Source organism: Pseudophryne corroboree, chromosome 3 (genome assembly GCF_028390025.1).
Source record: "Pseudophryne corroboree isolate aPseCor3 chromosome 3, aPseCor3.hap2, whole genome shotgun sequence".
Taxonomy (NCBI): Eukaryota; Metazoa; Chordata; class Amphibia; order Anura; family Myobatrachidae; genus Pseudophryne; species Pseudophryne corroboree.
In genome coordinates, this window is record NC_086446.1 from 515,283,200 (window position 1) to 515,427,378 (window position 144,179).

Sequence of the window (144,179 nt, forward strand, 5' to 3'; positions counted from 1 at the left end):
AAATACAGGCAGGTACTTACGGTATGTATCATGCAATACCATAAGAGGCGTTCGATTGGCTCCAAATTTATTCTGCAGCAGGAAACAAACCCCAAACATACAGCCAACGTCAGTAAGAACTATCTTCAGCATAAAGAACAGGAAGTCCTGGAAGTGATGATATGACCCCACAGAGCCCTATTCTCAACATCATTAAGTCTTAAGCTGGGTACACACTGGCAGATATATCTGCTGTTCAATCAATCTGCAGCTATATATGCAGATGTGGTTGTTCATACACACAGAAAGATGCACCAAAATATCCACAGATATATTGGCCATATGCTGTGCTGTACAGCAGAAGCAATAGATCTGTGAAAGATGTCATTCACATGCATATTGCTTGTACACACCTGCAGATCAGCAATTGATTGGCCAATATATCAGCCAGTGTCTACCCACCATAAGATTACATAAAGAGACAGAGGATTTGAGCAAGCCTGCATCCACAGAATATCTGGGGTTACTTCTCCAAGATGTTAGGAACCACCTCCCTGCCGAGTTCCTTTAAAAACTGTATGCAAGTGTACCTAGAATAATGGATGCTGTTTTAAAGGCAAAGGGTAGTCACACCAAATATTGATTTTATTTAGATTTCTATTCTGTTAATTTTGTTATTTGATAAAAATAAACTATTAACACTTCTATTTTTGAAAGCATTCTTACTTCAAGGGGCTCTACCTGGTGTAATGTGTATAAGAGGCTCTGCTCTACTGTGGTGTAATGTGAGTAAGGGGCTCTACCTGGTGTAATGTGTATAGGGGGAGTGGGGGGGCGCCAAAGGATACTTTTGCCCTGGGCACCATAAGGTCTAGAACCGGGCCTGTTTAGCATTTGACACATTTACATTCTAGCTTATATATAAGATGGATAGTTTGACAATTCATAAGATGTCCTTGTAATAACAGATGGACAAAACGCATTGAGGCTTTAATAAACTCCTGCTCTGGGACCTTTAAGCATATTTCGCACTGATTAAAAATCTGTGCACATCTTTTTTAATAAATTATTTTTTTAATGCATATTGCAATATTATATATACAGTATATATACACACACACAGTATATATACACACACACAGTATATATATATACATATATATATACACACAAACAGAAAATTCAGCACTCACCATAGCAGGCTTACTTATCCTCACAACATCAATAAATGATGGGGGTTTAGTTAGTGAATTAGCCAATGCACGGAAGCCTGTAAACCGTTTGCCAAGGTACCCCACCTTCTTGCAGGTCCTACACTATCACAGAGTCTTAAAAATGAAAACCTGGCAACTGTGTCACACATAATATAACTGCAAATATGCCCACTTGGTTTAATGTGCACCTGCCACATACCTTATGGCTTTTAAAGGTACACTAGTCACCTGACACTGGCTGATAAATTACAAAGGAACAGCTGACTCAGGTTTAGGACAATTGAGTTTACATAGGGGTGCATGAAAAAGCTTGTGGTCACAGTTAATAAGAGTTAAACAAAGATTAACCCTGCAATATACAAATAAATATAAAACCACAGCACTCGCCACCCCAGAAGCGGGGTGCAATGTCTGCACTCACCACTCATAGGATATGGTGCATGTAGCCCATGGACACCTACTTAAATATATACAAACAGAAAAGTCAGCACTCACCAATGCAGGCGCACTCATCCTCACAACATCAATAAATAAATGATGCCAATGTATCAAGTCGCTTGATCCAACGGGATTCCAATTGTAACAAAAATTTAGATCAATTGCCTCCACATGGATTAAACGAAACATTGGGTCTAAGTTGCTTTTTGAGTACACTACATATGTCCTTATATAAGTAAATACAGGGCAGATGCCCTTTTTTTACATAACACATCTTTTTGTCAGCTTCAATCCAGATCTATTTAAATATAATAAGAATTTACTTACCGATAATTCTATTTCTCGGAGTCCGTAGTGGATGCTGGGGTTCCTGAAAGGACCATGGGGAATAGCGGCTCCGCAGGAGACAGGGCACAAAAAGTAAAGCTTTAGGATCAGGTGGTGTGCACTGGCTCCTCCCCCTATGACCCTCCTCCAAGCCAGTTAGGTACTGTGCCCGGACGAGCGTACACAATAAGGGAGGAATTTTGAATCCCGGGTAAGACTCATACCAGCCACACCAATCACACCGTACAACTTGTGATCTAAACCCAGTTAACAGTATGATAACAGCGGAGCCTCTGAAAAGATGGCTCACAACAATAATAACCCGATTTTTGTAACTATGTACAAGTATTGCAGATAATCCGCACTTGGGATGGGCGCCCAGCATCCACTACGGACTCCGAGAAATAGAATTATCGGTAAGTAAATTCTTATTTTCTCTATCGTCCTAGTGGATGCTGGGGTTCCTGAAAGGACCATGGGGATTATACCAAAGCTCCCAAACGGGCGGGAGAGTGCGGATGACTCTGCAGCACCGAATGAGAGAACTCCAGGTCCTCTTTTGCCAGGATATCAATTTTGTAGAATTTTACAAACGTGTTCTCCCCTGACCACGTAGCTGCTCGGCAGAGTTGTAATGCCGAGACCTCTCGGGCAGCTGCCCAAGATGAGCCCACCTTCCTTGTGGAATGGGCCTTAACCGATTTAGACTGTGGCAGGCCTGCCTCAGAATGTGCAAGTTGAATTGTGTTACAAATCCAACGAGCAATCGCCTGCTTAGAAGCAGGCGCACCCAACTTGTTGGGTGCATACAGTATAAACAGCGAGTCAGATTTTCTGACTCCAGCTGTCCTGGAACATATTTTCAGGGCCCTGACAACTCCTAGCAACTTGGAGTCCTCCAAGTCCCTAGTAGGTGCAAGGCACCACAATAAGCTGGTTCAGGTGAAACACTGACACCACCTTAGGGAGAGAACTGGGGACGAGTCCGCAGCTCTGCCCTGTCCGAATGGACAAACAGATATGGGCTTTTTTGAGAAAAAACCACCAATTTGACACTCGCCTGGTCCAGGCCAGGGCCAAGAGCATGGTCACTTTTTATGTGAGATGCTTCAAATCCACATATTTGACTGGTTTTAAACCAATGTGATTTGAGGAATCCCAGAACTACGTTGAGATCCCACAGTGCCACTGGAGGCACAAAAAAGGGGTTTGTATATGCAATACTCCCTTGACAAACTTCTGGACTTCAGGAACTGAAGCCAATTCTTTCTGGAAGAAAATTTACAGGGCCGAATTTGAACCTTAATGGACCCCAATTTGAGGCCCATAGACACTCCTGTTTGCAGGAAATGCAGGAAACGACCGAGTTGAAATATCTTTGTGGGGCCTTCCTGGCCTCACACCACGCAACATATTTTCGCCACACGTGGTGATAATGTTGTGCGGTCACCTCCTTTCTGGCTTTGACCAGGGTAGGAATGACCTCTTCCGGAATGCCTTTTTTCCCTTAGGATCCGGCTTTCCATCGCCATGCCGACAAACGCAGCTGCGGTAAGTCTTGGAACAGACATGGTACTTGCTGAAGCAAGTCCCTTCTTAGCGGCAGAGGCCATAAGACCTCTGTAAGCATCTCTTGAAGTTCCGGGTACCAAGTCCTTCTTGGCCAATCCGGAGCCATGAGTATAGTTCTTACTCCTCTACGTCTTATAATTCTCAGCACCTTAGGTATGAGAAGCAGAGGAGGGAACACATACACCGACTGGTACACCCACGGTGTTACCAGAACGTCCACATCTATTGCCTGAGGGTCTCTTGACCTGGCGCAATACCTGTCCCGTTTTTTGTTCAGACGGGACGCCATCATGTCCACCTTTGGTATTTCCCAACGGTTTACAATCATGTGGAAAAAACTTCTCAATGAAGTTTCCACTCTCCCGGGTGGAGGTCGTGCTGAGGAAGTCTGCTTCCCAGTTTCCATTCCCGGGATGAAAAACTGCTGACAGTGTTATCACATGATTTTCCGCCCAGCGAAAAGTCCTTGCAGTTTCTGCCATTGCCCTCCTGCTTCTTGTGTCGCCCTGTCTGTTTACGTGGGCGACTGCCGTGATGTTTTTCCCACTGGATCAATACCGGCTGACCTTGAAGCAGAGGTCTTGCTAAGCTTAGAGCATTATAAATTTACCCTTAGCTCCAGTATATTTATGTGGAGAAAAGTCTCCATACTTGATCACACTCCCTGGAAATTTTTTCCTTGTGTGACTGCTCCCCAGCCTCTCAGGCTGGGCTCCGTGGTTACCAGCATCCAATCCTGAATGCCGAATCTGCTGCCCTCTAGAAGATGAGCACTCTATAACCACCACAGGAGAGACACCCTTGTCCTTGGATATTGGGTTATCCGCTGATGCATCTGAAGATGCGATCCGGACCATTTGTCCAGCAGATCCCACTGAAAAGTTCTTACGTGAAATCTGCCGAATGGAATTGCTTCGTAGGAAGCCACCATTTTTACCAGGACCCTTGTGCAATGATGCACTGTTTTTAGGAGGTTCCTGACTTGCTCGGATAACTCCCTGGCTTTCTCTTCCGGGAGAAACACCTTTTTCTGGACTGTGTCCAGAATCATCCCTAGGCACAGCAGACGTGTCGTCGGGATCAGCTGCGATTTTGGAATATTTAGAATCCACCCGTGCTGATTGTAGCAGTATCCGAGATAGTGCTACTCCGACCTCCAACTGTTCCCTGGACTATGCCCCTATCAGGAGATCGTCCAAGTAAGGGATAATTAAGACGCCTTTTCTTCGAAGAAGAATCATCAATTCGGCCATTACCTTGGTAAAGACCCCAGGGTGCCGTGGACAATCCAAACGGCAGCGTCTGAAACTGATAGTGACAGTTCTGCACCACGAACCTGAGGTACCCTTAGTGAGAAGGGCAAATTTGGGACATAGAGGTAAGCATCCCTGATGTCCCGGGACACTATATAGTCCCCTTATTCCCGGTTCGTTATCACTGCTCTGAGTGACTTCATCTTAATTTGAACCTTTGTAAGTGTTCAAAAAAAAAAATTTTTAGAATAAGTCTCACCTAGCCTTCTGGCTTCAGTACCACAATATAGTGTGGAATAATACCCCTTTTCTGTAGTAGGAGGGGTAATTTAATTATCACCTGCTGGGAATACAGCTTGTGAATTTTTTCCCATACTACCTCCTTGTCGGAGGGAGACTTGGTAAAGCAGACTTCAGGAGCCTGCGAAGGGGAAACGTCTCGACATTCCCATCTGTACCCCCGGGATACTACTTGTAGGATCCAGGGGTCCTGTACGGTCTCAGCGCCATGCTGAGAACTTGTCAGACGCGGTGGAACGCTTCTGTTCCTGGGAATGGGCTGCCTGCTGCAGTCTTCTTCCCTTTCCTCTATCCCTGGGCAGATATGATCTTATAGGGACGAGAGGACTGAGGCTGAAAAGACGGTGTCTTTTTCTGCAGAGATGTGACTTAGGGTAAAAAACGGTGGATTTTCCAGCAGTTGCCGTGACCACCAGGTCCGATGGACCGACCCCAAACAAGTCCTCTTCCTGTATACGGCCATACTGTGCCGTTTGGAATCTGCATCACCTGACCACTGTCGTGTCCATAACATCTTCTGGCAGTTATGGACATCGCGTTTATTCATGATGCCAGAGTGCAAATATCCCTCTGTGCATCTCGCATATATAGAAATGCTCTATAGTCAATAAAATACTGTCCCTGTCAAGGGTATCAATATTTTTAGTCAGGGAATCCGACCAAGCCACCCTAGCTCTGCACATCCAGGCTGAGGCGATCGCTGGCCGCAGTATAACACCAGTATGTGTGTATATACTTTTTATTATATTTTCCAGCCTTGTCAGCTGGTCCTTGAGGACGGCCCTATCTATAGACGGTACCGCCACTTGTTTTGATAAGCGTGTGAGCGCCTTATCCACCTTAAAGGGTGTTTCCCAACGCGCCCTAACTTCTGGCGGGAAAGGGTATACCGCCCATAATTTTCTATCGGGGGGAACCCACGCATCATCACACACTTTATTTAATTTATCTGATTCAGGAAAAACTATGGTAGTTTTTTCACATCCCACATAATACCCTCTTTTGTGGTACTTGTAGTATCAGAAATACGTAACACCTCCTTCATTGCCTTTAACGTGTGGCCCTAATAAGGAATACGTTTGTTTATTCACCGTCGACACTGGATTCAGTGTCCCTGTCTGTGTCTGTGTCGACCGACTAAAGTAAACGGGCGTTTTAAAACCCTTGACGGTGTTTTTGAGACGTCTGGACCGTACTAATTGTTTGTCGGCCGTCTCATGTCGTCAACCGACCTTGCAGCGTGTTGACATTATCACGTAATTTCCTAAATAAGCCATCCATTCCGGTGTCGACTCCCTAGAGAGTGACATTACCATTACAGGCAATTGCTCCGCCTCCTCACCAACATCGTCCTCCTACCTGTCGACACACACGTACCGACACACAGCACACACACAGGGAATGCTCTGATAGAGGACAGGACCCACTAGCCCTTTGGAGAGACAGAGGGAGAGTTTGCCAGCACACACCAAAAACGCTATAATTATATAGGGACAACCTTATATAAGTGTTTTCCCTTATAGCATCTTAATATATATATATAAGCATATCGCCAAATTAGTGCCCCCCCTCTCTGTTTTAACCCTGTTTCTGTAGTGCAGTGCAGGGGAGAGCCTGGGAGCCTTCCCTCCAGCCTTTCTGTGAGGGAAAATGGCGCTGTGTGCTGAGGAGATAGGCCCCGCCCCTTTTTCGGCGGCCTCGTCTCCCGCTCTTAACGGATTCTGGCAGGGGTTAAATATCTCCATATAGCCTCCGGAGGCTATATGTGAGGTATTTTTAGCCAAAATAGGTATTCATTTGCCTCCCAGGGCGCCCCCCTCCCAGCGCCCTGCACCCTCAGTGACTGCCGTGTGAAGTGTGCTGAGAGGAAAATGGCGCACAGCTGCAGTGCTGTGCGCTACCTTTAGAAGACTGAGGAGTCTTCTGCCGCCGATTCTGGACCTCTTCTTACTTCAGCATCTGCAAGGGGGCCGGCGGCAAGGCTCCGGTGACCATCCAGGCTGTACCTGTGATCGTCCCTCTGGAGCTGATGTCCAGTAGCCAAGAAGCCAATCCATCCTGCACGCAGGTGAGTTCACTTCTTCTCCCCTAAGTCCCTCGTTGCAGTGATCCTGTTGCCAGCAGGACTCACTGTAAAATAAAAAACCTAAGCTAAACTTTCCTAAGCAGCTCTTTAGGAGAGCCACCTAGATTGCACCCTTCTCGGCCGGGCACAAAAATCTAACTGGCTTGGAGGAGGGTCATAGGGGGAGGAGCCAGTGCACACCACCTGATCCTAAAGCTTTACTTTTTGTGCCCTGTCTCCTGCGGAGCCGCTATTCCCCATGGTCCTTTCAGGAACCCCAGCATCCACTAGGACGATAGAGAAAATGTAGTTGTTTTCTCATTATTTGTAATATGTTGGTACTCTCTGTGTGGAGTTTTGATGCGCCTTTTCGTTCAACTATATAAGCATTTACTTTGAAAAATGTGTCTGACATATGACTAATGTCAATTGAACTCCATTCAGATGTTCTAGTTTTGCTACAATGTTTGTATTATATTAATGTATTTGATACTTTGTATGTTTAAACACTGAATTTTGTTGGTCTTATAGTTATACACGTGGGTGACGTCATTTCCTGCGATTGGATTTGCTAGTGACCGGAAACAGGAATTGACTCTGCAATGGTGGTGGGTAGGACTGTCTTTATAAACTGGTAAGTCTGCATTTGTTCTGTATGGTTTTTGTTTGATTATTGACAAAGTGCCGCCTTTGGATTCTATCTATCTATCTACACACACACACACACACACACACACACACACACACACACACACACACACACACACACACACACACACACACACACACACACACACACACCTTTATTCCCACCTATGGCAGGTTACACAATTCATGCAGGATTTGCAGGTCAAGTTTTACAGGCAGTCTTTAAAACAGCAGCACAACATTCCAGGTTCTGATAAACACAAATAATAGATTCCAAATGGATCCTAACGTAACTCCAGACCTCTAACCTATTGTCTGGTCGCTTGCTGGCATCATACTTGCCTACCTGACCATCTCCATGAGGGAGAAAATGCTCTGTTCCTGGACTTTCCTGGTAATGTATGATTGCCATCACCTGTGGTGAGCTAGTTAATTGATAAGAAAGGTGTTTCACCACAGGTGATGGCAATCATATATTACCAGGAATATTACCAGGAAAGTCCAGGAACAGAGCATTTTCTCCCTCATGGAGAGGGTCAGGTAGGTAAGTATGGCTGGCATAAGGAGCAATGACCTACTGCACAGGTTCTCAAACTCGGTCCTCAGGACCCCACACAGTGCATGTTTTGCAGGTCTCCTCACAGAATCACAATTGAAATAATGAGCTCCACATGTGGACCTTTAAACATGTGTCAGTGAGTAATTAATACACCTGTGCACCTACTGGGTTACCTGCAAAACATGCACTGTGTGGGGTCCTGAGGACCGAGTTTGAGAACCTCTGACCTACTGAATAAACAAATTTTTACAGGTAGCAGACAGGTTGTAGTGATTAACCCAGCTATGGCTTACAACAGACTTAGCTAAGACCCGGACTGGATTCCATCAGACCTGCTGCTCAAATCCTGCAAAAGCCTGACATTACACATTAACCTCATGTGGAACCATGCTGTCCCTGCCACAATCTCTCTCTCTCTCTCTCTATATATATATAATTCAATACTGTAGTGACGATAAGTAGAGCTTTAATATAACATTTGAGCAGGTAATGTCCATCCGACTGTGTCCGTTTCAGACATGCTACTGGCTATCATCAGAGGCAGCACAGAACACTGCTGGATTGGTTTAAATAGCACAAAAGGGCAGCAGAAGTTGTTTAGGGAACCCCTCTGACATCATAAGTAAAAGTTTATGTAGAATAATTAACTGTTGTATTACAGCCGGTCTACTTTTTTTTTTTTTTATGGATTAGCAACAGAGGCTCGAGACTCCAGAATGTTGGGAAGTATTCCTGGTAGATTTTATTATAAAATAAACCATTCTTAGATTTATAAGCAGTATTTTCTGTCAGTAGTCTGGAAGCCTTGGGAGTCACAAAAAAACCCATTTGGAGTTGTACACAGAATTAAGAAATGCAAATGGAACAAGATGAAAAGAATGTTCTTTTTCTTCAGGCTGCTAAGTTTTAGGTGCACCTCCAAACATTTTAAGGTAAACCGTATATCTGGCAGCTGTCAATTTCCAGGAACAGTCTTTAGTAATAAGTCTAAATAGAAAGTGAAAGCAGCCAGAGTACATTATGTTTTTTTTTCCTCAAGTCTGTTAGTAAAAGCTTCCTGCAGTGAATAAAACTTTTGCAAGATTCTCCGTTGCATAGGAATCTTCAATCATTGAGACAAGAGTTCCAAGGTGAGCAACCTGCAGACATTCAGCTAAATGTGTATCCGTGATATATGATTACTGCAAGATCAGCAAGGCACACGCATAGTTACTGTATTCTCAGCCTGTTATTACTGATTGCACTGGCTGCTATTGTTGTGGAGTTTCAGAGCATACAAATGATTTGTACTATAGCTGATAGCATAGGACTTAGGCTGGGAACACATTTGATGATATGCAGTCTGATTCCATAGATCGGACTGACAAGTCATACACATCACCTGATGTGTACCCGTGATTGTGCGCATCTGCCCGCCGACATCGGGGTCATCCCATCTGACGTTCTGTACATCATATGTGATGACTCGGTGGCTGACTCCATGCTCCTGGATGCAGTCACTGAATTATATATTGCACGGTCGCGCACTATATCATAACATTACATCAGTTGTTCAGTTGGGCACGATCCAGGATCATCTGATGTGTACCCAGCCATACAATATGGGAATAGATGTACCATAGTTAAATAGGGATTTAGTTATGTATTTATTTGAAACTCCACCAAATTGCCTGTATTTTCTGACTCCACTGGTCCACCGTATATATATGCTGCAGTCAGAGAGAGATAAAAATGTTACCGATAATGTACCAGCCAATCAGCTTCTGCCTTATATTTTACATGTTGTGTTAGAAAAATGACAGTTAGGAGCTGATTGGTTAGTACTTCATCACACTATTTTATCTCTTTCCAAACTTTGCTAAATAACCCCCTTAAAAATGTATAATGAAATTTTTCTCCAGACTTTTATATTGTATTGGTATGTTGAGACTTCTTGCTGTTGCATAATTAGTGAAGGCATTGTTTACTGCACTTGTTTTCTAAGTGAAAGAGAGAAAGTGTAGTAACATTTTTCAATGGTTCTCAAACTCGGTTCTCAGGACCCCACATAGTTCATGTTTTCCAGGTCCTGTGTAGATATTGAAATGTAACAGTTGGTGATACACCTGTATTCTTCTAGGTGACATGGAAAACGTGACCTGTATGGGGCCCTGAGGTTTGAGAACCACTGGTCTATTTACATGATCCATGACTATATCTACCAAGTTTATAAGTAAATTCCCCAAAACAGAGTTGCATTCTTTCCTTTATACCACAGGTTCTCAAACTCGGTCCTCAGGACCCCACACAGTGCATGTTTTGCAGGTCTCCTCACAGAATCACATGTGAAATAATTTGCTCCACCTGCAGATCTTTTAAAATGTGTCAGTGAGTAATTAATACACCTGTGCATTTGCTGGGTTACTTGCAAAACATGCACTGTGTGGGGTCCTGAGGACCGAGCTGGAGAACCACTGCTTTATACTATACACCAGAGGTCCTCAAGGCACCCCAATGGTCCAGGTTTTAAATGTATCCATGCTTGGCCACAGCTGACTTAATTACCACCTCAGTCAATTTGATTTAACCATCTGTGCTGTGCCATGGATATACCTAAATCCTGGACTGTTGAGGTGCCTTGAGCATCGTGTTTGGGAACCTCTGCTATACACTGTAATACAATACTAAAGGTGCATACACACGGTGCGATGTAACCTTATGATTTTTACTATATAGTCACAATTGTAAGGAAAGTTAGTGCAAATGGCACCATGTGTACACAGCTTGCAATACCAATGAGCGGTCCTGCGGGATCAGGATCGCAAGAAAAAAATAGACTGTGCAGGCAAGGCAATTTTGACTACAAAATCGCAAGTAAAGATAGTCAATATTAGTAGTTCTGGGCAACAGGGAGGTCAAGGGAAACTGCAAAGTCAAAATTGGCACTCACTCAATATCTCACCGTGTGTATGCACTTTTATACTCATACCCTTTATCATGTTTACTGAAAATGACGTACTGTTCCAGAAAGATAAATAATATTTACATAGCATGACATTGAGTTGTATTTATTAAAGGATGAAAAGTCCTATGTCCGACAAAAATGGATGTTTTAGCTGGAAATATCACTTGTTATTTATCAAGGGGTCCTGTTTGAATAATGATTCACTGGGAAATATTTATTAAGCCTTGTTTTTAAAACTACAAAAACAAAACAAAAAACAATTTCTGATGGGATTTAATCAGTTTTATTTAAAGCAAAACCTGGTGTGTTGGGTTTGAATACATATACTTACTGTACTACTAAAGTTTTGCATGTAATAACATTGCTGTTTTAATTCCTGCACGAAAAAAAAATCTATAACAATACTGTAGAATTGTGAATTTATAAGTAGGTGCACATAGTAAGCATAATTAGCAAGTTCTGCTCTTTGAAATGTTTATCCTCTATTAGTGTCCTAACGACATTCAGCTGTTTGTAATGGAAGGAGAGAAATTCCTAAATTGTATTTTACTTTTTGCATAGATAAAAAAAACAAAAGTCACACAATCAACTTGAAAGAGAAAGAATTCAATTGTATTAATAAAAAGCATATGCGATTACTGATTCAGTATGATATACTAGCTGACAGGATGCCAGCGGTCAGAACACTGAAGCCGGCATCCCAATAGTGTAAATCCCGACGGGGGGATGTAATGGGCACTACACACTGGCCGACATGACTGCACGATATGAACGATCTCGTTCATAAATGAACGAGAACTCGTTCATATCTTTCAGTGTGGAGGCTCCAGCGTTGAACGATGCACGGCACCGCACTCGTTCATCGCTGGTCCCCCGTACGTGCAGGCCAATATGGACGATCTCATCCTTATTTGCCTGCACTTCAATGCAGCTGGGTGACGGGGGGAGTGAAGAAACTTCACTCCCCCCGTCACTGCCCCCCGCCGCCGGGTCGCCCGTATCCGCCGTCGGGCAGCTCGGCGGCGGATCGGCCAGTGTGTAGGGCCCATAAGACTGTTCACCTCTTCCCTAACCCTCCCTTTCTGCAGCCTTACCCTAACCTCTCCCATTAGTGCCTGACCCTAACCTCCCCCCGGTGGTGCCTACACCTAACCCTAATCCCCCTTCCCTGTAGCCTAGAGCTAGGTACACACTGTCATAATTTTTTTTTTTGTCTGCCCGACAATCGTCCGATTTTTCGGGACATTTTAGGCACCAATATCTGAGCTACACACTAACAGATTTTTTACCGATTTTCTGCCACACCACACTGCATTTGCATATGTCCACCCACAAGAAGGATGACATAGTAGCTAGAATACATAGGAAATATGGCCAGATTATTGAGAACGCACACACACACTGCTCAATATCGAGAGATTGTGGTCGAGATTTTTGGTCTAGGATGACAGATCACAATATCGATCGCTCGTGCACGTGGTTCAGATTTTCCAAAATTATCGGCGAAATGCCAAAACGATCCTTCGTACACACTATACAATAAATTTGGCTGAGAACCCAATTATTGTCAAATTGGCTTCATAATTGTATAGTGTGTACCTAGCTTTACCCTAACTCCCACAGGTGGTGCGTAACTATAACCCCCCTGGCCCTAACCTGCCCGCTATACTTACGGTCGGGATGCCGGCATCGGCATTCTAGCTGCCAAGATCCCGACAGCCAGTATCTTGCCCACATGCCAACAGTACAGTCCTGATTTAAGGATTACTACCCACCATATCTTGTTAGGGACAATTTTATCCTGTGGTGGAAATGTTGGGAGGTTTTTCCTATTCGACACTACTCTACATAATCAATAAAAAAATGGGTTTAGTGGTGTTAGGAGATTGTTACTGAGTAGATATCAATAAATCAACTTGACAGTCGAGGTGGGTCAGCGCTTGAAAGAATGTGTATATGTTAGTGTGAAATACTAAAACTTTATTAAAACCAAGTCACAGTACTCCACGTATATTTAATGCTAAAGAGTAGGTATGTTATGCCTCACATGAGTTAAATGCACAATGGGTTAATGTAACAATGTTGAATGCAAACTATATAAGTAATATTAATAATAAATATTAATGATAGTTCTTGGTTGCAAAAAAGAGATGGTACCATAGACTATAAATACTTTCAATAATGGCTCAGATAGTGAAACACATATATGTACTGTAATTGCAGGTAAAAAATGTCTTGGTTGTGCCCATATAGGTCTCTGGAATAAGTTCTTGGTGCTTTATAGATACTAGTATGTGATAGGTGGGGTTATTGTGTTCTGAGGGGTCAACATCCTGTGCCCACAGGTGCAAACTTTACCTTCCAGTGTCCTTTGCAGGTGCGGATCTCCGTGTGTCCTCTCCTTGCCACGTCACTTCTGGGATCCAGAGATCATGCTGTTCCCAGTAACGTGTAGCACTGCCACCCGGAGAGTAGTCTTAAGTGGTGGTGGAAGTGCTTCTTTCAGGATGTCTCTTTCACACACAAGCAGTCTTGTAGTTTTGCTGATTAGTGTTCTCCAATGCATATTGGCCTATTTAGAGTTCAGCATGTGCCATCTTGGTTGTCGTCAGGCTTATATCAGTGTCTCAAAGTGAAGTTATTAGTGGGCATTCTGTTTAGAATCTCTTAAAGATGTATTGCTGTACAAATGTCCAGGTTTGGAGAATTGCATGTATGGGCATACTAAAGATGATATGCCAGTGTTATGCTCAAATCGGATTATGGGTAGAGGGACATATAAGCATAATAGTGTTTAAGCCCTAGTTTTATGGAACTGTATTATCCTCAAATTAAACAAATCCCAGTGATAACATCAGATGCGACCACACCAGCAAGTGCTTTATCTGACCTGGTTACGAACAGTGTTAGCAGCTGCAGGGAAGGGAAACTTACCTCCACTGCTGCTCTCAGAGGGACTGGAAGGTCCCTCTGCCTCTCTGCACCCTCCCCTCAGTGTTGCTGATCATTGCTGATCGGTCAGCATGGCATGTCTGCAGCCACCGGCGAAGTATAAATCAACCCCCCAATCCTCCCCCCCCCCCCCCCATTGTGTACCTGGCAGCTGTCTGGGGTGTAAAAAGTAATGTCGTGACGGTTGCGATGTTCCCGACCGATGTTCCAATGTTTGACTTTTAAAAAATAAATATAATTTTTTTTTTTTTACTAAAATCATTTTGGATAAATGTTAAATTCATGTTCTTCACCTAAGTCGCTCATAGAAAAAAGACACTTTCTGAGCGGTTTTTGGGGAAAAGTTCCCATGGGTGGATGTAAGGTAAGTGTGGTGTAGAAGGGTATTGAGTATGTCAAAACTGAAAACTAGTTTAGGCAATCTAGGAATTGAGAATCTATGCTATGTATTAATTGCTTTGAATTTATCACCTATGTTCATTCCTTGTGGTTTGAAGGTTTTCAGTGTGTAGATCCATTTCAGTTCTTCTCTGTTAATGGTCTTTTCAAAAGTTATGCCCACCGTGTTCTATTATGATGTTATTTGAACTGGTGGGAAAGGTTATTGGTCTCAATTCCTTAATTAATGTCCTGATGTTGCTGAGCAGAGTCTGCTGGTGGCATTCTCTAAGTGCTGCCGCTATTCTCCAGGTTTATGTTGTTAGGAAATTGCAGATGCAACTTCTACTCTTCTGCAAACCTCCCAACTCTTATTAGTTATCCACACTTTTTAAGGCGTACTTTTGTGCTCGCTTTAGTTTTTACTGAAACTGTGATTACCTTAGGATTCTAAATATGAATCCTGTCCTGTCCTCCTCAGCTTGTTAACTGTACTTTGGCCCTCATTCCGAGTTGTTCGCTCGGTATTTTTCATCGCATCGCAGTGAAAATCCGCTTAGTACGCATGCGCAATGTTCGCACTGCGACTGCGCCAAGTAACTTTACTATGATGAAAGTATTTTTACTCACGGCTTTTTCTTCGCTCCGGCGATCGTAATGTGATTGACAGGAAATGGGTGTTACTGGGCGGAAACACTGCGTTTCAGGGGCGTGTGGCTGAAAACGCTACCGTTTCCGGGAAAAACGCAGGAGTGGCCGGGGAAACGGTGGGAGTGCCTGGGCGAACGCTGGGTGTGTTTGTGACGTCAACCAGGAACGACAAGCACTGAAATGATCGCACAGGCAGAGTAAGTCTGGAGCTACTCTGAAACTGCTAAGTAGTTAGTAATCGCAATATTGCGAATACATCGGTCGCAATTTTAAGAAGCTAAGATTCACTCCCAGTAGGCGGCGGCTTAGCGTGTGTAACTCTGCTAAATTCGCCTTGCGACCGATCAACTCGGAATGAGGGCCTTTGTATTTGCTTGCTACTTGCCCTGGCCTTATCTGTTTAAAATAATCCTGCTATTGCCCACTGTTCGACCTGACCAACTTCCCTGTTCTCTTACCTTAAGTTTGGATTGTTCACTGGCTTTGCTTTCCTGGTGCCAGGCCTTAACACCAGATTGTTAAAAGGACTGTGCTCATTAGCTACCTGTCCTGAATGTGTTGTATCACGGTCAGCCCTGTACCTAGTCCAATTCTTAGCCAGAACCTGATGCATCTATACCAATACTGATAATGCTGATTTATATACAGGAATGAAAAGCTATACCTTAAACACACATTAAATACACTTTACCACGGAGCCGCTGCGGCCGCTATACTTAATACACACTCTACGTACCTTTTACGCTATTAGCGTACAGAGTCCCGTTCCGTGTACGGAACTTTGCGTACAAACGCCGTGCTGACGGTACAAAGTACACACAGCGTGTACACACAGCGTGTACACACCCAGAGATACACCGCAAACCCTTAACAGCTATGCATGCGATAGTTTTACACTCTAAACCTTAGCAGGGAAAGGAAGACACGACACCGGTTTGCTATTTAAGATGCTGGGTTCCAACACCACAGCGTATTATTGCTGAAAGGGGGTTACAATATATATATATATATATTACAATACAATATAACAGAATAATGGCTACAGTCAATGGTACATACGTGATTGGATTCACCGCGCTACCCAGTCTGGTCCTCAGTCATCTGATAGATAACTTTGTGAGTCTTGTGTCTGACCAGGCCTGCAGCAGGCTCTCTTTATACAATTCTTCCAAAACCTAACACAATGGATACTGTAATCTCTTTGTCCATTGGACACAGGGATGGTCATTTACAGTACAGGAGAGGTCATAGGTCGGTTTGAATAGGTGGGCGATGCCTGTTCCAACTGCTCTTGTGGGTGGTCTCCTCTGGATTCCCGCCGCATACATAATGTACAGTAAATACAGTTTATATCTTTATTCTGCTCCTGCACATAACTATCCGCAGGAACATGCGATCTGCTGCAGACCAACACCGGAATGTTACCCATAAAATACTCTACAGCTGGATACCAAACACCACTTATAACCTTAGTCTGTCCCCTCCTATCCTGTAAAGGTGAATCCCTTTGTTCTGAAACCATTTAAACTACTGTAACTTGCTGCTGTGGTGCAGGGAGGCTATGTGTAAAATGTGCACTATTTGGATTAAATATGTAATATGTTTTGATGGCTTTTCCATGCGTTCACAAACTCTACCGTAAATACTCATACCACGCGCTGATACGCAGGTCCGCGGGAGTGACCATACACAAATTGCGAATATGCACACGCACGGCAGAGCAAGTACGCGAACGGAGGCCATCGGTGTGTAGTTTGTACGTGATGTGTGTACTGCAATATTTTTTGACTTTGACAGTCCACCCTTTGGCAGTCACCAATAACTGCCACTATCTAATCACTAAACAGAAAAATATCTATACAATATCTACAGAAATTTGGATGGTCGGGGGAGAGTTGTAGGTGGAAAATATATGACCTAGTGGGATAGTAAAAAGCATGTATGTATGAATCCATGTCTGAGGGGCATGTATCATCGTGCCGTATATGTAATAAGCTTCGAGGTATTGCGAAGTATACATTAAATCCTTCTCATCCCGTATTAAGGGTCTGTAAATGGGCCAACAAACACTACCGAGCTCTTTTCAGCTTCTTGTTCCAACAAATGGGTTGCACATTTAGTTGATGATACATGGAGGGGGAAACATATGTGAGTGCTAGTATATGTGGATATCACCTGTCGACTATGTGTGCCATTAACTGGAGGTTGCAGAGATGAAGATAAGACACATATATAAAATACATTCACATAAACATTTTGGGTAGGGCTGATGTCTTTTCCGGATGGATGTATCTGGGCAAAGGGGGAAACAAAAGAAAAACGGGTGAAAGAAACAGGCCATGAAATTCATTTGCAATCCTTATCATAACACTGTCTCTATGGATGGGTCATAAATTAAATCTGCTGCTATAACAGTGCCCTCGCTCCTTTAGACTCATCAGATTTGTGCCGTGCTTGCGCCGCATTAGAATTCGAACACACCTAAATATCGAACCAATAATTATGACGACTTCCAGGATACAAAGGAGAAACTTCCCAACACCCATAATGACATTCTGAGCCCACTTTCCTAAACCTGAGAACCATTTGCGTGAGTTCAACCATGAGACCCAGCCGGTCAGTTCATTACTCACAGTCGGTAAGGTAAGGTTGTGCTTCCTCCTGAACTCCCACTTTAACTGCAAGATATTGTCCATCTTTTGATCGATAATCTCCTTGGGGTCGTCAGTGCTGTTCGTAATATATGTACAGCACTTCACACCATATTGAGTTGCCAGAGTAACACAGTACCCACCTGTCACGGCTGTGGCATAATTAAGGACCATTCTGTGCTGAATCAGTTCCTTCTTGTAAGCTTGTAACTCCCTTCCCGTATACCTGAAGGTGTCGTCGTACTTCTCAGTGATATTATCTATCAAGTTCGCTAGCGCATGGATATACCTATAATTTATAATTCCTCTGGCAGTACGGGTGATGTCTAATGCGAGAAGGAATTGAATCCTGGTGGATTCGTGGATCAAATCAGAGGCTGCGTGCTCTCTCCTATCTATGAGGTGTCTCTTGATGATGTGTTCATAGTGAGTATGAGTATAAGGAGCCTGAGCACTGCGGTGAACGTCTTTCATCTTATCATGGGTTATGGTCATGACCCCTGGCAGTACTCTCCCAATATAACACAATCCCTCTGAGCTCGGGGCAAGCCACTTGTACGCTTTCCTCCCACATATGAAATAGGCATCATCTGGGAGAACATAGGGGACAAAATATAACATCACCATATTACAAATTTTCCAAGTAAAGAAACCAATCCCTAGTTCTCCCATCTGCTCAGTACAAGTATCGGGCTGGATGATATGAGCACAATACGCTGGCGATACTTTTCCAACCCACATGGTCTTGCTTCCACGAGTATACCTATACCGGAAATACCTCCCACTGTTGGCTATTTGGCGTACAAGTTCAGAGTCTATGGGTATGCTATCATTTCTGTGTGAAAATGTCACTGTCTGGTTATTCCACGTCACTTCCCAATTTCCCGGTTTTCGGTAATTGGAAATATTAAAACACAATAAGGAGCTGTCTACATGATACTGGTGGAGCTTCAAGCTAGGGGGCCTAGAGATATTGAATTTCTTGTCCACCGGTCTCCCACCCCATAATTCGAGTACCTCATCTATTGCTAAAGGGTACGGTACTAATCCTGACTTGCTCTGACCTTGAGGTACCTGTGAGCACACCCAGCATTCTGTCTGGTTTAAGACCTTACCCACTAGTGAGTGGTAATCACTCAACGGATGACGGTCCATGTCGATATTAAGGTTGGACTGACATCTCTGGATGCACCCATCCTCAACTATATTCTCACAATTCCTACAAATACAATATTCATCAGACAATAACCCCTCACAGTGCCTCCGAGCTCCCGGCAGATTTGGATGGAAAACTAGCCCAGGAAATTTCTCAAAGTAGCCCCGTTCAGAGTAGGGTTTGTTGAGGGGGCAGGATACTCCCTCCTCATATGCTGAGTCTGAGGCAGTTGTGGCCTTTCTTGTGTCTCATGCTTTGCATCTTTCTACTCTACCGAAAATTGTATAAGCCCTAAGCAAACACACACTATTCTATATATTTTAGAGATGTGTGCCGATCCCTGTTTTATTTCTGGATCCAGATTACTCTTTTCAAAAAATGATAGAAACAGCTAAAACTGTGTTATTTTCACAATCCATTCTGAAGCACAGGAAGATCTAAACTGGGACTTGGTTTGGTTTTTGATTCGGTTCAGATCCACATAATTTGGGTGGGCTCAGTTTTCTGAAAACTGAACCTGCACATCTCTAATATATGTACACGGGGTAATTCCAAGTTGATCGCAGGAGGAAATTTTTTAGCAGTTGGGCAAAACCATGTGCACTGCAGGGGGGGCAGATATAACATGTGTAGAGAGAGTTACATTTGGATGGGTAATTTCGTTTCTGTGCAGGGTAAATACTGGCTGCTTTATTTTTACACTGCAATTTAGATTGCAAATTGAACACACCACACCCAAATCTAACTCTCTGCAAATGTTATATCTGCCCCCCCTGCAGTGCACATGATTTTGCCCAACTGCTAAAAAATTTCCTGCTGCGATCAACTTGGAATTACCCCCACAGTGTATCTGATATGCCATATGTTGGATCTACTTTATGAGTGTACAACACCCTGCACTATCTATACTAGATGATGTAATGTTACTGTCTGTGCCCCCGATCAGAGATGTATGCTGGTATCGCTGGCTGTGAGCGTGCACTCGGATACTATGGGGGAATATGCAAACACCTGCGTAGGCAGATACAGCGTCATTTGCAGATCAGCCGATTATCTAAGTTCTGAGTAGCCCTATGGTCGCACACCGTGGCTGCTGGACCTAAGACGCAGATGCCATGGTCATTGTGTACGGAATTGCAGGCTGACACATGCCCAAAAATGGTTAAATCACCCGTTTTTACCGCAACTCCCCTTTACCTCCCTTAAATGGAAGAGGTAACATCTCTCCCCTCTACTTGTACAGCTCCCCATATTACATTCCAAAATTCACAGGTCAGAATCCCCCATTCACCCCCTTGGAACAGACACCACCCTCATATTACTCCGCTATACACAGCCCCCTCCCCTATATTACCTCCCAGTACACACATCACCTCCAAATTAATCTCCAGCATACACCTCCCCATATTACTTTCTGCACATATAGCACCCCATATTACACTGCTGTATGCACAGCCCCACGCCCATATTATCCCAGTGCACACAGCACCTCTCCGTAATATATTACCCCCAGTACACATAGCACCCCATTAGAACACTGCAGTATGCACAGCCCACTCCTCCATATTATCCCCAGTACACACACCACCCCTCCTCCATATTGCCCCCATTACATGACACAGCAACTTCATGGTACAGTACCTGGCATTCTTGATTCTGTAAAGAGCAGGAGGCCAGGACAGAAACAGTGGTGAGATTGGGGAGGCGACACTGGCAGTCCACTGAGCACAGTGGTAGCAGTCAGTAAATGAAAGAGCAGCAGTAGTAGCAGTCAGTAAATGAAAGAGCAGGAACAGAATGGTTGTGCAGTGGGAGCAGCTGCCCCCACCCAAAAAAAAAAAAAATAAATAAAAAAAATATTTGAGGCACCAGTCAATGTACTGGGTCATGAGGAGCAGTGTGGCTGCCATCTAGACTTACCATGGACAGTGACAGGATGGAGATAATCCTATTTCCTGCTGCTCTACCTCCTCCCTCCCTATAGTCCTTCTCAACCTGCCTCTAGGAACCTCCACCCAGCTCCATCCCATATAGCAGGGATGGGTAACCTTCGGCCCTCCGGCTGTTGTTGGAACTACACATCCCAGCATGCCCTGCAACAGTTTTAGCATGGTCAAATAGCAAAACTGTAGCAAGGCATGCTGGTATGTGTAGTTCAACAACAGTTGGCGGGCCAAAGGTTCCCCATCCCTGTCTTACAGTGTGTGACTATTTACTGTGGACTTGCTTCACCTCTGGGACCAGCCATGCATCCTTCTTGCCTCCCCTTTATATGTTCCGTCCCATGTTCGTCCTTTCTTTTACCCCTTGTAGCACCCCGTCCTTTCTCTTACCCCTAGATATATCTATCTCTGTCAGACAGGTGGTGTGGCGTGTAAGTCCAGCTCCCCTGAGGTGGTAAAATTCAGCAATTTTGGAGCGCCAAAATAAAATTATCTTTTGGCACCCCAACCTAAAAACATTGTGGAGCTCCTGACTGTCTCCATCCAATGACTTTAACACTTTTTGGTTGAGACTGGTTCAAAGAAATGGTCTACTTTATTATTCTCTCCAGTCTTCCATCAGCCATATTCCTACTGTAGCTTCATTGTTTGTGCAAGAATATTCAGGCTACATGGGTTCCCATCCAATATTGTTGCTTATAGAGGGTCACTTGCATTTTATTGGAGTTCCTTTTGTTCTACAGCATGCTGAGTATTAATTTAAGGTTCTCTTCAGCATCACTATAATGCTCATTAGTGTGAATCAGATTCTGGAGATGTATTTTAGGTGCTACATTTCTTATCTGTAATAATTGGAACTGTCACTTGGATTCCCACTGGCCTGGGAGGTATGTTACTGCGAGGGAAGTACGCTGAAGAAAAGGCTTAGCCGTGAAATGTTTGTCATCTGCTCTGATGCTAACTCATATGTTTCTTTTTTTTTTTTTTTAAATACAAAATATTTTTATTTATTTCAATTTGATTGTATGGGACCTTTTATTTACTTTATTATATGCATGCATACAATGCTTACTAGAAATTGGGAACATACAGTATATCCACATATCCATCTGGTTCAACACTGCTGCAATGCTGATAGTGTGCTGGCCTGCCAGAGATTGGTTGCCTGCTCCGGTCTCAGCAGCCTACACACTACAGTATTGGATACAGACAGGAAGAATACCAGAGAAACAGCCATCTGGAGCCTACTGGTCACCCGCTGTGCAAAGTTAAGTCTGAGCTAATAGACTAAAAGTGCCCCCCAAATTAAGAGAGTACTTTACTTTCCTCCTTCCCCTCGTATTTATTCATACTATCAGGGGTACACTTCTACATAAGTAATAGAGATACCCGTTATTGAGGATAGATAGTTTTAATTGTGTATTATAATCTTTTACTATATGATCGATTATAAATTTCTGGTACTCGACTGGTGCACAGGTTAACCAAACCCCCTGTCCCTTCCAATATAACCTATTGATTCACTATAAAGTAGTGCCTCAGTAATGCTCCTGATGACTGATTGTTGGCTCAGACACAAAAATGGCTACCCTCATTGTGTGTGCTAAATAAAAATATATGTCACAGCATACAAACAAAAGACAACAGACCTTGAAAGAGAAACTGTTAAGAAAAAATCCATTGTACATACAAGGAAATATACAGTTGCCAGTTGGTAAGGAAATAAAAAATAACAAAAACAGTTTTAAACACACAAAACAGCTACCGAGTTAGTACCTTCCCAGTTGGTATAAACAATTTATTTGATATATATAGTGACGCAGGCTGCAGGCCAGTGCAGTGTGCGCACGCACAGAATGCATCTCACTTGTGCGATAGCCACTGCCTGATTGAGTGCCTTTTTTCTAAACTGCCTGTGGGAGGGGGCATAGAGGGGAGGAGCCAGCACAGCCAGTGGAAGAAATTTAAAGTCCACCGGCTCCTTTGGACCCCTTCTATACCCCATCGTATTAAGTACACCGCAGTATCCTTTATGGATCCCAGAGAAAATAGGATTTTAATACCTACCGGTAAATCCTTTTCTCTTAGTCCATAGAGGATGCTGGGGTCACATCAAGAACCATGGAGTATAGATGGGATCCGCAGGAGACATGGGCACTTTAAGACTTTCAAAGGGTGTGAACTGGCTCATCCCTCTATGGCCCTCCTCCAGTTATAGGAACTGTGTCCAGGGAGACGGACATTTTGAGGAAAATGATTTATTGTTAAACCAAGGTGAGATACATACCAGCTCACACCTCAAGCAGACCGTACAAATGGCATTCAACATAACGCAAGCCAACGGCATGAACAACGTCAGCAACAGGCTGACTAAAAAACGTAACACAACATGTGTTGAAACGTAACAAAAAACTGCAGATACAGTATGCACTGGGACGGGCGCCCAGCACCATCTACGGACCAAGAGAAAAGGATTTACCGGTAGGTATTAAAATCCTATTTTCTCAGACGTCCTAGGGGATGCTGGGGTCACATCAAGAACCATGGGGTTATACCAAAGCTCTAGAACGGGCGGGAGAGTGCAGATGACCACCGATTGACCAAACATGAGGTCCTCATCAGCCAGGGTATCAAACTTGTAGAACTTCGCAAAGGTGTTTGAACCCGACCAAATAGCCGCTCGGCAAAGTTGTAATGCCGAGACCCCCAAGTAGCTGCCCAGGACGAGCCCACCTTTCTGGTAGACTGGGCCTTCACCGATTTTGGTAACGGCAATCCAGCCGTAGACTGAGCATGCTGAATCGTATGACAGATCCAGCGCGCAATAGTCTGCTTGGAAGCAGGAGCCCCAATCTTGTTGTGAGCATACAGGACAAACAGAGTCTCCGTTGTCTTAAACTGAGCCGTTCTGGCGACATAAATTTTCAAAGCTCTGACTACATCGAGAAACTTCGAATCCAGAAAGGCATCAGTAGCCACTGGCACCACAATAGGTTGGTTCAAGTGGAACGACGAAACTACTTTCGGCAGAAATTGCTGACGAGTCCTCAACTCTGCTCTCTCTTCATGGAAGATCAAATAAGGTCTCTTGTGAGACAAGGCTGCTAATTCAGACACCCACCTTGCGGATGCCAAGGCCAACAGCATGACCACTTTCCAAGTGAGGAATTTCAACTCTACCTTCTGTAAAGGTTCAAACCAATGAGATTGAAGGAATTGCAACACCACATTAAGATCCCACGGTGCCACTGGGGGCACAAAGGGAGGTTGGATGTGCAACACGCCTTTCACAAAAGTCTGGGGAGGCCAATTGTTTTTGGAAGAAAACCGATAAGGCTGAAATTGGTACTTTAATTGAGCCCAACTTTAGGCCCGCATCCACACCAGCTTGTAGAAAATGGAGAAAACGTCAGAACTGAAATTCTTCCGTAGGAGCCTTCCTGGATTCACACCAAGACACGTATTTTCTCCAGATACGGTGGTAATGTTTAGACGTTACTCCTTTTCTGGCCTGAATAAGAGTGGGGATGACTTCCTTGGGAATACCCTTTCGGGCTAGGATCTGGCGTTCAACCGCCAAACGAAGTCGCGGTAAGTCTTGGAACACGCACGGCCCCTGCTGTAACAGATCCTCCCTCAGAGGAAGAGACCAGGGATCTCCTATAAATAATTCCTGAAGATCTGGATACCAAGCCCTCTTTGGCCAGTCTGGAACAATGAGGATCGCTTGAACCTTCGTTCGTCTTATGATCTTTACCACTTTTGGAATGAGTGGAAGCGGAGAAAACACATACACCAACTGAAACACCCACGGTGTCACTAGGGCGTCCACTGCTATTGCTTGAGGGTCTCTCGACCTGGAACAATATCTGTGAAGTTTCTTGTTGAGGCGAGACGCCATCATGTCTATTTGAGGAATTCCCTAAAGACTTGTCACTTCTGCAAAGACCTCTTGATGAAGACCCCACTCTCCTGGATGGAGATCGTGTCTGCTGAGGAAGTCTGCTTCCCAGTCTGTCCACTGGATTTATGACTCTGCGTGCCAATCCAATCAGGACATCTTTGTACAGCGTGTTCGAATTTTGGAAAGTATTACCCTGTTTCAGTATGGAGAGCAGCAGTGAATAGGTGCTGTGTGCACTTGCTTTTTGCTGCGCACCACAATGAATTGATGTCAGGAGGGAAGTGGATGGAGGTAAGAAGCAGCCTAGTGCTTCAGAAGTGGTAAGAATTTTACCACATGGCCATGCTACGATTCAGGTGTTCCACAATTGGGAGTTAAGGTTATATGTTTGAAGTCTAATCTGTACATTCTTGCTCGGTTCAGTAATACTGTTAATCAAGATTTATGCGTCATAAAATGAGTGAAGTAAGTTTTTCAAAATAATCAACAAGCTGTAAAACAAGACTGTTAATGACTCACTAAGACAATGTATCAAGAAGACTATAAAAAAGTAAAAAAAAGTGAAGATGTAAACAAAACAAATTAAAACAGGTGTAAGCAGAAAGGCAAACAAGTACCTACTGTACTTTCAGTATCTTTTAATTCATCTTTCAGTGTATTTTAAAGAACACCCTACAGCAGAGGTTCTCAAACGCGGTCCTCAAGGCACCCCAATGGTCTAGGATTTAAGTTTATCCATGATTAGATTAGAAAGAGGTGACTTAATTAGTACCTCAGTAAATTTGATTTAACCATATGTGCTGAGCCATGGATATACTGTACCTAAAACCTGAACCATTTGGGTGCATTGAGGTCCGCATTTGAGAACCTCTGTCCTACAGGGTTGGCTAGTTTAAAGTTGAAATCATGGTTTAAACCAATTTTTTTAAATTATGCTGGCAAGGCACCATGACTTCTTAAAAAGTGCCTATTATACTAAAAAAATGTTTTAATTCAAATTTTTTATTGCCAGTGGCATGCCCAGTGCTAATGATTTACTACTCCTTTTTTGTGTGTGTTTCTCTGAAAAGTGCTTTTACATTTTCCACTTTGTATTACTATTCAGATATATTTAATTATAATAAGTAATAAGTAGGACTAATGCTTAACATTAACTTGTGGTTTTTTATTTTCAATTTCATCTAGCTTTGAGTGTACATTGTATAATTATCCTGAATTTACATGGCGCCACAAGGGTTCCTCAGCACCTAACAAAGAACATAAACAAATGAACAAAACAAGAACAGTGACTTACAATACAAGACAATATAGGACAAGTACACGGTACATAAACATTTCTGCATCAATGGATAGGACACTGAAAAAAGCATCACGGTGGCTCAGACCGAGGGCTAGGTGCTGTTGTAAGGAGGTAGAATATAGGGGGTCATTCAGACCCGATCGCACATTAGCTTTTTTTGCAGCGGTGCGATTGGGCCTGAACTGCACATGCGTGTGCTCCGCAATGCACTGGCACGTCGTCCGCCTCCGGGGATCGCCAGACAGCAGCGGATTTAACGAAGAAAGTGATCAACCAGCGATCGCAAGAAGATTGACAGGAAGAGGCTATTTGTGGGTGTCAACTGACCGTTTCTAGGGAGTGTCCAGAAAAATGCAGGCGTGCCCAGCCGTTTGGAGGGAGGATTCCTGACGTCATCTCCTAGCTGGATCATCGCAGCGGCTGAGTAAGTCCTGAGCTGTGCAGAGAGTGCAGCTCTCTGCACAAGCGTTCGCACCCCTGCACATCAACTACCCCCTCCCCATGTAGGCGGCAACTACCTGATCGCAGCACTGCAGAAAAACACCTGCATGCGATCAGGTCTGAATCACCTCCATAGTCTAAGTAAAAGCACATGATAAGCAGTCACCCTGAGTTGCAGATGGAATAGACTGCAAGGTACAAAAGGAGACAGAATATAAAACAAATAAAAACAAAGTATTTTACATTATTTAATATACAAATCAGTCACCAGCAACTATGTTTTAATATGTTTAGTTTATCATTCAGATGTAATATGTATAATAAGCTGTATAAAAATGGTTTTATTGTAAGATGTAGATTAAATCAAAGCCTAGTAACATTATTAATGTTAGAAAGCATTAAAACATGGATGCTCAAGGTCTCAAATACATGATTTTTTCCTATTAAAACATTACTAAAAAAAAAATGGTTTAAAAAAACAAAAAAGTTTAAACCACAAAAAACAAAACCATGTTTGGGTTTTTTATTTTGTAAAGTTTTTTGTTTCCCAACTCTACATACAGATTGCCAAGTTCCTAACTACAAGTCATTCGGACACCATAAGAACACCCTACCTACAAATATTAAGACTTCACAGGACATATTGAGTACGTAATTAAATGCAACCATTGAATACAGAAGACATTGTCCTATATATAGATAATTATTTGTTAACAGTAACAATTTGTACTGTATTCTAGTGATTAAAAATTATTATCTGTACCCAGGGCCGGTGCTAGGGTGCACAGCGCCCCCCTGCAAACTATAAATTTGCGCCCTCCCTCCCATATTTCGTGACAGAACACGGGGACACACACACACAGTGACAGAACACGGGGGGGGGGGGGGCACAGTGACAGAACACAGGGTGGGGTGAGACATTGACTTTGGCAGAACATTAGGGCGTGGGACAGAACACAGAATTACCAATAAATCCCTTGTGATCTCACCTCCCGGAACCTAAATGGATACCTCTCCTGCGCTGCTGCTGCCTCAATTCGGTCCATGTAGAAGTACAGACTGGCGTGGTAACCTAGTGCGAGATCCCAGCGTCTCTGGTTTATGCTAACCAGCCTGCTTGCACCCCCATGCCCTCCCCTGCCCAGTGACCTGAAGTGAAGCGCAGCGCTCAAAGCCACGATCGGCCACTGGGGATGCCGTGTTTGTGGCTCCGGCGCTGCCCATCTTTGCCCATGGCAGCCACAGTGCCTTGTATAGCTGGGCCGGAGAGCACGGCTGTGATGACTCCGGGGGATTGCTGGCGGCCGCAATATGAGGTGCTGCGGGGCGACAGGGGGAGGACATCTTGCTGCAGTCTCAATAGGGGAGGGAGGGGGAATAAACTGGTGCTGCACCGTGTCCACACACACAGCTGCCGGCGACGCTGCCTGTGATACGAAGTGACAGGCGCAGCAGCAGCTGGCAGCAATGGTCTTGTACAGCATAGGGATACAGAGCAGGAAGAGCGCCTCTGCATCCTGGCGGCTACCTGCTTTGCATCCCCTTGCTGAGCAGGTCACGCCTGCTCTGTCTGTACCCCAGAGCTCAATGTTGTATTTTCTAAGTTATGCTAGGCTTGTGGAATGCCCTATACGTGGAGCTGCTAAGGATATGTGCTGTCAATCTCTACATACATTAGTTATTACTTTTTGTTGGGTTGTTAGGGATCATTTTTTTTCTGGGATTTACTGTGGCAAAAGGTAGACAATGGCAAATGTTGACACCACAATGTTAAAATGTCAACAGACAGGTTCAAATTCTCAGAATGTCAACAGGTGAGATGTTGACATTGTCAGAATGTCGACATTAGGGTTAGGTTGCGTGTGGGAGGTTAGGGATTAGGATTAGCAGAGAAACACAGGAACACCCGAGCCATTAGCTGCTTGTTTACACCAGAACAGGAAGTCACATGGTAGATGACTGTGGGAATCCGAACAACTACAAACCATATGTAGAAAGTATGGATCTCCTTCCCTTCCTCAATCAAGCAATTTCAAGGGGCCTTTATACTGTAAATGCTGCAACCATTGTCTCACCTCACTGTGAACAAGCCATTCTATTGGTGAACGGCTGCCTGGTACTTCGGAACCGGGCAGTGCACAGCATGGTCCTTAACACTGTCCTCCTAGTATCGTATGTTGCATATTTGGATTTTTAACTATTTACAACCTAAGACTTGATATACTGTATTGCCTACAAAGACATACTCTCATGCAAAGTGGCTGTTTATTGAGATGTTTATTTAGCTTAAATGATACAAAAACATTTTTGAGTTCATATGCTTTTTTTTATCTGTAACCTTGTGGTCATAACCCATTATTGTCAACATTTCTGGGGAATTTTAATCCACTTCCATATATGCAGGTAACTTCTCAGAGATTTGTCCTAAGGTTTTCACATGCACAACTAGAATTTAGGTAATCTTTCTATACATAAAGAAACCTTTCATTTGCTCTATTTTTTCATTTCAAATGGGAATTCTCACCCAAGCTCTCTCATCTTTTGTTCGCTAGATGAGTATTCACACACTCATATATGACAACTGACAGCAGAAGTCAAACATAAAGTACAGACAGCGCTCACAGACTAAATTGTTAAATTAATATTTATTTATTAAAAACTCCTTTATACCTCAAACCACACCTATATAACTTGTAATATTACTACTGGCTCACTGTAACAAATATGCAACACTTAATCACTGGCCTAACATATCTCACTAACACAGCATTAAACCAATTTCACCATATATCTTAAATACCATAAATAACAAATATTGCTATATTGTCATTAACGTTAAGGTTGAAAATTAGTAACAATAAAAAGCTGATGCTATGAGATCTCTTTTATCAAAGCATAAATGAACATTCAATATTTCCATGCAGCTGATATTCATACAGAATTCCTCTGTTTTTGCACTTTGTTAGTAGGCTAGCATGCAAGGTTTCAAAGGACTTAAGTCCCGAATTATTCCATGCCAAACAGCTAAAGATGTTATAAGCGTTCAGTTTCCCCTGAAACTGATAAGGCTCTCAGTGCAGGATTTTTCCGCTTTTTACAGCTTAGTGATAGATTATCATGCAAACGTCTACAGCGAGTTTAGCCTATAACAACAGGCTTACTTATGCAAAGCAATTTTGTTAATACATGGCCATGTTAGTTTTAATAGCTTTACCACTCCTTCCTCCTGGGTTGTAACTCCCGGCTCTGGTGCTTGGATAAACCTTTTCAGCAAGCCTTATCTGGAGATCCAAAATAAATAACCCAGTGATGAGTCAGGTTGTGTTTCATAATCGGTAGTGGTTATAGACATTTAGAATCCTAAAATGCGTTTCTCCGGCTGGAAATAAAATCAGCGGCTTCCTCAGTCAGATCTGACTTGCTGAAAAGGCCATGTATTAACAATTAAGGAATTCTGTATGAATTATCAGCTGCATGCAAATATTGAATGTTCATTTATGCTTTGATAAAAGAGATCTCATAGCATCAGCTTTTTATTGTTACTAATTTTCAACCTTAACTTTAATGACAATATAGCAATATTTGTTATTTATGGTATTTAAGATATATGGTGAAATTGGTTTAATGCTGTGTTAGTGAGATATGTTAGGCCAGTGATAAAGTGTTGCATATTTGTTACAGTGAGCCAGTAGTAATATTACAAGTTATATAGGTGTGGTTTGAGGTATAAAGGAGTTTTTAATAAATAAATATTAATTTAACAATTTAGTCTGTGAGCGCTGTCTGTATTTTATGTTTGTTTTTTGGTGGATATATTGAAAGGGTAGAGAAGTCCCTTTTTATTACAGTGAGCTGCATACAGAGGGTTAAATCTAAGAATTTAAATTAATCGAAACTGAGCTATCAAATCAGCGCTAGGGGGTACACTTGTTGTACTTTGTTTTTTGACAGCAGAAGTAACAGTGATCTAACCCATTAGCATCTCATTTCTCTCTGTTATCTATATCACTCTCTGCCTCCTGTGTACTCTATCTTCCATGGTGCCAGTTACCAATCTCCACAATGCACAACAGAAATTCTGTGCATATTTAACTTGGAAAGCAAAAGTACACAAATCCTAGCTCTGTTGCTCGACTGTTGATAACCACACTCTCTCATCTGCTGGGCTTTTATCAGTACTGCCACACTTTACTAGTTACGCCCAATCTTGATTGATCATGGAAGCTAAGCAGTGTTAGGCCAGTACTTGGATGGGAGACCACATAGGAATACCAGGTGCAGCAAATATATAGGAAGAGATAGGACACACAGCGCTACACTTTTTTGTGAGATGCCTGAGGTATCAGGAGCTGCTAACTATAAAGGTTACCCAACCTATATTTCTTTTAACGGGGGGGGGGGGGGGGGGGGGGGTTTGAGCGCTCACCTTGTAATAATAAAATCAATTCACAAGCTGAAAAGGAAAGTACAGTGGTATGCACACATAGGTACACAATGTTTATACAATGCACAGTGTTGCTTCAGTGTAAACACGACTGTGCGGGGCATCAGATGATAAAAGTTCTGAAGGTAAAGAAAGTATGTTTAGTCAGTTAGTATAGAACCAGTTAATATTACTCCAGCGCTTGCATGCTGTTGTGAGATAAACCCGTTATTGTGCTACACAGGTTAGAAATGCTCCAGTTCTTGCATGCTGCTGGAAATTGTAGTCAGGAGTTGTGGCTGGATGGCCAGCGTCCCATACCCACCAGTTACATTAACTTACCCTACTGATGTCACCGATGGGTGATCTTCCTTATGGGATCCCTGGTGCTGCGCCCGCGATGTGGTCTGCCGTCCCACACTGAGTAAACTTACTTTCATGCATCCGCTCAGTCGAATTTACACTATTCATACCCCATTTGGGATTCATGATACATACCTATTATTATTATTATTACAAGTTATTTATATAGCGCACACCTATTCCGCAGCACTTTATAGAGAAAATGTGCTCATTCACATCAGTCCCTATTGTTGGTCTCTGACAATAGATCTTACAAGAAGCTTTGTCACAGCAGTCTGATGTGGAACTAACCCTACAACAGCTACTTAAAATGGAACACCTGAGGATCAGAGGCCTGACTCAGAAGCTGTGTTGGCTGGTGTAAACCAAATGTTTTTTTTTTTTTTATATGCTGTGACTACAGGCACAACACCGTGACTTCTTAAAAAAAAGCATATCCTAAGGGAATCCCCGATTTTATTTCACATTCTTGTTGCTTGTGTTCTTCATCTAAGTAAGCTGAACCAATGCAATAAATCACACACAACACAAAGATATAGGCCCTCATTCCGAGTTGATCGCTAGCTAGCTACTTTTTGCAGCTGTGCAAACGCATAGTCGCCGCCCACGGGGGAGTGTATTTTCGCTTTGCAAGTGTGCGATCACATGTGGGACGAAAAAGTGTTTTGCAGTTTCAGTTTCTGAACTTACTCAGCCCTTGCGATCACTTCAGGCTCTCCTGTCCCGGAATTGACGTCAGACGCCCGCCCTGCAAGCGCCTGCGTTTTCCCTACCACTCCCAGAATACGGTCAGTTGACACCCATAAACGCCCTCTTTCTGTCAATCTCCTTGCGATCACCCGTGCGAACGGATTTGTTGCTAGAAGCATTGCCCAGCAACGATGCTGTTTTTACCTGTACGACGCGCGTGCGCATTCGGTGCATGCGCAGTAGTAACCTGATCGCTGTGCTGTGAAAATCATCAGTGTGCGATAAACTCGGAATGACCCCCATAGGGAGGTGAATCAAATGAGAGGTGCTAAACCTTCTCCCCCAACATTCCCATAGGACAGGAAAAAACCACAGTTAACACTCACAGTCTTAAAGAGTAAACAACACCAACACATTAAACAGGCAATACACAGAAAAACACCTCATGGCTTAATCTTCATGTTTACTTCAATTCAAAACCTAATGTATTTCCCATTATTGAACAACTTCTGAGTGCTCAATCATCTTCAGCTAGTGTAAAAGTATCTTTTGGTTTAGTTCATTTGAAGCTTTGAAACAGACTGGGAACTGAAAAGGCATCTAAACTAGTGTTTTTTATTCAAAATCCAGTGCTAATGCTTAACTCCTTTTTTTGTGTTTGTGCATTTCTCTGAAACGTACTTTTGCATGTTTTAATAATATTTAGTCCAAAATTTGTTTTATTGAAAGATTTCAAATAAATCATATCAAAGCCTAATAACTTTGGATTGTTAATGTTAGAAAGCATAAAAACATGGTTGATCAAGGTTTCTAATACATAGCAATGTTTCACAGTATTATAACAAGCAGGATTAAAAAAATTTTCCATTAAAACATTAATGCAAAAAACAAAACAAAAAAAAACCATTGGTTTAAAAAAGAAAAGAAAAAAGATTTAAACCTAAAAGTGGGGTTTAAAAACAAACAAACAAACAAAAAAAATGTTCAGAAGTGATGATAACATGACTGCCGGGATCTGGCAGCCACTGAAACTGCCAGGAGTAGGTAAGTCAAAGATAGGCCACCTGGGATACTATGTCAACATTCTAACATGCTGACTTTTTATCACTGTTTACTATACATGATGAATGCCAACATGGCCAAGTCAGCATTAAGACTGTTTACATATAATACCCAAACCTTTTATTCCAAAAGCAGCATTTGGCAGCATTAAAGCAATATGCAGTTTGAGCCAATCTATGTTAACATCTGTTACCATAGTGGAATAAACTTTTATTATTACTTATTGTTTCACATACACACAATGTCATGAGAATCAGAATAGATCTTCCAACAGGGCTCAAGCACTTGCTACAGATATGCCTCCTGATAGTCTTATGGTGCTGCTTCTACCACTACTTTACATGTTAGGTGGGCAAATCATGCCTGTTACTTATCTGTAAGAATAGAGCAATCAAAACGTCAGATATGTATAATATACATAGTTATATGGGATGGCTTCCCCCAGCTCCTCACACAGCTCCCTCTCCCCAGGGCTCAGCTCCCACTCAATTGGCTCCTCCCCCTTCGGAGGTTACAAGTCAGCCTGTTGCTAGGGCTGGCCTTCTCCCTCTGCAGCTGATGTCATCCAGTAAACAGAAAAGTTAACTCCTGCAGACCCAGTTCATGCCCTAGCACTGAGATCACAGGATCCAAATAAGGGATGTGGCATACCCACAAGAGGTCCTGATGGGGTTCTGTAGTAGGGTATCACAGTATGATGATGTGGAGCAAGCAGTGAGGGAGACTGTGCAGCCGTTGTTGACTGCGGTTAGTATCAAAAGTCAGTGCCAACAGATAGCTAAGTGTGTATTTGCTATGGAACATAAAGTCAGGGAAACTTTTTCAAGATCTTGCCACTTTGAAAGACCTCACTTCTACCCTTCAAAAGTCTGATACTCAGGTCTGGGCTAAACTTGATGAGCGCATTGCGAAGACAGGTTGCAAAACAATAATTTAATAGTGGTTGGCCTCCCTAAGTCACTAAAAGGCCCTGCTTTATACCACTTTTGTGACACACCGTACCTGGACTTTCGGAAATATTTAATAGTGGTTGGCCTCCCTAAGTCACTAAAAGGCCCTGCTTTATACCACTTTTGTGACACACCGTACCTGGACTTTCGGAAATATTTAATAGTGGTTGGCCTCCCTAAGTCACTAAAAGGCCCTGCTTTATACCACTTTTGTGACACACCGTACCTGGACTTTCGGAAATTCAAGAAGTTTTCTCCGATTTAGTTACTAAAAGGACTCACAGATCTGGTACTGTTTGTTCATCTGCTGCTTCCAGACCTTGTGCTGTCTTGTTTAAATGTCTTAATTATCTCCATAAGAAAGCCATCTGGTTTGTGTCTTGGCATAAGAGAGACCTCACTTGTAACAACTCAAAATTTTAGATTTTTTTTTAGGACTATTCTCCTGAATAGTCTTTTCACCTACAGTATTTGATCACAACTTGCTCAAGTGGACAAATTTTTGCACTACTGTACCCTGCTCACCTACAAGTGTTTAAAGGGAACTCTGTCAAATATTTAAATGATGCATCTGATGCGGAGGCTTATTTAGCTGAAGATTCCCAACCTGTATCCCCACTGACCTGTGACCTTTAATTGACTTCATAGCTCTAGGCTATATATCCTTACTGAGGACACTATAATGGTATCACCTTACACTGACTATTATGGAATTCATCTTTTCAGTGTTCATTCTGCTACATATGGACAATCTGATTCCATGTTTCTGCTTCATCTGATACTGATGGTGAATAATTGATGGATCACATGGTTCATATTATTTGATGTCTTTTCATATGCCCGGTGTCCGTATGCTGCCTGCCGGGATCCCGGCAGCCGGCATAACATACCCAACCCCTCTATTATTATAGCTGGTTATGGCTAGGAGCTCAGACACTCTTACTAATTTCTATTTGTATGCTATATTCTATACTGTGAAGTTAAGTTGTCTGTTATGTATTTTAGGAATATGTTCTGGTCTCTCTGTATATGTGTTTTGTACTTGTTTGCCTTCACTCTCCGTGGGGCAGCCTGGAGAAGGCATACAGTGATAAAGCGGTGATAAGTGCAAGGTGATAATGCACCAGCCAATCAGCTCATAACTGTAAATTTACATGTAGCTCATAACTGTAAATTTACATGTTTTATGCCCTTCTATTGGAGACAGGCATACTTTTCACAAAGATCACAGGTTCTATAAATATGGGAATAAAAATAGGATTTTGGTACCTACCAGGTAAATCCTTTTCTTTGAATCCATAGGGGGCACTGGAGTACTCTTGGGATATGGACGGCTTCCACCGGAAGAAGGCACTGAATAAATTAATTTTTGAGACTACTCCTCCCCTCCATATCCTGCAGCACTTCAGTGTTTTTTACTGAGCCGAACAGGATCGATAGAGAGATTGACAAAAGGAGAATTACATATAGTCTCACAGACAACAATAAAGTTGACACAACGTAACAGACAACTAAACAGTTGACACCATAACTGATTAACCCTTGTTAAATTTAAACCAGTCGTGAAAGTGTGTTACCATAAGAACCACTGGACTCCTAAAACAGGTAAACTGCTCTGGGTGGGCGTCCAGTGCCCCCTATGGATTCAAAGAAAAGGATTTACCTGGTAGGTACCAAAATCCTATTTTCTTTTTCATCCACTAGGGGTCACTGGAGTACTCTTGGGATGTACCAAAGTCTCCTCCGTGGCGGGAGAGCTGTTTGGCACCTGTAACACTAAACGGCCAAAGCTAGATGCTGCTGCCGCGAACGTATCAAACTTGTAAAAGCGCACAAACGTGTGCACTGACGACCAAGTAGCCGCACGGCAAAGCTGTGTCGTAGAAGCCCCACGACTCGCTGCCCATGACGTCCCCACAGAACGTGTGGAATGAGCTGTTACTGAAGTAGGTGGCTGTAACTTAGCATAAAGGTAAGCCTGACGTATAGTCAGTTTGATCCATCTGGATAAGGTCTGCTTAGAGGCTGGCCAACCCCTCTTAGCTGCGTCATAGAGAACAAACAACGTATCTGTCTTACGCACAGTAGACGTTCGGGAAACATAGATACGCAATGCGCGAACCACATCCAACGTTCCAGAGTCTCCTGTTAACACAGGAACTACTATTGGTTGATTGATGTGAAAAGACGACACTACCTTTGGTAGAAAAGCGGGATTCGTCCGAAGTTCCGCTCTGTCATCATGAAAAATTAAATACGGTGACTTGCATGACAAGGCACCCAAATCTGAAACACGCTTAGCCGAAGCTAAGGCTAAAAGAAAAATCGTTTTCCAAGTGAGAAATTTAATATCCACTTGTTGTAAGGGTTCAAAGTAATCGGACTGTAAGAAATCTAAAACCAGATTCAAGTCCCATGGTGCTGTAGGTGGAATGAAAGGAGGCTGTATCCTCTTTACACCCTGTAGAAACGTATGTATTGACTGTAACGAGGCCAATTTCCTTTGAAAATAAATTGACAACGCAGATACCTGCACCTTTAATGTGGAAAGACGTAGTCCTCCATCTAACCCCATTTGTAAAAATAACAAAAGACGGGATAATTTAAAAGACGATGTCGGAAATTTCCGAGCTTCACACCAACCTATATAAGTACGCCAAATTCTATAATAAAGAGCTGCCGTAACCGGCTTCCTAGCTCGTACCATGGTTGGTATAACAGACTCAGGAATGCCCTCTTTCCTTAAGATGGCCTTTTCAACAGCCACCCCGTCAAACGCAGCCGCGCTAAATCGGGGTAAAGGAACGGACCCTGTTGTAACAGGTCCGGACGTAGTGGGAGTGGCCACGGATCGTCTGCGAGTAACCCGAGGAGATCCGAGAACCAAGCCCTCCGAGGCCAATGAGGCGCTATTAGAATGACTGTGACGAACCCTCTCTTGATCCGTTTTAGCACCAACGGGAGCAGCGGAAACGGTGGAAACAGATACACAAGGCTGTATGGCCACGTGGCTGTGAGAGCATCCACCGCCACTGCCCCTGGATCTCTTGTTCTGGACACATATCTTGACACCTGATGATTGTGGCGGGATGCCATTAGATCCACCTGAGGGTAACCCCACTTCTGGATCAACCTCTGAAATACTTCTGGATTCAATGCCCACTCTCCTGGATGAAAATCCCGACGACTGAGAAAATCTGCCTCCCAGTTGTCCACTCCAGGAATGAACACTGCCGATAATATCACCTGGTGATATTCGGCCCATCTGAGGATCCGAGCTACTTCCCGCATAGCCATGCGGCTTCTCGTTCCTCCTTGTTTGTTTATATATGCGACTGCCGTCGCGTTGTCTGACTGCACCTGAACAGTCTGAAAACGAAACATGTACACCGCTTGTCTTAGAGCATTGTAAATCGCCCTGAGTTCCAGAACATTTATGGATAGCGATCTTTCGTGATCCGCCCAGAGGCCCTGGAGCCGATAACTCTGAACTACAGCTCCCCAACCTCTGAGACTTGCGTCTGTTGTCAGAATTATCCAATTCGCGACGCCGAATCGTCTCCCTGCAGATAGATTGTGTATTTTTAACCACCAGAGAAGAGACACCCTGACTTGTGGTGACAACCTCACCCTGTGGTGCAGCTGCAGATGTGATCCCGACCACTGTGCTAACACCTCCAGTTGAAACGGACGTGAGTGAAATCTTCCGAACTGAAGTGCTTCGAAAGCCGCCACCATTGTGCCTAGAAGGCGAATGCACAAATGTACTGAGACTGTGCGTGGCTTGAGCACTAATTGCACCAGATGACGAATGCCCTGTACTTTCTGTTGTGGCAGGTAAACCCTTTGTTTTACTGTATCGAGAATCATCCCTAGGAATTGAAGTCGTTGACACGGAATTAGATGTGATTTCTTTAAACTGACTATCCAACCGTGCTGAACTAGTACATTGTACGTTAGTAAGGCATGTTGGAGAAGCAATTGTTGAGACGGAGCCTTTATGAGTAGATCGTCTAAATACGGAACAATTATTACCCCTAGGGACCTGAGATGAGCTGTCATCACGGACATTACCTTGGTGAATACCCGAGGCGCTGATGAGAGGCCAAACGGTAGAGCCTGAAATTGGTAATGGTCTCGTCTTATCGCAAACCTTAAGAAACTCTGGTGAGGTGGCCAAATCGGAATGTGCAAATACGCATCCTTGAGATCTAGTGCAATCATGAATTCCTGTGGCTCTAACCCTGCAATTACTGACCTGAGAGATTCCATCTTGAATCTGTGGTAAGTGACGTAATGATTGAGACCTTTTAGGTTCAATATTGGCCTGACTGAGCCATCTGGTTTTGGTACCAGAAACAGACTGGAATAATAACCCTGCCCCTGTTCCTGCACAGGGACCGGAATTATCACTGCAGCATTCAGCAGAGACTGAATGGCAACCTGCAGAACTGCTTTCTTGTCGTCCGACACAGGCAGTCCTGTCGTGAAAAATCTTCCTGTCGGAAGATAATCGAACTCTATTTTGTAACCCTCTAATACTAAATTGCGGATCCACCCATCTGTGGACGTCTGCAGCCACGCCCCCTGAAAGCTCTGAAGGCGTGCTCCCACAATTGGAGATCCGAGATGGGCTGGGAGCCCGTCATGCCACTGGTTTGTTAGTGGTCTTGGTGTCTTGACGACGTGCATTGGATTGTCGGGCACTACGTCCCCGACCTCTTCTGCCCGGCGTGACTGCTCCTCCCTGCCCACGAAAGGGCTGAGTTCTAAAGGATTTGAACGCCGGACCAGAATATTTCCGTTTAGGTATAGTTGTAGGCGATGGAAGAAAAACAGACTTCCCTCCAGTAGCCTCAGAAATCCATTTGTCCAATTCAGGACCAAAAAGTTTCTCGCCATCATAAGGCAATGCCTCTATACCTTTTTTAACCTCCGTCTCCGCCTGCCACGAACGCAGCCAAAGTGCTCGTCGTACTGTGACTAGCGATGAGGACAGGCGAGAAGTAAGCTGACAGACGTCAGTAGAAGCTGTACATAGATATTCAGCAGCTTCCCAGATTTGATCCGCGAGAAGTATAAGATGATCATCTTGCAGAGCCGACTTGAGCTCTTTTATCCATACCATTAAAGCTTTAGTAACCCAAATGCCAACCAACCCAGGTCTTAACAGCACTCCAGTTGCTGTGTACATGGACCTTAGCATAGCCTCTATTTTACGATCTGCAGGGTCTTTAAGCGTAGTAGCAGTTGGGACTGGTATGGTTAACTTCCTCGTAAGTTTAGATACGGATGAATCCACCAAAGGTGGGTTCTCCCATGTAGCTGTCATGGCCTCTGGAAACGGGTAACTCGATTTAAATCTACGAGGAATAGAAAACCGTTTGTCCGGATTTTTCCGTGACTCCAGTAACATTTTATTAAAAGATTCCGAGATAGGGAAACACATCGGAGATCTCTGTCGTTTAGTAAAGACTACCTCATCATTCGTCAGTGGCTCCTCAGTTTCCGTAAACTCCAGCGACTGACGAACTGCTCTGATGAGATTGTCAATACCTGGGCTGTCAAAGTCGTCACCTTCTGACTGTTGTTCTATTTCGCCCTCCTCGTACTCCTGATCAGTGAGGTCTAGTATCCCAGAGACAGGAAAATTAGTAGGAAAAGGAAACTTATCTTTTCCACTCAAGGTGGACTTATGACCAGTTTGAGACTCCCCAGGTAACTCAAATGGTCTCATCTTAAACTCCGATCTTGCCGCCTCTCTTTCTTCACGAGAGGCGGCCAGTTCTGATTGTAAACCAACTAATACATCTGCAAGTAAAGCCCATGGCGGGTCCTGAGATGCCTTTACTTCTGGAATGGAAATCGTATTTATGGCTGTATTAACAACACATGCTGTACATGTGGTGGATCCATCAGGCAACACACTCTTACAGACATGACATGACAAATGTTTCTTAGATTTTGCTGGTGTCTTACTCATTATGAAGACAGACAATACAAACTCCACACAGACAGACTGCACGACTCAGTAATAACACCAAAGTTCCTGGTATATATCTAGGCAAGTGCAGTGCCTGCCAGAAATACGAAAACTGACCCCAAAAATTCCTCTAGTACCACTCTTAGCCGAGATGTAAAAATAGGAAACCTGGAACAGACAGGAGAACATTTAAACATACTAAGCATTTCTTGCACTGCCAAATACTGTTAAAGTCTCCCCCCCCCCCACTCCCACGACCTCCGTGTACAGCACCGGGTCTGGGCCTGTGGGAGTTTTGCAAAGGGCCGTGTGAGCGGCCTGACTGTAGACCCCGGACAACGGAACTCCTCGGCTGCTGCGGGCGGAAGGCGGAAGCAGAGAGCGTGCTGCATGGAGCCGTGGAGCGGCCCATGCACACGTGCTCCCGCCCGCCACACACAGCATAACGGCGTGTCTGTGTAGCCAAGCAGCGCTGCTGCTGCGCAGGGAGCAGCAGTCTTTTAGGATGCTGGGAACCGGAGAGTGAGAGCGCGCCGCATGGACCGTGAAGCGGCCCATGTACACGCGCTCCGGGCAGCGGTGAGTACCCAACAATCCCCAACAGTGGAGCGGCAGCAAGCGCTGACCGCCCCAACCCAACATACCTGGACCGTGACAAAAGTCTATGACGGGGCCTTCATCCAAGCTCCGTCCAGCTTTCCTGCAGGCAGCCTGCAAGTGGAGTGAGGGAGCTCTTTACAGAGAGGTCCGACACTCACGGCTACTCAGCCGCTTCCACTGTCCCTGACCCACGCCTGTTAGAAGGGGGGAAAGGACGTGGAAATTGAAGAAAAAAAAAAAACTTAGAAAAAAAATTCCAATACTTTGTGGATGAGCTCCACTATGCCTTCTAACTGTGTCGAGCACAGAAAAAACACTGAAGTGCTGCAGGATATGGAGGGGAGGAGTAGTCTCAAAAATTAATTTATTCAGTGCCTTCTTCCGGTGGAAGCCGTCCATATCCCAAGAGTACTCCAGTGACCCCTAGTGGATGAAAAAGAAATGGGTGCCTCTTGTTTGTTGAAAGGATCTTCCCCTTCTTCCCTTATACAAAGTCTAAAAAGATCTGATGATACTTATGCCTCATCTGGAAAAGAAATTGCAGATGTTATGCGTCAATTTTATACGGCTATTTATGTCCAATTTCCAAGAGATAAAAAGGCTGAATCCATTTTTTGGTCCAACATTGTTTTGCCTAAACTTAACCCTGACACAGTAATCTCCTATGACACCCCAAGAAGTGGGGTCAGCAATTAAGCACCATTAAAGGCTCCTGGCCCAGATGGATTATCTGGGGAATACTAGAAGATTCTTCTATCCCGTTTACTTGACCAGCTGACATCAGTCTTTAAATCAATTTTGCAAACTCATACGCTGCCTAGAGATTTTAATGATGCTTTTGTTTGTCTTATTCCCAAACCTGGTAAAGATCTCCACCTTCCTTGCTCTTATAGACCCATTTCACTTTTAAATGTAGAACTATAAGCTTCTGACAAAAATTCTAGCTAATCGCATTAAGGTTTTACTTCCGACTAGACAGGTTTTATTCCATGGCAACACTCCTTTGTGAACATCCGTATGGTGATTTCAGCTGCTGAATGGTTGGATACTACTGGAAGGTCAGACCCTAGCTTTCTTCTGTCACTAAACGCAGAAAAATCCTTCGACCTCATGTCGTGTTAATACTGCCAAGTATGAGCTCCTCCCACTTGCTAGTTCAGCTTCTACTTTTCACTACGCTCCTATATTTTCTCAGTTTCAGATTAATACTTCTAAAGTTGAAATACCTTTGCTTTTACTGTACATACCTGTATGTTTATCTGCTTTATATACTACTAAATTTTCACTGGTGATTCTAAAACTTAATACTTTGCTTTCGACCTGGCCTCTTTACTATTATCTTTATTTGGGCGCACTGCGGTTTTGAAGAGTATTCTATTTCCAAAATGATCCTACACTATGCAAATGCTGCCTCTTAAGGGCTTTAGTGTAGGATCATTTTGTGGGCCATACACACTAGAAGATTGAGCTCAAAGCAGCTCACTTTTGGCGTTATGAGCTGCTTTGAGCTCAGAATCTACTGGTGTCTATGGGCGGGCGATGAGCGAAAAGCACTGATGCGCGCTCCCGCATCAACGCCAGCAAGGTGGGCAATCATGTGTTTTGCACACAATGTTTTGCCCACCTCGCTCCTTGTCCACCCATCATTGCGCAGTGTGTACGGTGCCGAGTGATGATGGATGAACTGTCCTGCACTCCGGCTCTGCCCCGTCCCTCCCAAAGCCTCAACTCACGCTCACGGAGCAGCAGCAATGGTATCCACTGCCACCAATGATTACAGTATATACTATATGCCAGTAATATATACATTGCTGTCAGAGGTCAGCAATGTATATATTACTGCCACCACTGCCCACCAATCAACATGTATGCCAGTAATATATACATTGCTGGCAGAGGCCAGCAATGTATATGTTCTGGCACCACTTGCCACCAATGTTTATGTATAATATTATACTGTACAAAATATATAAATTGCAGGCAGAGTCTCCATTTATACACATTATGGCAACAGTCCCCCTTTTTACACATTACGGCAGGCAGAGTTCCCCTTTTTACACATTATGGCAGCAGCGTCCCCCTTTTTACATATTATGGCAGGCAGAGTCCCCTTTTTAAACATTACGGCAGGCAGAGTCCCCCTTTTTACACATTATGGTAGCTGTCCCCGTTTTTACATATTATGGCAGCAGTCCCTTTTTTTTTTTACTAATTACGGCAGCAGAGTCCCCCTTATTTAAATGGCCCATGCTCCCACCCTTGAAATTCAAACCCAGCCCATTATGCAAATAGCCTTTCTAATGAAAGATTTTCAGCAAAGTCTTTCGCCTCCTGAAAATCTCTTGCTCTTTGGGAAAATAGCTCAGTGTGTATGCACTACTTTGGGTAAAAGACATATCTTTCAGATATGTTGTCAAAGTCTTTTGATATGAAAATCTCCTAGTGTGTATGAGACTTTGATTGACAAACACAGATGTAGCACTTTGCAACAAATTATTTACCAAATTTCTCTGGAACAAATAAAACCTTGAACTGCTTTATCTAAGCTTAAACTACAACATAAGTATAAAGGATTTGCTGTTCCTGATCTCCTAGCCTTCAATAAGGCTGCAGCTTTTTGTTATATTATTGGTTGGTTATTGGCTCGCTTCACCTATACTAATTATCACTTTGAACATGCCTTAGTGTTTTCTTATGATCTTAGCACATTGCTACATACGCCTTTATTTTCTCTTCCTTCTTTTGTTCATTCTAATATGGTTTTTTGGGATACTTATCTGGGATGGTGGTCAGTGAATAAGCTCATGCTAGGTTTATTATCATTTGTGGAAATCCTTGTTTTCTACCCGCAACAGATAATGTAAAATTTTCTCTTTGAAAGGAAAAATGTATTATTTCCATTAAAGATTTTTCTGATCTGGTGGGGAATCTTAATTTCACTTTGTGAGCTCTACGACAGATACAGGGTACCTTGGTAAGACTTTTACATATATTTACAAGTGCACCATTATATCCAATCCTGCCCTCCCCCTTATGATCTCTCTTTAGATTTAGACCCTTTGGTATCTCTGTTCTCTGTAATCTCCCTCTCCCATTATAGAACTTGATATTTGTACTGGGATATAATACCCACAAAGTTAGAAAGACTATGATCTCATTCATTAAGAAAATGGTCTGGATTACTCTTTCCAAATTCCTGCTTTATTAAATGATTTAACTGTTATTTTTAAATACCTTCCTTCAACACAGTTACAAGAAGTTCATTTGAAATTTTTAATGCTTTAGTTTTCCATAATTTTTGGCAATGGCACAAAATTAAGACATTTTGGTATAATGTTTTATGGTTTATTAACATGACTTTTAACCTCCATTTGGTCAAGGATTGTAGAGCAATGTTAAGGATGTTAAGTCTAAATTTTTCTTTTTTGGGATATATACACTATACATACATGCCCCTGGTGAAGCAACTTACCCTAAATAAATTGGTTAACGATCCCCTTGTTACTTTTACATACTCTCTACCTGGAGAGTCAGTCTACTCTTTTTCGGATCTGGAAAGAAAGTGTCATAATTTTTATAAGAAATGGGGTGTTTTTATTGAACTCTAGATATTTCTCAGCAACAGCATATCTTGACTGTGTTTGAGTCTATCAACTGTTTGAGTCTATCAACTGGTACTCGTATAGACGTGTATTACACTGCTCTTAGAATCCTAGTTTTCTGATGGTTAAATACATTTTGAATTATGGCATATCTGTCATGTTCACTCACTGCTCTTTAAAAATCCAGGGTAGGAACTCCCCACCCACATTTTAGTTTTTATCCCCTTCCCATTCTCTCCTAGTTTTGTGCTCCCTTCTCTCATACTGTTTATTTTCTCTTGACAAAGTTATATTGTTTTATATGCATGTATGGTATGTTTTTGTGTACTTACTATACAAGAGATTATTACTTTTGCAATACTATCAATATGATTTGTGCGAATTATGAGAAATTTGTTGTATTGCAACCTTTTATTATATGTGGTTCTTTCCATATTGAGGCCCTTGCACTTAACACATACTGTTATCTATAGTACACCGCTCTGAATTTTACTACTGGAGCCCTCTACGCTCTTTGGTGTCTATGTACCTTATTTTAGTGTGCATTTATTTATATTTATTGCATGTGTACATAAATATACCATATTTGTATTCTTTCCATGTAAAGATCCTATAAATACATAAAAAAATCATCAGCAAAAGCTGTAATTTTGACTCTAAATACACATATTTTATGCTTTGGAAGTCTTTTGACCATTTATATAGTCTAATTAAGGGTTCTATGACTAAATTAAAGAGCATGAATAGGAGGGGAATACCCAGTTGACCCTTATTATAATACAAAAACATTTTAATTATTATTGTTTATCATTGTATGTGCTAAGGATTTGAATGTATGGTGTGTATCAAGAGTGGTCCACAATATTGAATTCTCACTAAATGTATGAGATATGACAATGCCATTTTATCAAAAGATTTTGAAGGATAGAGAGTAACATAATATGGTCTCTACTTTGATAGTGATGGCTGCAATAGTGGTGAGGATATGCACTTCTGATTGTTGATGTGTGACAAAACCCAATAGTGCAGGCAAAGTCAGGGGTCGGTAGTCTACTGATTATTACCATGATGAGAATGTTAAAATCCTGACTGAGGGGACTTCCGGTTCCGGTGCGCATGTAGGAGGCTGCAGCCCTGTGGAGCTCCGTTGCCACCCCAGCCTCACTACCGGTGCCGGCGGGGGAAACTACTCATGCATGAAATGGACCGCTTTGTATCCTCTCAGTCGGCGGAGAAACAGCAGCGCCCTAACAAACACAAGGCTGAATCCAAAATGGCCACCGCGCTGGACTCTAATCTTCCCCCATGCAGTGATTCTTCATCTGAGACGCTGCTGGATTATGTGGGTGAGACTTCTCAGTTTACACAGCCCTCGCAGCTTACATACCCCGCTCACTCCTCACAAGATATACCCATTACTTATTCTGACATGGTTAAAGCCATACAAGATACCATGGGTCATATACTAGACTCACATGATGCTAAGCTCTCACAGGTGGTACAGGACATTAAATCCAAAATTAAACAACTGGCTAACAAAGTCACAACTAATGAGCTGAGCTGGGTGAATCTTTCCAAGATATATCTGAGCTGAAAACACAGGTTTCCACTTTGCAGAAGGCTAATTATATGCTTACAAATACATTAGACGACCTGGATAATAGGTCTTCCTGAATCCCTTAAAGGGACAGTTCTACTTTCCTTTATAAACGATACCCTTATGGAGATATCTTCAGATACAAGACACCTGCTCTGATTTAATAGTGGAGCAAGAACACAGATTGGGACCCCCACGCTTCACAGCAGATAGCAGACCTAGAGCTGTCATCTTTAGATGCCTCAGTTATGTCCATAAAGAGTTGATATGGTCTGCTTCCAGACGGCATCGTGATTTACGCTGGAAATGTACCAGGATACATATAATAGAATGAGTTCTCTCCTCTGTGCTCCTGCTTACTTATTTATTTATTAACAGTTTCTTATATAGTGCAGCATATTCCGTTGCGCTTTACAATTAGAACAACAGTAATAGAACAAAACTGGGTAAAAACAGACAGACATACAGGTAGGAAGACCCTGCTCGCAAGCTTCCAATCTATAGAGAACTAGGCATTGATACACAAGGATAGATGGTCCACCAGATTGATAGGTTCTTAATGGGCTGTATGATATGATCACCCAGCAATTTTGCAAAGGGTCAGGAGGGTGTGAGGGTAAGGAAAGACAAAATACGTGAGGTTATGTGTACTGTACAGAGAGGATGTAATTAGATACTTAAGGATCATAAGAAATTTGCACTCCTTTCCTCCGCTAGACTGCGCTTATTTGATGGTGACACTTTTAAGGACTTTCTTACGGTGCCAGATGCGGAGGCTTATCTGGCTGATATTTCCAAGACCGCACGTCCCTCACCCTTCGATACACCAGACACGGATATGTGAGACTATTTATACAGACTGCAAGATTGCTCATTTTCTGATATAAGTTCACCAAACACCCTTAAAATTTTCTCTATTCCTGGTATTTACACGCCCATGCCGACTGTATTGTTGCACTGATTTTTATTTTGTGCTATAGTATGTTCTTACGTACCAGACCTGAGAGCATGCTCGAACACCGTTTGTCTTTTCTTTGTTTTTTTATTATAGGGTGCTCATTACCATTTTTCTTGCAACCCTTTGTTCTCTGGTTGTTGAGAGGTGCGTGGGTATTCCTGCCATCGTAATAGTTGCACTGTATGTTGCTGTTATTTTACAGACTCAGATACACTGGAAGTCTCTGTGTGATGTTTAAATGAGGAGCACACATGTTTCATTGCACACACTAGGCCGGCGCCCTCTGGGAGTGTATCTTAGCTTAGCAGAATTGCGAACGAAAGATTAGCAGTTCTGCTATTAAATATTTCCCTGCAGTTTCTGAGTAGCTCCAGACCTACTCGTAGATTACGATCACCTCAGTCCGTTTAGTTCCTGGTTTGACGTCACAAACACGCCCTGCGTTCGGCCAGCCACTCCCCCGTTTCTCCAGCCACTCCTGCATTTTAGCCTGACACGCCTGCGTTTTTTAGCACACTCCCGGAAAGCGCTCAGTCTCCGCCCAGAAACACCCACTTCCTGTCAATCACTCACTGATCAGCAGAGCGACTGAAAAGCGTCGCTCAGACCTGTGTAAAATTACATAGTTTTGTGTGAAAATACTTTGCGCGTGCGCCCTGCAGCCCATACGCATACGCAGAATTACCCATTTTTAGCCTGATCGCTATTCTGCTAAAAACGGCAACGAGCAAACAACTCGGAATGACCACCATTGTTCCCTCGTGTTATTAGCTCTGCAATTGAGACTATTTGTATATCTGATCATGCTTTATGCTGGGTCAGACTCTCCATGACAATACATAGAGGCCCATATCGACAGTGGAGGTTCCCTTCTCATTACTCCAATTCTATTAAATTCAGGAATATGCTTGAGGCATTCGGGATGTCATATTACATAGTAATTTGGAGATGGAAGTAAACTCTCCCCTTATCTTTTGGCAAGCCTCTAATGGGCCCTACACACTGACAGATCCGACGGCGGGGGAGTGAAATTTCTTCACTTCCCCAGTCACCCGGCTCCATAGCAGTGCAGGAAAATATGGACGAGATAGTCCATATTGGCCTGCATGCACAAGCGACGGGGCCGCGCATCGTTCATCGCTAGTGCCTCCACACTAAAAGATATGAACGGTATCTCGTTCATTAATGAACGAGATCGTTCATATCTTTCAGTATTATCGCCCAGTGTGTAGGGCCCATAAGTCTGTCCTACATGGTGATATAATTTCTTATTGTGCCTCCAGAGATAGGGATTACCGTAAGCTATACCTAGAGATGCAACAGGCCTTGACAGAGGCATTTGAATTGTTTAAGATATCTCCTACCTCGGCACATAAGGCTAAGAACATACACCCGAAATCATTATTTGATCATTTACTTTCACAATATGAGTCCCGCTATACGTTTCATTCTAAATGCCGATTTCACAAGATTGGAAACAGATCCAACAAGATGCTATCTAATCTTTTGCGGGGACAACACCCTCCTTCTATTATTAAAGCCCTTAAGTCCTCAGCGGGTACTCGTGTGACGTCAGGTAAACAGATTTCTGAGGTCCTCCATTCGTTTTAAGCAGAGCTACATGCCTCTACTCAAATTGATAAAGCTAAAAGGAATACTTTCTGGGACTCCCTTGTCTTACCCTAAATCTCTCAAGACCAGGCTGACGCTTTGGTAGCTTCAATTACCTTGGAGGAGGTCTTGACTGCAATACCTCAGCTCAAATCAGGCAAGGCTCCTGGACTCGACGGTCTTACAAATTACTTTTATAAAAGCTTGGTATCTTAACCTGGTTGACACTTTGTTGTTGGTAGTTAACAAATTTGTCTGGTGAATCCCCTCCCCCCCACTACACTTTAATTCTGCTCTACTTAAGATCTTTCATAAATCTGGTCGACATCCTGAGTCTCCGGCCTCGTACAGACAGATATCCTTGTTGAACACTGACTACAAAATGTCACTACAATTCTCTCAGACAGGCTTAAGGTTATTTTACCTAGTATAATTCATCCTGACCAGTCGCGCTTTATCTGGGTGAGACACTCTGTGGTTAATATCCGTAAGGTTCTAGCGGTTATGCAGTGGTTGGAGACCTCGTGGACACCTCAAATGCATGCCATCCTTTCTCTAGATGCCGACAAGGCATTTGACATGGTGACTGGGAACACTTGTTTGATACGCATCACAGGTTTGGTGCCCCCGAGACCTTCATTTCCATTCTCAAGCTGCTTTATAATAATGGTTATATGTCCCAATCCTTTTTTCTTCACCGAGGGACTAGGCAAGGATGCCCCCTTTCCCCTCTCCTATTTACTATGTCTCTGGAACCCTTAGCAATTCAACTGCGCTCATCTCCCCTTTCCTCTGGTATCACCTTAAGAGATCAAGAAATTATTCGCTGACGATATGTTGTTATTTATCTCAGACCTTCCCACATCCCTGCCGGCTATTGTTTCCTTAATTGACAATTTTAGATCCTTTGCAGGCTTTAAAGTAAATTACAATTAATCCAAATCGTTTCCCTTGGGTCCTAAATTTGACTGCTACGCATCCCTCTGGTGATTTATTCTCCTGTTGCACAACTCTTAAATATCTTGGAATTTTGATTCCGTACTCTTTGACCTCCCTTTATAAGATTAATGTGAAACCGATATTGGCATGCCTCACCACACTTCTCTCGAACTGGATGCGACTACTTTTATCTACGTTGGGCAGGATAGCTGTGATAAAAAGCATAGATTTTCCCAAACTGCTGTACTTATTACAAATGCTCCCAATTTCCCCTCACAAAACAGGATCTAAAACTATTGAAAGCCCTGTTTTCTAGATTTATATGGGCCAGGAAAAAACCCAGAATTGCTTATAATAGATTACAGATCCCGAGGACGAAGGGTGGCTTTGGAGTACCTAATATTTAATTTTTTTCCTACTAAGCTTTATATAAATATGTATTGGTTCACACAAGGCTCTGCATATACAAATAGCCGACTGGAAGAGAATCTTTTCTTCCCATATTCTCCTAGTGCTTTGCTACATGTGCCGAGGAGGTTGATACCTCCCGATATTGCTTCTAACATTTTATTTAGAGACACATACTGTGCCTGGTGCTCTATAAATAAACTTATGAATAGGAGCTCTCCCTGCTCCCCCTTTATTACTTTTTGGGGCAACCCCTGCTTTTGTCCCAGTCTAACTAATATTTTTTGTGTGAAATGGACAACTTCTGGAATTGCTTCAATTAAGGACATCTTTGACCCTGGGGCCAGAATCCGCAGTTTTGCACACTTAGCTGTTAAATTTGACCTACCAAATTAACAATTGTATATGTACCTTCAAGCTGGATATTTTGTTCAATCACTGCCCCCGGCGTTCGACCCACCAGCCATTATAGACTCAATTGTCTCACTTATCTCCTTGTCCATTGCCAGAGGTTATAAAATTCGCTACCTCTATTTAGACCTTATTACTACACAATTTGAGGCCTTCTGGTCCTCCGCTTATTTGAAATGGTCCTGATATTTCCGCTGTGCCTTCGCTGGCGCATTTAGTATCGCATTGTGACACCACTCTTAAAACATTTAGTCTGCAGCTTTGCAAGAAGTCCACCTTAAGATGATTAACAGGGCCTATATTTACCCTGCACAGCGCAGCGTCTTTCTTTCATTGTCTTTCGGATTGCAGTGTAATTAAGATGTTTTGGGACAAATTGATTGGTTTTATTAACAAATGATTTTCCCTTAAGCTCATTAAACGCCCTGTCCCGTTTGCTGCTTCATCTTACTGAATGGGATCTAGGTCCAGACAAGAAAACAGTGATTCCATTGTTGACACTTATTATCATGATTGCAAAAAAAATAAAAAAATAAAAATTGGATATATAAAAATGCTCCAACAATTTCTGAGGTTAAATCCTTGCTTCTCCAATGTTTGCATTCTGAACGACAGGCCACGATACCTGATATGGAATGAAGGGTAGAGGTTTTATAGAAAATTGGATATTTACATACAACTAGATGTATCCACTCAAACACATATACAAAAACTATTCGTATCCACACAATGGTTTTTATTGCTACTACTGGACTCGTCTCATACATAGATATTTTTCATCTTTTTAGAACTGAAATTTTGAAGGTTTCTACTGACCTCTAGGCCTACTTAGTTCGGAACACTATTTAGTCTTGTGTCTCTTCCCTTCCCCTTGACTTGTCTAGTCCGATACCCCCCCCGTCGATCTTTTATTTCTTCTTTTTTGTGCTACTGATTCAACTTTATACAGTGTTTATGCTTTATTCTTCTGATACTGATACACAACTGTTTTTCAGTAATTTATTGGAAATGATAATGGAAGCATCTGTCTGTATTATTATATGCTCTTTATTCCATGTATCATTTTCTTGACCAAGTTGTTATACTGATGTCTCCTTTTGCATTACTTTGGAATCAATGTTTATTGCTGATATTGTATGTTTGTAACGCTGTCTATCTGTGCTTTACACTTTGTATTGAAAAAAATTTGAAAATCAATAAATTGTTGTTAAAAAATTAAATAAATCCTGACTGTGGAACAAAACTGACCTGTGTGAAGATACAAGTTTAACGTATTTGCCAGATTTTTTAGAAAACTGTAACTTCATTAATTTTGCTTGGCACATTACCAGAACAATGAAACAGTGTGATTGGATAGTGAGCTAAGCATAGGTGGGCTTCCTTTAAAATCCATTAAAACTATGTGGTCTTGGGGATTTGATTGTAGCTAGTGATTTTAAAGAAAAAGTTATTTTCTTGCAATTTGCATTTCTAAGATTGATATATCGTCAGCACAGAGATTGGGCAGGTTGGTCTTCTGCACAAATGGCCCGATTCAGACTCGCACACTGCTGCAGCCATATCTGCATCTTTTGCTGCAGCCACGTCTGTGTCTTTTTCTAATGCCATAGATGATTTTCTTAATACTGACTCTTAAGTGCAGCATCTCGCAACAGCGCATTTTCCTCTTGGTTCGTCTTTAGACACACCATTGGTGCACCCTTAAAAGTACTGAAACTTGTACCAGTCTATAGCAGGTGCGTTTTCAAGAGAAGTCATGTCACCCTTACAGATGAATATAACAACATCTATCTATTGGCCCAGGATATCAGATTCACCACAAACTAGTGGACACTCACTCTGAGTGGACCTCTCAGTATTTTGACATCACATCTTGAAAAATAAATTCCTGGTTTTCAGCCTGACCCTGGTAATAAGCAGAGTAGGTGACCCTGGATATTGTCCCAGGTAGATTGCATAAACACTTACCAAATTCCAGAGTTAATGCACGTTTATGTGCAAATACCCACGTGAAGAATAAATGGGAGCAGTTACTGACATCTAGATAAAAAGTCTTCTAACAGGAAAGGATTACCTTGGGTGAGTCACTTAAGTGAGGCTAGTAATGAAATCCAAAGTATTGCCAAGCGCTTGTGGCCCATTGTTAAAAGTGATGATACACTGAACCTTACAGACACCCAGATTATGGCATGGTATAAACACAGTCATAATATCTGCAACTGGTGCTCAGAACAGATATTACAGGTATGGAAGAGGAGGACGTGACTCATTTTTTGCAAGGCAAAAATGGTTATCGACTATATAATGGTGCCAGGCCACCAAGTGTTGCAGAGAAAGCCGAGCCTGAATTTCCAGAGCCTGGAACTCTTTGACATCTACATGCTCCTCAGTTACATAGTTCTGGCAATGCCTCCACTGTGATAGAACAAGTTTTTACCTTTTATATACTTGGACAAACTTATCACTCATCTGACACCGATGACATGGTCATAGTGAAAAGACAGTGGTACAGGGAAGTGATTTATTATCAATACCATCCTTGTATACTTTTATGCTTATGTGTTGCACTGTACCTTGGAGAGGATTAATTTCTACCATATTCCCTATGGCTATATAAGGTGAAACGACTTAGGTCCTGTCACCTTTTCAACAATTATAGTTACAGGTTATATGGTGTAATCACGACAAGATCAAGGACTGCTATCAACCTTTGATGTGCCAAAGGTAGTCCCTCCCTGTTTTATAACACTACTGATTAAGGAACCATGGAAATGGTGAGACTTACAGCAAAGGAAAGCCTATGAGGGTTTGTTAGAAAGGGGCCACTAGTGACTCTAGGTGGCTACCTATGTACTGTAGTTGTTTATTACTTCTACAGATTGACTGTAGACATCCTAATGACAGATTTTACCAAGCTGATAGTTTATTAATATTCCTGCCAATCTAATGACTATTTAAATAGTGTAATAAGCAATTACATAATTAATTTAATGACATTGAAGAAATAAATAGCACATTATCTGCAAAGTGTGCAAAAAATATTTATACATACACCATTTCATATTAATGTCACTAACAGTTTTTTTCTCTACAGTGTCAATTGATCTATGAATGAAAAGAAATTGAAATGCTCCGGCTACACATTATATATCTAATTTCGCTCACATTGTTTGGCGTAAGAAGTGAAAGTAAACGTAAGTACCATTACAGTGCAAAAAGTTCCAAAAGACATTTGTTTTGATTTTGAACAAAGCAGTGCGCACATAAAAAAAATCCCTCTAATACATTATTAAAATAATATTTCCCCATAAGAGAATCAATGTTACCAGCCTTCTTGTTCAATACATGACTGCCATAAATATAAGTCTGTTGTGACTCCTCAACTTCTTATTGACCAAGTATAAGTGTATCCATTCTCAGCTTGACAAGGTAATTGCGAAATGTGTGCCCATACACAGTCGCGCGTATGCATGCATGCGCCCATAAAGAATGCATTAGCTAGTCGCGGGTATGAAGTTACGGCTAGTCGTTGCAGCGATGCGTGTGCACAAACATATGCATCACACCAACAATGGAGGTGGCTATATCTGTAGTTCAATCATACTTTTTGAGCTATTTTGCGTGTCAAAACCACATCATTTTTGTCGGTAGGTTCTAAACTGTGCTCCCAGTAAATCAGGGCATTCTATACTATACTTATTATTAGTAAAATAATTGCTGGTGCTTTAATGTCCCTTTATATTCTAAAGTCTGGATGCTTGGTGGGTGTCTGGTAGTATGGGCTTTAGAAAATCAGCAGGGTGCCATCCCAGAGATAAACTGACAAAATGTAAAACAGCTACTTTAAATATACCTCTTCATCTCATCTTTTCCAGTTGCTGAAATATTACTGCCGTCACCAGCTCCACCTTCCCTCTCTGTCTTTCATCTTCTCTCCCTTCCCCTGTCACCTCCTTGCCTAGTCTACTTTCACCAAAATACCTCAGCACCCTAGACCTGGCTGTGTTTTCCTCCTCACTGGGCATACTTTTCTCCTCATCTCTACACTAACCTGCCATGACTAGCCCTCGATTAGGCTTTGGACTTTGTTGCCCCAGCTACCACTCGGTCTCCATTGGTTCACTTCAATGTCACATTCTCTCAACTTTATATATTTAAAAATCATCATACAGTATCCTACTATAGCTACAGCCTATATATCTTCAAATATTCTAATTTTAAGGTTCTCATTTACACCCAGTCTTCTTTCATTATAATATGGAACTAAAAAAAATCTTTATTTTTACATTAGTGTTTGGTGCTCAGTGCAATAACAGCGAAGACAACCAAAACATTAAGTGCGGGGATGACATGCAAGTCACATGTAACATGACTCACCAAGATTATGATGCCAAGCTGCTACAAGATGAGAAACCTATAGTGAACATTTCACTTCTGAAAGGGAATTTCTCAAAGGATATTTCTATTGTGATGTCTGAAGACAAGCTGCAATTGAAAATTACAATTCATAATATCAAATTTTCCAGTAAAGTAAAATATCTTCTTTGGTTTACAGCATGGAATGGATATATTAAAATACCTATTAACATAAAGGTTTCTGGTAAGTGGATAATAAGTATGTTATATTTATAGTTTATTATTATATTTACACAGTGTACCCAGCATAGATACAAGTTACACACAAAATAATCTGTAGTATATACTTTAAAACTAAAACGAACTCTTGGAAGAAGCTTCCCTTTATGGTAAATGGCACAATTAATCTAAATAAGGAGATTTATGGTAGACTTACCAAGGTTAAATCTCTTTCTGCGAGGTACACTGGATTCCACAGGGAATACATCGAGGTGTAGAGTTGGATCTTGAGCCGAGGCACCAACAGGCTAAAGCTTTGACTGTTCCCAGGATGCATTGCATCGCCTCCTCTATAACACCGCTTCCAGGCATTGGAGTTCAGTTTTGTTAACCAGTCCAATACAGTAGCAGGTAATAGAGACGGTAGATGCTAGTCACATAGAACCACATTCTCACGACAGGAGAAGGGACTAGCGGCTAATGCCATACAAACCCAAAGAAGCTAAGTGTGTCAGGGTGGGCGCCCTGTGGAATTCAGTGCACATCACAGAAAGACATTTAACCATGGTAAGTCTACCATAAATCTCCTTTTCTGCAGAGGGGTACACTGGGATTCCACAGGGAATACATCGGGGATGTCCTAAAGCAGTTCCTCATGGAAGGGGATGCACCATAGCGGGCACAAGAACCCAGTGTCCAAATCAAGCATCCTGGGAGACGGAAGTATCAAAGGAATAGAACCAGATGAACGTGTTCACTGAGGACAATGTAGCCGCCTTGCACAATTGTTCAGCGGACGCGCCTCGGCGGGCCGCCCAAGAAGGTCCAACAGACCGAGTAGAATGGGCTTTAATAACAGCAGGAGCTGGAAGACCAATCTAATCACCATTCTAATCCACCTGGCCAAAGTTTGCTTATTCGCAGGTCAGCCACGTTTGTGAAAACCAAAAAGTACAAAAAGGGAATTTGACCTCCTGAGGTAGGCAGTCCTCTCTACGTAAATATGGAGAGCCCGTACCACATCCAAATTCCGCTCTTTGGAGGACAAACCAGAAGAGATAAAGGCCGGAACCACAATCTCTTGGTTAAGATGAAAAGATGATACCATCTTAGATAGATAACAGGGCGAGTTCGAAGAATTGCCCAGTCCTGGTGAAAAATCAGAAAGGGTGGATGACAGGACAAAGCGCCTAAGTCCGACTCCCTCCTAGCAGAGGCAATAGCCAGTAAAAACACGACCTTAAGTGTAAGACATTTAAAATCCACAGACTCGAGAGGTTCAAATGGAGACTCTTGTAGGGCACTTAAGACAACAGACAAATCCCATGGAGCCACAGGAGGGACATAGGAAGGCTGAATACATAGAACATCCTGGGTGAAGGTATGAACGTCAGGAATAGACACAATTTTCCTCTGAAACCACACCGACAAGGCAGATATATGAACCTTGAGAGGCGCCAGACGAAGGCCTAAATCTAGGCCTTGTTGCAGAAAAGCCAAAAGCCTAGAAGTTCTAAACGAATAGGAATCAAAATTCTTAGCAGCACACCATGTGAAGTAAGAGTTCAAGACCCTGTAATAAATCCATGCAGAAGTTGGTTTGCGGGCCTTCAACATTGCCAGAGAATCCCTTGGCCCTCAGAACTGAAGCTTCAAGAGCCACGCCGTCAAAGCCAGTCTGGCCAGGTACGGATGGACACAAGGGCCCTGAATGAGGAGGTCTGGGCGCTGAGGAAGCAGAAGAGGACGCTCTATCGATAGACCATGCAGGTCTGAGAATCAATGCCATCTGGGCCACGCTGGAGCGACTAGAAGTAGTAGTCCTCTTTCTTGCTTAAACTTCCGCAGTATCCTGGACAGGAGTGACACTGGATGAAACACGTAAGGCAGCCAAAAGTTCCATGGAATTGCCAGTGCATTCACGAACGCTGCTTGAGGATCCCTTGTCCTTGATCCGAAGACCGGAACTTGTGATTGTGTCGAGACGCCATCAGTTCTATATCTGGTTGGCCCCACTTGTCCACTAGGAGTTGATAGACTTCCGGACGAAGACTCCACTCTTGGGTGTGAACGTCCTGACGACTGAGGAAATCCGCTTCCTAGTTGAGGACTCCGGAGATAAACACTGCCGATATTGCTGGCAGATGGCGTTCCACCCAACGGAAGATTTTTGATACTTCCAGCACTGCCATGTGGCTTCCAGTGCCGCCTTGATGATTTATGTACACCACCGTAGTGGTGTTGTCTGATTGTACCTGAACAGGACCAGTGTCAATGCATTGAACTCTGCCCGCAATTCCAGAATGTTTATCGGGAGGAGAGACTCCTCCCTGGTCCACCAACCCTGGAGAGAGTGTTGCTCCAAAACCGCGCCCCAAACCCGCAGATTGGCATCCGTTGTCAGGACGACAACAGTTAGAGATTCAGAAGGGACAGCCCCTGCTCAACTGTTGGTCTTGTAGCCACCAGCTTAGTGACAGACGAACCTCTGGAGTCAAGGAGATCATTTGAGACTTGATCTGATTAGGTAGGCCTTCCCACTTGGAAAGGATTAACTTCTGCAGAGGACGGGAGTGAATTTGAGCATACTCTACCATGTCAAAAGCCGACACCATGAGGCCTAGTACTTGCATCGCTGAGTGTATCGACACTCTTGGGCGAGAGAGGAAATATCTGATCCTGTCCTGAAGTTTCAGGACTTTCTCTGGAGACAAAAACAATTGTTGGTTGTGTGCGTGCACTGTGCCCCAAGCAGGGACCAGCGAGGACTTTTTCCAGTTGATGAGCCACCCGTGGGCTTGAAGGAATTGGACCGTCAGTTCCGGATGACTGAGGAGAACCTCTTGGGAGTTCACCAGGATCAGCAAGTCATCCAGATACGGCAGGATCCTGATTACCTGACGGCGGAGAAGAGCCGTCATCACAGCCATGACTTTGGTGAAGATCCGAGGGGCCATGGCCAATCCAAAGGGCAGTGCCTGGAATTGATAATGTAGGTTGCCAATAGCAAACCGCAGATATTGCTGATGCGAACAGGCAATAGGTATGTGCAGGTAAGCATCCTGTATGTCCTGGGATACCATATAGTCTTCGGGTTCCATGGCCAGCACTATAGAGAAGAGTTTCCATAAGGAATTTGGATACTCTCACAAACTTGTTCAATGATTTGAGGTTGAGTATAGGCCGGAAGGACCCATTTGGTTTCAGAACTAGAAACAGGGTTGAATAGTATCCCCTGCCTGAGACAGAGGTACCGGCACTACCACTCCTGTATCCAGGAGGGATTGTACAACAAAGCGTAGAGCTTGCGCTTTTAACGGATTCGCAGGGATAACCGTTGTGCAAAATTGGCGAGGGGGACGTCTCTTGAAAGAGATTGCGTACTAGTGAGAGACAACTTCCCGCACCTAGGCATCCAAAGTGATCTTTAACCAGGCCTGGGCGAACTGCAGAAGTTGGCCGCCCACCCTGAGGTCTGCCAGGGGGAGGCCCACCCCCCGTCATGCGGCAGGCTTGTCTTGTTTGGAAGCAGACTGACAGGCGGCCTAGGATTGTTTAGATTTGGGTTTAGTGGTTTTGGAAGGACGAGCCTGTCGCAGATACGCCTGACACTTTGCTTTCCCTGGAGATCGAAAGGTGGTTAGAGACTTCGGAGCAGAAGGATTAGTATTTGGGAGACACGCAGTCTTGGCAGTAGCCAAGCCAGTTACAATCTTGTTCAGATCTTTCCCAAATAGGATGTCTCCCTTAAAAGGGAGCACCTCCACGGTGTTTTTGGAGTCCAGGTCCACCTTCCAGGACCTCAACCACAGAATTCGACAAGCCAGGACAGACATAGTAGATATCTTGGCCGCCATTACACCTGCATCAGAGGCCGCCTCCTTAATATAGAGGGAGGCTGTGGTAATATAAGACAGATATTGTCTGGCAATGTCAGAAAAATCCTGAGGCAGCTCATCCTCAATTGCCTGAACCCATGCTTCAATTCCTCTCGCAGCCCAGGAGGCTGCAATAGTGGATCTATGTACAGCACCGGTAAGAGAGTAAATAGACTTCAGGCATCCCTCCACACGCTTATCTGTCGGTTCCTTCAGTGAGGTGACAGTGGTGACAGGCAGAGTAGATGACACCATAAGACGGGAGACATGAGTCGACCGGCGGTGGAGTTTCCACTTGTTATTCAACTCCGCAGGGATAGGATAACGAGCTAGCATCTTTTTAGACAGGGAGAATTTATTTCCTGACGTATGTCAATTAGTGGTAAGACTACCTTAGCAACCTTCTGACGTTTGAACTTATCAGGTTTCTTAGACACAGTAGTAGGCTCCATCTCCTCATCTATTTGTAGAGTTGTTATTATTATTACCAGTTATTTATATAGTGCACACATATTCCGTAGTGCTTTACAGAGAATATTTTGTCCATTCACATCAGTCCCTGCCCCAGTGGAGCTTACAATCTATATTCCCTATCGCATGTACACACAGACACATTCACACAAGGGTTAATTTAGTTGGGAGCCAATTAACCTACCAGTATATTTTTGGATTGTGGGAGAATCAGCTTAATAGCCTCCGCTAGGTGAGGAACATCAACCTGGGTTTTAGATTCCTCATCAGAAGCAACTGTATCAGTGTCTGATGGATCAGTATATTGCCCATCCTCATCAGAAGAATTATTCGAAATATTAGTTAATTGTGAGGAAGAAATGGCCCTTTTAGATGACCTCTTGGCCCCAGAGGGGCGTGGGAAAGACTTTTGTCTAACCAAGGATTGATTTAATTGTTGTAATTTGGTAGATAGAGTATCCGCTCAGGGCGGATTAACTACAGGGACAAAATGTGGCTGCAACGGCACAGGTCCCACAGGGGGCGCAAGATGTGTCACAAGTGTACTCAGCATACTTGAGAACGCTGCCTATGGTGGGTCCTGATTGGCCACAGTAACGGTACAATATAGACAGCCAAACACAATATCTGCAAAATATCCCTGTTATGTGACAGTAAACACAGGACACAAAACAGAGGATTTAAGCGGTATGAGGTTACTGAAACACAGTAAAAATACCAAATTGTATATTCTGTACAACACTATATATATATATATATATATGGGACCCTGACACACTTAGCCCCTCAGGGTACAAAATATAGTGATAGCAATATGTGATACAGGAGAATGGAATCGCACACAACAGCTACAGGCACACTCAGTCACATGTACAATGCAGACGTTATTACATATAAACAATAAAATTGCACTGGACTAGTAATTTACATATAACTATGTATGAGTATAGATATAACAATGCATAGTAGATACTGGATGTATATTACAGAATTCTTGTACCAAATATTCAGATAGCAGTACGCTTGTTCTTAACTAACACTGAGAACATCTCCGGGACTGAGGAGACAGAGCCCTGCAGTCCCGGAGATCAGCCCAGCTAGTAGTGAAGATAGCGCCAAAATCTCAGGGAGTGAGGCAGAGTGAAATGCAGCTATAGGGCGGGAACACCAGCAGTAGGTGGCACCCAGAGCTGGGGGAGGGGCTACAGGTCAGCGCCTTATCCCCTATGCTGGTCCTCACCACCGGGTACTGTGGAGCCTATATCAAATGGATTTTAGAAATCCAACCTGTACTCCCTCGTCCTGATGGATATAGTGGGGTCCTTGTGCAGTAGTGTCCACGCCAGCGGCGTGGTCCCAGGATTAACCGGCAGGACCCTCTTACCTCCTCCCTTATGTGCAGCCACACGATCCAGGAAAGCACCAGCGGTGTGTGCCTGAAGTCCGGTGCGCCTCCGCTGCAAGTACCCGGGAACCAAGCCGCAGGAGTACGCAGCGCTGCTGGGGAGGTGATGGAGCCGCAGCACAGAATGTTAGACTGACATAAATAGAGCTGTGGCCCTTGAAGTCTTCTTAAAAAGCTCTTTTCAGGGCTGCCTAGCACAGCCCCACCTGTTAATGACCTGCACTGCAGGCACCAACTTACAAACTGAGCTCCAGTGCCTGGAGTTGGGGTTATAGAGGAGGCAGTGCAATGCATCCTGTGAACAGTCCAAGCTTTAGCCTGTTGGTGCCTTGGATCAAGATCCAACTCTACACCCTGATATATTCCCTGTGGAATCCCAGTGTACCCCAAGGCAGAAATAATGGAAATAAAGCTGCTGCAGCACTCTCCTATCTACTTTGCAATCTATGGTTTTCCATAGGCACATCATCAATGGTGTAGAACGGAAAGAGCAAGTGACAAGCCGAGTACTCTTTGCAAATCTAAAACTGTAGGGGGCCCTGGCTCTTCTCAGGGTTTAATGACATGCCTGCCAGCTAGCTCATCTACAGGACTACCTTGGAAGCCTCTTTGGCACCTTCTGAATTAACAGATTTCAGGCACTTGCACACCCTCCTTACTTGTCACAATTGTCTTATAGGCCCTACACACTTAGAAAGATATGAACGATCACGTTCATTAATGAACAAGATATCGTTTATATCTTTCAGTGTGTATGCACCAACAATGAACGACGTGCAGCCACGAGTTCATTCATCGTTGGTGCCGGCTCGTTTAAATATGCAAGCCAATATGGAGAATCTCGTCCATATTAGCATGCACTGCTATGGAGCCAAGTGGAGTGAAGAAACGTCACTCCTCTCGTCACCTCCCCCCCCCGCAGACTGTAACGGCTGTTGGGCACCTCGGCGGCCAAACGCCAGGTGTGTAGGGCCCCCGAGACACTGCTCAGAATGCCAGCATCCAGACATGCATTGAAATGTCGGGATCCTAAATACCGGAATCATGAATGAAGTCTGCTGGGACTCCGCACTGGTAAGCCGTGGGGGTGGGTTAGGGTGTGGTGAGGGAATGTTAGGGTTAGGCACCCCTGGGGAGTGTTAGGCTGCAGGGGAGGGAGGGTTAGGTTTCGGGGAGGTGGGATTAGCTAGTCAACACTGGAGAGGGTTAGGCTGCAAGAATAGAGTGTTAGGGAGAGTTTAATTACCAAACAGGTGCTGGGATCCCGCTGTTGGTATTTTGACTGCTGGCATCCCAAGCACCAGGATCCTGATACCATCCCATCTTAGAGTAGCTCATTTTATGAGACATATTTCTACTGTCTGGACTATTGTACGCAGACTGATTGGTAGTGTTGGAATTGAGACATATTTTAGTGTAAATTTTGGGAAGATGTGTGGACAGTCATTTATGTAACTGGGGTTTGCTGTCCCTCCCATGACATGAGGTCTATACTATTACCAGATACTGGATGGTGTTTGTGGTTCTTTGCTTACAGGCCTGGACAGCTCTTGTTAATGCTACCGAGAATCACAAAAGATTTATGTACAAGTGCAGGGAAAGCAGTACAGAAATATTGCTTCATTTGTTCCCTCTTGGGCAAAACTCAATTTGTACTACATTCCAACTTGGAGACTTCTGATTAAGGAGGTCCGCCTTGTGTGTTTTCCTCAGTTGGATACCTTATTTGATGTCCCCACTCCCCTTTTCCAAGCCTCATATTTCGTTTTTCCTCTTAATGCTTCTAATCAGGTGGAACAAAAATCATTACTGTGTAACATTCTGGTCTTTGCTACTACCTATAAATGTCAGCAGTGTGGCCCTACCGAGAGAGCTTGCCAAATTACATGTTAATATGATATGGTATTAATGCAATAATTGTTATTTTGTTGCACAATCTCACCTACTAGTGGGATCTATTGGGTGACTATGTTATTTTTATTACATGGAAAAAGAATGGTGTACCCTTATTGCGCAGAAAAGGAGCAGCTGAGATAGACAGTCAAGTGCTATAAAACTTGACAATGTGGTATGAATAGCTGAAAAGAAGAAAAGGGTGTTTCTGCGCTCCACTGATGAGTATATAATGCAGGTAAGTATAGATTCCACAGTAAATACAATATAAAGAACACAAAACAATACTCCCCAATTCAGGTAGCATTATTCCCATTCTTCAGACATGAACAGTACAGGGGTGGTTTCCCATATCAATGCTTCAATCCAAATAGAATATTCTCTCAATGGATTAGATACAAAAATATAAAAAACACATATAGTGTGAGCTTGAACAAATAGTCTCGATTAGGTAAGTATACAGCTTGTATCCCTTATTCCAATATTTTTATGGGATGGTGATTCCTGATGTATAAAATAAGGGGAATCCCTTCGTGCTCAAGTTCAGACAAAAGTCGTCACTTTGTTTCTTACATAAAAATGAGACGACAATTCTTATAAAAGTATCTTTTAAATGGATGCTCACATAAATTCTTACTTCTTATGACTTTGTTGCCCGCATATCAAGGTGAATTTTGGGGTCCCATCCAAATATGAACCATCACAGGGATGTATGGATAAAACTTTAAACGCTTTATTCCAACATAACATAAAAGTCAAACGCAGGTATCCAGTTCAGAAATATAGGAATTCTCGATGTAAAAAAGTATATCACTACATGCACCCCTGGTACTGATGTTATGAATCCTGGGAACAGTCTTACCAAGAGGTGCAGAGATGGATATTCCTAAATTGTCCCTGGATGTCGCCTGCAAGCACCGCACCGACGCGGTTCGACCTGAGGTCTTTTTCAAGGTGATGCTCTCCATGAGTCTCAGAAATGCCATTGGTTAACATATAGGCTGCAAGCATAAAAACAAAATTTAAAACTTTATACCACAAATATTTTTTAGATGCTCATCAGGGGTGGCCATCTATTTGTTTATTTTACCTTTTGCCAACAACAAATAGCATTTAATAATACTAGACAGAAAGGGCAAACCCATTCCGTTTTCCTGTGTTTCTATGGTTGCCACGGTTTATGGGGGATTGGGAGGAACAACATGTTTGGCATAATAACCCATATATGGATAACATCAAAAGGTGGATATATTGATATCATGTTCATATGGAAGGGAAGCAGGAACGATTTAGAAAACTTCTGCAATTATTTCAAACATAATGATCTTAATATAATTCTAACTTATGTGATAAGCCAATAAAGCGTCACATTCTTAGACTTGTCTATATATAGCAACCATAATCTATATCAAACCCACAGATAATAACTTCTATATCCCGATTACCAGCAATCACCACCTATCGTGGCTAAGAAGTGTTCCGAACAGTCAAATCCAGAGTCAGATGGAACTGTACTGATATGGAGATATAAGCTGTATATTTACCTAATCAAGACTATTTGGCCGATCTCACAATATATGTGAATTTTTTTTATCGTTTTGTATCTACCCCATTGAGAGAATATTCTATTTGGATTGACATATTGATATGGGAAACCACCCCTGTACTGTTCATGTCTAAATAATGGGAATAATGCTACCTGAATAGGGGAGTATTGTTTTGTGTTCTTTATGTTGTATTGACTGTGGAATCTATACTTACCTCCATTATTTTTATTGCATGTTTTTCTTCCAGGTATTTATTATTTTCAGGTTCTTGTTGATTTGAAAAATCTTAATTAAAAAATTATTTCCAAAACATAACACAAGGACATGTACATTACAAGTCAAGATAGTTAATTAAATAAATTTGAAAGAAAATAAATTAGAAAATAAATTGGAAAATAAATAATGAAAGAAGTTCCTATGGATTGATTAATCAAAATTTTTAATAGTTGGTTCCGTACACAGGACTTTTACCAGCCATTGAATAGACAAAAAAGATGGCTCCTCAGTGTGTGGGATTTATTTAATTATACTCAATGTTTTGCTATTCAAAGTATTGCTTTTTCAAATGTAGTGCTTAAACACACAGGAAGGCAGCGACCTGCATAGTAAATAAAACCCTGTGAAACCAAAGATGTGTCCTCATAAACCTAACGCCTATATGCCATATGGTGCGAGACACCCAGAATGATTGAGGCACTCTGATAGGTGTAGTGTACCATATTTTTCTTTACATTTTGCATCTTAAACGCAACAAAACATAACTCACAGTGTGCTAGAGATGCTGGAATGCAACTTTAACTGCACAGAAATTATTTCTAAACACTGGTGAAGTTGAAGCACAATTGGCATGAGGAAAAGCCACGTCTGCTTGCATCAGAAGCCCTTCTTACACATATTAAAGGTCAGTCACACACAGAAATTCAAATGTTGCATATCAAATAGATCAGTACGAGTTAGCAAAATAGTTTTGTAGTTCTCAATTGTTTTATTAATACACATATTGAGCAAGAAAGATGATCAGCGCAGCTGAGTTGCCTAGGAACTGGCATACCAAGAGGGGCCTTTTTGGAGCAACAGCGTATGAGGACACATCTGTAACTTCCAAACACGGAAGAGAAAGCATGATGGGTTAATAACTACTGTAGATCAGTGTGACTGCCACCCTGAACATAGTTACCAAAGCATTCTGAAGCACCATGCAATACCCTCTGATTTATGCCTAGGGTTCATCCTACAAGATAATGACCCAAAACATACTTTTAGACAATGTCAAACTTAACTTTGTGGAAAGGAACAAGATGGTAGGTTTCAATTCATGGAATAGCCTGCACAGTTTCCAGACTTAAACCACATCAAGCTATTTTGGGGTGAACTGGACAGAAGGGTGAAAACAAATCCACCTACAAGTGCAATATATTTGTGAGAACTTCTGCAACACTTTTGGGAAGACCTTCTGAACAATATTTCACTTCCACTGTAGAAACAATGGCATGACTGTGAGCAGATTTCACATCTATCAGATTACTTTTTAGATTTCTAATTATTGATTTTTTTCTATGCCAATTTCAGAGAACGTTCAGACTTACATTTTTCACCGGTAGTGTAGCACCAGAAAGATTTCACCAGCTCACAGTTGTAAATATTATACCATTTTCAGACAGCAGCCGGGGCTTGGACCCTGGTTTTTTGAACACGCATTGGACTCAGGTAACAGCTCTTACCCCCTTTCGCACACTAGGTTGGACCCAGGTCGACCCCTTTTAAACTGAACCCAGGTTAATTGTCTGAGTCTAGCAGCACAGCTGTTAAGTGAAGATACTGGGAGAAACTGCAAAGAGGTGGTGGAGGCAGGCTAGATGTAGATGATAGCAGAGTCCCTGGTGCAGAGGTAGTGAGAGGAGTCAAGTGCTGTAAAGTCCTACATCTCATACACTGCATGCCAGTACAATTGCAGGTAACCTGCCTTACAGTTGCATCAGGTGGACAACAAATAACAGTGCCATGGAGGTCAACGTGCATTAGTGGTGTTTGAAAAAGCTGTGCTGCACTTTTCAGACACCAGGCAACCTGGGTCAGACCCAGGAATAATGCTGACAGACCCTACAGTTTTGACATGGGTTGACCCTTTCACACATATAAAGGATATGGGTTGACCCGGCTAATTCCCAGGTCCTTTTCGCTCTCTGAAAGGGAGTATTCTTCATACTGTATGTATATTGAAGGGACTGTCAAAAAGAAAATTAAGCCCCTAATGATCTTTGCTGAATTTTTGTTGTGTAAGGGCAATGAAAATAAACACATCTACCGCATAACAGAATTTTCTGAATGTGTTGTTCTTGCACAGCGTATTCAGTGTTTATAAGTTAATACCTTCTTTTTGAAACTCAGGAGTTTGTGACCCAGAGATCTCCTTCAGGAATGATGAATTAACATGTGAGGTGGAGAGCCATAAAGAATTACTGGTCACTTGGAAGGACAGTAATAGTACGATTTTTCCAGGCAAAAATGAAACAAATAAATTAAATAAAGGATTTAAGCTGTTCAGTTCTCTGAAAAGAACAAATTACAACAGTAAATTACAGATATGCTGTTCTGTGTTTGATGAGGAAGAGAAGATTACATGCCTCCCACAAAGCGAAGGTTGGTTCAATAGTTTTCTGCACATCGTGTGACTATAAATAATACTGTATTAGTAACATTGCACAAAGTTAAATGAGCACCGCAAATATTATGCTACTACCCATACACTGATATTCAATTTAAAGTATTAGCAATTTGGCCTACAACCAAGTGTATAGACTCAAAGTTATCAAATGAATAAATGATGAGTCAATTCAAATACCAAATTGCTGGTTCTGGTCAATTTGGCCACCAACGTGCATGCACAGATTGGAAACTGGACCGGTTCACACTGCTCAGGTTGAGAGAGGAAAAGAACATTGCAGTCTATATGACCTCTGTTAGATTTGTATATTACATATGAAAGAATGACTTTTATTTAGGTTTAATTTTTAATGGCGGCTATTTATCAATATATCTTGTTTTTTAACTATTTTATACCTGTCATAAAGCTATATAATGTATTCCCAAAAAAACTCCTGATTTATTTTCTCAAATTAAAAAGAACACATACTGTAATAGCAAGTTAAAGGCATGGTCTGTTGATTAGGAACATGTTTGGGTGGAAAGGTATCAACTCTGGCCAGTTGGTGGCAGTGCCTGAAAAGTCAGAAAATGTAAAATTAAGCATGTTGGGAGCTAAAGGAATGTCTGGCTTTGTTAGAAGCTGCTGTAGTATACATATAATATAGTATATGCTATAGGAGAATGTCTGGCTTTGTTAGAAGCTGCCGTAGTTTACATATAATATATGCTATGAAGGTAGATATCTGGCTTTGTTAGAAGCTGCTGTAGTATACATATAATATAGTATATGCTATAGGAGAATGTCTGGCTTTGTTAGAAGCTGCCGTAGAATACATATAATATATGCTATGAAGGTAGGATAATATCTCGCTTTGTTAGAAGCTGCTGTAGTATACATATAATATAGGCTATAGAGGTAGGATAACGTCTGGCTTTGTTAGGCTCTGCAGTAGTATGCTTTTAATATAGTATATGCTATGAAGGTAGGATAATGTCTGGCTTTGTTAGAATCTGTGGATGTATGTATATAATATAGTATATGCTGTGAATATGACACCAAACCTATGGGTTATTTGTAAAAAAAATGTAAATAATTGTTGAATAACTTTTGTTTACAGGATCGCATAGTGAGGAAGAAACCAAGGTCTCTTATTTCATTATTTTGCCACTGGTTGCAGTTCTAGCATTGTTTTGTTTCCTGGCTCTGCGTGGCATAAATAGGAGGCCCATACGTAAGTACAGTAAACTGAATAGAAATACTGTTTAGCTTAGTTTTCATTTGTATTAAATATTCACAAATTCCATAATTTACAAATTGTCAGTATACAATATCCTGTACCAAGTAAGTGTCCTAATGTTCACATTAAATGTAAGCAGAAATATCTTTATATTCATTTTTTTTATTTTATTTTGTGCACTATAATCATCAAAAGATTTAGGAGGTTGAAGCCAGGTACACACTAGCTGATGAGTGTACCCGACGATATTGGCTGCGGCAGGGACCTCGGTTGGGTGCCTGCATCGGCAAGTGCATACACACTTGCCAATGCTGGCGTGAAGGGAGTGACGGCCGTACTGCAGCATGGCCATTGTTAACGAGTCCTCCCTTGGCTGGACTGTTCAGATGAGGGAGGGGGTCGTTAACGATGCATGGGATAGCGGGTCGTTAACGATACTGAGTGTACACACTAGACGAGACAGTAAAAGATATCGCTTAGAATGGCCCTTCTGAGCGATATCTTTAACTTTCTTGTCTAGTGTGTTTGGGGCTTAAATCCAAAGCTTGCTACGAACTAATCTTCTGAAACCTGAAAGAAATCATGACTTGTGCATCTTTAATTTGTATGTAGGGTTTATATTTTACTAGCTGGAGTACCCGGCGTTGCCCGGGATTTTAAGACGGTCTGTTTACAAAAATAAATGTAAATATTAAACACACAGTATAAGTAACATTGTAGATAGTTGAATACCTGTGCTTTGCTACAGGACGGGGATGGTAAATTACAATGATAGTTGTTTGTTAATTTACGTTGGTTGGAGATCTAGTATATAGGCATATCTTGCTTCCCTGACGCACTTTGTGTAGGGGCCGGACCCCTTTTTGGTCCCCCCAAGGGACCCTGCTCTTCCTACTATATAACTCTCAGTCTGTGGCTTCCTGCTGCCTCCATTCCCCTCCTCACATCATGTCAGTGCCCCTGTGAAATTATCAATTTTTCTACTGTTTCTTATATAGCACGTTATGTATCTACTGATATACTCTGTGCTGCTGGGGGACCGTGCTACTTCCACTATATAACTCTCACTGTGTGGGTTTGTGCTACCTGCATTCCTCTCCTCACATCATGTCACTGGCCCTGTCACATGCAGCCCTGTCATCACTGACATACCATGCATGTCCTGATATAGTCCGTGCTGCTGGCCCACCCCTAGGGGCGCTAGTGGTATGTTACCCCCACAGTGTTTGTTCACAGAGTGTAAGTCATATGTGTAGCAAGTTTAGTGTAAATTGCTCCTGGCATTCCAGAATTATGCTGTCTGCTGAAGAACTCTGTCCTGCTGCCTCACCCCTAGGGGTGCTAGGGGTGTCTTACCTCCACAGTGTTTGTTCTCAGCTTGTAAGTCATATATGTACCAAGTTTGTTGTAAATTGGTCCAGGCAGTCGGGAGTTATGCTGTCTCCTGAATTACTCTGTGCTGCTGTCCCACCCCTTAGGTGTGTCTAACAGAAGGACAAATTTTCGCTTTTATATAGTAGATTAGAGATTCACACATGATGGTACTTTACAGATTAGGCATTTAAATAAGTGTATAAAAAGGTAAGCCAATTAAACAAGTGTAGAAAAAAAGCACATGCTGTAAAATATTAGTAGATTGCATAGATGCACAAAGAACCTGCCTGAAAGAGTATATACAGTAGTGTTAATATATATCTTTGTTGGTGGTCTCTTCTTCGGTCCATCAATTATCAGGTCAGTTACATTTTATGACAAAATGCAAACAATAAGGACTCAGCATCTACAGATGTGGTCTTCCTCAGCTTTACTGCTAGCCACGGCAATAGTGAGTGGGTTGCCGCAAAGAGTGTGCCAGGTGCACAGTGTACTGACCTGCGGACACATCTGTATTTGGTTCTTTAAAAAGAAAGATGGTTCTGGAAAGTACAAATTAATCAAAGAAATACGCATTGATATATGTGGGTTGAGTTTGGGTGAACAGCGGTCACCATAGAGACGCTGGGATCCCGATTGTTAGATGGCCGGAGGGGAAGGGGGCAAATAAAACCCCTTGCAGCCTCAATACGCTCGCAACAGGTTCTATTCCCACTCTATGGGTGTGGTGGACACTCATGAGTGGTAATAGTCCCTGTAGGTTGGCATGCCAACTGGCAAGCTGTTAAACTGTACAGTATACCGGCAACAGTACAGTGACCATAACTGCATACTATATATGTGGTTAAAAAAAGACAGTCCGCTTAAGAGTTTCTTATTGGTTGGTTTAAAGCAGGGCTGGACAAACCAGTCCTCGAGATCTACCAACAGTTCACATTTTCCAGACCACCTAGCTAGTACTCAGGTGTAGTCATTACTAATTAAGATGTGCTGCATTCATTCCTTACTGACAATTCTACAGATCTCTAGGAGGCCTAGAAAACATGAACTGTTGGTAGATCTCGAGGACCGGTTTGGCCAGCCCTGCTTTAAAAGCAAGGATTAGGAACCTTCTGCCTTCCAGCTGTTGTTGAACGACACATACCAGCATGCCTTGCTACAGTTTTGCTATTTGGCCATGCTAAAACTGTTGCAGGGCATGTTGGGATGTGTAGTACAACAGCAGCTGGTGGACCTAAGGTTCCCCATCCCTGCTTTAAAGGATAACATAATCCTAAAATGATGTTGGATATGAAATATGAATGTATAAAATATAGTTCTCTGTTATCCTGACTTACATTTCTTTAAATATTGAAGTAATGCAATTGTAATGCAATGCCTGATGCAATTTGTTTCATCCTGACCCAATTCCCACTGCACATTGTTGTGGTTGGAAATCCTGTGCAGCGGTTTTGAACAATGCTATCTTTTGCTTGCAGGGTCAGCTGAGGAGAGTGAATTCAGCACCTTCCCTTGGAGGAACAGTGTTTACCAAGGCTTTCAGCGGTTGAGGGAAAACGTTATCCTGAGGGTAGTCAGTGTGGAAAACCCTCATGAAAATCAAGGTACAACAGGCAATATTGAAAGGAAAATAGAGTAAATAGAACATGGGGCCTAATTCAGAGTTATACGCTAAAGTAATCACAGCTTTCTAGGCTACAGAAAAAGCTAATGTTAGCAAGTTAAGCTGCCGCCCAGAAATGAAAAGAGCCGCCCAACAGAGTGATCACAAACCCATTCACAACTGCAAACACATTCATAGTATAGATGCAACAATGGGTTAAACTGACGGCTCGAGTAGGTTTATGGCTACGCAGACTAGTTGCGGCAGGAGTGATGCTAGCACCATGTTTCTCTGAGTACAAGATTGCATCTGACGTCAGATAAATGCCACAAGACACAGGGCGATCGGGCACAGGTAGTATACGATGTAATGATATACATACAAAAAAGGAACCAAAATTAGACAATAAGTTACCCTTGTTAGTGGGGGGGGGGGAGAAAAATATATTTACAATATATTTACAATTTTCTCCTATTATATACTGTCCTAGTTGGTGGTGCGCCCAGAGCCAGAAAGCACACAGACTTACAATGGAAGAGAAAAGAAGGCTCTTGTGTGGGCGCACTCTTGTACAAGTAAAGTTGATTAGATAGTGTGAATTTAAGAAATATTTAAAACATAACTTTTAATGATAACATTAAACCATGATCACCCATCCAAAAGATCCATGAAACAAATTAAAAAGTTACAAAAAATTATAAAATATTCTGGTCTCTTTATTTCAAAGAGTGTTCGGAAAGGTTGTAGACACTGTATTGTCATACCCCTATTTTCCCTGACCAGTACAGAGTTTCTGTATTATTGGGACCGGGGGTGGTCAAACAGGATAATGTAGAGAAGTCCAATTCTCATCACTTGGATTAAGTGGTAATAAATGGTCACCAAGTTGTGAATTTGATACCTGAGTGGTAAACAGATACCCTATTTTCAGACAAAATTGAAGGCATTAAACTGCAATCAACGAATGAAATGGCTAAACACAATAGTAGAGAAATGCTGGATAGAATTAGTGGTGATACTGCTGTTGGTATCTCTTGTCACATGAAGGAAAATAATTCCTGCTCTACAACACCAGGTATTCCCAGGTAGTCTCCTCTCCTGATACTGACCCGACCCAACGCTGTTTAGCTTCCAAGATCGAATGAGATTGGACGCTGACAGTGTGGTATGGTAGTAGAGATTTATGTGGCCTGTACACCAATGAGAGTGCACCTATATATGAAATTATATAGTATGGAATAATAAAAGAGGATAGAAAAAAATGATAAGTAAAGTAAGTAGAAATGTGTGGATCTGCTTTCCACGTTAGACGCTGTTCAACAGTTCCCACAAACGTGGTACCGTGCTCCGTGAATCGTGGATGAGAGTCCACGAAATAGGTGGACAGAGTGACAAGTTAATTTCCTCAATGGATGGACTAATGTGGCAGGCTTAATTGTTTATATGAAGACAGCCTGACTAAAACAAGGAAATATATCACACCGAGACAAAAAAGTCCTATTGATATAAGGAAAAACTCCCTGGCGTCCTACCCTTTAATTTGGGTGGGACTAGAAATATAATTTGTCTCACAGACAACAATAATTGCTTCAATAGAAAGATAGAACAGCCTGGCTGTAACAGAGGAATGTTTCACACAGAGGTCCTATAGATATTAAGAAAAATTCCCTGGCGTCCTGCCCTTTTATTTAGGTAGGACTGGAACTATAATCTATCTCCCAGAAGACAATATTTTTCAGAAAAAGGTATATTATCATACATGCTTACATAATGTGGTTTAAGGTGGCAAGAATAAACCTGTGAATGGAATTTTCACAATATGCATAAATCACCAAGCATGAATGTAGAATCTTGTGGTAAGCAATGATACTAAGCCTGTATATTAATTGCACAGTAAGAGGATATAACTGTCAGAATATAATGTGTAGGACAAAATATTGTCCCATTATAGATACAGAAAAAAGATAAAGAAAAAATGCCTGTATTGAAAATAGGCTAACATGTCAGTAATTAATCTGATACCAGAATTATCCAGAGATGATAGTGAAATAAATATATATATAGGTGGTATAAAGACTCAAATGAGGTCCAGGATTCTAGCCCGTATCAGAAAAAAACCTTTTACAGTAAAATTTGCACTGACGTGAATCTGACCTACCTACCCGGCTGTGCAACCTGACCTACCTACCCGGCTTTCTAGAGGTGGAAGATTCGTAAGCCCCATCTATCTAGTGGTACCCTCCACAGATAGCAACACTTTATTTAGAGGAATCCTTAACTATACCTGTACCTACTATATTGCAGTGCAAATTTTACTGTAAAAGGTTTTTCTCTGATACGGGCTAGAATCCTGGATTATGTAAGCATGTATGATAATATACCTTTTTCTGAAAAATATTGTCTTCTGGGAGATAGATTATAGTTCCAGTCCCACCTAAATAAAAGGGCAGGACGCCAGGGAATTTTTCTTAATATCTATAGTACCTTAAGTCTCTGTGTGAAACATTCCTCTGTTACAGCCAGGCTGTTCTATCTTTCTATTGAAGCAATTATTGTTGTCTGCGAGACAAATTATATTTCTAGTCCCACCCAAATTAAAGGGTAGGACGCCAGGGAGTTATTCCTTATATCAATAGGACTTTTTTGTCTCGGTGTGATATATTTACTTGTTTTAGTCAGGCTGTCTTCATATAAACAATTAAGCCTGCCACATTAGTCCATCCATTGAGGAAATTAACTTGTCACTCTGTCCACCTATTTCGTGGACTCTCATCCACGATTCACGGAACCATGTTCGTGGGAACTGTTGAACCGCGTCTAACGTGGAAAGTAGATCCACACATTTCCACTTACTTTACTTATTCATTTTTTTCTATCCTCTTTTATTATTCCATACTATATAATTTCATATATAGGTGCACTCTCATTGGTGTACAGGCCACATAAATCTCTACTACCATACCATGCTGTCAGCGCCCAATCTCGTTCGATCTTGGAAGCTAAACAGCGTTGGGCCGGGTCAGTATCAGGAGAGGAGACTACCTGGGAATACCTGGTGTTGTAGAGCAGGAATTATTTTCCTTCTTCATGTGACAAGAGATACAAACAGCAGTATCACCACTAATTCTAACCAGCATTTCTTTACTATTGTGTTTAGCCATTTCATTCCTTGATTGCAGTTTAATGCCTTCAATTTTGTCTGAAAATAGGGTATCTGTTTACCACTCAGGTATCGAATTCACACCTTGGTGACCATTTATTACCACTTAATCCAAGTGATGAGAATTGGACTTCTCTACATTATCCTGTTTGACCACCCCCGGTCCCAATAATACAGAAACTCTGTACTGGTCAGGGGAAATAGGGGTATGACAATACAGTGTCTACAACCTTTCCGAACACTCTTTGAAATAAAGAGACCAGAACATTTTATCATTTTTTGTAACTTTTTAATTTGTTTCATGGATCTTTTGGATGGGTGATCATGGTTTAATGTTATGTTTTAAATATTTCTTAAATTCACATTATCTAATCAACTTTACATGTACAAGAGTGCGCCCACACAAGAGCCTTCTTTTCTCTTCCATTGTAAGTCAGATAAATGCCCCAAGCACCGCAATAACCTGCCTGCATTTTTGACACCACTTCCATTACCACCTCCAAAAAGTCACTTCCTGTCAATCACTCTGCAAAGAAATCCTCACTGCGAACAGAATCGCAACACCACTTTACCCATGTGCAATGCGATTGGAGCACTTGCGCAGTTTGACGATAAGTGCTTGATTGCATAAACATCAGCTTAGCGTACACCTTTGAAATAGGCCCCGGGTGTCATAACTAAAGCAAACATAACTAAGTCAGCACTACTCAAAATATATATTATTGTCCAATATAGTTAATAGTAAACTTTTATTTTAGCTGAAATAGAAACAAAGGGGATAATTCAGAGTTGATCGCAGCAGCAAATTTGTTAGCACTTGGGCAAAACCATGTGCACTGCAGGCAGATATAACATTTGCAGAGAGTTAGATGTGGGTGGGTTATTTTGATTCCGTGCAGGGTAAATACTGGCTGCTTTATTTTTACACTGCAATTTAGATTTCAGTTTAAACACACCCCACCCAAATGTAACTCTCTCTGCACATCTTATATCTGCCCCCCCCCCCCCCCCCACCTGAGTGCACATGGGGGGTAATTCAGAGTTGATTGCAGCAGCAAATTTGTAGGCAGATGGGCAAAACCACTGCAGGGAAGGCAGATATAACGTGCAGACAGATCTGGGTGTGTTCAAACTGAAATCTAAATTGCAGTGTGAAAATAAAGAAGCCTGTATTTACCCTACACGGAATCAAAATAAACCACCCAAATCTAACTCTCTCTGCACGATTATATATATATATATACACCCCCCCCCCCAGGTTTTGCCCAACTGCTAACAAATTTGCTCCTGCAATCAACTCTGAATTATCCCTAAAGATCGATGCTTCATGGTTAAATATGTTATAATAGCAAAACTGAGGGACAGGTACTTCATAACTAATGTAGTAGGCACTGGTCCTATTGTTTGCCCTGTCTTATTATCCTGACCAAGAATAATTACTTACTTCCATATCAGGTTGCTTTTCCTTACTCCACTGTATCAAACGTGATATAAATAGCCTGCCTAACATTTCTGCATTGAGAAAGGACACTGTTGTTTTATGGCTTTCTATTTCTTCCCATTCTTGCTGTTTCTGTTGAGAGCTTTCTTGGCTTATCCCAGCTTCCACATTAAAGTTACTCTATCTTGGTAACAATGCCCTAGGAAGCTGTAATCTGAGATCAGGTAGCACCCAAGACTTTCTGCAAATACTGAATGCAAATAAATCTCCCCAACACCACCAGGAGCTGGCAATAGCGGCTTTGTATATTTCATCTGGGAAAACCTTATCGGAACCCTTGTGTAGCACTTGAGAACCTTTTATGTATGAGAATATGCTGCAATACCAGCTACGGACAAAAAGCAATGCATTAACAATACTGACATTGCAGACTCTGCACTTTTGTTAAACACCAACTCAATAAGGACTTAAGGGACCTACACACTTGTCGAGCTGCCCGACGGCGGATACGGCTGACCCGGCAGCGGGGGGGGGGGGGGGGGGGGGGTCAGTCATGGGGCCCTGTCTCCATAGAAGTGCAGGCAAATATGGACGAGATCGTCCATATTGGCCTGCATGCACAGCTGATGGGGCACCAGCGATGAACGAGCACGAGGCCGCACATCGTTCATCGCTGGTGCCTCCACACTCAAAGGTATGAATGGTATCTCGTTTATTTATGAACGAGATCCTTCATATCTTTAGGGCCTATAAGATTCTGAGATTCTATAGAGGCTGTATGTGCGTCTTTTGCCGCAGTCGTGTCTGAGACTTTATACTAAAGTCGCTACAACACCATCCATTCCCTGGTGTACCGCCATGCTTCTGGAAGTGCAAGGACTGAGACACCCACTCTGAGTGTCTTGAAACACACAAATACAGCATGTTGCGTCTTTAGTTGCCATCATTGGTCTCATCATGAAACCTTGCACCAACACCATGATTATCTGTAGAGTATGCAGTATTTGTATACAGTATCTGTCAGAGGATGGCTTCCAGTTTGAGTGATTAAGCACCTGTGTACTGTATGCAGGTACTTTAAGTGACATGCCTGTGACACTACCATAATTCTCCCATAAGTCGCAGCCTCTCTGTGCATCTCAAAAGCCATCTACCTCCCATGAATGCTGAGAGCTTGCATCTGAATTAGTACTGCGTGCAAGGTGCGAGTTAGATGCATGTGCGGTAGAGAAAATAATCACTCCATTGCCCCAGACAATGGCAGTATGGGCCCTAAGAAAGCGGACCTGTGTGCAGCCTTTATAACACCATCAATTCTAAGGGGGAGATTCAAATGTTTGAAAAGTCGGTTGGGTGCCTGTTTTTCCCTGTCTATTAGATAGGAAAAAACAGGCTCCCAACTGACTTTTCAAACATTTGAATCTCCCCCTAAGTTTGCACAAGTAGAGTTTGGATTTGCATTTTTCTGTACTTCAAAGAATCATGGTTTGTTTGCCTGTTCACCAAATTCCACTTTGTACCTTTGCCAGTTTAATGGTGACGATCGTCTGGGGGGCGGCAACACGGCATTGAGGCGAGATCGGGAAGTGCATGTCTGTCATGGCCATTTCCGGGGCATGCCTATGACATTGACTGCATTTCCGGTGATAGGAAACATGGCAGCGGGACCCTTGCCTATACAGCCAGGCTGCGTAGACATGGGTCAACCTCTGTTTCATGTGATCGCAATTGATTTGCAATTGCACCGTGGGGCGGCACCACACATTCTGTGTGGCCTCCAACATAACCAAAAAGAAAGCAGATCATCAACAGCTGAGAAATTGGTGACTGATTTCTATAGAGGTCACCATTCAATCGTAATGAGGAGTACTGTGACCCTCGAAAATTATAACAAAAACATTCATATAGTATATGGTCACAGATTCTGATGCGAGAGCACAATCTGTGACCAACTCTGAATAGCACCCAAAGTACCAATCAGTTCCTAACTCTCATGTTACAGGCTAAAAAAATGACAAAAGTTGATTGATTGGTACTTTCTCTCTCTTCTAGGCTTAGTATATAGACCCCTTAGATCCTTACTAGTATAACTTTCTTCAACCTCTTGACTTTAGCTTTGTTCCTTATACATACTTTTATCTACTTAAACCCCTTAACTTCAGGCTTGTCTCTTGTGAGTCAACAACTCAGAACTTAGCAGCTTGTGTTCGGAACAGATAACCGTGGTTCTGAATATAGTGTACCTAAATATTAGATTGTGTTGAGATTTGCTATGATTAAGATGACCTGGCTGCTGCTGTTTGAAGAGAGTCTGCAGCTCTTTATTTTAAATATAATTTTCTGTTGTTGCATACACACATGTACTATTTGTGTATGTATGTATGTATGTATATATATATATATATATATATATATATATATAGTTAAGTTAGCGGCTTCCTATGTTCAGGTAGCTGTGCTTCCCTGTATAGAGCTATATACCTGTATGTGTCAGTGCAGAGTATTGTATTTTGGGGGTCATTCCGAGTTGTTCGCTCGGTAAATTTTTTCGCATCGCAGAGATTTTCCACTTAGTGCGCATGCGCAATGTCCGCAGTGCGACTGCGCAAAGTAAATTTGCTATGCAGTTAGGAATTTTACTCACGGTTTTTTCTTCGTTCTGGTGATCGTAATGTGATTGACAGGAAGTGGGTGTTTCTGGGCGGAAACTGGCCGTTTTATGGGTGTGTGCGAAAAAACGCTACAGTTTCTGGGAAAAACGCGGGAGTGGCTGGAGAAACGGAGGAGTGTCTGGGCGAACGCTGGGTGTGTTTATGACGTCAAACCAGGAACGACAAGCACTGAACTGATCGCAGATGCCGAGTAAGTCTCGAGCTACTCAGAAACTGCACAGAGATGTCTTTTCGCTATATTGCGAATCTTTCGTTCGCAATTTTAAGAAGCTAAGATTCACTCCCATTAGGCGGCGGCTTAGCGTGTGTAAAGCTGCTAAAAGCAGCTTGCGAGCGAACAACTCGGAATGACCCCCTTTGTGTGAGATTTTACTAATACTTTTGACAGCCTCTTTTAGTTTTAATATTACTTTTGGTGGCATGGCTATTTGATTATAATCACACTTGCCTATCCTCCTGGAAGTATCAGGAGACGATTTTTGGGGTAGACCCCACAACCCCAGAAGGTTGGGTGGTTTTCCCTCATCCCATCCCCTTCCTAGTGGGGAATGGGTCGACCCAACTTAGGTCGACAGTCGACAACTGAAGGTTGACATGCAATAGGTCGACAGATCAAAAGGTCAAAATGTGTTTTTGGTGTAGTTTTCTTCGTAAAATTACCAATTAGTGCACCGTGTCCCCTCGGTCAAGGTACCTCGCTCCGCTACCTCTTCGCTCAGCACAGGTACCGTAGTCCACATGAATCGTTAAGTATGGAAAAATCCAAAAAATTAAGAAAAGAAAAAAAATACATGAAAAACTCATGTCGACCTCCAGTGGTCGACCTAAGCTGTGTCGACATAACGACCATATCCCTCCTAGTGAAGCAGGCAGGATGGGGATAAAATCACTGCAAATGTGTCAATGGTGGAGCTAAAATATGTGAATTGCATCATTTAGCCCCACCACCTACACACGAATTGCAGACATTTACCCATCATGGGGGTGGAGCCTAATGATGTTAGTCCAGCCACCTGGGGCATAAAAAGGAGGTAATGATATACCTTAAGGTGCATACACACGGTGCAATATTGACTATGCGATTTCCCTTGAACTCCCCCAGATCCCAGAAGCACTGATTTTGATTTTCGATTTTAAATATGTATGATTTTGACTAAGTGGCAATTATGACTATACTTTGTACTAGATGCGCGGGCAAGTCTATCTAGCCTTGCGATACCGACCCCACATCGGGATCACAAGGTGGCTAACACCTTGCGATTTGCACTAACTTACCTTGCGATTTTGAATATAAAGTCAAAATCGAAAGCAAAGATCTCCCCATGTGTACACACCTTTACAGCTGATCTACTGAGAGCAGCGTTATATACACCAATTACTCTATGTATGCATGCACATACTGTAAAAGGACATTTTCATTCACTACAACATATTAGATATGAGTAAGTTTCCAATTTGTGTTGGGGTATGAACAGACCATTCTGTTCTGCTATCTGGGAAGACTTACACAGTGCAATTAAATAAAAAACTTATAATAATTATAATATACATACATACCCACACAAACTTCCTTACTCAAATAATCTGTTCTATTAATAGTGATAATCCCTATTAGCATAGTCACTTTCTTAGTATACAGTGGTCCAGTTCTATCCTTCATAATTATGATATATATGAATTTCATTCTCTCATCCGCTGGCTATTGGTCACAAAACATAGTGGACAGAAGTGTATTACATATTATCTGTCTACCTCATGATTTGTTGTGCACATCCACCACCATCTCATTTTTTGTCCATTGCTATTTAGCATACAACACACAGCAGATGTTAACAGCTATCTCTATACAAAATATACTCTTTCTTCTAGCCTGAGTTTCGCATTTGCTGGGTGTCTCACTGCAACTGCACATGAAAGACTTCTGAATACACATCTTCCTTGAATTAATGTATAACTCTCTGATCGTTATTAGTAGCCCCACATACAGATTTAATTATCAAACAGTAATGAAATCAACCAAGCAGCCAGTGGGAACCGCCTGGTGAAGAAGTGTCATCCGACACTCCCACAAAATGCAGACAAAATATCACCAATTGGGTTCTCTTCGGCACTGTAAATCACAGATAAAGTCCACAGTCCTAGGGGGTCATTCCGAGTTGATCACTAGCTGCTTTCGTTCGCTGTGCAGCGATGAGGCAAAAAAAGGCACTCTGCGCATGCGGCGCAATGCGCACGCGCGACGTACTATTACAACGAACGATGTAGTTTCACACAGGGTCTAGCGAAGCTTTTCAGTCGCACTGCTAGCCACAAAGTGATTGACATGAAGTGGGCGTTTCTGGGTGTCAACTGACCGTTTTCAGGAAGTGTTTGGAAAAACGCAGGCGTGGCAGAAAAAAAAAGCAGGCATGGCTGGGCGAACGTAGGGCGTGTTTGTGACGTCAAAACAGGAACTGAACAGTCTGAAGTGATCGCAAGTGCTGAGTAGGTTTTGAGCTACTCTGAAACTGCACACAAAAAAAATTGTAGGCACTCTGCGATCCTTTCGTTCGCACTTCTGCTAAGCTAAAATACAATCCCAGTGGGCGGCGGCATAGCGTTTGCACGGCTGCTAAAAACTGGTAGCGAACAATCCAACTCGGAATGACCCCCCTAGTCTCTTTCATAATCACACATTCAATTTGAGGCTTTAATTCCTACAAGCTCGAAGTTCCACTCAAAAAGAGAATGGAAACATCTCATAGGGCAGATATTAAGTGTAGCCTCCTACCATATATTGAGGTCTAAATAAGAAGTAGACAGTTGAACACATAAGGGAGAGTGTAACACCCACACGATATCCAAATCCCGATCACTCTTCACACATCCAGAATTTTGATATGCTCAGGAATGTTAAAGAGAAAGTATCCAATAGCATAATACTGTAATTCTAAAAATCAATAAGATACAACATAAAAGTAGGCAGTAGTATTGGAATCTCACTGGCTGAAATGGTTTATCTAAGCACAGTAGGCATGCCTTGACAAAGATACCAATTGTATTGAAATGCATTGGCTAGGAGGGATTGTGCAGGAGAGACAAACTCATACTGAATGCTGGACAGGGATATCTGGGGATGCCTGGTGGCCTTTTTATCAACTGCCTTTATGTCTACTGTGCTTAAGTAGACCATTCCACCGGGTATAGTACACTAGTGACAGCAGTGTGAAAATACTGTATACTTGTGAGAGTTTAGCATGAGAACTGATGCCACTCAAGTGAATATATGTTGCGTTGAAAGTAAAGCCGATTAAGGGCACATCTGTATGTGCTGCCTTCTCTGAGATGATACAAAGGACACAATTTTGCTAATTTCTTAATGGGCTTATATAAATGATTTGATATTGATATGGGTTGGTTTCATATTCTAATTACTGTTTGGTTCAAACTTGTATATTTCGTCACTTCCAAACTGTGCACTACTTTGGGTTAGAGCATGGGTCTTCAACCTGCTGCGTGCAACTACAGCATGCCCTACCTCAGTTTTGCTGTTAAGACATGCTAAAACAAAGGTAGGGCATGATGGGATATGTAGTTCCACAGCAGCTTGAGGGCTGCAGGTTAAAGACCTATGGAGTTAGAGCTATCCATTTACACCCATCAGCCATTACATTAAAGGCGAAGCAAATAACACTGACTACCTAATTACAATGGTATCTGTCAAGAAATGGTTTGTTTGTTTTTTAGCAAGTAAACAAACCGTGAAGTTGGTGTGTTTAAAATAAAGAAAGGGCAAATGTAAGGGTGTGAGCAATTTTGACAAGGGACAAATTGTGCTGGCTAGATGACTAGGTAAAAAAGGTGTCAGAAGACACACACTACATAGCAGCTTGCTGGGGTTCACTACGGCTGGCCGACGGTCGGGCTCCCGGCGACCAGCATCCCGGCGCCGGGAGCCCGACCGCCGGCTTACCGACAGCTTGGCGAGCGCAAATGAGCCCCTTGCGGGCTCGCTGCGCTCGCCACGCTACGGGCACGGTGGCGCGCGTATTCTCCCTCTATGGGGGTCGTGGACCCCCACGAGGGAAAATAATTGTCGGTATGCCGGCTGTCGGGCTCCCGGCGCCGGTATACTGAGCGCCGGGAGCCCGACCGCCGGCAAACAGAAGACCACCCGCTTGCTGCATAGCCGCAGACTGGCTCGAGTGCCCATGCGGATTCTGGTCCACCACCATTAGTGCCTACAATAGCACATAGCAATAAGCACTGGGCCAAAGTGCAATGTAAGAAGGTGGCCTGTTCTGATGAATCATGGTTTTGTCTACATCATATTGACAGCCGTGCGCATGTGCATTGTTTACTTGGGGAAGAGATGGAACCAGGATGCACTATGGAAGAGAGGCAGTGTGATGTCTGGCAATGTTGTATAGGGAATCCTTGGAGCCTGCCCATTCAAGTGGATGTTACTTTGACATCCCACTTACCTGATACACTGTTGCAGACCAAGAACATCCCTTCATGGTAATGGTATTCCCTGGTGGCAGTAGCGTATTTCAGCAGGATAGTGCACCCTCTTAAACTGCATAAAATGTTTGGGAATAGTCTGAGGGACATGATAAAGAGTTCAAGGTGTTAATTCCAAATTTCCCAATTTCAATCTGATAAAGAATCTGTGGGATGTACTGGGAAAACAATTCTGAGCCATGGAGCTATAATTCTATAAAGATCACTGGAAGCATGGCACAAGCAGCCTCCGGAAAAGCTATTACAATGGGTGCAAGGTGGGCAGCGGGGGTTCCCTATGACTTAGAGCAGGCATGTCCAAACTGCGGCCCTCCAGCTGTTGAGAAACTACACAACCCAGCATGCCCTGACACAGCTTTAACATTCACTGACAGCAAAATTTGTCAGGGCATGCTGGGATATGTAGTTTCACAATAGCTGGAGGGCCGCAGTTTGAACATGCCTGACTTAGGGGCTTGTGAGTACCGCACATCCTGGATCCATTATAAATATGCCACAGCATTCCTCACTTGAAATGAGTGACTTGACTTCACATTGGATCTTGGTAATGCAGTCAGATACATTGTATTAGTTTCCACAATGAATTTCTCAGTGTCATTGCTTCATATCCAGCATTCATAACCCCTGTGCTATGCTTTGTGACTTGCTAACAGTGTTTTCTACTTTCCAAATAGGACAATCTCCAGAAACTTCCATAGAGCTGATACCAGCAATGCCAACTGAACAAGTATAATCAAGTCTGCTACTGATGAATTAAAGGGAGAGATTTTTTACTCAAGGAATATATATAGACTCATCACAATGATTGGTTTGGCATATAGCTGCAATATGTTATTTGCTGGCAAACACTAATAAGAATAAGGCTGTGGTAAAATAAAAATAACATTTGATTGATAATGGGTAACAGAGAGCATTATGTGCCCTAAATATAGAACATAATTGTACCTTATCCTGTGCCAACTGTAAACCACACATTAGTTTAAACTGTATACTGGCATTAAAATCTCTGTAATTAAGATGCATCTCTAAGGCAAGATAAGTATTGTACATGTTTGTGAAATAAGAATGATTGTACCAAAAGAGACCATACATACAGATGTGTCAGCATTCACCTAGCATTTTTCTGCCACTTAGCATGACAGACACTCTGGAATGGGTAATGATGTCTTTTCTTTCCTAATTTCACATCATAGCTGCATACAAAGTCGCTCACAATGTAGCTGGGGCACTATTGTATTTAGTGCTTTTGTCACAGAGAAATTGGTATAAAATATGTCTAAAGACACAGATTGAGCATAACTGAACATGGCGGGAGGCATGGCACAGCCACTCGTATTGGGACTCTGGTCCTGATTCAAAGGTGCACGCAGTTCATGCACGGCTGTGATATCTCTGCAACACCTACTTTGCATATCTGAGCAATGCAATGTGGTGGTGGATTTGATCGCTTCACCATCAATGCATAATGGGGCCAAATTCATTGTAGCCTGATGCCCTATGTCTAGTGTGCGTGTGCACCCAGTGAGGGGTTCACTACGGCTGGCCGGCGGTCGGGCTCCCGGCGACCAGCATCCCGGCGCCGGGAGCCCGACCGCCGGCTTACCGGCAGCGTGGCGAGCGCAAATGAGCCCCTTGCGGGCTCACTGCGCTCGCCACGCTACGGGCACGGTGGCGCGCGCCACACTCTTTTATTCTCCCTCTATGGGGGTCGTGGACCCCCACGAGGGAAAATAAGTGTCGGTATGCCGGCTGTCGGGCTCCCGGTGCCGGTATACTGAGCGCCGGGAGCCCGACCACCGGCATACAGAAGACCACCCCCCAGTGAGATGTGAAAGCATCTCACTGCTGCGATCAACTCTGCCTGATTGACAGGCAGAGGCGGTTGCGGAGCATGCAAAATACGTTAGAAAGCCGTTGGGGGGTCACGATCCAGAGAACGCAGGCTGGCCACGGTGGCTGCGTGACAACCCAGAACAAGGCGGGGAGCCGTCTACCAGCGTGTGTGTGTGTGGGGGGAGGCCTGACATGCGGGGCAGAATAGCCCTGTGCTGGGTGTCCCCTGCATGTCAGAGAAAATGATCGCAGATGTGCTAATTTTATCACATCTACGATCAGGTCTGAATTACCCCCATCAACTCCACGAGATGTCCCGTCCTGGTGCAGATCCTCCCTTGTAACTTTTTCAAAATCTGGCCACCGTGACTATGGTGATGCGATATAGGGAGAACTAAAATAGCTGCAGTAATTTACAGCAGGCTAACTTATCCACTGAGGCTATTCAGTTAGTCCATGAAGGCTACACTTAATGGGGATTTCTTTTCGGGTCTGAATTGCCTGTTTTCGGGTACCGCGACCATGGTAATACATAGGTCCGGGAACTTATCACAGATTTTATAGGTTAATGCCCCAAAACAGATCCATTTAAGAGGTGAGAAAAAGGGGCACTAATTGAATTAGGTGTTAAAACTCACGGCTATCCCCCATTTAATACCATGTCAAATGAATGGGGCTAATTGAATTCCCTGATTAGAATGCAACCTTATGCCAGTCTCCATCCTGTCTCAGGTTATAGTGATGTTGTATGCACAGTCTCCATCCTGTCTCAAGTTATAGTGATGTTGTATGCACAGTCTCCATCCTGACTCAAGTTATAGTGATGTTGTATGCACATGCGTATGCCATCACGCACATTGGTTCGGGCATGTGCAGCAACTTTTCTAGACTTATTTTTTGCATGCACTCTTAGCAAAAAAAAAAATCATTCAGCTGCGCAAGAATCTGTATTGCGTGCACCTCTGAGTCAGGCCCCGCCTCTGTTACTCAGACTTGCAACTTGTTCACACACAGAAGTACAAGTAATACCAGCCCAGTAGTCAGCGCACCTATGCAATGTACTTTTGTCACATTAGTGATGGAACTAAACCTGGGTACACACATCAAGGATCAGACGATCTACCGACCATCAATGAATTGTGTAGTCACTACACCATGGTCATGTAGAGTGATCGCAGGTCCTACTGTTGCATGACAAATCATACAGTGTACACCAAGCATTAGGTACATACTGAAAAAGATGCTTGGTGCAGCTAAGTCACAAAGTCTGTGGGGTTCCGCATAGGGTGATAAAGCGAAGGTGTATGCAGACACATCTGTATTTGCACCGTTAACATGTGTTTAACTTGCATTGTGCTTCAGTTTCATTTGTGCAATTTCAGGGTATCAGAAGCAAATAATGCAGTAAAAAACATCTTGCACTGAGAAACAATTTAGAGGTATTTATGTGTTCTATTTGCTTTAACCTTGGACAAGATAGAATATTTTGTATTTCACCACAAATTTCTGTTTAAAAAAGGCTAGATTAATATGTATATAGATGTGTCTAGAAATGTATTAATGCAAAGTGGTATATATGAATTTAAACTTCTCTATTAACATACAGTATATTGAAAGCACATTGCAAGCACCAGGGTGTGTGTAGCATGAGAGACTGCATCTAGTAACCTACTGCTAAACTACTGTCATTTCCTTTTGATATACACTGTATGCTAGAAAACAAGGGTTCCATCTGTAGCATGTCAGTTTAATTTTTTTGGAACAAATAGGAGGCACAATGTATGATTATATTAGGGTTTCCAGAAACTCTTTTTTGATTGCCTCTAAAATGTATCTTTATTCAACTGAAATTCTAAGACAAAATAGTAGATACATTTGTGTGGTACGGTGTGTGTTAAGAAAAGAACACATTTGTAAAGTAAGAGCTACTATTTTTTACCAGCATTTAAAAAAATCAAAGCATAACACCATGTTTTGGGTCGCAGTGGCTGCGTGTGACGTCACTTAGCCGTCGCCCACGAAACAGTACAGACACGCCTGTGATATCTGAACCGCGCCCCACAATTGCTGTGCCGACATCCCCGCCCACCAAACGAGCGCAGAGGCATTTGCATAAGTAAGATGCCGTCGCATCTCACTGTGTGTGAACGTGCAGTATGGCTCCTGCATGTGCGCACAGTGCACAAGGGCTTCAGTATGCGAGCACATCACTAATGCGTTCCATACTGAATTAGGCCATTAGTCTACCATCCAAAAATACAGCTAGACTAAATGCAATCCGTTTTGGAAGCTGTCTATATTTTAGTGCTGTTTACTTGTTGTTCAGTATTATATGAAAAAAGATGATCTTGTACTCTCACGGAGTTCTACGCTGTATAAAGCCTGGTCCAACATGGTCCAAGACCCTGGATGAGCATTTTAACCTTTCTCTGTAGGTATATTAATGTAGCTCACTGCAAATAGCATGTACCGTCACAACTGCAAGTGCTCCATAGTGACACATATGATACCGGGATGATATTCAGCTACTGTAATAATGGCCCACAGTACAGTATCAATACACTCAGGACCTAATGCTGAGATGTATGTAAATTTGATATTTATACATCTCTGATGTTTATGAATCTACACATGTGCGGGAGCCACACTGCATGTGTGCAGGTCTGGGGCTGTGATGTCACTTGTAGTTCCCCAAATGCTGGAACATAATTGACATGCTGCTGGCAGCTTCCTGAGGGTCCCATAAATATCCAATGGCCATGCATCCTTGGACACAGCAGCGGATAAGAGAAGCTGGCAGGAGGCATCTAATTACACTCCTGCAGCATTAGTATATGCGTACAAAGACAGCAACTGTGCTAACTGCGTCCATCTCGCGATCCGGACCTCAGATAACAAATACAATTTTTTTTATAAAAACACTAATTTGCACTAAATATATAATCTGATCTTATATTAGGAATGTATTTTTTTATATAGTGACAAGACTATCTAATATGTCATAATATTACACATATTTATAAAGCAGATTCATGTGGCCCGATTTAAAAAATAAATTAAAAAATGTATTAGGGGTTGGCTTTATATAATTCTCCAATCTTGAAAAAACTCCATTTCTATATTTCTCATATTATTATTCTGTATGTAGCTCCAAGGTTCTTATGCTCTCAGTAGGAATATAAAAAAACATAATAAATCCAGGATTACAAGTAAATATGTAAAGAGAGCCAAGAAGTTACTGCATCAGGGCCCGAGCTCCTTCTCAGCTGCAGTATTTCTATATGAAACATCCCCACATTGGGCCTAATTCAGAGTTGATCGTAGCAGCAAATATGTTAGCAGTTGGGCAAAAACCATGGCCCTCATTCCGAGTTGATCGCTCGCAAGGCGATTTTAGCAGAGTTACACACGCTAAGCCGCCGCCTACTGGGAGTGAATCTTAGCTTCTTAAAATTGCGACCGATGTATTCGCAATATTGCGATTACTAACTACTTAGCAGTTTCAGAGTAGCTTCAGACTTACTCTGCCTGTGCGATCAGTTCAGTGCTTGTCGTTCCTGTTTTGACGTCACAAACACACCCAGCGTTCGCCCAGACACTCCCCCGTTTCCCCGGCCACTCCTGCGTTTTTTCCGGAAACGGTAGCGTTTTTTCCCGCACGCCCATAAAACGGCCTGTTTCCGCCCAGTAACACCCATTTCCTGTCAATCACATTACGATCGCCGGAGCGATGAAAAAGCCGTGAGTAAAAATACTATCTCCATTGTAAAATTACTTGGCGCAGTCGCAGTGCGAATATTGCGCATGCGTACTAAGCGGAATTTCACTGCGATGCGATGAAAAATACCGAGCGATCAACTCGGAATGAGGGCCCATGTGCACTGCAGGGGGGGGGGGGGGGGGGGGGGGCAGATATAACATGTGCAGAGAGAGTTAGATTTGGGTGGGGTGTGTTCAAAATGAAATCTAAATTGCAGTGTAAAAATAAAGCAGCCAGTATTTACACTGCACAGAAACAAAATAACCCACCCAAATCTAAAGATGCATACACATTAGACGATGTCGCTCTGTGAGCGACATCGTCTAATGTTTCCCCCTCCCGGGCCGGCCAGTCGGCGGCCGACTGTACACACTGAGCGATATGACCGCTCAGTGACGTCACGCCCCGCTAGCCCTGCATGAAGGTCCTGGACGACAGTCCACATCCTTCATGCATGCCCTACCGACAGCGACGATCGTTGCCGACCCGCGGGGCTGCGCATCAGTCGTCGCTGGTGGCATATACACTTGACGATAAAATGAGCGACGTCGCTCAAGGAGGGGGAAAATGAGCGACGTCACTCATTTTATCGTTAAATGTGTATGGACCTTAACTCTTTGTTCCTAAATTCCAAAGAAACCTTCCAGACTAAGCTTAAAACACATCCGTTATCTATTTAAGAGCATTAGAATATGGCATATAATAGGCATGACATGATCTGTATAATAATCGCTCTTCAACTACTAGCCTGCATTTCATGCCATAAAAATGCTGTCTACATTATATGCCACTGGCAAATATTCTATAGTTGTATTACATTTGTACAGTTAGTGCCAAAGAAGGACATTTGTCCAAGATGTTCTACATTGATTGTTGATATGTAAATAGGAATCTTGTTATCTGTTTTAATGTGTACTGTACAGTATATTGTTGATTGATGCTAATGTATTTTAATGGTGTAATCACTGGTATAGTAAAATACTGTATCCTGGAAATAAGGTGCTTTATGGACAGTGTACATTAATTTGCATGCTAGATTATTTTATATTTCATAGAAAATGGGAAAAATATCCTGACAATATAGCTTATACAGCAAGATAGTACAGTATGTAATACTTTGTCCAGACTACAATTCAAATTGGCAGAGCATTCTTCCCTATCTAATCTACCATTACTGTGTTGTGTATAGTATACTGCCCAAGATTTATCAAGCCTTGGAGAGTGATAAATAGCACGGTGATAAAGCACCAACCAACCAGCTACTAACTATCATTTTATTAAACACAGCCTGTAACATGTAAGCTAGGAGCTGATTGGCTGGTACTTTATCACTCTCCAAGGCTTGATAAATGGGGGCCATTGTATGATATGTAAATGTTCTGTTATGGTGAAATTATGTAAATGTTAAAATTACATGAATTGTTAATACATCAAATTTAGCATATTTTAATACAGACTTTAGCTAAAAATGTAAAATAAAGTGTAGTTTGTCACTTACATAGGAAAAATAGTTGTATTAAACTCACAAGGCTGCTTTTGTACAATCAGCTGCACTTTTTTATACTGTACCACCATGCACAAATTTCTCAGGAAAGATCCTCCCCCCCCCCCCCCCCCCTTTGATGGATCACATTGGTGCCAAGTATGATTACACGATCAAAGGACAAACTCCCAAAGTTTCTGATGTAGTATTTTTATAAGGTACATGTACTGTAAATTACACAAAAAAGCATTATGATATTTTGATATATCATACATCTCAATGTTACAACTTTTATGCAGCAACATCTTATTCTAAAGATACAGTACACAAAATGTTCTCTTATTTTCAACATCTGTATACAGTAATGTACAATAACACCAATGGGGAAAGTTATAAAAAAAAGCATAGGAAATTATTTGCAAGGCAAGGAGATTAATAAAGATGTATATGTTGGATTAAGAAAAGATTTAATTTTTATCTTCAAATTGTAATTTTTTTGGTTTTTATGTTATATATATTTGATTTGTTGTATATATTTGCAGTTATTTTTTTCTCTTGAAGGCTACCGTTCAGGTAATTTTATGTCATCACTGTTCTTTCACTGAGAAAGGACACAAAGGGTGGTTCTGTTGTACTTGTTGATCCCTTTCAAGTAGAGCATTTCCCATTAACACACACACACACACACACACACACACACACACACACACACACACACACACACACACACACACACACACACACACACACACACACACACACCTCTCCAGGTAACAAGTGGAGGTAAAAAAAAACAAAAAACATCTTTTTCTAACTTGTCCACAATTCTCATATACTTTAATATGCTTTACACAATGTGGGCACTCTTTATTATAGGGATCCATGGGGCAAATGTATTAACCTGGAGACGGCATAAGGAAGTGATAAACCAGTTTTAAGTGCAAGGTGTTAAACGCACCAGCCAATCAGCTCCAATATGCAAATTGACAGTTAGGAGCTGACTGGCTGGTGCATTTATCACCTTCCACTTATCACTGGTTTATCACTTCATTGTGCCTTCTCCAGGTTAATACATCTGCCCCCATGAGCCTTGCTGCTCTGATACACTATCTCTCTTCTGTATATCAGAAGCAAGCAGGACACCACAGGAGAACCAACACCATTGTGTCAACATAACTTAAATGTTTTGATACATTGTAAATTGTATATTTCTTTTATAAATTGAAAATTTGTTGTACCTTGTTATGTTCGATTTATGATTTTGCTCTAGTTTTAATTGTACTATTTTCTGATGTTTATGTTGTCCAGAAAATCAATACATTTATAAATCTATGCTAAAACCACTTTATATATACTGTTTATATCTGTATGTATTATTTTTTTTTACATGTAATAAATTGCAACATTTGGTATGTTTTCCATTTTTTAAACATGATGCCCATTTATTGTATTACAGGTGCTGTATAAACAATGGAGATAATTAATACTTGTGAACACACAGCATGTGGACCGTGCATGGCAGACATAGGGGTGTTGGCAAACCTGCTGCTTAACGCATTTCACATGCACTTTCAGTACAACACTTATCAGTGGACGTAAAATGCTCTAAGCACTTGCTAACATCCCGATACTTGCCTTCCAGGGTTCACATAGCGCTTATCGACATTGAGACTGTTGACAAGTAAACTGCATATTCACGAAGCGGCTGATGCAAAGTGGAACTATGGGGGTCATTCCGAGTTGATTGCACGCTGCCGATTTTCGCAGCGCAGCGATCAGGTTACTACTGCGCATGCACCGCAATACGCACGCGCGTGGTACGGGTACAAACAGCATCGTTGCTGTGCAATACTTCTAGCGACTAATCCATTCGCACAGGTGATCGCAAGGAGATTGACCGAAAGAGGGCGTTTGTGGGTGTCAACTGACCGTTTTCTGGGAGTGGTAGAGAAAACGCAGGTGTGTCCAAGCGTTTGCAGGGCGGGTCTCTGACGTCAATTCTGGGACTGGACAGGCTGAAGTGATTGCAAGGGCTGAGTTAAGTTCAGACCTACTCTGAAACAGCAAAAAACTTTTTCGCCCCGCTCGGCTGCACATGCGATCACACACTTGCAAAGCAAAAATACACTCCCCCGTGGGCAGCGACTATACGCTTGCACGGCTGCAAAAAGTAGCTAGCGAGCGATCAACTCGGAATGAGGGCCTATGCCATACCTTGCATTAAGTCGCTCTGCAAATCCTCGGAACAGTGCAATTACATATGCACCCTTGCTGATTTTTGACATTCAAACTCTACCACCTATCTCCAGTGATGGGTGAAATGGGTAGGATAGAGTCATTCTGATGGAGGCCAAGTACAATAAGGGGCATGCATTAACAAATGTAGGCCTGAAAAGAGGAGAGGATGGGAAATACTCTTATTTGCAGGTGTTTGGGGTGGGTACAAATACCAGGTGAGGATTACTGTCACAGCACTGGAAAACTGCTTGACTGGCTGCAGACGCTGCCTGGAAGGTGCACTTCTCATGTATAGAATATGAATTTGTGAGCATGTTTAAGCAATTTTATTTTTTATTTCTGCTTTACATACACAAGGCAGAACAAGACAGGTTTATGCTGTATAAGAGGTTTTAGTAGCTTAAATGATGGCCAATATGTGTTTTTTGTATGTAAAGGAAATGGTTTATAGCATGTGTGCATGTGGGTTGTGTCTATGATGTATTTCTAGGGCTGCTGGTGCAGAATGAAATGCACCTCAGTCTCTGAATATGGGTCAAAATACACACGATTTGTCTGCACTTTTTCAGGTGTAATGCTGGGTACACACTGAACAACATGCAAATTATTCAATGTCGCTCACGATTTCCATGAAACTCCCGGACAAATGATATTGTGCATACACACTGAGCGATTTTACAAACAAATAAACAATATATTTCAGTCGGTCAACACTACCAAATTGTTGGGTTTCAGCCTAATTTAACATGTTGTTCATTGTCGGTAGTATACACACTGCACAATATGCTCCTAGTTGTTTAGCATTATCTTTGAAATTGAGTTGCATGTACAGACGGCGTCGCTAGCGACACTGCAGGAGCACACATCATTAGCGATGTAGTGCGTACACACTAAACGATTTTAAGAATTTGTCATAACGAATGGTTGTTAATGGCAAATTTGTTTAAAATGTCGTCTAGTGTGTACCAGGCTTAACTTACACAAATTCTGCTGCCTATCATGTATCAGTCCAAAGTATAGATGCTGGATAGTTACAGTATCTTGTCTTTATTGTTTGATCAACAGTTTCTGAACAACATTATACTTACAGTAGTCTTTCTAGTATGCTGTTAGCACTTTTTGGTTGTAAAGTGTACGGAGATTACGACATTATTATAAATATTATTTTTACCAATAAAACAATTAGGAGGAATGCAGCTAGAGAGTCTCATTTATAATTTAGCAGTGGGCGCCTATATTAAGCACCAAAATGCAGGGTCAATGGTCAAGCAATAACTTATTGACATAAATTGTTTCTGAGAGTGAATGATATTTATTCTCATCATGAATGTATACAATATTTTCCCTAACGCCAACCTCTAATTTGATAAGTTAGTGTTAACAAAGTCAGTTATTATTATTTACAAAGCACCTATATATATGTACTGTAGCACCATACATTGAGGGGGACATGATGCAAAGAGATGGCATACAACAAACAGAAGGATAGGATTGCCCTGTTGAAATGGTGTTACAATCTACAGTATGAGGTGTGTGTTACACTTGATACAAAAAGTAGTGCAAAAACAATGGTAGCTGTTGACGGGGAACTATAGAAAACATTGTGGACTTTGAATCTGAAAAAAAAAAAAAAAAAAGGTTTGGCATTTGCACCCACTGTTCCATTTGTATCCATTCAAAACTTATGTAGGACATCCAGAAATGTGTTACACAAATTTGAAAAAAAATGTTTCTCCATGAAAAACACTGAGGGATACTAAGCTCTGGAGACTGATAAAGTGAAAAGAGATAAAGTGCCAGCCAATCAGCAATTAACTGACATTTTACAGGCTGTGTTTGAAAAATTAGCTGATTGGTTGGTTGTTTTTCTCTCCATTTTATCCCTCTTGAAAGGCCTAGTTAGTACATATGCCCGTGAGACTGATAATAACATACCATTTGGTAACACGGAAATATTCACGTTCAAACAAAAATGTTAACAGATGATTTATAGAAGCTAGAAAGCAAAAAATATATAAAGAAAAGAGACTGTGAAATACAAGAAAGCAGCATAGTTAAGAATCTTGAAGTTAACACCATCATGATCAAACCTTCAGATAAAGGAGGAGCAGTGGTAACTCTTGAAAAATCCAAAAATTAATGATATCACTTCAAAGTGACAACACATATTTTAAGCTAAAAGGTAATAGTGGAATCAAACTGAATAAATTAGCATCACTGACCACTCCAGGATGACCATTACACAGAGCATTATAATGAACCTTTTGTCATTTATTGATCATGTGAAAGTCAAATTGTATATTTCAATATATAGAATAAACTATGGCATTTACTAATGGACGTGTCTACGACACATGCATCAAATACGCATGCTATAGGTAATACGGTAGGGCGCGAATGACCGTAACGGCGAGTTACTGTGCACATTACGGTAGCAGACGCATTTGTTAATAAATATCATACTGTAACACATAGCAAATATTTCTGGTATTCCTTTATTCATGGAAGATAGATCTGACTGATTGGATGTGTAAATACCGATGTTTGCCTCAATTGTTAGCATGAACAATTGGGACTTGGTGGTGAGTCAGTTGATCCTGGGCTGTCATTGTCTCTGAATTGAAGTATAACAAACAAGAAGCCAGATACCAAACAATTGCTAAGGAAATGCAGATTTCTGAATGTGTGCATCTTAAGTGATATTCAATATAATACAGACCAGACATTGATATTTGAATTAATAGTGATATGTCAAATGCATTATGTATTCTGGCTTCATGGCTTACACAGTACTGACCTGTCCCCTTCACAATGAGTTACATAGTCTTTACACAACTGGTCAACAGTATATATATATATATATATATATATATATATAGAGAGAGAGAGAGAGAGAGAGAGAAAGAGAGAGAGAAACAGAGAATTCTCATTGGAGCTGAACCACCAAAAGTATCACAGAATACAATAAAAAATTGTTTATTCATAAGATTAACAATAAATACTGAGCAATGTCATAAAAGTGTCTATGACGTAAATAGAAAATCCAACTTAAGATCAAACCATCTATTGAACAGTAATGCATAAATTAACAATAGTCTGGTGAGTTGAAATTTGATGATATCTGCTATTGAATGAGATAATGATTCTTCAACCAGACACTTCAAATGTGTGATCTGATCCACAATCTCGTAGAAACCCTACGCGTTTTGTCCGTTAGGACTTCATCAGGGGTTTTAAATCTAGGTGGTTCACAGAAAAAATACGTAAGTAATAAGTCTAATTTTAACACTTACAGTTATCCAAATATCCACATACATACCAAATCTCTATATTTGTAAATTTCATCCAGACAATGCCATGGAGTTTAAGCAATATTCAAATGGGTGAGATATCTGGAAATATCATTATCAAATTCAACATTAAATCACATGATCTTACATAAAACTTATTTAAAACCATAAGAATGCAATATTCAAATGGGTGAGATATCTGGAAATATCATTATCAAATTCAACATTAAATCACATGATCTTACATAAAACTTATTTAAAACCATAAGAATGCATATACATGAAAAAGTATGTCTATAACAACAGAGGAGGAGGAGAAACATAAGGTATAATAAACTTAATATACAATATCTATTGTCTATGACTAAATTATTGATATTTTATTTTTCTTAGTAGGAAGATGACCATTGCTATAACAATTATTAATAGTCATCCTAATAGAGGATAATTTAATAAGAATTACTATAGTGATGGTACATACCAGATTAACTTCACCAATATATATCAGTAGACACAGTTAATTGGATTGCTGTGAATATCTCCTATAGAGTGGAATTATATACCTATTAGATATTAAATACCCAAACAAAAAACAAGAGTGGTATAACTTGCGCCCTGTAGCTGCTTTGTACCACCTCCCTAGGATCACCACTCACTAATTCACATATAATACAAAAATATGAAGTAGTCCACAAGCGCTACAATATATCAAAATACTCCTCATGTATTTCTTTAGTGTTCAGATAATGACTTCTTCCAACAGGTTCGCACCTTTGGACTGACCTCCTCTTAAGGGGAACGTGCATCAAAAGGTATCTTTTACACCACCTCTAGATTCACATGGGATCACTCTCTCCCTTAGTGCAGACGCTCACCTTAATAAGGAGCCCTATGTGTCTTGAAAGGTTTCTTTATTCTGATCTTCTCATAACACTTTATATTCATACAGCAAGGGATTACCCTCCCCCTTCAATGTGACGCTCACCTTATAGTTGGGCCCTATGTTCTTTCCAATATTCCCCTAGGGGACAACTCTGGGAAATATTTCCCAATAGTGCAAAAAGACAGGGGAATATTTAAAGTCCCTCTAAAAAGGATCCCTGAGGAAGGATTGACTTATCCGAAGTGCGTTGGCACCAGTGTTTTTTACTTTGGGTGGTAAGGTTTTCCTACACCTAATATTTTATCTTGTTTTTAAGGATCCTTTTTAGAGGGACTATTGGGAAATATTTCCCAGAGTTGTCCCCTAGGGGAATATTGGAGGAAAAACCCAGTATCACTGACCTGGTTTGGGAGTGTTGTGGATTCGGGGCTTCTTCCGATGACCGGGAAGAGGAACCGCTACTGGGTCGCAGTAGAGATGGCCGGATGTAGGTCTTCCTCATGCAGGATTAAGACGGCAAGCAGGAAGCACAGAGGAATTCTTGAAGGTCTCCTGAAAGACAAGACTTGTAGAAATACTGAAGGCTGAGGTACTGAGATATTGAAGGCACTGTGGTGTTGGAGACACTGAGGTGCTGGGAGTACAGGAAGTGCTGGGAGGCACTCGGAGGCACGAGGGTGCTTGGAGGCACGGAGGTGCTTGGAGGCACGAGGTAATTGGAGGCACGGAGGTGCTTGGAGGCACGGAGGTGCTTGGAGGCACGGAGGTGCTTGGAGACACGAGGTGTTTGGAGGCACGGAGGTACTTGGAGGCACGAGGTGCTTGGAGGCACGAGGTACTTGGAGGCACGAGGTAATTGGAGGCACGGAGGTGCTTGGAGGCACAGAGGTGTTTGGAGGCACGAGGTGCTTGGAGGTACGGAGGTATTTGGAGACACCAAGGTGTTTTGAGGCACGGGGTGCTTGGAGGCACGGAGGTACTTGGAGGCACGAGGTGTTTGGAGGCACGAGGTGTTTGGAGGCACGGGGTGCTTGGAGGCACGGGGTGCTTGGAGGCACAGAGGTACGGGGTGCTTGGAGGCACAGAGGTACTTGGAGGTACAGGATGCTTGGAGGCACAGGATGCTTGGAGGCACAGGAGATCACAGGGACGAGGGAGCTCTGGAATCACAGCTTCCGCAGGAGAAACGAAGATACTCAGGCACCGGATCTCTGCCTGGTGTCTGGTTTTAAATCCCCCGCCCTTGCCTGATTGGCGGAGCAGGCAGGTGACGTCAGACCTGCTCCGCCTCCTTGCCCTCGCTCATGATGGCGGCGTCCTTGCTTCCGGGAAGCCGACGGAGGGACGCGCCGACCTGCCGCCGAAGCCGGAGACCGCCAGAAGAGAGGTGCCGGGCAGACCAGGCCACCCGCAGGGACAAGCGCGGTCGCCGCTGCCCGAGGTGCGTGACAGTACCCCCTCCTCCAGGAGTGGCCCCTGGACACTTCCCGGGCTTAGTCGGATGTCTGGAGTGGAAGATCCGAACCAGACGAGGAGCCGTTACTTCAGTCGCCTCAATCCAACTTCTCTCCTCAGGACCATAACCCTTCCAGTCCACCAAGTACTGTAATTTTTTATGAAGATAACGAGAGTCAAGAATAGCTTTGATTTCAAACTCCGCTCCAGCTTCTGCCACTACAGACGTTGGCCTAGGGAATGCTGAGTGGAACCGATTCAGAATGAGGGGACGGAGTAGAGAAACATGAAAGGCGTTAGGTATTCGAAGATGGGCAGGCAAACCCAGTTTACAGACCACAGGATTTAAGACTTGTAGCACCGGATAAGGACCGATGAACCTTGGAGCGAATTTCATGGTGGGCACCTTCAACCGGAGATTACGTGTGGACAGCCATACCCTGTCCCCAACTTTATATTGAGGTGCGGCTCGCCGTTTCTTATCTGCGAAGAACTTGTACCGGACAGAAACCTTCTTAAGATTAGCATGAACCTTTCTCCAAATTTGTCCAAAGTGTTCATGAACCTTTCTCCAAATTTGTCCAAAGTGTTGTAGAGTGGACGCTACAGCAGGAACCTCTACTATCGGAAGGCTTGGAAATTCTGGAACACGGGGATGGAACCCGTAGTTGACGAAGAATGGTGATTCCCCAGTGGAAGAATGAAACAAATGGTTATGGGCAAACTCCGCCCAAGGCAACAACTCCACCCAGTTGTCCTGTGAAGGAGAGAGATACAAACGAAGAAAAGTCTCTAGATCTTGATTGACTCGTTCCGTTTGACCATTTGTTTGGGGATGATAAGCGGACGAAAACTTAAGTTTAATTTGTAGGGTTGAACAGAGGGCTTTCCAAAACCTGGCGGTGAACTGTACTCCACGGTCAGAAACAATCTCTTGTGGCAACCCATGCAAACGAAAATGTTCTCGGATAAACAGTAGAGCCAGTTTCGGAGCTGTCGGGAGACCAGTCAAAGGCACAAAGTGTGCCATCTTCGAAAAACGGTCAATGATAACCCAAACGGTGTTGCAACCCTTGGAACAGGGCAAGTCAGTGATGAAGTCCATGGAAATGTGAGTCCAGGGTCTCACAGGGATAGGCAGAGGACGAAGTAACCCTGCAGGAGGCAGACGAGGAGATTTATGTAGTGTACATTGGGGACAAGAATTAACACAATCTTGTACATCCTTCCTCATGGTGTTCCACCAGTAAGACCTTTGCAGAAACTTGTACATCTTCTGGGCACCGGGATGACCGGAAAACTTGGGAGTTATGAACCCACAGTAGTATTCCTGGCCAGAATCTAGCTGGTACGGACATTCTTCCAGGAGGAGGAGCTGGAGTAGTTAAAGCAGCAGAGACAGAAACTGGATTCAGAATTAAACCCCGCTCAGGAGGTTCATCCTCGTCTGTGGAAACTTGTGAACGGGAAAGCACATCTGCTTTAATATTGAGAGTCCCGGCCCGGTACTTGATAATGAACGAGAATCGGGAAAAGAAAAGTGCCCATCTCGCCTGGCGAGGATTCAAGCATTGTGCAGATTTGATGTACAGCAAATTCTTGTGATCCGTGTAGATGGTAAACACGTTTAGCCCCTTCCAGAAGATATCTCCATTCTTCCAAGGCAGATTTGATAGCCAAGAGTTCCTGGTCTCCAATAGTGTAATTTCATTCGGCCGGAGAGAATTTACGAGAATGGCAGCCACACGGATGTAATTTCTTATCAGAGGAGTACTGGGAGAGAACAGCCCCAACCCCGACTGAAGATGTATCAACTTCTAAGAAGAAGGGTTCATCGAAATTTGGTTGTTGGAGAACTGGAGCCGTCATGAAAGCTAACTTTAAGTGAGAAAAAGCTACAATGGCTTCCGGAGGCCACAAACTTGGATTAGAACCCTTCCTCGTCAGGGCGGTAATGGGCGCAACAATGGTGGAGAAACCCTTAATGAATTTCCTGTAGTAGTTCGCAAAGCCCAGGAACCTTTGTATTGCTTTCAAAGAAAGAGGCTGAGTCCAGTCACGAATGGCAGACAGCTTTTCCGGATCCATGCGAAGCTCCGTCCCCGAGATGATATAACCGAGGAACGGAATAGATGTTACTTCAAACGTACATTTGGAAAGTTTGGCATAGAGATGATTCTCTCGCAAACGGTGGAGCACCTCTTTGACTTGAGTCCTGTGTTCGACAAGATTCTTGGAAAAGATCAGTATGTCGTCCAAATATACCACAACACTCTGATACAGCATGTCACGAAAGATTTCATTGACGAATCCCTGGAAAACCGCGGGAGCATTACTAAGACCAAACGGCATCACCAAGTATTCGTAATGCCCATCTCGGGTATTAAAGGCAGTCTTCCATTCATCCCCCTCTCGGATGCGTATAAGATTATAAGCTCCCCTCAAGTCGAGTTTGGAAAAAATGCGGGCACCACGAACCCTATCAAATAATTCTGTGATTAGTGGCAAGGGGTATTTATTCTTAATAGTAATGTCATTTAAGCCGCGGTAGTCGATGCATGGTCTCAACCCCCCGTCCTTTTTCTTCACGAAAAAGAAGCCCGCACCAGCAGGGGAGGAAGAGGGGCGAATAAATCCCTTGAGCATATTGGACTTAATATACTCCGACATGGCTTGAGTCTCGGGAAGAGACAGAGGATATGTTCGACCACGGGGTGGCGTCTTCCCTGGGACAAGGTCAATAGGGCAGTCCCAAGACCTGTGAGGTGGTAACAGGTCAGCAGCTTGTTCCGAAAATACGTCCTTGTACCCTTGATATGCCTCCGGAATGTGCTCTTCATCCGGTTTGGAGGTGACACGGAGCGGACAAACAGGAGTAAGACAATTAGTGTGACAAAAGGAACTCCAGGACAGAATTTGTGACGACTTCCAGTCGATGTGGGGATTATGACTTTTTAGCCAAGGCATTCCAAGAACCAGATCATGGGGCATTTCTGGGATTACCAAGAGTTCCAAATCTTCCTGATGTAGAGCCCCGACCTGCAGCTTAACTGGCCCCGTGCGCCACATTATAAGACCTTTGGAAATTCTAGTCCCGTTGATAGCCGTCAGTGAAATTGGCCGCTCGATAGGCCGTAACTTTAAACCCAAGCTTTGGGCACAGAAGGAAGAAATTAAGTTCCCTGCAGCTCCGGAATCCAATAGGGCTTCACAAGACTTGGAGACTGAATCGGAGACTAGAGTTACTGGAAGCAAACAGTCCGAAGTTGGAGAAGCTTTTGTCGTAACCCCCAGCTTGACTCCTCCGGAACAAGCTAGGCCTGCCCGTTTCCCGGACGAGATTTACAAGATTTAAGAAAATGATCCGCGGCTCCACAGTAAAGGCAGAGTTTACCCTTACGACGACGCTGTCGTTCTTCCGGAGACAGTCGGGATCGGTTAATTTGCATGGGCTCATCTGAGCTAGGTGAGGCCACCGGTCTAGGAGTAGGATTCCGGAACCTGGAACGATCCGAACGGCTACGTTCTCTTCCACGCTCCTGCATCCGAAGATCCACCTTGACGCAAAGAGAAATCAGATCTTCTAATGGATCCGGCAGATCTTTGGTAACCAGCTCATCTTTCAGCCGGTCGGAAAGACCGTTCCAGAAGGCAGCTCTCAGGGCGTCATTATTCCAGCGTAGTTCGGAAGCAATGGTCTGGAAATGAACCACGTACTGACCCACGGAACGGGCGCCCTGTCGAACACGGAGCAAGTCGGAAGAAGCAGTGGTCATTCTGCCGGGTTCGTCGAAAATCCTTCGAAAGGACGAGATGAAGTTGGTATAGTTGGAAACCATGGGATCAGATCGTTCCCATAATGGAGACACCCAATCCAAAGCAGAACCTTCCAACAGAGAAATAATATATGCTACCTTGGACCGGTCTGTAGGAAAGTTGTGTGCAAGTAGCTCGAAATGTACCTCGCATTGGTTCAAGAAACCACGACAATTTTTAGGATTCCCATTATAGCGGGACGGAGTAGGCAGCTGAAGGCGTGGAGTGATACCGGACGATGGTTGAACATTGCTGGCAACGGCAACTGGTGCGACTACTGGAACAGGTGCCGGAATTACTGAGGCTAGAGACGCCTGAATCTGATCCAGACGCCCGGACAACTGCTGGAGGTACTGCATCACCTGGCCTTGTGCCGCTTCCTGACTTTGTACTCGAGAAGCCAGGTTCTGGATGGCACTTGAGTCCGTGTTCCGATTCCCCGGGTCCATGGGGCCTGAGTATACTATCACTGACCTGGTTTGGGAGTGTTGTGGACTCGGGGCTTCTTCCGATGACCGGGAAGAGGAACCGCTACTGGGTCGCAGTAGAGATGGCCGGATGTAGGTCTTCCTCATGCAGGATTAAGACGGCAAGCAGGAAGCACAGAGGAATTCTTGAAGGTCTCCTGAAAGACAAGACTTGTAGAAATACTGAAGGCTGAGGTACTGAGATATTGAAGGCACTGTGGTGTTGGAGACACTGAGGTGCTGGGAGTACAGGAAGTGCTGGGAGGCACGAGGGTGCTTGGAGGCACGGAGGTGCTTGGAGGCACGAGGTAATTGGAGGCACGGAGGTGCTTGTAGGCACGGAGGTGCTTGGAGGCACGGAGTTGCTTGGAGGCACGAGGTGTTTGGAGGCACGGAGGTGCTTGGAGGCACAGAGGTGCTTGAAGGCACGGAGGTGCTTGGAGGCACAGAGGTGTTTGGAGGCACCGAGGTGTTTGGAGGCACCGAGGTGTTTGGAGGCACGAGGTGCTTGGAGGTACGGAGGTATTTGGAGACACCAAGGTGTTTTGAGGCACGAGGTGCTTGGAGGCACAGAGGTACTTGGAGGCACGGAGGTGCTTGGAGGCACGAGGTGTTTGGAGGCACGGGGTGCTTGGAGGCACAGAGGTACTTGGAGGTACGGGGTGCTTGGAGGCACAGAGGTACAGGATGCTTGGAGGCACAGGAGATCACAGGGATGAGGGAGCTCTGGAATCACAGCTTCCGCAGGAGAAACGAAGATACTCAGGCACCGGATCTCTGCCTGGTGTCTGGTTTTAAATCCCCCGCCCTTGCCTGATTGGCGGAGCAGGCAGGTGACGTCAGACCTGCTCCGCCTCCTTGCCCTCGCTCATGATGGCGGCGTCCTTGCTTCCGAGAAGCCGCCGGAGGGACGCGCCGACCCGCCGCCGAAGCCCGCCAGGAGAAGAGAGGTGCCGGGCAGACCAGGCCACCCGCAGGGACAAGCGCGGTCGCCGCTGCCCGAGGTGCGTGACACCCAGACTGCCTTTTTGTGGGGTTTTATTTGTCTTTGTTTGTTTTTAATGTGTTACCATATGGTTAAGGAGTTTCACTTGGAATAAAAAATTCGTTTTTACCTGCCACCATTTCTTGATGGACTTTATAATACTCACCTCATAAGCACCTGAGGATCCTTGGTTCTGAGGAAGGACGGTACCTGTATTTAAGAGGGGTCCAAGGAAGGATACGTTGGAAAGAAACCTTTTAAGGAACATAGGGCCCAACTATAAGGTGAGCGTCACATTGAAGGGGGAGGGTAATCCCTTGCTGTATGAATATAAAGTGTTATGAGAAGATCAGAATAAAGAAACCTTTCAAGACACATAGGGCTCCTTATTAAGGTGAGCGTCTGCACTAAGGGAGAGAGTGATCCCATGTGAATCTAGAGGTGGTGTAAAAGATACCTTTTGATGCACGTTCCCCTTAAGAGGAGGTCAGTCCAAAGGTGCGAACCTGTTGGAAGAAGTCATTATCTGAACACTAAAGAAATACATGAGGAGTATTTTGATATATTGTAGCGCTTGTGGACTACTCCATATTTTTGTATTCTATTAGATATTACATTTACTTGATACATAGGGAACACGTTATAAGTTAATGTTGAATTACTACAATCAATCATAATTCTAACTGAATATCCATAACCAATCAAAATAAATTTTCTGAAAAAATTTCTTGAAATATTTTTATTGGTAGCCATTTTTCAGATCGTTATTACATGAAACAAAAACTTCTCAATATGTGACAAGACATATGGGATTAAGTTGAACTACAAAGAACATATCTGATAAATTATTACTAGCCCACATCACAATATTCATAGGGGACCATGCTGGACTAGAACTGGTCATTATCTCTCGTATCCGAGAGGACCTCATATTATTAAGTGAAGATTAAAATGTCCCTACTTTAGATTTGGTAGAATAACCCATTGCATTAGTATAATAGACTCCTAAATAGAGGAACTTTAAATTCATATAGTGCTTATAAGGGCGTAGCCTCATTTCATTTTAAACATAACATATGTGTTGATTTCACACCTCACGTTATTAACAATTATATTATAATGGAGGGATGAACAATGGGTGGATAAACAGTATCTAATGAAATATATAGACAAGAAACTATAAAAACCAATCCTAAGACAATGTGACTTTATAAAGCAAAATTTCTACCATATTCACAAGTGACTCAAAGGACAGGGCCAAATTATTTAATTAATCAACAAATTTAATAAATTGTAAGGTGGATACTTAACATTAAACCCTTATTGATATTCCTAGTGTAATACATCAATCTCTACTCCAACCTAATAAACTTATTTCAGGAATCTACAGTTTTGTGTGAAAGTACCATGCGCATCTTTGCCGTTTTTTCACTTAATCGCTGCACTGCGAAAATCGGCAGCGAGCGAACTTGGAATGACCACCAATATTCCTATAAGCCTAGCAGCACTGCCCCTGCCTCCAACAGAACCAATCCTATTAAACCAGACATTCACTACAATCCTCCCACAAAATCTTAACCCCTGCCAGGCCACAGTGCTACATCAAATGACATGCTGACATGCCCAGTCCGGTGAGTTTATGCTGTTCAGGAACACCAGATGCCTTACACGGTCTTTCCTTTGTAAACACTGGCAGATCATCATCATGAAGTGACAAATCTTGCAATTTACATAATGGGTTGGCCCTCAAAAGCAATGGCCTTTTTTTCTGTGTTCTCTCCCACAGGAGGATATCCTATTAGGCCCGGCAAAACATGGGGTGCGAAAAACGTATGTTTGTTGCAATTTTTCCCAATGTTTCACCGATTTTTTTTACAGGCTATCCAGCCTATAAAAAAACTGCCCTTTCTCCCGAAAACTCACAGGTTTAGTGAAACCTGTCTGTTTTCGGTAGAAACAGCACGTTTTCGCACGGAAGCAAGGATGTTTCTAGGGAAATTTGGTTTCGCCTGCCTCAAAATCCCAGATGAGCGGCGCAGCATCAGCATGTTGGGACTGCAGGCATCTGGAAGCTGTCCTTGGCGCGGTGACCCTCGGTGAAGCCAGGGCAGTGCCGTGACCGCATCCCCCCTCTACTCCGGCAGCGGTCACTTGATGGGGTAGTGGCCATGTGACCGGGGGAACAGCGCTGCACCGGGTGCTGTCAGGAGCCGGCACCCGGTGCAGCTTCAAGTAACCCCCTATAAGCCACCACTCGTGCTGGCTTATCGGGAGTAATAGGATAGCCCCCGGCGGGACAATTAGCCCCGGTAAATTACCAGGGCTAAGTGGATATCACCCACATACTCTTTCTTACGCCCTTCTCCAAAGCATAACCAGCCATGAGATATCTGAGTTGGTCCAAGGTAAAAAAAAAAAAAAAAAGTGAACAATGGTGTAAATTTACTAAGATCATACGAAAGTGCAACTCGGAAATTTAGTAAACACAAATCACGGCAGTGTTGGGGAAATTTTAATGAGCTAAACTGCCATCCACACAAATACGAATCAATCGACCATCAGTCAAACATGGTTGTTTGTTCACATATACCTCATACAACATGGGAATTTACTAAGAATTTGTATTCTTAATAACTGCCGACAATAGCCAAACACTGCCAGAATAGCATGGAATTTGTACAGAAATTGAACTTTCAAACAGACCTGCTTTTGGCTGGCGTGTTTGGAGAATCATGCACGGATCATGTGAAATCCGTGCATGCTTCTGTGTAAAAGTGTGTGAAATTGTTTGAAAAAAATAAGATTTTACTCACCGGTAAATCTATTTCTCTTAGTCCGTAGTGGATGCTGGGACTCCGTAAGGACCATGGGGAATAGCGGCTCTGCAGGAGACTGGGCACAACTAAAGAAAGCTTTAGGACTACCTGGTGTGCACTGGCTCCTCCCACTATGACCCTCCTCCAGACCTCAGTTACGATACTGTGCCCGGAAGAGCTGACACAATAAGGAAGGATTTTTTTGAATCCCGGGTAAGACTCATACCAGCCACACCAATCACACCGTATAACTCGTGATACTATACCCAGTTAACAGTATGATATATAACTGAGCCTCTCAACAGATGGCTCAACAATAACCCTTTAGTTAAACAATAACTATATACAAGTATTGCAGACAATCTGCACTTGGGATGGGCGCCCAGCATCCACTACGGACTACGAGAAATAGATTTACCGGTGAGTAAAATCTTATTTTCTCTGACGTCCTAAGTGGATGCTGGGACTCCGTAAAGACCATGGGGATTATACCAAAGCTCCCAAACGGGCGGGAGAGTGCGGATGACTCTGCAGCACCGAATGAGCAAACTCTAGGTCCTCCTCAGCCAGGGTATCAAACTTGTAGAATTTTGCAAATGTGTTTGACAACGACCAAGTAGCTGCTCGGCAAAGTTGTAAAGCCGAGACCCCTCGGGCAGCCGCCCAAGAAGAGCCCACCTTCCTCGTGGAATGGGCTTTCACTGATCTAGGATGCGGCAGTCCAGCCGCAGAATGTGCAAGCTGAATCGTACTACAGATCCAGCGAGCAATAGTCTGCTTTGAAGCAGGAGCACCCAGCTTGTTGGGTGCATACAGGATAAATAGCGAGTCAGTTTTCCTGACACTACCTGTCCTGGAAACATAAATTTTCAGGGCCCTGACTACGTCCAACAACTTGGAATCCTCCAAGTCTTTAGTAGCCGCAGGCACTACAATAGGTTGGTTCAAATGAAAAGCTGATACCACCTTAGGGAGAAACTGGGGACGAGTCCTCAATTCTGCCCTATCCATATGGAAAATCAGATAAGGGCTTTTACATGACAAAGCCGCCAATTCTGACACACGCCTGGTCGAAGCCAAGGCCAACAGCATGACCACTTTCCACGTGAGATATTTCAAATCCACGGTTTTAAGTGGCTCAAACCAATGCGACTTTAGGAAATCCAACACCACGTTGAGATCCCAAGGTGCCACTGGAGGCACAAAAGGGGGCTGAATATGCAGCACTCCCTTAACAAATGTCTGAACTTCAGGCAGTGAAGCCAGTTCTTTCTGGAAGAAAATCGACAGAGCCGAAATCTGGACCTTAATGGAACCCAATTTTAGGCCCATAGTCACCCCTGACTGTAGGAAGTGCAGAAAACGGCCCAGCTGAAATTCCTCCATTGGGGCCTTCCTGGCCTCACACCACGCAACATATTTTCGCCATATGCGGTGATAATGGTTTGCGGTCACTTCTTTCCTAGCTTTAATCAGCGTAGGGATGACTTCCTCTGGAATGCCCTTTTCCTTCAGGATCCGGCGTTCAACCGCCATGCCGTCAAACGCAGCCGCGGTAAGTCTTGGAACAGACAGGGCCCCTGCTGCAGCAGGTCCTGTCTGAGCGGCAGAGGCCATGGGTCCTCTGAGATCAGTTCTTGAAGTTCCGGGTACCAAGCTCTTCTTGGCCAATCCGGAACAATGAGTATAGTTCTTATACACACTGGCCGATTTTTTGAAAGATATGAACGATCTCGTTCATAAATGAACGAGAACTCATTCATATCTTTCAGGGCGGAGGCTCCAGCGATGAACGATGCGCGGTCCCGCGCTCGTTCATCGCTGGTCCCCCGTCGGCTGTGCATGCAGGCCAATATGGACGATCTCGTCCATATTTGCCTGCAGTTCTATGGAGCCGCGTGACGGGGGGAGTGAAGAAACTTCACTCCCCCCGTCACTGCCCCCCCGCCGCCGGGTCGCTCGTCGGCCGTATCCGCCGTCGGGCAGCTCGGCGGCGGATCGGCCAGTGTGTAGGCCCCCTTACTCCTCTTTTTCTTATTATCCTCAGTACCTTGGGTATGAGAGGAAGAGGAGGGAACACATAAACCGACTGGTACACCCACGGTGTCACTAGAGCGTCCACAGCTATTGCCTGAGGGTCTCTCGACCTGGCGCAATATCTTTCTAGCTTTTTGTTTAGGCGGGACGCCATCATGTCCACCTGTGGCCGTTCCCAACGGTTCACAATCAGCTGGAAGACTTCTGGATGAAGTCCCCACTCTTCCGGGTGGAGGTCGTGCCTGCTAAGGAAGTCTGCTTCCCAGTTGTCCACTCCCGGAATGAACACTGCTGACAATGCTAACACGTGATTTTCCGCCCATCGGAGAATCCTTGTGGTTTCTGCAATCGCCATCCTGCTTCTTGTGCCGCCCTGTCGGTTTACATGGGCGACTGCCGTGATGTTGTCTGACTGAATCAGTACCGGCTGGTTTTGAAGCAGGGGTCTTGCCTGACTTAGGGCATTGTAAATGGCCCTCAGTTCCAGAATATTTATGTGTAGGGAAGTCTCCTGACTTGACCATAGTCCCTGGAAGTTTCTTCCCTGTGTGACTGCCCCCCAGCCTCGAAGGCTGGCATCCGTGGTCACCAGGACCCAGTCCTGTATGCCGAATCTGCGGCCCTCTTGAAGATGAGCACTCTGCAGCCACCACAGCAGAGACACCCTGGTCCTTGGAGACAGGGTTATCAGCCGATGCATCTGAAGATGCGATCCGGACCACTTGTCCAACAGGTCCCACTGAAAGGTCCTTGCATGGAACCTGCCAAATGGGATTGCTTCGTAGGAAGCTACTATTTTTCCCAGGACTCGCGTGCAGTGATGCACCGACACCTGTTTTGGTTTCAGGAGGCCTCTGACTAGAGATGACAGCTCCTTGGCTTTCTCCTCCGGGAGAAACACTTTTTTCTGTTGTGTCCAGAACCATCCCCAGGAACAGTAGACGTGTCGTAGGAACCAGCTGTGACTTTGGAATATTTATAATCCAACCGTGCTGTTGTAGCACCTCCCGAGATAGTGCTACCCCGACCAACAACTGCTCCCTGGACCTCGCCTTTATCAGGAGATCGTCCAAGTACGGGATAATTAAAACTCCCTTTTTTCGAAGGAGTATCATCATTTCGGCCATTACCTTGGTAAATACCCTCGGTGCCGTGGACAGACCAAACGGCAACGTCTGGAATTGGTAATGACAATCCTGTACCACAAATCTGAGGTACTCCTGGTGAGGATGGTAAATGGGGACATGCAGGTAAGCATCCTTGATGTCCAGTGATACCATGTAATCCCCCTCGTCCAGGCTTGAAATAACCGCCCTGAGCGATTCCATCTTGAACTTGAATTTTTTTATATAAGTGTTCAAGGATTTCAAATTTAAAATGAGTCTCACCGAACCGTCCGGTTTCGGTACCACAAACATTGCGGAATAGTAACCCCGTCCTTGTTGAAGGAGGGGCACCTTGACTATCACCTGCTGGGAATACAGCTTGTGAATTGCCTCTAGCACAGCCTCCCTGTCTGAGGGAGTTGTTGGCAAGGCAGATTTGAGGAAACGGCGAGGGGGAGACGTCTCGAATTCCAGCTTGTACCCCTGAGATACCACTTGAAGAATCCAGGGATCTACCCGTGAGCGAGCCCACTGATTGCTGAAGTTCTTGAGACGGGCCCCCACCGTACCTGGCTCCGCCTGTGGAGCCCCAGCGTCATGCGGTGGACTTAAGAGTAAACGGGGGAGGACGTTTTGTTCCTGGGAACTGGCTGTATGCTGCAGCTTTTTCCCTCTACCTCTGGGCAGAAAGGACGCGCCTTTAACCCGCTTGCCTTTTTGGGGCCGAAAGGACTGTACCTGATAATACGGTGCTTTCTTTGGCTGTGAGGGAACATGGGGTAGAAAAGCTGACTTCCCAGCTGTCGCTGTGGAAACGAGGTCCGAGAGACCATCCCCAAACAACTCCTCACCTTTATAAGGCAAAACTTCCATATGCCTTTTAGAATCTGCATCACCTGTCCACTGCCGAGTCCATAACCCTCTCCTGGCAGAAATGGACATAGCACTTATTTTAGATGCCAGCCGGCAAATATCCCTCTGTGCATCTCTCATGTATAAGACTGCGTCTTTAATATGCTCTATGGTTAGCAATATAGTGTCCCTGTCAAGGGTATCAATATTTTCCGACAGGGAATCTGACCACGCAGCTGCAGCACTGCACATCCATGCTGAAGCAATAGCCGGTCTTAAAATAATACCTGAGTGTGTATATACAGACTTCAGGATAGCCTCCTGCTTCCTATCAGCAGGCTCCTTCAGGGCGGCCGTATCCGGAGACGGTAGTGCCACCTTCTTTGACAGGCGTGTGAGCGCTTTATCCACCCTAGGGGATGTTTCCCAACGTGACCTATCCTCTGCCGGGAAAGGGTACGCCATTAGTAACTTTTTAGAAATTACCAGTTTCTTATCGGGGGAAGCCCACGCTTCTTCACACACCTCATTTAATTCATCAGATGGGGGAAAAAACACTGGTAGTTTTTTATCCCCAAACATAATACCCTTTTTTGTGGTACCTGGGGTAACATCAGAAATGTGCAACACATTTTTCATTGCCTCAATCATGTAACGTGTGGCCCTATTGGAAGTTACATTAGTCTCATCGTCGTCGACACTGGATTCAGTATCCGTGTCGACATCTGAGGTAGCGGGCGTTTTAGAGCCCCTGATGGCTTTTGAGACAGTTGGGCAGGCACGAGCTGAGAAGCCGGCTGTCCCACATCTGCTATGTCGTCAAACCTTTTATGTAAGGAGTTGACACTTTCACGTAATTCCTTCCACAAGTCCATCCACTCAGGTGTCGGCCCCGCAGGGGGTGACATCACATTTATCGGCATCTGCTCCGCCTCCACAGAAGCATCCTCATCAAACATGTCGACACAGCCGTACCGACACACCGCACACACACAGGGAATGCTCTGACTGAGGACAGGACCCCACAAAGCCCTTTGGGGAGACAGAGAGAAAGTATGCCAGCACACACCAGAGCGCTATATAACACAGGGATTAACACTATAACTAAGTGATTTTCCCTTATAGCTGCTTATATGTATACTACTGCGCCTAAATTTAGTGCCCCCCCTCTCTTTTTTACCCTTTGTAGTCTTGAAACTGCAGGGGAGAGCCTGGGTGCGATCCTCCCAGCGGAGCTGTGAGGGAAAAATGGCGCCAGTGTGCTGAGGGAGATAGCTCCGCCCCTTTTTCGTCAGACTTCTCCCGCTTTTTTATGGATATCTGGCAGGGGTATTTTTCACATATATAGCCTCTAAGACTATATTATGTGAGTTTTATGCCAGCAAGGTGTTTAATATTGCTGTTCAGGGCGCCCCCCCCCCATCAGTGACCGGAGTGTGAGGTGTGCATGAGGAGCAATGGCGCACAGCTGCAGTGCTGTGCGCTACCTTGTTGAAGACCTTAGTCTTCTGCCGCCGATTTCCAGGACCATCTTCTTGCTTCTGGCTCTGTAAGGGGGACGGCGGCGCGGCTCCGGGACCGGACGACCGAGGCTGGGCCTGTGTTCGATCCCTCTGGAGCTAATGGTGTCCAGTAGCCTAAGAAGCCCAAGCTAGCTGCAAGCAGGTAGGTTCGCTTCTTCTCCCCTTAGTCCCTCGTAGCTGTGAGTCTGTTGCCAGCAGATCTCACTGAAAATAAAAAACCTAAAAGTATACTTTCTTTTCTAGGAGCTCAGGAGAGCCCCTAGTGTGCATCCAGCTCAGCCGGGCACAATATTCTAACAGAGGTCTGGAGGAGGGTCATAGTGGGAGGAGCCAGTGCACACCAGGTAGTCCTAAAGCTTTCTTTAGTCGTGCCCAGTCTCCTGCGGAGCCGCTATTCCCCATGGTCCTTACGGAGTCCCAGCATCCACTTAGGACGTCAGAGAAATTAATAAAATAAATTGCATGGGGTCCCCACTCCTAAGCATAACCAGCCCCAGGCTTTTTGATCCAGTCCTAGTTGTTAAAATACCGGAGGGGAGAGAATTGTGTAGGGTCCCCAGTATTTTTACAACCAGCACTGGGGTCTTGGACCTGTCCTGGTTCCAAAAATATTGGGGGAAAAGGATGTCGATGTCCCCCATATTTTTTAAACCAGCACCGGGATCCACAAGCCAAAGAGATAATGCTACAGCCGGGAGATACATTTATACTGGTCCCTGTGGCATTAAACCTCCAACTAGTCACCCCTTGCTGGGGTATAATAAAGGGGTCCCCCCCTCCAGGCACCCAATGGCCAGTGATGAAGCCCAGGGATATCCCCCACACCCCTGGGTGGTGGGTGTGGGGTTGATAAATTGTGCATGGGTATAGTGTCCTTCACTGTGGGACTACAAGTCCCAGCAAACCTGCCCCGCAATCCGGTACTTTGATAACCACAAGTACCAGCATGCAGGGCACTAAAGGCCTGCTGGTACTTACAGTCCCCCTGTAAAGAAAAGATTAAAAAAAACACACGTTAATAATTTATTTTTCTGAAGCTTTGCCTGGCGAGCAGCGGCCATGCAGCATTTATTTGTGGCCGCCGACCTGCCAGGACTTCCTGGCATCTTCTTTCTTCAGATCTTCCTTGCTCTCTCCCTGCCGGTGGACTGACAGCCGCTGCCTTTCGCGCTGGCCATGTTGGATTTCAAAAATGGCTCTGTGGTGCCATGTTTTAAATTGATGATTCTCTGCAAACTGTGCAATAATGGCTGACAAACACTGGATCCAGGCCTGCAGCCATTAATGTCCGCCGAGCACCGACGCCGCTTCCCGCTACTGACCTCAATGTTTACTACTGCCGCCCGGTACCACCCCTGATCTGACACCACTGTAGTTGCCAGTAGCTGCTGCCCATGATGCCTGCTCATCAAACTTGTGATCAGCAGGCTAATCGGTTGTATAGTTTTGTAAAATAAAAAATAGTATCTGTTAGGGGTGGAAGGGAAGGAGGGAGGGTTGGGAGTGGGGGGACATGAATAAAATTTTGTTGCCCAGGGTTTCCATTAACTTCATAGCGCCACTATTAAGTTAATGAAAGCACATTAAAACAGCAGAAGCTGCACTAGAATAAGTGCCTCAGGGACAGAGACATGCTTTCACCTCATATGAAAGCATGCCCCTGTCAATGAAGCCAATGTGATTTGGCATTAGGTTCAGCACTGACAGTATCCGGCTGTCAGTGTTGTACAAGGCAGGGAGAGAGTGTCAGCTAGGGCATGTGGTTTGTTTACACAATAAACCGCACACTAACATTTAAAGCAAGGCTATTTTGTTGTCTAGGTCTTTTACAGCCCTCTGCTAGGCACCGCTGCCCACTTCTGGCCATTTATCATTGGCCGTGGGAGGCACCACTCTCTGTGCCTCAGAAACATTTAAATTGGTTTTATCATCAGAAAAATGATTAAAGTAAGCTTATACTTATGACTCAGAATATGTGTCAGTATATTCTTTGTTGTACATCCCTGATGTCCACGGAATATTCAGTAGTCATTGGTGTTTTGAAGATGAAAACAGACCGCAGCAACAATAGTCTACGGCAGTGGTTTCCAAACTTTTTTTAATCACGGCTCCCTAGAATATCAGAATTCTTTTCACGACACCCCTAGGCCGAAAATGTCTTATTGAGAAATTTAGAAAGAAATATTACATTAAGTAGATCGCGTTGATGTCATCCTTAGGGTCAGTTGTGTGGTGAGGGACAAGATTTGCTTCTGTTTGGCCACATATTTTATGACTGGCAGCCACCAGCACTGGTTTTGACTATTATATTGACCATGAATAATTTGAATTGGTCCTGGACCACCAACCCAGGGCACGCCTGCAAGTGTCCTGAGGCACCCCAGGGAGCCACGGCACACAGTTTGGGAACCTCTGGTCTACGGCACAATCTGCTTCTGCTTGGAAACATGGCCTGCATTTGCATACTTTAGGCAACTTGAGGGAGACACACCAGGAGATGCACCATATCATCGCTTGTTCCTGCTAATCAAGCAAACTTACACCTCCTCCAGCTGGTCTTTAAAAAAAAAAACATGCACAAAACTGAAGACCCAAAAACAATAAGTCAGTCAGTAAGTAAGTAAACAAAACAAAACATAAAACCAAATATTCTGTTAAATAGCTACATGGGGCCCTAGTTTTTCAAAAAGTCAAAGTTGTCAGATGAAATGGATTGCCAATTCATGCCTCCAATAGTTCACTGCTCCATGTGGTTGGCATTAAAATAGTGCAGTTATTAGGAGTTGATAAGAAGAAAACAAACTTCCAAATGGCATTACAGTGTCATGTGATGGCTGGATAATATGGAATCAAACAATGACTTGCATGATTAAATTAACTAGTAACACTTGGAATCCACTTAAATGTTACCTCTGTAGTCCTCATTGCCAAAAGAAAAAGTCTTGAGTAGAGGGAGAGAAATAAATGGAGACAAGTAGACACAAAATGAGAGAGAGCAGTTTAATTTTTTTAAATTAATTGTTACACAAAGAAGATAAACTAATTAGTGAAGACAAAGGTTCTAGCAGGTACACCATTTACAAAATGATGACATGTACAAACAAGTACATTTGAAAAACACACGTTAGTCTACAGTATTTTTGGAAGACAGAATAGGAAAGGTGCACCGGTCCCGGAGGGTGTGGAGTAGACAGAGCAAGCTCTTCTTCCATCTCCCTGTTCCAAAAATCCATTTAATATATGGCCCCCAGATAGGGGGCGTATCAGATATTAAACTGATAAGAACAGATTTTTTTTATTTTTTTTTAGCCTCAGTCTGTACTTGCTCCAACCCAACGGCGAGAAGCGCGTAACATACATCATACGGCCATTTTTTTATTCTAATTGAAAAATTGGTTATTTATGAACAAAGAAATTCCAAAAATAGGCATAACATTGGAAAATGAAAGAAACAGAATACAAGTCAAGAGCGGAAACAATACAATGAAGACAAAACCTCCACACACACACACACCTAATCCAAATCCACCAGTTCTTTCCACTTTCTATGCTTTCACATTCCTTCTGCGTCCTCACTACCCCCTCGATGTTTATCAAACATATATGCCGTGTACAATTTCCCTAAAACCATACGCACACCATCCACAACAACAATCTCATCCTTTCTGAAGACATAAATGTTTCGCACCTCCCACAAGACCTCAGTCACACAAGCCATAAACAACCACAACAATCTCTCATTCACCTCACCACAAACACCCAAACCAAACATAGCAACCTTCCAACTCATAACCTGCAAACCCGTTAACTCCTTACATAAACCACCCAACCGCTTCCAAACACGCTGCGCATACTTACAATTCCAGAACACATGCATCACACTCTCTCTTCCCTTACAAAACTCCCTCGGACATTCATCCGACCTCACCAAATCTCTGTTTTTTAAACACTCTCACTGGCAACACACTATGTAATTTCATCCACACAATCTCACGCTGTTTATTGGTCTGACCAGTCACACCCAGCTGCTTCCAAACCTTACCAATCACATGCGAGGTTAACCCCCCAATCACACACACAGTTTCCACATCTCTCAAACGGTTCACAATCTTCTTTTTATCCTTCCATTCCTCCAAACTAACATCTAGCAACTCAAATTTTCGGACAAAAACTTCAACAAAGGCATACCACTTACACACTGTAAAAGCCATAGGCACAGCATTCTCCCTCACACGCCATTTCAAACCACACAACATCCATCCCGCCATGTACCTCATCATATATGCCGCTTTCGTACCACCATTCAACAGACGCAACACTTGCACAACATAATTAACCCCAAAAAATTATTCTAGATTTGGGAAACCCATACCTCCATTTCTGCATTCTTTCATTACATACTCACGCTTCAAACTCTCCATACGGCCACTCCAAAAAAATAAAAATAACATCCGATTCAATTTCTTCATACACACAGTCCCAGGCGGAAAAACATTCGCTATATACAACAACATTGGCAAAATCACTGCCTTCACAATCAAAACCTTCCCAAACACAGACAATTTCCGCATACTCCAAAAATTTAAAGTTTTTGCAACTTTCCTCCCAACTACATCCCAACTCTCTCGTCCATCCAATCGATCATCAAAAAGCACACCTAACACTTTCAAACTCCCCTGCACACATTCCAGCTGACTATCATACACAGACGCATTCCCAAAACACTTAATCTTTGACTTCACCCAATTAACTTTAAAACCAGACGCACCACAAAAAAAGGATACACGCAACTTCGCTCGATCTTTGTCGGACTTACAACAACCACATCATCCATGTACGCAAGCACTTTCACACATTTTCCTTGACTACCAGGCACCAACAATCCACGCACCACCTTATCCATACGCAACATACACAACAAAGGTTCCAACACACAAATAAACAAAACTGGCGACAATGGACACCCCTGCCGTACACCCGTATCAATCCTCACTCAAAAAACCATTCACGAGGAAACGACTAAACGCATCTACATACAAACTTCTAATCTTCCGTACAAAACCTGCCGAAAACCCCATACGCACCAACACTTGAAACATAAACTCGTGACACACACTATCATACGCTTTCTCAAAATCCAAAGCCATGACATACATACCCTGCTTACGACCCACACAATCCCCAATCAGATCCCTGAACAACATAAGGTTATCAGTCACGCGTCTCCCAGGCACAGCACACACTTGTTCTTCACCAATCACATTACCAAGCACATCTTTCATCCGCCACGCTAACTTTTGCATACACCTTGTAATCAACATTCAGCAACGTAATCGGTCTCCAATTTGCCAAACACTTCCTGTCGCCCTTTTTAGGAATGAGAACAACAACACCCTCTTTCATCTCCAGTCATAAACATAAAACGCATCACTTCCACAGTCTTCTTTCACAATATCCCACATACACACATAAAATTCAACAGGCAACCCATCACGACCAGGCGACTTATTTTTGCTCATGCTCTTCACAACCGCTTCAACCTCGCTCTCAGACACAGCATCCAATAAGAACTCACTATCACGCACAGGCACTTTTTCTGAAACCGCATCCAAAACCTCACGAACCACACTGGCATCCACAGATTTCCACTCATACAAACGCTTATAAAACTTCTCCACTTCAAACATAATACCATTTACATCACAGACATCCTTACCACTCTCATCCACAAGACCATCCATATCCCGGTTACCACTACACATTTTTTTGAAAAAGAAGCGACTACAACTCTCATCCTTCTCCATATGTTCCACTTTCGCTCGGTATATCAACTGCCGCCCCTTCTCATGCATACGCTCATTCACCTCACGTCTGACACTCAAAATATCATCTGACACATCCTGCCCCATATCACGCAAAGCATACAAAAAATTCAAACGCTTTAAAGCCCAATCATACTGCTCACGCTTCTTACGAGCCACACGACGACCCATTCCGCAGAAAAAAAACACCAATCATACGTTTCAACCAATCCCACCACTCAAGCACATTCGCAAATTCAGCCTTACGCAACCGCCACTTAGCATAACGCACACAAAAACATTGACGCACATACTCATCCTCAAGCAAACGCACATTCAGCTTCCAAACACCCCGTCCATACTCCATATCACGCGTACATTGAATCTTACACACTAAACATTCATGATCCGAATACACCACACGCCGCTGATCAAAAGAAATAAACTTCAATTCCTTAACTAAAAAAACATAGTCCAAACGAGAAGAAATATGTCCCCTATCCGCATAAGTGGATTGAGGACCTTTCACGCAACTCACATGCGCCACATCCACAAGAGAAAAATCCGCAATCATCCGCTTAAGCATCTTACCCGTCACATCCACACGACCCACACTCGCACTCTGCCTATCAACACATTCAGTCACACAATTAAAATCACCCACTAACATAACAGGTAACCTACCAGGTAAGTAAAACATAGTCCTATCAAACAATTCCTTATCAGCCGGAGCATACACATTTATAAGACGAAACTGAAACCCACGACACACAACATGCACCATCACACAACGCCCTGGTTCAATAACCGTATAGGACTGAAAAGAGACATCCCGCCCCCTAGCAAGAACCCCCACACCATCATTCCTATTCTTGCGAGAACCGGACCATATGGTAGCACCAGACGGCCAATCAGGAGCATCAACAAAACCGCATTCCTGTAAGCAAAATATGTCCCCCCCATGACTCAGAAGGTCGTTATAAATAGCCAATCTCCTGGCCCTAGACTTAAGTCCCCGCACATTCAGGGACACCACTGAAAGAGACTGAGCCAGGATAGATTAACAGAAGAATAGGAGAGACAGCATTAGCATAACATACCGTATTTGCCGGCGTATAAGACGAACCCCAACATTTCCACTCAAAATATAGAGTTTGTTATATACTCGCCGTATAAGACTACCCCCTCTTCCGCACACCTTCCACACACCAAATAAAACGTAAAAGAACAAAGAAGTTTAAAACTTGCATCATATTTCTCTTTTTCCTGGTGCCATGATAGGGTTGATAGGGGTTTGACGGCTGGACATTTCTATGCTGTATTGTACTGTACAATGGTGCAGTACTGTGGTTGGCTGTTGGCTGTATACAAAGCCTGATTGGATTGGTCCCTGCTCCCTGTCTGCCCTTCCTGTCTCCTTGTCAGTAGCAGCAGTCTATTAATACCAAGTGACATACTGTATATTATGACCGCATGTGCAAGGGGCGGGTCGGAGCACCGCTGCTTCCCGCCGAGCAGAACGGGCCGGTCACGCCGAAAAGGCTGGCACCCCTGTATCGCTTCTGATGCTCGCCGCAGCCACGCTGATGACCCGCCGCCGCAGTGCATCGGGAGGCCACTATGGCACCCGGCGTATGAAGTGCACCCGGCGTATAAGACGACCCCCCCACTTGGAGGCATGTTTTGCAGGGCAAAAAAGTAGTCTTATACGCCGGCAAATACGGTACATAATATACAATTTGCAGACTCAGGTGCCAGAACACGTATCCATGAAGGACTGGACGTCCTCAGCTTCCAAGTAAGGGACCACAGGAGAGCCCTCCTGCAGATCCCCAGCAGCAGACACAGGTGTAGGTGAGGAGACACAGGTGTAGGTGAGGAGACACAGGTGTAGGTGAGGACACACTGGCTCCGTGCACCCCCTCCGGAGCACACACAGCAGCAGGGGCACCAGTGACCTCCATCTCCCCATCATCCAGCAGCAAACCATCATACCTGTTGGTAGTAGGAACAGGAGCCACAGTACCTTGGAGCCTAGGGCGCTTGGCAGACACAGCAGCAGACAGTCCTCGTTTAGGGCGCACCAGTGTGAAATCCTCCGACTCTGCAGCCGACTGACAGCGGGTGGCTACAGGGCTGCCCCCACCACCAGACACGGTATCCCATTCCACTGAGCCCTCTGAATCAGCGTCAGAGGACTCAGTCCATTCACAGCGACGAGACCCAGCATTTGTAGAACCGACAGCTGGGCTGACAGGGGAAGGGAACTCATCTATCACTACAGAGCCGTTGAGTCGCGGGGCTTTGCGGTGACTCGCGCTCCCCCCGGCCGCAGCAGCAGCGGCTTTGTCCTCCTCTTGTATCCGCCTCCCGGCGGCAGCAGCAGCGGTGTCGTCAGCGGCAAGAGCCGGGCCTCCTCTCTCCTCCGCTCTGTCACTCCTCCCGGCGGCGGCAGCAGCAGCGCTCACAGCAGCGCGAGCCGCGCCTCCCTTCTCCGCAGTGATAGGCAGGGCGGTCTCCGGCACAGTATTTGAAATAGTTTTGGCGCAAAGCGCCCCAGCAGTGTCAGGTAAAACAGCGGGTTTGGCGGCAATTATAACCGACGCTGTGCCAGACACCCCAGCCGGAGTGCTGGCCAGTACAGTAGGTTTTACAGTGGAAGCACCAACATTCACATCAGATGACACAGGCTGGGCAGACAGCTTTTGCAGCACACTAGCAGCAGAGGGGGGGTCTCCATAAAGCGCGTACAATTCCGCATAAGGTGATCCTGACTCCCACATAAATCACACTTCTTACGCTGGGGACATGTAGCAGCCTCATGGTCAGGCATGCCACAATTCCTGCAACATTTACCCCGCATGCATGTGTCTTTAGTGTGACCGAATTGGAAACAGTTGCGGCAATAATAGGGCTGTTCGGGATAAAACAGATAACTCCTCGCTCCCCCTATAGAAAAATTGGCAGGCAGATGCATCACCCCACCAATCCCCCCAGGATGCAGGCGCAGCCGTACCCAGAATTTCGTCTTCCCGTTGAAAATGCCAACATTGTTCTGTAAGCGCACCCCACCACGAACCGACGAACAATAACGGGTCAGGAACGCCTTAATTTGGTCGGGCTCCACAAAGGGGTCGTACATATGTACTGTCAGTGGGCGTTCAGACCCCATGAATAAGGGCAGCAGTGTAATCCCCTGTAAAAGCGGCTCATTTAAATGGGCTCTTACCCTCTCATAGGTAGTCAGGCAGGCTTCTGGGTAATGGAAAGTGTGGTCAAAAGTTCCAGCCGTGGGGAATTCCTGGATACAGTATACATCATCCTTTGTCACCTGCGCCAGCGGTACGAGAATCTTGTGCCATAAGTGCATGAGGGTTCTTTGCTGTCCTCCAACCGATCTATCCAATTGAAAGCGGAAGGTATTTTTTATACCAGCCATTCTGGCAGTCCCTGGGACCCCAGCAAGCGACGATCCACTTCTCACGGTCGGATCAAGTACACAAGTGCACTTGATCTTAGCCAAAAGGCCGAGAAGCGATAACTCGAACAGGGGCCGAGGGAGGATCAGATAACAGGATCTACAATCCATCATGGAGAATCACCCTCCCCCCCACACGCTTACTCTATACTATCTGCAGATTGACCTGACTTTTGGCGGGGGGCGTATCAGATATGAAACTGATAAGAACAGATTATTATTTTTTTGGAACCAATCAGTTTGTACTCACTCCATACCAGCATGGGTAAAAGCTCGTTACGCACATCATGTGGATCCATTTTTTTATTTTAATTGAAAAGATTTATTATGAACTACAGAACTTCCAAAAATAGTCTGAACAGTGTGATATACATAGCATAAGATAACAATAAAAGGAGAGGAAGAAAACAGGATACAACTCCAGGAACATAAATGAAGAAAAATAACACTCCCCACACACACAGCACACAAGCCTGATCAAAAACAACCAATTCCTTCCACTTCCTGTGCTTCCACATCCTCACTACCAACACGGTGTTTATCAAACATATAAACTGTATACAATTTCCCTAAAACCATACGCACTCCATCCTGAACAGCAATCTCATCCTTTCGAAAAACAAATATTTCTTACCTCCCACAACACCTCAGTCATACAAACCGTAAACAACATTAATCTCTTTCACCTTCCCACATGCACCCAAACCAAACATGGCAACCTGCCAACTCATGACCTGCAGGCCCGTTAAGTCTTTGCACAAAGCACCCAAACGTTTCCATACACGCTTTGCAAACTTGCAATTCCAAAGTCTCTAGGACAAACATCAGACCTCACTAAATATCTTTTTTTCTGAAACTCACGCACAGGCAACGCTCCATGCAATTTCATCCATACAATCTCATGCTGCCGGTTTGTTTGACCACTCATACTCGGCTGCTTCCAAACTTTTCCACTCACATGCAAAGTCAAGCCCTCAATCACACACACATCCTCCCTCTCAAACGTTTCACAACTTTCGTCTTGTCCTTCCATTCTTCCAAACTAACTTCAAGCAAATCAAACTTACGAACCACTTCAACCACAGCATACCACTTACACACACTATAGGCCATAGGCACTGCATTCTCTCTCAGGCCACTTCAAACCACACAACATCCACCCCGCCATGTATCTCATCATATATGCCGCTTTCATGCCATCATTCAACAAACGCAATACTTGAACAACATAATTAACACCAAAAAATAACTTTAAATTCGGAAAACTCATTCCACCATTCTGACATTCTTTCATAACATACTCATGCTTCAATCTCTCCATACGTCCACTCCAGAAAAATAACAGCAACATCCTATTCAATTTCTTCACGCACACATTATGTACAACAACATCGGCAGAATCACTGCCTTTATAATCAAAACCTTTCCAAAAACTGACAAATTCCGAAGACTTCAAAAATTCAACTTTTGGGCAACTTTCCTTCCAACCATATCTCAACTTTCTCGTCCATCCAAACGTTCATCAAAAATCAGACATAGTACTTTCATACAACCCCGCACACATTCCAACTGACTATACACAGACTATACACTATACACATTCCAACTGACTATACACTATACACAGACTCATTCCCGAAAACCTTCATCTTAGACTTCTCCCAATTCACTTTAAAACCAGACGCACCACAAAAGACACACGCAGCTTTGCTCGATCCAATGACGCTTTACTTTGACCCACAACCACCACATCATCCATATACGCAAGCACCTTCACACACTTCCCATTACTTCCAGGCACCAACAACCCACGCACCATTTTATCCATATGCAACGGTTCCAAAACACAAATAAAAATAATTGGCGACAATGGACAACCTTGCCTTACTCCTGACTCAATCCGCACATGCTCACTTAAAAAACCATTCACCAAAAAATGACTAAAAGCATCCACATACAAACTTCTGACCTTCCGTACAAAAACATCCGAAAAACCAATACGCACCAATACTTTAAACATAAAATCATGACACACCCTATCATACGCCTTTTCCAAATCTAACGCCATCACATACATACACTGCTTTCGTCCCAAACAATCACCAATCAAATATCTGAATAACATCAGATTGTCAGTCATACGTCTCCCAGGCACCACACACACCTGCTCTTCCCCAATCACATGACAAAGCAGATCTTTCATCCACCACACCAACAATTTCACATTCACCTTATAATCGACATACAACAAAGTAATAGGCCGCCAATTAGCTAAGACCTTCCTGTCACCCTTCTTATGAATCAAAACAACCACACCCTCTTTCATCTCATCAGTCATACTATCATTCGCAAACATGAAACGCATCACTTCCACAAAATCCACTTTCAAGACATCCCACATACGAACATAAAACTCAACAGGCAAACCATCACGGCCAGGTGATTTGTTCGTAGACATGCTCTTTAAAACTGCCTCAACCTCACTCTCAGTCACATCATCCAACAACTCACTATCACTCTCAAGCACCTTCCCCGAAATCAACATTCAGAACTTCACGAACCATACTAGCATCCACCCGCTTACACTCATACAAACTCTGACAGAACTTTTCCACCTCAAGCAGAATGCCATTCACATCAAAAACCTCCTTTCCACTTTCATCCAAAAGCCCATCCATATCCCGGGTACCACTGCACACTTTCTTAAAGAAAAAACGACTACACGACTCATTCCTCTCCATATGCTCCACTTTCGCTCCATACATCAACTGACGTCCTTTCTCATGCAAAATCTCATTATTAGCATCGCCTCCGGCTGCATCCTGATCATTAGGTGACACCTGCAGGGAAGTGAAAGCAGAGTTTGTTATAGGATGAAATCTGTTATTGCGACCAATAATGGAAAATAAAGACGTGATCAACAGAATTTTTTTTTATTACACATATGTGGAAGGCCATCGGAATCATCGTACCTCTCTCCCGATTTGTCTGAACACTCTGCATTGCTCTATCTTGTACCTTAATCAGAACACTGTTTCTTGAAATACCATCTCCATCTTCCGACTGATCTTCCAGAAGTGCATTTAGCAAACTCACAATCTCGCACATAATGACGCAATGGCAAGCCATTCTGCAGTGCTTCAGAAGCACCTGTCCTTTTGTTTGCGGTCCTACGAAAGAACAAGTGAAACGAGTCAAATACCACTTTCAAATCTCAAAACCCCTCCCATGTAGATAGTGTTCTATTTGGACAATAAAAGGGCCATAACATGTTGAAAAATCCATAACATCAGCAAAAAATTAGCAAATGTGGGTAAGAAGTTGACATACAGCTCAGCGATCTTGTTCTTTGTAGGAGTAATTGACAAAACTGACGACCACTAATGATGTACAACGACCAACAGCGTTGAATTCCTATGTGGAACAAAAATGCCCCATCAGCATTTTTAGTTTTTTTTTCCGGAAAGTAAAGCGTTAGAGGGTGACAATTTATTTTTCGAAATCGGCCATCCCAAAAAATATTTAAAGTCAGAAACCCCCACCTTCCAATGAAAATAATTAGAAGAGACAGGTGTTTACATTTTGAAGTGGGTATGCCCCATCCTACAATTTGCTAACCTCCACCTCTCTCCTTTTTTTATGAACAAGAACCACACCTTCTTTCATAGTGTAAGGCTACACAGAAATAGTACATACAAAAATATATCTAAATTGAGAGCCAACTTAACAGGAGTCACCCCTGGGTCCTCCAAATGGCACTACAGGAACCAGTATGCTGATAAGCTAGCCCTCAATATATTTTTGTATGTGCTTTTATCACGTAGCCTTACAGTAGACAATTATATGGCCCAGAATGAGTACTGTTATTATGCAGTGTTAGGGACCTCCAGTATTAGAGAAGCCTTGACGTTGGCCTGGAGGTCTGACCATATTTTTGTAAATATATGTAACTAAGATCTCTGTATCTTCTACCATGAAGTTTTTCAAATCTTTTTGCTAATGCCCCTTTAGCTAGGTACACACTATACAATAATCTGGCAGATTATCGACAGATTTAACTGGTTGGAATGATCAATCCGGTCCAGAGATTGCATTGATCCACCTCTCTAAATAAGCAATTGAATACGTTTTGGTGTATATTTACACACTTTTTATAGATTAATAAGTATTGAAACTTTTTATTATATATACATAGATATAAATATTTTTTTACAAGGAACCTTGATTATAATTGTGTATTGTTTAAAGTGATTTATGTATTAAACATATATATGGCCCATTGAACCATATGTGGCACTGAAGTATGCACATTTGACACTTAACCACTTGCCTGGCAAGGTCGCATCAGATGTGACAATGCCTGAAAGTGCTTTATTGGACCAGGTCGCACAGGGGGATGCGGTCAAGATCCCGCCGGACGGGAATCCCGACATATTCTCCCTCTGTGGGTGTCCACGACAACCATAAAGGGAGAATTAGTGTGCCAAGCGTAGCGAGGCACCGTGCCCGCAAGAGGCTGCGTTCCGCTCTCCACCCCTGTCGGGATTCCAGCGTCTGTATTTAGACCGCTGGGATCCCGTCCAGCGGGATTTAGTACTGCTCCCCGCACAGGATGCGACCAGCCAGATAAACAGTGTTAGCAGCGGCAGGGAATCTTCCCTCCTCTGTTGCTGTCAGAGGGACCGGAAGGTCCCTCTGCCTTCCAGCCCCCAGTGTTGCCGTGCTGCTGATCACTGCTGATCGGTCAGCACAGCAGGATCCCCCACCCCCAGCACACAATAGCAGACGCTGTTAAGTGTAAATAATCATCCCCAAGACTCCCTTGTGTACCTGGCAGCAAAATGAAAGTCACAATGTGCTAATGTTCCAATGGTTGCAATGTACCAATGGTCCCAATTTGAAATTTTTTTTCTTTTTTTTATTAACTAAAATCATTTTGGATAGGGTTAAATTCATGTTCTTCACCTAATTTACTCATTAAAAAAAACCCCGACAATGGGGTAAATTTACTAAGGTGGGAGATTTTTAGAACTGGTGATGTTGCCTATAGCAACCAATCAGATTATATCTATTATCTACTAGAAGCAGCTAGCTAAATGGTAAGTAGAATCTGATTGGTTGCCATGGGCAACATCACCAGTTCTAAAAATCTCCCACCTTAGTAAATTTACCCCAATGTCTGAGCGTTTTTTTGGGGAAAAACATGGTCAGTTAAGTGGTTAAGAACATTGGCCCACATTCAGCTTCAGTTTTGAGATTTTAGCAAAACTGCCACTGGCTGAGATCGCATGCTGGGGCCACCCAGCATGCAAATACCCGGCAGTGATGTGATCGCAATAACATTGCTGATTTGTGGAAGCCCTCCGCCTCTGCAGCCAGGCTGCGAAGGCAGATGCAGGGCAGCCATTTTGTGTGTCGCAGCAGCCGAGTGAAACTACATGTGGCCCCAATTAACCCACCCCATTTGCTTTGACCGCCCAATGCTGAGTCGATGCCCCCCCATGAACCCCTCTGCCTGTCAATCAGGCAGAGGTTTTCACATAGTGAGATGCGCTCGCAATTCCCTGGCCAATGCAGTACGGGTCCTGCACATGTGCAGTGCGGGACTTAGCGGGGAAAGTCGATCACATATTAGTAGCGATGGCTACTGAATAGGGGCCATTGTTAAGGAATGTGGATACATTTGAGAAAAATTTATAAAATCTTACCCCATTCACAGCTTGGTTTTGATAAACCAATAACTTTTGCAATAAAGATTTCAGCATTTTGTATAATTTCTTCATCAAGAGAGGGACCCCAATTTTTTTTAAGTTTTCCTGATAAAAAGCCTTACGTTTTGACCCTATCTTGCAAGTTGTATCAGAACCAGAAAAACTGTGTGTGACTGGTAGAATGGCTACAACAATGTCATCCATATGTTCAGCATTTTGTGAAGTGGTATGTATCGTATAGATGCTCCTGCATCTTTGATTATCCACAGTTTAAGACCACCTTTTTGAAAATTCTCTTTAAAATGGTACAAGAGAACCTGTTTCAACTATGTTTCATGATCCTATCATCAGTTTCCTCCCATTCATAATAAAGTGATGGTACCAAACTTACAGAACCATTCCAAGCATATTTTTGGGATGTTTATGACATGCTTCCAAATACAAAGGTTTTCCGCTGTTTTCCCGATTTAAAATCCAGTCAATGAATAGTTCCTGAAAACAGGTTTTGTTTTGGCTTGAACCTTAGAAGGTATCCATATTAATAAGAAGTGGCACGCTTGGGTGGTTGGGAGTTGCATTAATAGGGTCAACTTTTGTCTCCCTAAGTTCCCAGTTTTTAATACTTAAACAATATCAATGTGAAAACAGCCTTTTAGATTTTTTTCCACAAGTAGTTAAAATAGTCTCCAAATGTATTTTGATGATAACTAATTATTTTGTTATGAATTAATATACAGATGTGTCTTCATACATCTTGTCTCAATAAGCCACGCAGCAGGAGATTCCTGGCATGAGTGAGCTGACAGGTCATGTACCACCCCATTAGCATCTGGGATCTTTTTTATTTTTTTTTGCTGAAAATGCTTCTTATTCGAATCGCTATGCAAATAGGATGAACAAGCAGACTCTGCTGATTAAGATGATATGCAGCATGCCTACATTCTGTGTGCATCTGCATATGAAAATAGGATTTTGGTACTTACCAGGTAAATCCTTTTCTTTGAATCCATAGGGGGCACTGGAGTACTCTTGGGATATGGACGGGCTTCCGTAGGAACAGCACTGAATATTTAAATTTAGAACACTCCACCCCTCCATATCCCCGAGTACCTCAGTGTTTTTTACTGAGCCGAACAGGAACTATAGAGAGGTTTGGAGTATTACATATAACATAACGGACAATAACGAAGTTAACACATAACGTTACTGACAACTAAACAGTTGACATCCTAACCAGCACTTGATAATTTGAACCAGTCGGTGAGAGTGTGTTACCATAAGATCCTCATAACTCACCACAACTAGGTAAAACTGCTCTGGGTGGGCGTCCAGTGCCCCCTATGGATTCAAAGAAAAGGATTTACCTGGTAAGTACCAAAATCCTATTTTCTTTATCATCCACTAGGGGTCACTGGAGTACTCTTGGGACGTACCAAAGCTTCCCCCGTGGGCGGGAGAGCTGTTTGGCACCTGTAACACTAGGCGGCCAAAGCTAGATGCTGATGCCGCAAACGTATCAAACTTGTAAAAGCGCACAAACGTGTGCACTGAAGACCATGTAGCCGCACGGCAAAGCAGCTGCCCATGAAGTTCCCACAGAACGTGTGGAATGAGCGGTTACTGATGTAGGCGGTTGTAACCTAGCATGAAGGTAAGCCTGACGTATGGTCAGTTTTATCCATCTGGATAAGGTTTGTTTAGACGCTGGCCAACCCATCTTGGCAGCATCATAGAGAACAAACAACGTATCCGTCTTACGAACTGACGACGTTCGGGATACATAAACGCGTAATGCGCGTACCACATCCAGAGTTCCAGAATGTGCCGTCAACACAGGAACTACTATTGGTTGATTGATGTGAAAAGATGACACTACCTTTGGTAAAAAAGCGGGATTCGTCCGAAGTTCCGCTCTGTCATCATGAAACACCAGATACGGTGACTTGCATGACAAGGATAGACAACAGAGGGTTGTGGTAAATGTAGTGCATTCACAGGAGGGAAATGTTACCAGTGGAGTAACCCAGGGATCTGTACTTGGACCAGTGCTTTTTAATATCTTTATTGGTGACATTGCAAATGGCATTAAAGGGAAAGTATGCCTTTTTGCAGATGACACAAAGGTATGCAACAGGGTAGACACACCAGGTGGGGTAAAACAAATGATTGAGGATCTAGGTAGACTAGAGGAATGGTCAAGAGTCTGGCAATTACAGTTTAATGCCAAAAAATGCAAAATCATGCACTTGGGTCTCAAAAATCCTAAAGCTAAATACAGTATTAATGGCACTATACTGGAAACTACTGAGGAGGAAAGGGATCTAGGAGTCACTATTTCAGATGACTTAAAAGCAGGTAAGCAATGTAACAAGGCAATGAGGAAGGCTAGTCAGATGCTTGGCTGCATTGGGAGAGGAATCAGCAGCAGAAAGAAAGAAGTAATAATGCCACTGTATAGGTCATTGGTACGGCCTCATCTAGAATACTGTATTCAGTTCTGGAGGCCATATCTTCAAAAGGATATTAATACATTAGAAACTGTACAAAGGAGGGCAACTAAAATGGTGCATGGCCTACATCACAAAACATACCCAGAAAGACTAAGAAATCTCAATATGTATAGTTTGGAGCAGAGAAGGGAAAGGGGGGACATGATAGAAACTTTCAAATATATGAAGGGTTTTAACAAAGTCCAGGAGGGAAACATTCTCCAAATGAAGAGAAGCAATAGGACACGAGGACATGCACTGAGACTGAAGGGGGGGAGGTTCAGGGGAAATTTGCGGAAAAATTATTTCACAGAAAGGGTAGTGGACAAGTGGAATAGCCTCCCATCAGAGGTGGTAGAGGCTAAGACAGTAGAGCAATTTAAACATGCATGGGATAGACATAAGGATATCCTTACAAAGAAATAAGGATCAAATAAGGTTAGTGATAAAAAAAAAAAAAAAAAAAAAAAAAAAAGGGGGCAGACTAGATGGGCCAAGTGGTTCTTATCTGCCGACAAATTCTATGTTTCTATGTTTAAGGCACCCAAATCCGAAACACGCCTTGTCGAAGCTAAGGCTAGAAGAAAAATTGTTTTCCAAGTGAGAAACTTTATATCCACTTGCTGTAAGGGTTCAAAATATGAAGACTGTAAGAACTCTAAAACCAGATTCAAGTCCCATGGCGCTGTAGGTGGAATGAATGGAGGCTGTACTCTGAGGACACCTTGGAGAAAAGTGCGTATAGACGGCAATAGAGCCAATCGTCTTTGAAAGTAAATTGACAAAGCAGATACCTGCACCTTTAGTGTAGATAAACGCAGTCCTCCATCTAACCCTGTTTGTAGAAACAACAAAAAGCGGGATAACTTGAAAGATGATGTCGGAAACTTCCGAGCTTCACACCAACCTATATAGGCATGCCATATTCTGTAATAATGAGCTGCCGTAACCGGCTTCCTAGCTCGTAACATGGTTGGTATAACCGAATCTGGAATGCCCTCTCTTCTTAAGAGGGCGGTCTCAACAGCCACCCCGTCAAACGCAGCCGCGCTAAATCGGGGTAAAGGAACGGACCCTGTTGTAACAGGTCTGGACGTAGTGGGAGCGGCCAAGGATCGTCTGCGAGTAGTCCTCGGAGATCCGAGAACCAAGCTCTCCGAGGCCAATGAGGCGCCACTAGTATGACTGTGACAGACTCTCTTTTGATCCGTTTTAGCACCAAAGGGAGCAACGGAAACGGTGGAAACAGATACACAAGACTGTACGGCCACGCGACAGTGAGAGCGTCCACCGCTACTGCCTTTGGATCTCTTGTTCTGGACACATACTGGAACGTTTGGTGATTGTGTCGAGACGCCATCAGGTCCACCTGAGGATAACCCCATCGCTGAACCAACATGTGAAACACTTCTGGATTTAATCCCCATTCGCCTGGATGAAAATCCCGACGACTGAGATAATCCGCTTCCCAGTTGTCCACTCCCGGAATGAACACGGCCGACAATATCACCTGGTGGCATTCCGCCCAATTGAGGATTCGAGCTACTTCCCGCATTGCCATGCGGCTTCTCGTTCCTCCTTGTTTGTTGATGTATGCGACCGCCATCGCATTGTCTGACTGCACTTGGACAGGCTGAGAGCGAAGCATGTGCACTGCTTGTCGTAGCGCATTGTAAATTGCGCGGAGTTCCAGGACATTTATAGACAGCAATTTTTCGTGATCCGCCCAGAGACCCTGGAGCTGACAATTTTGAATTACCGCTCCCCAACCTCTGAGACTGGCTTCCGTAGTTAGAATTATCCAATTCCAGCCTCCGAACCGTCTTCCTGCGGTTAAATTGTGTTCCTTGAGCCACCAGAGCAGAGATACTCTTGCCCTTGGCGACAACCTCACTCTGTGGTGAATCTGCAGATGCGAGCCCGACCACTGGGCGAGCACATTCAGTTGAAATGGACGCGAGTGAAATCTTCCGAACTGAAGCGCTTCGAAAGCTGCCACCATTGTGCCTAAGAGGCGAATGCACAAGTGTACCGACACTGTGCGTGGCTTGAGCACTAATTGTACTAGATGGCGTAGAATTTGTACTTTCTGCTGTGGTAGGTAAATTCTTTGATTGACCGTATCGAGAATCATACCTAGGAATTGAAGGCGTTGAGACGGAATTAGATGTAATTTCTTGAAGTTGACAATCCAACCGTGGTGAACCAGTACATCGTATGTTAGCAGCACATGTTGGAGAAGTATCTGTTGAGACGGAGCTTTGATGAGCAGATCGTCTAAATACGGAACTATTGTCACTCCCAGGGATCTGAGATGAGCTATCATCACAGACATCACTTTGGTGAATACCCGAGGCGCTGATGACAGGCCAAACGGTAGAGCCTGAAACTGGTAATGGTTCTGGCGTATTGCAAACCGTAAGAATTTCTGATGAGGCTGCCAAATTGGAATGTGTAAGTACGCATCCTTGAGATCTAGCGCAATCATAAATTCCTTTGGCTCTAAACCCGCAATCACCGAACGCAGAGACTGCATTTTGAATCTGTAGTAAGTTACGTACTGATTGAGACCCTTTAAGTTCAATATTGGTCTGACTGAGCCATCCGGCTTCGGTACCACAAACAGACTTGAATAATAACCCTGACCCTGTTGGTGTACAGGGACCGGAATCAAAACTGCCGAATCCAGTAGGGACTGAATGGCAATTTGCAGAACCGTCCTCTTGTCGTCCGACAGAAGCAATCCTGTCTTGAAAAACCGCAGAGGCGGAAGACAGTCGAACTCTATTTTGTAACCTTTTAACACTAAATTGCGGATCCACCCATCCGCGGATGTGTGGAACCACGCCAAATGGAACGTCTGAAGGCGTGCTCCCACAATCGGAGAACCGAGATGGGCTGGTAGCCCGTCATTCCACTGGCTTGTCGGTAACCTTAGCGTCCAGGCGAGTTGTGTTGGTTTGTTGGAAACCACGTCCGCGACCACGTCTAGCAGGCGTGGCTGTTCCTCTGCCACGTCCTCGAAAGGGCTGAGGTCTAAAGGATTTGAACGAAGGTCCAGCGTACCTCCTTCTTGATACCGGTGGAGGCAATGGTAAGAAAACAGACTTACCTCCCGTAGCCTCAGCAATCCATGCGTCCAATTCAGGACCAAACAACTTCTTGCCATCGTAAGGCAACGCCTCTATACCTCGTTTGACCTCTGCCTCCGCATAAGCACGCAGCCAGAGTGCTCTTCGTGCCGTAACTAGCGACGATGAAATACGAGAAGTGAGCTGACAGACGTCAGTAGACGCTGTACAGAGATACTCTACAGCCTCAATCATTTGATTTACAAGAAGTATCAGGTTTTCGTCATGTAAAGCAGATTTGAGTTCTGTAAGCCATATTATGAGCGCCTTAGTGACCCAAATGCCAACCAATCCAGGTCTCAGCATCACACCTGCTGCTACATACATGGATTTTAGCATAGTTTCTATCTTGCGATCTGAAGGATCTTTAAGCGTAGTAGCTGCTGGCACTGGTATGGTTAATTTCTTGGTAAGCTTTGACACTGAAGAATCAACTATTGGTGGATTCTCCCATGTACATGTTACCGAGTCTGGAAACGGGTAACTAGACTTAAATCTGCGAGGTATAGAAAACCGTTTATCTGGATTCTGTCGTGTTTCTACTAACATCTGATTAAGAGATTCCGACACAGGAAAACTTATTGGAGTTTTTTGTCGTTTAGTAAATACGACCTGATCATTTGTGAGAGGCTCCTCAGTTTCAGTAAACTTCAGAGACTGACGTACTGCTCTGATGAGATCATCAATGCCGGAACTGTTAAAATCCTCGCCATCTGACTCCACTTCGCCCTCCTCACCCTCATCTTGTTCCGTGAGATCTGGCAAGGAATCGTCAGAATGCAACATAGCAGAAACTGGAAAATCATAAGACATATGAAATTTATCCCGTTTACCCAAAATGGATTTGGACCTTACGCAAGGCTGAGACGCCTCCGGTAGTTCTGGCGGTCTCACCCTAGACTCAGATCTTGCCGTTTCCCGCTCCTGACGAGCGGCGGTCAATTCTGATTGTAACCTATCTAGTACATTTACTAACATACCCCACGGAGGGTCCGGTGAGGACATTGGTTGTAAAACTGGAGCCGAAATGGTATTCTGAACCGAATCCACAAAACATACTGTACATGTGGTAGATCCATCCGGTAACACACTGCTACAGACTTTGCAATTATGCTTTTTAGTTTTTGCTGGTGCCTTACTCATTATGGCGACAGACAATACAATACACAAAAAACAGACACTTGCACGACTCAGTAAAATAGTAGTAAGGTGTCTCTGTATATATATCTGGCCTAAGTGCAGTACACGTGGCCAGTACTATGAAATGTGATCCCAAATTCCCACTAACACCCCTGCGCCTCCGGTGGAGTAGAGATGTAGTACTGGAACGTTCTGGAATCACAGCAGGAAGACACAGGAAGCATGGTTAAAATGGCTGCCATGCTTATACATATAATCACAGTGCAGTTTCATACTGATATTATTAACAGCCTCCCTGCCAGTATAAACATCATTATATATCTATATAAATGTGCTCTATACTACCAACAGCCTGTTGCTGCTGTCCCTTCTCCCCCCCTTCGCATCTGCTCCATAACGTGCAGTGCGGGCCGGGCAGCGGGCACCACGGGATCCTGGAAGACTGGGAGCGCGTGTCAGCGCTATGATTACCGGGCAGCAGCGGATCAAGCGGCGGCCGGAGCGGCGGGCGGACCCGACTTTAGAGACGCGGGTAGCAGTTGGTTGTAAGAAGCGCCGGAGCAGCGTTATAAGACCCGGCGGCCGGCGCAGCGGGAGAAGCGGCGGGCGGACCCGACTTCAGAGACGCGATTAGCAGTTGTTGTAAGACAGCGGGCGGCTATGTTACCCGGCGTCCGGTGTTACCCGGCGGCCGGAGCAGCCGTGGCCGCCGCTGTCATGCCGGAAAGAAACCAGCGCCTTCCCCACACCTTCGGGGCGGCAGCGGAAGCTGACCGCCCCGTTCTCCCCCCTCACATACCTGCACTTCTGTGATGAGGCTCCGACGGGGCTTCTTAGTAAGCGCCGGCCAGCCTGCAGGATGTGTGTCTGCCTGTGGCTGTGAGGGAGCTCTTTCAGAGAGGCCCGACACGCCCCTGCTGCTATCAACAGCTGCACTATCCCTGACCCTGCCTTTTGGAAGGGGGAAAGGGATGTATAAAATAGAGAAATATAAAAATAAAATTCAAAATAATTGTGACTCTTAGCCACCGAGCTGTTACTACTTCGAGCACAGAAAAAACACTGAGGTACTCGGGGATATGGAGGGGTGGAGTGTTCTAAATTTAAATATTCAGTGCTGTTCCTACGGAAGCCCGTCCATATCCCAAGAGTACTCCAGTGACCCCTAGTGGATGATAAAGAAATGGTACATATTTTCTAGGAAAACACAGTTTCATACCATTTCATATGCAGATACAGCCACGGCTGTACACAGAATATAGGCATGCTGCATATTATTTTAATCAGCATGCACTGCTTGTGCATCTTATGCACATCATTTTACAAATGAGATACTTTTTATGGAAAAAAATTGCACATAAAGACGCTCGATGCTACCAAGTAACGCCACGACATGGCGTGACTAGAAGGCCTGTTTAACGTGGAGGGCGGCTAGATGTGAGTGGACACATCTGTATGGCTTCATGCACTTACTAAACCTGTCTACAGACCAAAGATTGTGGGGTAGAGAACGCAAGCACGGCCAAGCTTTCATGCAAAGTGTTACAAATGTTCAAGCTGTTAAGTGGAAGTCATACTTTAGTGTGTTGCATGAGACATTCTATTGCCTCTTGGATCTACTGACCCCAGCACTGTGTAGTCAGGCCAACAATTTCTGGATACCCATAGAGCCAAGCAGGAGGCTAGCCATCGCATTGTGGTGGTACGCAACTTCTGGAGAATATTGTACACTTTCTTGCCTGTTTGGAGTCAGGAGGACACCATCCAGCATTTCTTTGCGCGTGGATGCTATAGATGGGACACACAACCCTATAATTGCTGCCCGTTGACAATGCTAAATTCCTTTGTCGTATAAACAACCCTTTATGAAGCTAAGAACACTGTACGCTGTTTACTTAAGAAGTACCGTAATGGTACGCTAGTTGCGTAACGATCGCTCAGCCGTAGGCGAGACGCTCAGGCGTCACGTTCGCTCACGGCCCAGGGATCACAGGACACGTTATTGGTTATGTCTAGGGGGAAAGATTCGCTGTAACGTAGCGTACGCTAGAGACCACGAGGAGGTCACCAGCGATGCAGACGCTCACAACACTATACCTTTATGTTAAACCTTATACCGATGAAACACACAGAATACCTTAATGTGAGTACAGGGTGTAAATGCAACCTTGTGTAACCTGACTATCTACAAAGCTGCATGAGCGTCACCGACGCTCAAATGAACACTTATCACTATAGAAAATACACAGATACTGGTTTAGGTTTCCAAGGCCTATTAACTGTATTATGTCTAATATACTTGTAAAAGGGGATAACAGTACATATGATACACTACAATATAACAGAGACTTCCTAACCACAGAACTAAACAATAAATACAAAAAGACAATACTACACTGACCTAAATGCAATACGATACAATACTATAATACTATAAGGCATTTAAGAGAAAAAGAGGAGAGAGAGAGATAGAGAGAGAGAGAGAGAGAGATTGGCTCGCAGAAAGACAATGATTATGGAGAGAACTTACGCACAAAGGGTATGATCGCCAGCGCCTCGATATCCAGCTCCCGATTATCAGCAGATAACCGTTGATGAGAGAGTGAGAGCTGGATATGGTCGGCCTGCCTATTTATGCTCCACACACAATGCAATCTCCTGGTCCTACAATCCCATTGTCCATTGGCCGAAGGAATTCGGCCCTGCATCATAACAAAAGGTCATAGGGTGGTTCATACAGGTGGGCTATGACGATTTCCAACAGCTCAGGTGGGTGGGAAACTGGGTTTCCCGCCGCATACCTGAGTATGTGTAAATCATAGAAATGGACATAAACTTCTTATGTCCATAACTATTCGCACGAGCGATTAATACGCTCCAAACCAACACCGGAATATTGCTAATTAAATACTCTTCCGATGGGTACCAAACACTGCAGTATGATTCCTGTTAGACCCTTCGTACGATGCAAAGAGGGATTCCTCAGCCCTGGGACATTGTACTTTAACCAAACTTACAGAAACTATCAAAGGGATCATGATCTATAAACTACATTAATTGTGAACATTTGTAACTAATGAGTCGCACGCTACGATCACGTAAACTCTACCGTAAATGCGCATACTGCGCGTGCGAGTGCACGCGATTGCGGGTATGCGCTTCCACGGGAGAGCGTACGCATGCGCAGCACGGACCAGTGTGCGGTGCAAATATGGCAACGTGCATTGAGACATTTTTCTGACTTTGACAGTCCACCCTTTGGCAGTCAATAATAACTGCCACAAAACATTTAAGGAGAAAAATGTAAGTCAGGGGTTAATTGATTTCCATGGTTGGGTAGGGGAGGAGAGAGGAGAAGGTGTGAAGAGGGTATGACCTAGTGAGAAAGCAGAAGCATGTGTGTATGAGTCCATGTTTGGTGGGTCATGCATCATCGTGCCGTACGTGTGGTAAATCAAGCTTCGAGGTATTGCGAAGTATACATTTGAATTCCTTCTTATCCTGTGGTACAGGTCTGTGGATGGGCTGTCAAACTTTACCGAGCTCATTTCGGCTGTAGTTGTAACAAAATGGGGATGCACATTTTAGTTGATGATACATGAATGGGGGAGGTATGTGGTTGCTGATATCTGTGCCTGAATTCCCTATCGTCTATGTGTGTCATTACCTGAGGGTTGTAGAGATGAAGATAGAGAACACTTATGGAAAATGCAATGGTATTCTATGTCAGGGAAAGGTACATTCGTCGATTGAGGTCTTGATTGGTGTCGGTTGATTGGAGTCTTCTTCTTTGTGCTTTTGCTCATAAATCGTGAGTAAAGCAAACAACGTCCATGGATTTACAAAAAATGTTGGGCTAGCGTGATTTTAAAGTTCCTAGGGAAACTGGGGTACCCATGGCATTGTCCATCAAAATCTTGTATATCAGGTCGTCTGCTCTTCTTCTTTCCATCTTTCCGTTGTCGGCCCCTTGGCTCATCAAATCCTTCGTCTACGTGGGTCTTTGTACCTCGGAGGAAAACATAGAAATGGGTGAAAGACGGACCGTATACTCATTACATCATTACGTCATGGTTTCTAGCATTGGGTCATAAATCAAATCCAGGTTAATTACAGTTTCCTCACTCCTCAAGCTCATCACTTTTGTACTTTGTTTACACCTCATCAAAGCCTGCCCGCATCTAAATATCAATCCAAACGATATAACGACACCCAAAATACACAGTAGAAACTTTCCAACATCCATTATGACTCCTTGAGCCCACTCTCCCAAACCGGAGAACCAATTTCGCGGGTTCAACCATGACACCCAACCAGTCAGCTCATTACCTACAGCAGCAAGGGTGAGATTGTGTTTTCGACGAAATTCCCACTTTAATTGCAGAATATCATCCATCCTTTGGTCTATGACCTCTACCGGATCCTCGGTGCTATTGGTGATATACGTGCAACACTTTATGCCGTACTGTGTTGCCAATGTAACACAATATCCGCCTGTTACTGCTGTAAGATAATTAAGAACCATCCTATGCTGAACTAGTTCTGTTTTGTAAGCTTGAAGTTCTCTTCCAGTGTATCTAAACGTGTCATCATACATTTCAGTGATATTATCTAACAAATTGGCGAGTGCGGAAATGTATCTATAATTCATCACTCCACGAGCGGTACGAGTGAAATCTAACGCTACCAGAACCTGAATCCCGGTGGATTCATGGATAAGATCAGAGGCCGGATGCTCTAACCTTTCTGACAGTTGTCTTTTAACTCGGTGTTCGTAATGAGTGTGAGTATAAGGAGCTTGGGCACCACGGTGTATGTCCTTCATTTTGTCATGTGTAACAGTCATCACTTCAGGTAATACTTTTCCAATATAACACAATCCTTCAGAGTTTGGGGCAAGCCACTTGTACGCCTTTCTCCCGCATATGAAATATGCATCATCGGGGAGAACATATGGGACGGAGAAGGACATGACCATGTTACAAACCTTCCAGGTGAAATCTCCTGACCCTAATTCTTCCATCTGCCTAATGCACGTATCGGTTTGTACGATATGTGCACAGTATCCTGGTGATACCTCTCCAACTTTAGTAATCCTATTTCCTAAGGTATATCGATACCGGAAAGATTTTCCTCTACTGGCTATGTGGCGTACGAGCTCTGTATCTGTAGGCATTCTATCTGCTCTGTGTGAAAAGGTCATGGTAAGGTTGCTCCATGACACTTCCCAATTTCCCGGTTTTCTGGGATTGGAGATGTTAAAACATATGAGGGACCTATCCACATGGTATTGGTGGAGCTTCAAACTAGGAGGGCTGGAGATGTTAAACCTCCGGTCCACCGGTCTCCCACCACTTAGCTCAAGTACCTCCCCTAACGTTAAAGGAAATGGTACTAGCCCTGATTTACTGTGACCCTGAGGTACTTGAGAGCATACCCAACAATCTGTTTGGTTTAATACGTTACCCACTAGAGAGTGATAGTCACTCAATGGATGCCGGTCTATATGGATATTAAAACTAGATTGGCATTTCTTTATACATCCATCTTCAACCAGATTATCACAGAGCCTACAGATACAATTTTCCTCAGCTAACAATCCATCACAATTTCTTCTATCGGATCGTTTTCTGATACTCGCCTTTGCTTGTTGGATTGGTTGATCTTGGAAAACTACGCCTCCATCATCATAACTGGAACCCATTCCAGAACCTCTCTCGACCTCTATGGTACTCTCGCCGGAATAGACTGCTCTGGTCAACATCATGGTTAACATAAAAATCCGGATCACAGTCTCTTGGGGCAAGTCCATCTTTGAGGAGGAAATAGAGAAGAATGAGGAGGGGGAAAAAAGAAATTTTAAGGGAGAGGGGCTGGGAAGTGGAGAAAACAATAAAAAGGAGAGGGGAGTCGACAACTGCTTCCGGTCTTCAAGGCTCAGGTGCCGCCTCAGTCCTCCTGGAACAGACACTCCAGTGATACAACCTCTACCGTCTGTTCCTTATCACGGGACTTCTCTGGATCAGCAACCTTCTTGCAGTGGGATGAATGGACCCAAGTCTCTCTCTCAGCAACCTTCAATGCTGTGGTGCTAGTCAATAAGACCTGGTATGGTCCTTCCCATCTATCAATAAGACAACCTGAGCGTAGAAAATTTCGTATCATTACATAATCCCCAGGTTCAATGTCATGACAATTACTATCTGGTAAATCAGGAATCACCAACTTCAGATTATCATTTTGATTCCTCAACTGCTTACTCATATTAATCAAGTACTTTACAGTTACTTCATTGTTACATTTCAAATCATCCTGAGGGTTAATCATGACATGCGGTTGTCGACCAAACAAGATTTCAAAAGGGGACAGATTAAGAGGGGACCTGGGAGTGGTTCTGATGCTATACAAAACAATGGGTAAAGCTTCTGGCCACGTCAATCCTGTCTCTGCCATTACTTTACTCAATTTATTTTTAATAGTGCTGTTCACTCTTTCGACCTTCGCACTCGCCTGTGGACGGTACGGAGTGTGCAGCTTGCTATCAATTCCCATCAACTTACACATTCCTTGGAAGACATCACCTGTAAAATGGGTACCCCTATCGCTTTCAATGATTCTAGGGATACCATATCTACATACAAATTCCTGCACAATTTTCTTAGCTGTAAACATAGCGGTATTTGTAGCTGCTGGAAAAGCTTCGACCCAATTTGAGAAAACATCTATACAGACAAGTACATATTTCAAATTTCTACATGGGGGTAATTGAATGAAGTCAATTTGTATTACCTGGAAAGGGCCGCCGGCAGGTGGGATATGGGATGGTTCTGTAGGTATTGCCTTTCCAATATTCTTTCTCAGACAGGTAAGGCATGACATTGCTCTTTTACTAGCATGAGAGGAGAATCCTGGGGCGCACCAGTATGCTCTTACCAATTTGCACATCCCCTCCTTGCCTAGATGAGTCAGCCCGTGAGCTGCTTCAGCCAGACACGGAAGGTATGCCCTGGGGGCCACTGGTTTACCATGTCCATCCGTCCAGAGCCCTGAGGACTCCTGGCCATATCCCTTTGCCTTCCAGACTGCCTTCTCCTGAGTGGAACACAAATTCTGTATTTCACACAACTTTTGTGTGTTGATGGTATTAAATACCATCAACTGTGTGGTGTCTGTCCGTATGGGGGTAGCAGCTGCAAGCTTTGCAGCTTCGTCTGCTCGGCTGTTACCAAGGGATACTGGGTCTTGGCTATATGTATGTGCTTTACATTTGATAACAGCCACTCTGTCGGGTTCCTGTATCGCTGTTAGAAGCCTTTTTATATGAGCTGCATGCGCTATCGGTGTGCCAGCTGCCGTCATGAAATTTCTGAGACGCCATAGCGCTCCGAAATCATGTACTACCCCGAACGCGTATCTGGAATCGGTGTAGATATTGGCAGACTTACCCTTAGCCAATTCACATGCTCTGGTTAGGGCGACCAGTTCAGCAACCTGGGCTGAGTGAGGTGGGCCTAGCGGTTCCGCTTCTATGGTGTCTTGGTCATCTACGACTGCGTATCCAGTACACAAGTCTCCCGAGTTTGACTGTCTGTGACAACTACCGTCCGTGTAGAACGTGAGTTCTGCATCTTCTAGTGGATTGTCACTGATGTCAGGCCTTGCGGTAAAATTTTGGGTCAAATATTCCATACAATCATGTGTATCTTCCTTTGCATTAAATCCTCCTTCCCCATCACTCTCACCTCCCACCCTTTGTGTCTGACCAGGCACACCTGGGAGAAATGTTGCAGGGTTTAATGCACTGCATCTCCTTATGGTGATGTTTACGGGGGCCATTAATGCCAATTCCCATCTTGTAAACCTTGCTGATGAGACGTGTCTGGTTTGGGCAGAATTCAATAAGGCAGATACCGCATGCGGTGTATGGATTGTGAGGTTGTGGCCTAGCACGACATCTTCGCTTTTTGTCACTAGCAATGCTATCGCCGCAACGCTACGCAAGCATGTGGGGAGGGATCGCGCTACCGTGTCTAGCTGAGCGCTGTAGTATGCAATTGGCCTGCTGGCATCACCGTGTTTTTGTGTTAGTACACCTGCTGCGCACCCAGCACTTTCTGTTCCGTATAGTTCAAAGGGTTTCCCATAGTCTGGCATACCTAGTGCTGGTGCCTGCGTTAGGCACTGTTTGAGTCTCTCAAATGCTGTTTCGGATTCGTCTGTATGCGAAATCCGATCAGGTTTGTTTGAGGAGATCATTTCCTGCAAAGGTAGTGCCAATATGGAAAACCCTGGGATCCAATTACGGCAATACCCACACATTCCTAAAAACGTCCTGATCTGTTGCTGGGTTTGTGGCAGTGTCATGTCTCTAATGGCTTGGATTCTATCAGCGGTCAAGTGTCTCAGTCCTTGTGTTAGACAGTGTCCCAAATATTTTACCTTAGTCTGGCATAATTGCAACTTGTCTTTGGAAACCTTGTGACCTGTGTCTGAAAGATGAAACAGGAGCTGTTTCGTATCCTTCAGAGATGCTTCCAGTGAATCTGAACACAGTAATAAATCATCCACGTACTGTATCAACACTGATCCACTTTCCGGTTGGAAAGACTGTAAACAATCATGCAAAGCCTGAGAAAATATACTTGGACTATCTATGAAACCTTGGGGTAACCGAGTCCACGTGTATTGGACTCCTCTGTATGTGAATGCAAACAAATATTGGCTGTCAGGGTGCAGAGGTACCGAAAAGAAAGCGGAGCAGAGGTCAATAACAGTGAAAAATTTGGCAGTGGGAGGAATTTGCATTAGGATGACAGCTGGATTAGGCACTACGGGGAACTGACTCTCAACTATTTTGTTAATCCCCCTTAGATCCTGCACTAGCCTGTAACCCCTCCCCCCACTCTTTTTAACAGGGAAGATGGGACTATTTGCTGTGCTGGACGTTCTTACTAGAATGCCCTGTTGTAGCAAGCGCTCTATTACGGGAAAAACTCCTAACTCCACCTCTGGCTTCAGAGGATACTGTGGGATTTTTGGAGCTATCCTACCATCTTTTACTTGCACAACTACTGGAGCTACGTTTGCCATTAATCCAGTGTCCTGTCCATCTTTTGTCCAAAGTGACTCTGGTATCTGAGATATCATCTCTTCTACTTGGGATGGATTCCTATTTGTCATAATGGTGTGTGACATTAATTTTGATGGGGAGTCTAACATGTCTCGTACTTCCTGAGCGTGATTCTCAGGGATGTCCAAGAATACACCTTCAGGAGTACAATAAATGACGCAACCCATTTTACATAGTAAGTCTCTTCCCAGGAGATTAGTTGGTGCAGATGCAGCCAGCAAAAAGGAATGCTTGGTATGCAAAGGCCCTATTGTAATCTCGGCTGGTTTGCTAACAGGGTAGTGCTGGACTACTCCTGTTACTCCCATGGCTGGAATTGTCCTACCAGTGGTTCTCATGCCCACTGTCGAATTTATCACTGACTTGGCCGCCCCTGTGTCTACAAGAAAGTTTAAAGTTTTACCAGCTACATTGATTGCAATTTCTGGTTCGTTTCCAAGACTAGCAATCAACTTAACTGGCTGCAGATTACAGGTATGGCCACACCCCTATTGGGTATGCTGACCTCCCTGAATCCCGCTGGCAGCAACTACTTGTGAGGGAGTTAGCTGGGAGCTACCAGAGGCATGCCAGTCTCTGTTTGGGGAATATCTTTTTGTTTCCCCTGTATGTGGCTCAAAACTCCGCCTCTGTGGACCCTGCTCCCAATGTCGTGTGTTGTGTTGTTGTCTAGGGGGTTGAAAAGACCTTTGTACATTCTTTGTTCTACATTCTCGTGCAAAGTGTCCCGGTCTGTTACAAGAAAAACATGTTATTACACTTGCCTTACCCACAGGATTCGGTGGTACATACGCAGGCTGCCTTGTGGTCAGCGCCTGTATACTTACGGACATCAACTTATCACTTTGCGACTCCCTGTGCCTAGTGATATTTCTGTCGTGATCAATAGCAGCCTCTCTCAAGGTGGACACTGACAGACCTCGCCAACATGGCTGCGTGGTCTGTACCCTAGCTTTTAATGTTTCTTTCAAACCATCCATCAGTACAGATACTGCTACTTCTCGATGGTTTGGGTTGGTCTTAATGTCTTCTATACCAGTGTACTTTGCCATTTCTAATAGTGCCCGGTGAAAATATTCTGTTGCCGTTTCGGACTCCTTTTGCTTAATGGAAAATATTTTATTCCATTTAACAACGGCTGGGAAATACTCTTTTAGCTGTAAATTTATCCTTTTTACATTATCCTTGTTGTACACGTCTGTAAGCGGTACATCTTTATCCAATGCACAATCAGCTAAAAACTGAGTTGCATCAACATTGGAAGGTAAACAAGCTCTTAGCAGTATCTGCCAATCCTTGTTGTTGGGTTCTACCGTGTTACCTAAATCCCTGATGTATTTTTGGCTAGCAATTAAATCCTTCCTGGGGTCAGGAAATTCGGACACTATTGTTCTTAATTCCATTCTGGAAAATGGAGTGTACATGGCTATGTTCCTTATGGGAGTGGCTCCAGAGACATCTGTTTTTCCATTGGGGACTGCTATTACCCTTACAGGAGCAATTCTAACAGCCTCTTCCTGTGTAGATTCTACAGCTTGTTGTGGTACAATTGTTTCAGTGTAGTGCATGGTGCCGTACTTACCCGTTGACACGACCTCACCTATCCCTCCGCTAGGGGCTTTCACTAATCTCGTGGGTGTCGCTGTGCCTACTGTGGTCTCTGCTATGGTGGCTGCAAGAGAGAGAGCTGAAATTGTTGCTGAATCGTCTTCTTGATCACACTCCTGAGGAAGGTTCAAAACAGGGTACATCTTGCACGGGTTAATACTTGCATGAGTTATTTGGTTAACATCATTAACATTTACAGTGTTACTAAGAGTTTGTGTTTTACAACCCAGTGCGTTTCTCTCCGCAATCAACTTCTCTCCTGCAATGTATGGTGGGGGAGGAGCTGTGGCAATCAACTTCCTGACTGCCCCAGATCCTGCCGCCAGAGCCAAACCTCTCTGTATCTCACCTTCCTGGTGCCATAACTGTAAATAATCATGATGCTGAATTCGTCTCTTTGCTGATTTTACGAGACATATCCTCCTCCTTAAATTTTGTAACACTTCTGGACTGAAGCTACCTATTCTTG

General features: G+C 43.6%; 1 protein-coding gene, 1 non-coding gene and 2 pseudogenes across 2 annotated transcripts; 2 read left to right on the top strand and 2 right to left on the bottom strand.

Annotated features, from left to right (window-relative positions):
* Nucleotides 1-9,398: 9,398 nt before the first annotated feature.
* LOC135057963 (uncharacterized) lies at nt 9,399-84,198 on the top strand. The gene is made up of 7 exons (XM_063963652.1): nt 9,399-9,485; nt 53,367-53,466; nt 54,564-54,872; nt 66,430-66,681; nt 67,806-67,919; nt 70,778-70,903; nt 83,353-84,198. The coding sequence occupies exons 2-7, from the start codon at nt 53,400-53,402 to the stop codon at nt 83,409-83,411; spliced, it is 927 nt and encodes a 308-aa protein (XP_063819722.1). The 5' UTR covers nt 9,399-9,485; nt 53,367-53,399; the 3' UTR covers nt 83,412-84,198.
* On the bottom strand, nt 71,963-72,081 carry LOC134894713 (5S ribosomal RNA; annotated as a pseudogene).
* Nucleotides 73,851-73,969, top strand: LOC134889600 (5S ribosomal RNA; annotated as a pseudogene).
* A 30,180-nt stretch (nt 84,199-114,378) lies between the features above and the next one.
* Nucleotides 114,379-114,572, bottom strand: LOC134899790 (U2 spliceosomal RNA). The gene has a single exon (XR_010173391.1). It is a non-coding gene; the product is annotated as a U2 spliceosomal RNA (small nuclear RNA).
* Nucleotides 114,573-144,179: the final 29,607 nt, after the last annotated feature.

What these genes read in the sequence shown, in the direction of transcription:
- LOC135057963 (XM_063963652.1), top strand. Translation starts at nt 53,400, where the DNA reads ATGCTCCGGCTACACATTATATATCTAATTTCGCTCACATTGTTTGGC. An exon ending in CGTAAGAAGTGAAAGTAAAC is followed by an intron (nt 53,467 to 54,563) that starts GTAAGTACCATT and finishes TTTTTACATTAG; the next exon opens with TGTTTGGTGCTCAGTGCAAT. An exon ending in AAACCCTCATGAAAATCAAG is followed by an intron (nt 70,904 to 83,352) that starts GTACAACAGGCA and finishes CTTTCCAAATAG; the next exon opens with GACAATCTCCAGAAACTTCC.